The 122,812-nt window shown below is 38.3% G+C and overlaps 2 pseudogenes; one reads left to right on the top strand and one right to left on the bottom strand.

Moving 5' to 3' along the window:
- Positions 1-66,655: 66,655 nt before the first annotated feature.
- LOC115849907 (RING finger protein 11-like) lies at positions 66,656-120,938 on the top strand (annotated as a pseudogene).
- LOC115849908 (centrosomal protein of 78 kDa-like) lies at positions 87,988-120,995 on the bottom strand (annotated as a pseudogene).
- Positions 120,996-122,812: the final 1,817 nt, after the last annotated feature.

Below are 122,812 nucleotides of genomic sequence, written 5' to 3' on the forward strand. Positions count from 1 at the left end.
GGTTAAGCAAACAGTGAAATAGTGACCCCGTCTGCTCATATTACCTATGTAACTTGGAAGAGAATTAAAAGTTATCAAATGCTTTACAGAACATTGTCTTTAATATCCTATTCAAAATCAGTGCTTCAACTTGTCTTAGTAACAGAATATCTATTCCCATTTCCCAAATCTATGTTATAGAAAGGCAGCAGGGCTCCATGCACTTAAACACAGCTGTACAATAATACTTATTGGTTTACTATTCAGTATTAGCTACCTGAATAATATTTGGGATTTCTTAGAAGCTCTATTTGGTTTTAGTGTATATTACACTAAAGACACAGAGTTAAAATGTTGTATTCTAAAGTCATTTGAAATAATTATCATTTGTGCATGTATGTTAGGTCCCCAATATGATATGTGGTTGGATTAATTTATTTTAGTTAGTTTTCAATTAGAGGAAATTGCTTTTGTAATTAATTTGGTTTTTATTTTTTTAATTGAAATACATTTGACATACATTGTTTAAGATGTACTACATGTTAAATATGTATTGTAATATGACTGACATTGTAGTGATAATTAGTAGCTCTTTCACATCACATAAGTATTTCTTTAGTTGGAATAATTAAGATAAGTTTGATGATTATAATACAGTATTGTTGTCTATATTGACTATACTGTGCACTAGATCTCTAGGGCTTATCTACTACTGGTTGCAAGTTTGTACCTTTCAACAACATCTATCCTATCCCTCCCACCTCCATTCTTAGCCCCATCCCCTGGTAACCACCATTTCACTCTCTGTTTTTACAAGTTTGGCTTTTTTAGATTCCACATATAAGTGATACCATATGGTATTTATCTTTGTCCGACTTGTTTCACTTAGCATAACATTCTCAAAGTCTATCCATGTCACACATGGCAGAATATCCTTATTTCTCATGGCTGAATAATATTACACACACACACACACACACACACACACACACACACACACACCCCACATCTTCTTTATTCATTCTTCCATCGATGGATACATAGGTAGTTTCTGTATCTTGGCTATTGTGAATACTGCTGCAATAACATGGGAATGCATATATCTCTTCAATGTCATGTTTTTATTTGGGTATTTACCCAGGAGTGGAATTGCTGGATCATATGGTAGATCTATTTAATTTTTGGATAAACCTCCATATTGTTTTCCATAGTGGTTGAACCACTTTATATTCCCACCAACAGTGCAGAAGGGTTTCCTTTTCTCTATATCCTTGCCAACATTTGTTATCTCTTGTCATTTTGATGATAACCATTCTAACAGGTGTGAGGTGATATCTTATTGGGTTTTGATTTGCATTTCCCTGATGATCAGTGATGCTGAGAATACTTTCATGTACCTGTTGGTCATTTGGATGTCTTCTTTGGAAAATGTCTATTTAGTTCTTCAGGGCATTAAAAATTTTTTTGTTGTTATAGAGGTGTATGAGTTCTTTTTATATTTTGGATATTAATTCCTTATTGGATATACAGTTTACAAACATTTTCTTCCATTCTGTATGTTGCCTTTTTATTTTATTAATTGTTTCTTTTGCTGTGCAGAAGTTTTTGGTTTTATATAGTCCCATTTGTTGAATTTTGCTTTTGTTTGTGTTTTTGGTGTCATATCCAAAAACTCATTGCCAAGATCAATTATTTTCTTCTAGGAGTTTTGTGGTATCAGGTGTTATGTTTAAGTTTTTGAAATTTCAAGTTAATTTTTGTGAGTGGTGTAATACAGGGGTCCAATTTTATTTTTCTGCATGTGTTTATCCAGTTTTCCCAGCACCATTTGAGGAAGAGACTATCCATTCCACAATGGGTGTTCTTGGTTCTCTTGTCATATATGAGTTGACTATATATATGGGGGTTTAATTCTGGGCTCTCTGTTCTGTTTATTTGTCTATGTCTATTTTTATGTCAGCATCATACTGTTATAATCACTATAGCTTTATAGTATAGTTTGAAATCAGAAAGTGTGATACCATAATTTGGTTTTTAAATATGTAAAATTATACCATTCCAAAGGCAAAACTATAAAATGATAAATATTTAGAAAAACAAACACCATATTTCTCTTCCTATTCTCTCCAATCTATGCCTTTTACTCTTTAAAAGGAACAATTTGTATTATAATTGTGGTTATTTCAGGGTTTCCTTTTTCAAATATATATTTTCCTTCATTTCTTTCATAAAATGCAGCTAATATGTATACATACACATACAAACTCTCTTGCACCTTTTCCTTGTCTTCTTAAGAATATTTGCATGAAGGTATGACTCCATACCAATGTATAAAAATTTTCCCCATTCATTTTTATGGATTCTTTGTTTTCAATTGGGCAGGTATAACAAAACTTATTCATTCAAGCCCTTCCATTAATTTGGGGTTGTTTTAAAATTTTAATGTCATAAATAATGCCAAAATGAACATATTTGTGTATAAGTCATTCTTGGAGAAGAGATCAGTATTACCTTTTACAGCTTAAAATTTTTAATTTATTTTAGGTTTGAGAAGAGAAAATAAAATTTATATATTTGAGGTCAGTGTGTACAGACAAAAATGGTTAACAGGCTGATTTTATCTCTTGCAGCCTAGGTTAAGTTGGAGGTCCAATATTTAGGTGGACACTGTGATAATGCTTTTCTTGCATTAGACTTGTGTCTCCATTGTTACACTGTAGTATTCATATATTGAGTAGAAGTACCCATATAATAGTCATATACTGAGTATAAGTACCATAGAATAACTAGTCCAAAGATAGACGTTATACAGTGTTCAATTGCCAAAGACACTCCAAAAGTAAGCATTAAATGCCCTAACATAAGAAGAATGAGGTCATGTTGTTGAGTACAGAAATTCCCTATGCACTAAATCACTTACAAGATTGTATTTAGTGAATTCTTAATTTTATAAAAGGAAGTTTTCAAGAAAAGATGAAGAAACTGTTGCACAAATATATATCTCATTATAAAAAGCAGAATGAGTAGATTCTTAGAATTGAAATTGCTAGGTGAAAGGGTAAATGTATATATTGTTGATATCATCAAAGGAATATAACATTTTTCATTTTATTGTGGAAAAATGCCTATTTTCCCATAGTCTTGTCATTACAGTATATTCTCAAACTTGGATTTTTCCAGTCAGATAGGTAAGTAAATTTAATATTTATATGAGTTTAATATTTTTAAATTCTATATTCAGTTCTAAATATATACTTAATTTACATAATCTCATTTTCTTTATTGATATTACAGATTCTAAGTGTGTGACATAAATTACAAATACTTTTCCTTTGTTTCCTATTTGTGATTTCCTTTTTGATTTTTATTTTTAATGCATGTAAAGTCTGATTTGGTTTGTTTGTTTGCTTTTTAAATGAGTTGTATTTATCAATCACTATTACTATTGCTTTGGAATTTTACAATGGTATTACGCATTCCAAGATTACAAAGGAATTTAACCATTTTTAACATCTGTATTATTTCACTGTTTACTATTTAGATCACTCATCCATCTGGAATTTATCCTTTATACAATACCATACAGGTTCAATTCTATACTCATCTGAATATCTATTAAATAATTTATTTAAAAAGTTAACCTTCTTTCATTGTAATGTGATGCCAAGTTTATCAGCTAGCAAATTTTACTATCTTCTGTGTATATTCCTGGTATTTTAAATTTTGATATGTTGCTCTTATATTTGTGCATTAATACCACACACAATTAATTATAGAAGCTATACATTTAAATAGCTGGAAGTATAGAGCTATACATTTAAATAGCTGGAAGAACCTAATATTGCTTTTCTACTTTTTCTTTGTCTATTTATTTTGCTTACTCATGCTTTCCAAATGAATATCATAATCAAGTTAGCTGGCTCCATGAAAAGCAATTGTTGGAAATTTTATTTTATATGAATTTAATTAAATCTATAAATTAGGTTATGGAAAATTGACAGTTTATAAAGTTACAACTTCCTATTCAAGAGCATAGACATTTCTTTCTGTTTAATAATATATACTCTGTGCGTTCCAGTTTTGCACATTACTGTTTAGGTTTGTACTGAGGCACTTTTCTGTACTGTTTTTTGTTGTTAACTCAAATTGAATCTTCTCTCTCATTATATCCCGTATTTACTGTTTTACTTTTATTGTCACATTTCTGGTAGTTATTGTGTTGATATTGGTTTTATCCTAATATTCAGTCATATACTGTGATGATGAATGTAGTTTTATTTCCTTTCTAATTATTTAGATTAGAACTGAATTTTCTTACCTAATTGCATTAGTTAATACCTCGAATGCTGAGTAAAACTGTACTAGTCATAGTGAACATCTTTGTCTTATTCTTTAGTGAGGTAAGGGTTTTGTTTCTGACACTTGAAAAACAAAACAAGTATTTTCCTTTTCTCTTGACAAAAATAGTAATTACATTTTTATTGACAGATGTTGGAAGGAGCAAAGAAAAAGGCTTTATTAAAGAAACCAGTGAGCTTTACCCAAGGAATTTTATTATATACAGGAATTTCTCTCTCCCTATCAGAATCCATTTCAAATGGCAGAACAAATATAAAAATATTAAATCTGCAATAGTTCTAGAATTAAAAATCAGAATCCATTTGTTCTTGCTTTTAGCAGTATTTCATTTCTGTTAAGTTCTACAGCAAATTGGATCAGAAGGTGTTCAAATCCAAAGACCTATAAAATCTACCACTCAACACCAATAAGAATAAGTCCATCAAAAAAATACTCTTAGTATAATTCCTCATTATTAGCAAAATATATGTGGGAGAGTTGAGAGCTGGGCGATGGAATGAGCCTTGGATTTTCATTCTCAAACAATTGACTAAAGAACAATATAGGATAAATAATTATGGTAGAAAATAAATTCAGAGTTCTTCATATATGCTTGGTAGGAAATACAGCAAAATATATCAGACATAGAGGAAAGTAATATTTAATGTAATAGAATGTCAAAAAACATTCATTTTTGTTTGAACTTTTTACAACAATCAAGTGGTCAAATGTTCCAGTAAAAATTTTACAATGTAAGCTTATACCCCTGTGGTACTTGAATGGTATCAAAAGTAGATTATGAAAAAAAAAAAAAAAAAAAAGTAGATTATGCTGCTTCCTGACACTATAGATATAATCCTTCTAGAAAAGGAACATTAGCCTCTCAGACTCCTACATTACAAAGGGCTTAACAAAAGAGTTTGTTATATATGGGATACTGCTTAAAAATAATTTTTAAAATGAATAAATTCTAAAGATTTTTAAAATCTTAGAAATAGTATCTCAATAAATTTCCATGCATGTTGTAGTTCACACTACTTTTGATGTTTCATTTTTTGTTGTTATTTATCACTATATGAAACATGCCCTCATCCTTTAGCACAGCCTAAGGCTTTCTCTGGAAAAAAAGTGTTACAAGCAGCTTCTTCACAAACAGGAAAAACACTGCAAATTTGTGATTGCTATTCTTAAAAAGGTATGTATTAGTTAGTGTGCTATATAGTACTAAAAATGTACCTTTAGGGCTTCCCTGGTGGCGCAGTGGTTGAGAGTCCACCTGCCGATGCAGGGGACACGGGTTCGTGCCCAGGTCCAGGAAGATCCCACATGCCGCGGAACAGCAGGGCCCGTGAGCCATGGACGCTGAGCCAGCGCGTCTGGAGCCTGTGCTCCACAACGGGAGAGGCCACAGCAGTGAGAGGCCCGCGTACCACAAAAAAATAAATAAATTTTAAAAAATAGTATCTTTATTACTAAATTAAGATGATTATTCTGTCAATAATATTTATTGGGCCCAGAATTTTGAAGTTTTTGGTTAGCTATGATTCATAAAGATAATTTAGAAATATATGAATTGTAAAAAAAAAAATCATTTGATCTTTCCTAATTCTGAAACCATAATATTTTAGACATCTTTAAAGCATGATAAGGAAATAATTTATAACTAACTGTAAAAAGAATCATACATGACAATTACTTCTCTTAAACAGCCACATCACTAGTAATAAAAATACAATATATCCTACATTGAATAAGTATGTACTGAAGCTACTACTCTTAGCTTATTTATTGCTTTTATTATTTGATAAACATATCCATTACTATCACTTAAGATCATTTATCATTTTAATAGAGAAAAATGTGCCAGTCTACCCAATTTCTAAGGAACTAGAAATCATGAAGTGTGATATAAATACATTATCATCAAAAACAGTAACAAGTTGTTCACCATCTAAATTATAATTTTTTCTTAATTTGTACAAATAATTTTATAATTTTTGCATTCTTCTTTTCCTGAGACTAAATAACTTATATTATCATTGTATCGTTACATGATGAAGCAAAAACAAAAAGGGGAGGTAGGTCAATGTAACTCACTTTTTCTCGTTTTAAAGGCAGGATTATTGTGATTTAATATACCTAAAGTAAATTTCATCCTTTAAAGATGTACATTTCTATGAACATGTAGATACTTTTCTCTTACTAATGTTTCAGATATATCACAAAAACTTAAAAGGCCCAAAAGACAAAACTACCTCAATTTCCTACCCTCAATCCCCACAGCACATGCTCTTATTTTTTCTTTATTACTTATTGAACAGGAGGGGACGTCTGTCTTCTTACCAAACACTTTCCTGTCTTCCCCTCCACTTCCACTCCCTGGCTCTGGATCCCATCATACCTGACATCTCAACAAAGTTATGCCATTATTTTTTCTTTCTTTTCTTTGGTATTGCTACCTTTTCCTTCTCTACCATTTCCATTAGCATGTATACAGGCATACCTTGTTTTCTTGTGCTTCGCTTTATTGCCCTTTGCAGATATTGCATGTTTTACAAATTGAAGGTTTGTGGCAAGCCTCCATCAAGCAAGTCTATTGGCACCATTTTTCAACAGTATTTGCTCACTTTGAGCCTCTGCATCACATTTTGGTAATTCTTGCATATTTCAAAATGTTTTATTATTTGTTATGGTGATCTGCGAATAGTGATCTTTGACGTTACTGTTGTAATTGTTTTGAGGTGCCACAAACCACACCTATATGACAGCAAATTTAATCAATAAATGTGTGTGTTCTGACTGCTCCACCGATGGGCCATTCTCCATCTCTCCCTCTCCTTGGGCCTCCCTATTCTTGAGACACAACAATACTGAAATTAGGTCAGTAAATAACCCTTCAATGACCTCTAGGTTTTCAAATGAAAGGAAGAGTTACATGTCTCTTACTTTAAATCAAACTCTAGAAATGACGCAGCTGGGTGAGAAAGGCACGTTAAAAGCAGATAGACTGAAAACTAGGCCTCTTGTGCTGCCAGTTAATCAACTTGTGAATGCAAAGGGAAAGTTCTTGGAAGAAACTACAAATGCTACTCCAGTGAACACAAGAAAGCAAAGCAGCCTTATTGTTGATATGGAAAAAGTTTTAGTGGTCTGCATCAAAAAATCAAACCAGTCACAACATTCCCTTAAGCTAAAGACTAATCCAGAGGAAGACCCTAAATCTCTTCAGAGGAAGGCCCTAAATCTCTTCAATTCCATGAAGGTTGAGAGAGGTGAGGAAGCTGCAGAAGGAAAGTTTGAAGCTAGCAGAGACTGGTTCATGAGGCTTAAGGAAATAAGTTGTCTCCATTAATGTTAAGTGCATGCAAGATGAAGCAGCAAGTGCTGATTTAGAAGCTGCAGCAAGTTATCAAGAAGATCTAGCTGAGGTCCTTAAGGAAGGTGGCTACCCTAAACAACAGATTTTCAATGTAGACAAAACAACCTTATACTGGAAGAAGATACCATCTAGGACTTTCATAGCTAAAGAGGAGAAGTCAATGCCTGGTTTCAAAGAACAGGCTGACTATCTAGCTAGGGTCTAAGGCAGCTGGTGACTTGAAGTTGAAGCCAATAATTTACCATTCTGAAAATCCTAGGGTCCTTAAGAATTATGCTCAATCTACTCTGCCTGTGCTCTATAAATAGAATACCAAAGCTTGGATGACAGCACATCTGTTTATAGCATGGTTTGCTGAATATTTTAAGCCCACCTTTGAAGCCTATTGCTCAGAAAAAGATTCTTTTCAAAATACTACTGTTCATTGACAATGCATCTGGTCACCGAAGAGCTCTGATGGAGATATACAATGAGATTCGTGTTGTTTTCATGCCTGCTAACACAACATCTATTCTGTAGCCAATGGATTAAAGAGAAGTTTTGACTTTCAAGTCTTATTTAAGAAATACACTTCATAAAGCTATAGCTGACATAGATAGTGATTCCTTTTATGGACCTGGACAAAATAAATTGAAAACCTTCTGGAAAAAATTCGCCACATTCTAGATGCCATTAAGAACATTTGTGATTTATGAGAAAAGGTCAAAATATCAACATGGGTTTGAAAGAAGTTGATCCCAACCCTAATGGGTGACTTTGAAAGTAGCAGGAGAACTGGAATTAGAAGTGGAGCCTGAAGATGTGACTGAATTGCTGTAATCTCAGGATAAATCTTTAACAGATAAGGAGTTGCTTCTTATGGATGAGCAATGATAGTGTTTTCTTGAGGTGGAATCTCCTCCTGGTAAAGATGCTCTGAAGATTGTTCAAATGACAACAAAGGATTTAGAATATTAGATAAATTTAGTTGATAAAGCAGTGGCAGGGTTTGAGAGGATTGACTCCAATTTTGAAAGAAGTCTACTGTCGGTAAAATGCTGTCAAACAGCATTGCATGTTATCGAGAAATTGTTCATGAAAGGAAGAGTCAGTTGATATGGGAAACTTCATTGGTGTCTTATTTTAAGGAATGCCACAGCCATCCCAACCTTCAACAACCACCACCCTGGTCAGTTGGTAGCCATCAACATCAAGGCAAGACCCTCCACTAGCAAAAAGATGACAACTTGTTGAAGGCTCAGATTATGTTTAGCATTTCTTAGCAATAAAGTATTTTTCAATTAAGGTATGTACATTGTCTTTTTAGACATAATGCTACTGCAATTTAACAGATTATAGTGTAAAAATAACTTTTATATGAACTGGGAAATTTTTTAAAATTTGGGACTCACTTTATTGTGGTATTTTCTTTATTGCAGTGGTCTGAAACCAAACCACAATACCTCCGAGGTATGCCTGTACACGTTCCATTCTCTTTGATCTAAAGACAAGCAATCACAAACTCTAAACCGCAGAACCACATATACCTCTTTAGCTCAAATCTAACTTGCTGAAAGCATTGTTTCCATTTAGGGTTCTGACTGCCGACTGCCTAACCTCCCATTTAGTAGTTCCACCCTCCTCTCCATTTTTCCCCGTCTCTCCAATTAAAATATCTACATCCCTTCCTTCAAATAATTGCTCCCTCTTTCAATCCTTTCTTCCCTTGACTTATATAGCACTAGAGTCTCTCACTTCTCCTACAAATGTTTTGTCTGAACTTTCTGATAGATTTCTTCTCCATGATCTTATTTTGTAAATTGAGATTCTCATCTCACCAAAAATAGTTCAATGTTGACAGAATGCCCAGATATTATGTACAGCATCTGGCAGAGTATAGATGAGAAATATTTGTTGAAAGAGTAAAAGAAAAAAGAAGGAAGGCAGGCAGGCAGACAGGTGAAGGAGAGGAAGAATTAATGAAGCTAATTTCCTAATTTTCCCATCAAAAGATAAAGTTTATTTCCTTTTAAGTAAAAGTAAGTCTCTTTTTCTATTAATTACTGTGACTGAATGTGCATATTGTCATTGCATTGAACCAAGCACTAGTTAGGACACAAGATTTTGTTTCCTAACATTGACAAATGGAAAATTTTAACTATTAGTGGCATATTTACTAAAGTCAGACATACAGAGTTCACAAATTGTATATTTTCACAAGGAAGGACACCCATCTAGCTATCAGTAGATGGAGAAATTGGTCATAACTAGCATACCAGATTCTTCTCATATGAACCCTCCTGTGAACTAAACCTCATTCTCTTTAAAATAATTACTCTTACCAACAAAAAATCCTTTAAATTTATATAAGTGTACACATGCCTTATGTGTTCTTTTTTCTCTAGCTTCTTTGGCCAACATTTAATTGGCTGTGGTGGTGAGATAGATCTATATTACTGTGTTTTGATAATTTGGCTTATGAATTGGCAGTTACCTAAGTGAAAAAGTGGTGCAGAGTATCAGACTCACAATGATGCATTTCCTTCTTTTAGGACTTAGTCTATCAAATCTACTCTAGCTTTGTGTCTCTCTGATGCCCACAAATAATATTCTTTTAATTTAACGAACTTACCTATTTTTTTTCCAGCAGTTGAATTAATCTGTTACAAGCTATTCCAGTATTGTAAAAAGCAGAAAATACCTAAATCCATTCTTACCTCCACAATTTTGCTATGTATCTTCCTCCCTGAAATGTTTCTTATGCAAGTCTTCAAATGCTTTCTGAAGTGACATCATTCAGTATGAGTAAAGGAAAGGCTGGTGTCAGATTTAATATAAAAGACATTCTTAGAAATAATACAGTGATGTATTCTTGCCCTTTGAGAAAGAAAAGCACAGCTCATACCAAAGAGGATTCAAACTTGCCGTAGGTTTAAGTCTAGAAAACACAATATATCAGAGGCAGCTTGCCCAGTGAAATGTTGTGAGTTTTATCATTGTCATAAATATTTCTAAGAAACACTGAAGGATTTGAACCAAAAAGGATAAACTCTCTATTTATAATAGTAATATGATAAAGTTAAAGAGGATATTGTATTGAAAACCTGGCTTTGCTCCAGTCATTAGAAAAAGAAGTTGCAGACAGACATACAGAATGACTGAGAGAACCCCCACGAATATTATTGTTTTCTTTTTACTTTTATTGAGCATGCCACTCACTCTTATAAGGATATTACTTGTATTAACACCTTTGCATGCATTAACCTTCTACAGTAGTTGTCCTCATTTTGCAGATAGAAAAAAATGGCACAGAGACAGACAAAGTCAGAGCTGGGGTTAAAACCAATCTCAGGGATTGTAACAGCTCTGACATACTAAAGCTGGCATTGCATTGAGACAAAACTCAACCAGTACACTGACCCTTTGAGAGCAGATCTAACAAATGAAGTAATGAAACTAGAAAAGTAATGACCCAGTGGGGCCATAACACCAACATACACACACCTCCAGTAATATCAATCCTAAGGGAGAATTCAGGAAGCATGAAGATTATCTACCTTGTCATCAAGTGGAAAAGGGGTTCCACTTATTTGCTCAATTTAATGAATATCTTTATTTACTAGCTCTTCAGTGCCAAGTTTTAGACTACTAAATTCAGTTGAAACATTTCAAAGGCTAGAAGGAAATAAAATAATATTTCTTAGTTTATGTTGCATTAAACTCCCTTCCCCAACAGTTATCAACTTGCAAGTCAAGTTCAAAGTAATTCTTTCTCAAAATGTCTCCCCTCCTTGCATTGGCCTCCATGGAACTCGCTCTATAAAAATCTATGTCTACACATTTTTTTGTTTCCATTTTAATGTTAATTCCAATCTTATAAAATAATATTCAAATAAATAAAAGGTATGGCTGGTAACTTTCAGGCACATACCAACTATGAGATTTTAAAAATGATTGGCATTTATATGTCTGTAAAAAGAAAAGGAAGAAAAATTAGAGTTAGCAATTACAGTTCCTTTCACTCTCAGATTTTAGATAACTACTCCTCTACAATTCCCCTCATTTCTATAAATTTCCATGTTTTTCATCTTCTTGGGAATTCACCCAGACGATTTATATATTGTTATTACTGTAAATATATATAAATGTATATAAATATTAATAAAGAGTAACTTAATGAACTCATATATAAATAATGTTAATTAAAATACATAGTAGGCTTCTATTAATTTATAAACTTTATATGAATAATATATTGTTGATATCCTTCTGGAACATGGGGTTTTTTTCGGTATTTTAATGTCAAGATGTGTATGTTTTATTTTTTTTAAAGGAATCTCATTATCTTTATTTTTTAAATTTTTATTTATATTGGAGTATCATTGATTAACAATGTGGTGTTAGTTTCAGGTGTACAGCAAAGTGACTCAGTTATACATATACATGTATAAGTACTTATTCAAATTCCTTTCCTATTTAGGTTATTACAGAATATTGAGGAGAGTTCCCTGTGCTATACAGTAGGTCCTTGTTAGTTATGTATTTTAAATACAGCAGTGTGTACGTGTCAATCTCAAAATCCCTATCTATCCCTCCCCCCACCCCTCCCTCCCCAGTAACCAAAAGTTCATGCTCTAAGTCTGTCAGTCTGTTTGTTTTGTAAATAAGTTCATTTGTATCATTATTTTAAGATTCCACATATAAGCGATATCATATTATATTTGACTTTGTCTGACTTACTTCATTTAGTATGATAATCTACAGGTCCATCTATATTGCTGCAAATGGCATTATTTCATTCTTTTTTATGGCTGGGTAATATACCATTGTATATATGTACCACTTCATCTTTATCCATTCCTCTTTTGGTGGACATTTAGGTTGCTTCCATGTCTTGGATATTGTGGACAGTGCTGCCATGAACATTGGGTGCATGTATAATTTCGAACCATGTTTTTCTCCAGACATATGCCCAGGAGTGGGATTGCTGGATCATATGGTAGCTCCATTTTTAGTTTCTTAAGGAACCTCCATACTGTTCTCCATAGTGGCTGTACCAATTTACATTCCCACCAACAGTGTAGAAGGTTCCCTTTTCTTCACACCCTCTCCAGCATTTATTGTTTGCAGATTTTTGATGATGGCCTTTCTGACTGGTGTGAGGCGATATCTCACTGTAGTTTGTTTTGCCTTTTTCTAATACTTAGCAATGTTGAGCAAATTTCATGTGACTCTTGCCCATCTGCATGTCTTCTTTGCAGAAATGTCAATTAAGGTCTTCTGCCCATTTTTTGATTGGGTTGTTTACTTTTTGATATTGAGCCACACGAGCTGCTTGTAAATTCTGGAGATTAATCCCTTGTTGGTCACATGGTTTGCAAATATTTTCTCCCATTCTATGGGTTGTCTGTTCATTTTGTTTATGGTTTCCATTGATGTGCAAAAGTTTTTGAGTCTAATTAGGCCCCATTTTTTTATTTTTGTTTTTATTTCCATTACTCTAGGAGATAAGGAAAAATATTACTGAAATTTATGTTGCAAAGCATTCTGCCTATGTTTTCCCCTAAGAGTTATATAGTATCTGGTCCTACATTTAGGTCTTTTATCCATGTTGAGTTTTTTTTTTATTTACATGAAGCTGTCCAGTTTTCCCAGCACCATTTATTGAAGAGACTGTCTTTTCTCCTTTGTATAGTCTTGCCTTCTTTGTCATAGATTAGGTGACCATAGGTCTGTGGGTTTATCTCTGGACTTTCTATCCTGTTCCATTGATCTATATTTCTGTTTTTGTGCCACTACCATACTGTTTTCATGACTGTGGCTTTGTAGTATAGTTAGAAATCAGGGAGCCTGATTGCTCCATCTCTGTTTCTCTTTCTCAAGATTGCTTGGGTTATTCAGGACCTTTTGTGTCTCCATACAGATTTTAAGACTTTTTTGTTCTAGCTCTGTGAAAAGTGCCATTGGTAATTTGATAGGGATTACATTGAATCTGCAGATTGCCTTGGGTAATATAGTCATTTTGATAATATTCTTCCAATCCAAGAACATGGAATATCTTTCCATCCGTTTGTGTCACCTTTGATTTCTTTCATCCGTGTCTTATAGTTTTTGGACTACAGGTCTTTTGTCTTCTTAGGTAGGTTTATTCCTAGGTATTTTATTTTTTTGAGGTGATGGTAAATGGGATTGTTTCTTTAATTTCTCTTTTCAATCTTTCATTGTTAGTATGTAGAAATGCAACAGACTTCTGGGTATCCAGCAACTTTACTGAGTCATTGATAAGCTCTAGTAGTTTTCTGGTAGCATCTTTACAATTTTCTATGTATAGTATCATGTCATCTGCAAACAGTGATAGTTTTACTTCTTCTTTTATAATTTGGGTCCATTTATTTGCTTTTTCTTTTCTGATTGCTGTGGCTAGGACTTCCAAAACTATGTTGCATAAAAGTGGCAAGAGTGGACATCCTTGTCTTTTTCCTGATCTTAGAAGAAATGATACACACTTGCCTATGTATTTATATGTGTATGTACATGCACATCTTTACATATAGGTGTGTATGTGTATGTATCCTATATATGATATGTGTGTGTATATATACGACGAATTTATAGATGCAGTACATATATATTTTTATTCTACATGCTTTTATATGTAGGTGTATATGTGTGTCTATATGTATGTACGTGTATGTATTGCATATATGTGTATGTATGTATACTGTATATATACACACCTAAATATCTTTGTATGTGTGTATATATGTATGATATAGACGAACCTAGGTGTGTATATTGCATATCTTATATGTATGTGTACATACTGTATATATATACAAACTATGCATTTCATATGTGTGTATGTATAGTGTATATGTATGTGTCTATTGTATATATTATGTGTATATGTGTGTAGACATACTGTATATATACAAACTGCATTTTAGATATATGTGTGTATATATGTATTTGCGTATTGCATATACGATATGTGTATATGTCTGTATGCGTACTGCATATATACAGAGCTGTATATTTTTGTATGCGTGTACATATGTACGTGTGTGTGTATATACACACACACCCTATGGATTCTGTTTGTCTGGAGAACGCTCACTGATACGGACACTTATGACAATTGAGCACCTGCTCTTTGCCAGCCAGGGAGCCAAACGCTTGTCCTTTCTGTGTCTCCCTTAAGTGTCACAAGTCCCGGGAGGGAAGGTGATGCCGCTCCTACCAGTTGAGGTGCCTCAGGGTCAGAGAGGTGCACAGGGCGGGGGGACTGGAGCCTGGTGGAGCCCAGGTGGAGTTCTAGCAGCAGTACAGCCTAGCAGTCCCACTTCCCCGGGTGCCTCTCACAAAGACGCCGAGGGAGAGACGGGGTCTGAAGGAGGGGATGAGGAAGCTTCCGTGGGTTTGCAAGCCCAGACCAAGGCTGACTCGTCAAGGGTGTTAGAGGTCAGGACTCTGGTTACCCTGGGGACGGGGTTACACAGAACCATTCCCATTCTGAAAAAGTATCCATTCTGCTCTTGTTTGTATGTTTACCCCCCATCCCCCAAATCTTCTAAAAACACATTCTCTTGGTTGCTGGGAGCACACAAGGGGAAGTTGTGTGTGAGGGGGTGTGATCCAGGGGACAGGGAGGATAAGCCCCCCACTCGTAGGGCCAGGAGTGGCTCAGCTTTGTGAGCTAAGGATGGCCCGCGAGGTCCCAGAGAGAAGGGTCCCTGCTCCGTCCCTGCTCCGTGCACCCCATTCCCAGCCTGAGAAGTCCAGAGCCCCCCCCCCCCCACACACACACACCAGGGAGGAGAGCCAGTCACCCTGGCTCCCAGGCTCCGGCTCCAAGGCTCCCGGCACTAGGAGCTATTTTCAGCTTTCATGCCCTAGGACACGGCCAGAGCTAGTGTCTCCGGAAACTGTCTGTCTGTCTCTCGCCCGCCCGCCATCCCTCCCTCCCTCCTCCGCCTCTTCCCCTCCCACTCCAGCTGTCCTGCCCTCCACCCTGCATTTCTACACAGGATGGCTCACAGACAGCTGCTCCCCGTGCCCACCCGCCACCATTCGATGGATGTCAAAGCAAGCCCTGGGGACTTCCCTGGAGGTCCAGCGATTAAGACTCTGAGCTTCCACTGCAAGGGGTGCGGGTTCGATCCCTGGTCAGGGAAATAAGATCCCACATGCCGCCCGGCACGGCCAAAGAAATAAATGAATAAAAAATAAAGTTATAGTGATGAAACAGCCCTAGTGGTGCAAGGATGGGACGTATAGCTCTATGGTAAAGAATAAAGGTCCAGAAACAGATAGATGAGAACTTGATAGGACAGAAAGTGGGGAAATTAAGGAGTTTTCAATAAATGGCATTAGGACAATTGCATATCCATGTGGGAAAAAGTAAATTGTCTAAATAAAACAAAACTTGGTAGAACTGAATTGGTAGCTTTACAAGTTGGCCTTCCTCTCTAGCTACATTTTTTCCTTATTAATTCATATAAATTACTCATTTATACTTCAAAATTGAAAATATGTTTCCACACTCTATGTAAGATATATCTGGTAACTAGTTTTCTATTTAGAGAACTGAAAATATTCCATAAAATTTAAGAAAAAACTCAACCTAATGTTTTATTCTAATATTTACACATAGCCAGTAAATGTAGCTTTTATAAAGGCATGCAATTATAATTCAATTATTATTCTCTTCAGTAAGATTTTCCTGAGCAAAGTATTTAAAACATTTTATGAAAATACATTACAGTTTTAGTTACTTTCTTCACATGAACACTTTGAAAATATACTTAGTTCCAGGCTTCTTAAAGCATTTTGATACAATACCTCTCCTTTCTTCAGTACATTACATAGCATCAGATTCACAAAGTATACACAAACAGTACTTTTAGAAAATATAACCAGTAGTTATTATAGAATATGAAATCAAATATTTTAATTTGCAATATTTGCTTATAAGTTTGGTATTTTTTCCCAACATGGACTTAATGAGAAATCTAGAACTGTATTCTAATTCTACTCATTCAAAATATTTTAGCATTTTCATTTCATGTATTTCCTCCTCCAAAGCAGTGAGTCCAAGCTAAAATGAACTATAATAGATTTTATGTATTTGATTCTTGTACTAAATACTAATAAGTGGAATTCATTAGTTGCAATGCTTGTACAGTCTTCAGGAAATAGACAAAATATACATATGTATTAAGATTAGGTTTTTTAGAGAGAATGATGTTTGTGGATGACATCTGTATTCATCAGAGTTCTCCAGAGAAACAGGATATATTGATATATAAGAGGAGATTTATTATGGGAATTGGCTCATGTAATTTGGGAGGTTGAGATATCTGACTACATGGGGTTTGCAAGTTGGAGATCTAGGAAAGTCAGTGGTATAATTCAGTCAAAGTCAAAAGGGATGAAAACCAGGAGTTCTGATGTCCAAGGGCAGAAAAATGGATGTTGCATCTTAAGAGAGTGAGAATTGCCCCTTCTCTGCCTTTTAGTTCTATTTGGGCCCTCAATGGATTGGATGATGTCCCCATCCACCACCACATTGGTAAGGCAGATTTTCCTTATTCAATCTACTGATTTAAATTTTTATTCCTTCATGAGACTTCTTCATAGACACACCCAGAAATAATGTTTTACCAGCTATCTGGGCATCCCTTAGACCATTCAAGTTGATACATTAAATTAACCATCACAGTACCTCATAATATGTGTGTACCACAGTATATTACACAAAGTTGGTGTAACTGGCAATCACTGGAACAATAATTTGCTTCTTATATCCACTGTTTTTAAACTGATAATTGATCATTACTTATATGCAAGCATTATGATAAAGTCAAGAGACACAGGTACAGATATTTTGAAAGACATGGCTCCATAAAACAAAGGCACCACAGGGTAAAGATCTTGGCACAGAAAACAGACATTTGACATGTTTTGTTAAGAGGAAAATCATTCTTATGTGTGTGACATCAGTGTAGCATGAGGATTTTAAATTCTAACACATTTTAAAATTATTTTTGAGGAAAATATTTCTAAAATGAGTACATCTTTCCTTTTTTCTTTTTTCATTATTTTCAAAGTCATACACATCCATGTAAAATATCTAGAAAATACAGATCAATGAATTTTATAAATTTTATTAAAATGTTATTATAATAATTTGATAAACACAAATAAATAATGTATAACATTATACTTCTGAACCTGTCATTTATGGTCTATGATGTGAATCCAATCTGGCTTTAACTTTAATCACACGTTGACCTCCAATTATGGATATTCTGTACTCAATATTGTTGATATATGTGATTTTTCATCCAACCTTGAGAGTGTCAGATAGGAAAATTCCAATGCAGCTATGTAAAGATGACAAATTGATATGTGTGCACAACTATTTCTCTCATGCTTCATTAGTCCTAGGATGAGGTGAGCACAGTAATTGTGTCCCATACTGCCCTTCTTGCACTACATCTATAGATTTACTTTGGAGATTCAAGAATCTCCACGTATGTGTTTATGTATTTAGGATTGTTTATTAAAGAAAAAGAAGAGACTTCTTCTCTACCAATGTATATTATTTTGTTTGGGATGATGAATTCCTGAAAGGGGTCCTTAACTTTTACTTAAAATAAATGTCTTCATAAGGCTTGTGATATAGCTCAGTATTTCACAAAGTGCATTCCTCAGACCACTAATTATCTTTGATATTAATAAATATTAAAGGGACTCCATATAGTCAGGATGTGCAAAACAGAGTATTGTCTGCAGAACTCTTCATGGTTTTGGATATGATTCATTAATTTTGTCTTGTGAATCCGAGGGAGAGCTACATTTAAGATTTAATTTATTAATTTATACAGGTAAATTATGCAAATTGCATGTGAGAGTTAAAATGTTGAAAAAAAAGCACAAAAACTCTTGTGAAATCCTGACACCAGTAGATTGTACAGAGGTTCTTCAATTTTCTCTCATAATAGTAACCTGTTTTGTCTGCATGATATCAGTTATATATTGTTTAATGTTGAATATAAAAACACATATGTGAGACAATGTATTCAAAGTAAATTTCCAAAAACAGAATTAATAGGGAAAGCGTATGTGTTCCAAAAGTACTGTACCGATTTAAATTCCCAACGCAAATATTTGGAAGAGCCTGAACCAAAACTAGGCTTTGTCTTGTTTTAAGTTTTGTTAATCTCATCAGAGAAAAATATATTTTCTTATTTTATGTCTTTAATAATATCTGAGAATTAAGTTCTTTGAATAGAATAGAATGTTTCTTTCAATTCAGGGTGTTTTTTTTTAATTCACTATTCTTGTCTCTGCCAGTGTTTCTTTGAATGTGTCCACAGTCAGATGCAAAGCAAACAGACTTCCCTATATTTTTGTACTTTTTTAGTTTTTTTCTTTTTTTTAATCCATTATCATTTCCATGCATTCCTTAAAGAATAAATATTGTTGACAGGAAGCCACTCTGGGCTTTAAGTTGCTTTTATTATAAATCTGTTACATTTATCTTTAGAGTTAGTAATCAGAATGATATCTCTTTAAACATATTCAAATGTTTTGTTCTATCTTTCTATTTAAAAAAATATTATTGACAGAGAATAATATTCTTAACACTGAAAGTTGTCAAAATGCTGTCACTGTTAATAATTTTTGTTTAGAGACTTATAAGTGCTCACATTGTGTATCATGCATTTTCAGTCTGCATTACGGACATGGACATTTTCCCTCTTTTATGTGAATCTACTTACTCCTAGATAATTAATTCTATATTTTTATTCTCATGGTAAACTGTAATCATGTTCTAAATTCATGTTAGATGTCTCCACTACAAAAGGCTTTCTGACTTTTATCCAATACCAATAATTAGCCTCTTTTTTCTTAATATTACTGTTGCACCTTCCATAATTATTCTGCATGGCAAATAACACACTGTTTGCTTACCCATTTATCTGTCTGACTCTCCAATTATATAGAGAGCTCCCAGAGGAGAGGAGCTATATTTTAATCATTATTGAATTGAAAATTGCATTTAAAATACAAAAACATTAAAAATGTTATAATAAAAATGTAAAACTAATAAAAATTAGAAAATTCTTGAGAATTTTAAAATGTGCTAAAATTTAATTGGGTGAATTAATTCTATTTTGATAAAATTTGATACTTTTATGTTTTGATAATATATTATGTTTTACAAAGGTGAAATTTGTACAAAGAAAATTTGCAGATGTTAAAGTCAGTATAAGCATATTAAAGTTGGACTTCCCTCGTGGCACAGTGGTTAAGAATCTGCCTGCCAATGCAGGGGACATGGGTTCGATCCCTGGTCTGGGAAGATCTCATATACCTTGGAGCAACTAAACCCATGTGCCACAACTACTGAGCCTGTGCTCTACAGCCCATGAGCCACAACTACTGAGCCCATGTGCCACAACTACTGAAGCCCGTGCACCTAGAGCCTGTGCTCTGCAACAAGAGAAGCCACCACAGTGAGAAGCCCACACACCGCAATGAAGAGTAGCCCTGCTCACTGCAACTACAGAAAGCTGCATGCAGCAACGGAGACCCAATGCAGCCAAAAATAAATAAATAAATAAATAGTTAAAAATAAAAATTTTAAAAAAAGAAAATTAAAGTTGATCCATTGTCTTAAAAGCACAGGTAAATATGATATTTGATGAGTCTTGACTTCTTTCTAAATCATCATTTAAATGTTTAAAAAGTGACATTTCCAGGTAATGGAACTACCTAGACAAAAATAATATTTTACCTTTAAATATTATACTATATTCTATAAAATGAAACATTTTAATGAAAAATAAAGAATTCTATTTTAGGTTTTTCAAGTGTCACATGATTTTTGATAGTTACTGATAGATTCCAATCCAAATTCCTACTGATTTTAGAAATAGAAGATTTTTTAAATGGGGCAAATTTCTATTGATACTGGAAAGTAGTAGATAAAGCATGTTAACCATGAATTCAGGGAGCCTAGATTCAATTTTCAGATTAAACAAGTATGAGAATGGAAATTTAGAAATGTACATGATACACTAGTTGTTTAATCTCTTCTTCCATAAATGGAAATAAATGAAAGTACTCAACACAAATTAGTTATTTGATTATTAAATGTCTGAATCTCTTAAGTGATCATACAAATAAAGATACCAAAACAATGGTTAATTTTGATAATGATAGAGATATTAGTGTTGCCTAGTGAAAAGTAATTAGAATTATTCAGATGACAGCAATATTAATACATGAATATTTGAAGTAGGAAATTTTGGAGATAATCAGTCCATGGAGTAGACTCATCAGAATTTTACTAGCACCCCTGTGAGGACTGATGATGGATGTAATATCATATTTCCTTCTTCTCAGCACTTACACTTGGTTGGACTGCTAAAATAGGAACACAGAAGAAGATCTGTCCATCCCCTAGTGACTCTTATTAATACCAAAAAAAAAAAAGCAGGTCATGATGGCAGAGTAGAAGGATGTAGAGCTCACCTCCCCCTATTAACACGTCAAAAATACAATACATGTAGGGCAACTCTCACTGAAAATAAACTGGAGAATGGCAGAAAGAATCTCTACAACCAAGGCTGTAGAGAAAGATCTACATGGAGTCAGGTAGGAAAAGAGAAGCAATCACGTCAGGACTTGTGCCCCTAGGATAGGACACAGAAGGGGTGCAGTGTATCACAAGCTTGGAGAACTTTTCTGAGGAGTGAGGGATTCCAACCACATGTGTACCCCAGCCCTAGGGTCTGACTCCAGAAAGATGAGTCTCCTTAGCTGGTTTAAAGCCAGTGGGACTTATAGGAAGGCTGTAAGAAACCAAGACTTCATTTGTGAAGAACATGCAAATGCTTACTTACTGCTTATTCCCAGCAACAAGGTAGATGAAACAGACTGAAACTGTCTGGAGGTCTCACTGATGTGCCAGGATCATCCCAGCATGTGCTCTACCCATGCTGAGTGCCAGCTCTGCCTCCTTTAGCTCCAGCACTAGGGCAAATGCTGCCATTATGGAGGAGTGCCCACTTGGGGGCACAGAGCCTCCTTGGACATGGCACTGCATCTGAAAGGGCAAGGGCAGCCATTGGTGACACTCGCAGAGATGGTGGATTGGGAGCTATCTGGAGCTCTGAATGGTGAGCTGGAACTAGCCCAGTATGTGCCTGGGCTTGCACCAGGCACCCACTCCAGCCCCTCTTGCTTCAGTGCTGCTTCTGGGGCAAAGGTGCTGTTGCCAGGGAGAGCACACACTTTGAGGGAATGGAGCCAGCTTGGACCTGACCCTCAGGGCTTCTGCTACAGCAACTTGGGACCTGCACCCATCCCTGATAGGTGGCTGATGGCCACTAAGTATAGAAGAAACCCAGGCTCACATCTGGCTCTGGGTCTAGCCCATTCATCTCCAGCTCTACCTCCCACCCACCCATGATAAAAACTCTCATCAAAGTTGCTATAGAGGAAACATATCTCAACAGAATAAAGGCCATTTATGACAAACCCACAGCTAATATCATACTCAATGGGGAAAAGCTGAAAGTGTTTTTCTAAAATCAGGAGTAAGACAAGGATGCCCACTCTTGGCACTTCTACTTAATATAGTATTGGAAGTCCTATCCACAGCAATCAAAAAAGAAAAAGAAATAAAAAGCATCCATATTAGAAGGAAAGAAGTAAAACTCACTAATTGCAGATGACATGATACTGTATATAGAAAACCATAAAGTCTCTACTCAAAAACTATTAGAAGTAATAAATGAATTCAGTAAAGTTACAGAATACAAGATTAATACATAAGAATCTTTTGCTTTTCCATACATTAATAATGAACAATCAGGAGGATACAGAAAGAAAACAATCTCATTTAAAATCACATCAAAAAAATAAAATACATGGGAATAAACTTAACCAGGAGAGAAAAGACCTATACCCTGTAAACTAATAAACACTGATAAAGGAAATGACAGATGATGTAAAGAAATGGAAAGAGATGCCTTGTTCATGGACTGCATGAATTAATATTGTTAAAATGTCCATATTACCCAACACAATCTACAGATTTAACGCTATCCCTATCAAAATACCCATGACATTTTTCACCAAACTAGACCAAATAATCCTAAAACTTATATGGAACCACAAAAGACCCCAAATCACCAAACGAATTTTGAGAAAAATGTACAAAGCTCAAGTGGCCATGCTCCCTGGCTTCAGACTATATTACAAAGCTACAGTAATCAAAACAGCATGGTACTAGCACAAAAATAGGCAAGTAAATCAATGGAACAGAATAGAGAGCCAAGAAATAAACCCACGCACTTTTGGTCAGTTAATTTATGACAAAGGAGGCAAAAATATACAATGGGGAAAGACAGTCTCTTCAATACGTGGTGCTGGGAAAACCAGACAGCTACATAGAAAAGAAAGAAATTAGAATATTTTTTCACACCATGTACAAAAATAAACTCAAAATGGATTAAAATCGTAAATCTAAGACCAGACACCATAAAACTCCTAGAAGAAAACATAGGCAGAACACTTTTGACATAAATTGTAGCAATATGTTTCTGAATCTGTCTTCCGGACCAAAGGAAACTAAAGTAAAAATAATCAATTGGGAACTAATTAAACTTAAAAGCATAGGAAAACATCAACAAAACAAAAAGACAAACTACTGAATAGGAGAAAGTATTTGCAAATAATATGACTGATAACGAGTTAATATCAAAAATATATAAATACTACACACAAGTCAATAACAACAACGACAAAAAAGTCAACTAAGAAATGGGCCAAATAGATATTTTTCCAAAGACTACATACAGATGGCAGCAGGTACATGAAAAGATGCTCAACATTGCTAATCAGCAGAGAAATGCAATTGTAAACCACAAGATATGACCTCACACCTGTCAGAATGGCTATCATCAAAAAGTCTAGAAATAGCAAATATTGGTGAGGATGTGGAGAAAAGGGTACCCTTGTACCCTTTTGGTGGGCATGTAAATTGGAACAGTCACTATGAAAACAGTTTGGAGTTTCCTCGAAACAATAACAATAGAACTACCATGTGACCCAGCAATTCCACTCCTAGGCATATACCCAAAGATAACAAAAACACTAATTTGAAAAGTTACATTCACCCTAATGTTCACAGCAGCATTATTTACAATAGCCAAGATATGGAAGCAACTTAAGTGTCCATTAACAGATGACTGGATAAATAAGAAGTGATAGACACACACACACACACACACACACACACACACACACACAAAATGGAATAATAGCCATAAATAAATTTCGCTGTTCGCAACAACATGGATGGACTTGGAGGGTATTATGCTTAGTGAATTAAGACAGCAGAGAAAGACAAATGCTGTTATCACTTGTATGTAGAATCTACAAAATGAAACCAATGAATGAGTATAAACAAACAAATAAATTTACAGGTATAGAGAATAAATTAGTGGTTACCAGTGGGCAGAGGAAAGGTTGGAGGGGACAAGATAGGGTAGGAGATTAAGAAGTACAAACTATTAAGTATAAAATAAATAAGATACAAGAATATATACATATATATATATATATTTTTTTTTGCGGTACGCAGGCCTCTCATTGTTGTGGCCTCTCCCGTTGCGGAGCACAGGCTCCGGACGCGCAGGCTCCGGACGCGCAGGCTCAGCGGCCGTGGCTCACGGGCCCAGCTGCTCTGCGGCATGTGGGATCTTCCCGGACCGGAGCACGAACCCATGTCCCCTGCATCGGCAGGCGGACTCTCAACCACTGCGCCACCAGGGAAGCCCCACGAGAATATATTTTATAGCACAGGGAAAATAGCCAATATTTTATGATAACATTAAAAGGAGTATAATCTATAAAAATATTGGATCATTGCGCTGTACATCTAAAGCTAATATAATAAAGTATATCAACTATATTTCAATAAAAAAGGTGTGTTTATGTTATATAGTAGTTAGATTTTTTAGCAGTTAGTTCAAATACATCAGAAATACATCTACATGTGGAACAACTCCTACAGAACACCTACTGAATGCTGGCAGAAGACCTCAGACCTCCCAAAAGGCAAGAAACTCCCCACGTACCTGAGTAGGGCAAAAGAAAAAAAAAGAGAGAGAGAGACAAAAGAATAGGGATGGGACCTGCACCAGTGGGAGGGAGCTGTGAAGGAGGAAACGTTTCCACACACTAGGAAGCCCCTTCACTGGTGGAGACGGGGGGGGGGGGTCGTGGGGGGGAACTTTGGAACCATGGAGGAGAGCAGAGCAACAGGGGTGAGGAGGGCAAAGCAGAGAGATTCCCACACAGAGGATCGGTGCCAACTAGCACTCACCAGCCCGAGTAGCTTGTCTGCTCACCCGCCGGGACAGGCGAGGGCTGGGAGCTGAGGCTTGGGCTTCGGAGGTCAGATCCCAAGGAAAGGACTGGGGTTGGCTGCGTGAACACAGCCTGAAGGAGGCTAGTGCCACACAGCTAGCTGGGACGGAGTCCGGGAAAAAGTCTGGACCTGCCAAAGAGGCAAGAGACCACTGTTTCAGGATGCATAAGGAGACGGGATTCAGAGCACCGCCTAAACGAGCTCCAGAGACAGGCATGAGATGCGCTTATCAGCGCAGACACTAGAGAGGTGCATGAAATGCTAAGGCTGCTGCTGCAGCCACTAAGAAGTCTGTCTGCAAGTACAGGTCACTATCCACACCTTCCCTTCCGGGAGACTGTGCAGCCCGCCACTGCCAGGGGCCCATGATCTAGGGACAACTACCCTGGGAGAACAAACGGTGCACCTCAGGCTGTTGCAACGTTATGCCGGCCTCTGCCGCTGCAGGCTCGCCCTGCATTCCGTACCCCTGCCTCCCCCTGGCCTGAGTGAGCCAGAGCCCCTAATCAGCTGCTGCTTTAACCCCATCCCGTCTAAGTGAAGAACAGACGCCCTCAGGCAACCTAAACGCAGAGGCAGGGCCAAATGCAAAGCTGAACCCCAGGAGCTGTGAGAACAAAGAAGAGAAAGGGAAATCTCTCCCAGCAACCTCAGGAGCAGTAGATTAAATCTCCACAGTCAACTTGATGTACCCAGCATCTCTGGAATACCTGAATAGACAAGGAATCATCCCAAGATAGGATGTGGACTTTGGAAGAACTGTAGACCTGGGGTTTGCTTTCTGCATCTAATATGTTTCTAGTTTTATGTTTATCTCAGTTTAGTATTTAGAGTTTATTATCATTGGGATATTTGTTTATTGATTCGGTTGCTCTCTTCTTTTTATATAGATATATATTTTTTATCTTTTTCTCTTTTTGTGATGGTGCATGTGTATGCTTCTTTCTGTGATTTTGTCTGTACAGCTTTGCTTTTACCATTTATCCTGGACTTCTGCCTGTCCGTTTTTTTTCTTTTCCTTTTTCTTTTTTTTATAGTATAGTTTTTAGTGATTATTATCATTGGTGATATGTGTTTTCATTTGGTTGCTCTCTGCTTTCTTCTTTTTCTTTATTTTCCTTTTTTAATTACTTTTTAATTATTTTAATTTTTATTTTAATAACTTTATTTCCTTCTTTCCTTCCTTCCTTCCATCATTCCATCCTTCCTTTTCTCTCTTTCTTTCTTTCCTTCTTTCCTCCTTTCCTCCTTTCTTTCTTTCTTTCCTTTTTTCTTTCCTTCTTTCCTTCTCTCTTTCTCTCTCTTTCTCCCTTATTTTCTGAGCTGTGTGGCTTACAGGGTCTTTGCGCTATGGCCAGGTATCAGGCCTGTGCCTCTGAGTTGAGACAGCCGAGTTCAGGACACTGGTCCCCCAGAGACTTCCCGGCTCCACGTAATATCAAAGAGTGAAAGCTCTCCCAGAGATCACCATCTCAATGCTAAGACCCAGCTCCACTCAACGATCAGCAAGCTACAGTGCTGGACACCCTATGACAAACAACCAGCAAGACAGGAACACAACCCCACCCATTAGCAGAGAGGCTGCCTAAAGTCATAATAAGGTCACAGACACACCAAAACACACCACTGGATGCAGTCCCACCCACCAGAAACACAAGATCTAGCCTCATCCACCAGAATACAGACACCAGTCCCTTCTACCAGGAAGCCTACACAACCCACTGAACCATCCTTAGGTACTGAGAGCAGACACCAAAAACAATGGGAACTAGAAACCTGCAGCCTGTGAAAAGGAGACCCCAACCACAGTAAGTTAAGCAAAATAAGAAGACAGAGAAACACAAAGCAAATGAAGGAGCAAGGTAAAAACCCATGAGACCAAACAAATGAAGAGGAAATAGACAGTCTACCTGTAAAAGAATTCAGAGTAATGATAGTAAAGATGATCCAAAATCTTGGAAATAGAATGGAGAAAATACAAGAAACGTTTAACAAGGACCTAGAAGAACTAAAGAGCAAACAAACAATGATGAACAACACAAAAAATGAAATTAAAAATTCTCTAGAAGGAAGCAACAGTAGAATAACTGAGGCAGAAGAACGGATAAGTGACCTGGAAGATAAAAGAATGGAAATAACTACTGCAGAGCAGAATAAAGAAAAAAGAATGAAAAGAACTGAGGACAGTCTCAGAGACCTCTGGGACAACATTAAACACACCAACATTTGAATTGTAGGGGTCCCAGAAGAGGAAGAGAAAAAGAAAGGGACTGAGAAAATAGTTGAAGAGATTATAGTTGAAACTTTCCCTAATATGGGAAAGGAATTAGTCAATCAAGTCCAGGAAGCACAGAGAGTCCCATACAGGATAAATCCAAGGAGAAACATGCCAAGACACATATTAATCAAACTATCAAAAAGTAAATACAAAGAAAAAATATTAAAAGCAGCATGGGAAAGATAACAAATGACATACAAAGGAATACCCATAAGGTTAACATCTGATCCTTCAGCAGAAACTCTGAAAGCCAGAAGGGAATGGCAGGACATATTTTAAGTGATGAAAGGGAAAAACTTACAACCAAGATTACTCTACCCAGCAAAGATCTCATTCAGATTCAACAGAGAAATTAAAACCTTTACAGACAAGCAAAACTAAGAGAATTCAGTACCACCAAACCAGCTTTACAACAAAAGCTAAAGGAACTTCTCTAGGCAGGAAACACAAGAGAAGGAAAAGACTTACAATAACAAACCCAAAACAAGTAAGAAACTGGTAATAGGAACATACATATCAATAACTACCTTAAATGTAAATGGATTAAATGCTTCAACCAAAAGACAAAGACTGGCTGAATGGATTCAAAAACAAGACCCATATATATGCTGTCTACAAGAGACCCACTTCAGACCTAGGGACACATAGAGACTGAAAGTGAGGGGATGGAAAAAGATATTCCATGCAAATGGAAATCAAAAGAAAGCTGGAGTAGCAATTCTCATATCAGACAAAATAGACTTTAAAATAAAACTATCAAGGGATCAATCCAAGAAGATGATATAACAATTGTAAATATTTATGCACCCAACATAGAAGCACCTCAATACATAAGGCAAATGTTAACAGCCATAAAGGGGAAATGGACAGTAACACAATAATAGTAGGGGGCATTAACACCCCACTTTCACCAATGGACAGATCATCCAAAATGAAAGTATATAAGGAAACACATGCTTTAAATGATATATTAAACAAGATGGACTTAATTAATATTTAAATACATTAAACAAAATGGACTTAGTTGATATTTATAGGACATTCCATCCAAAAACAACAGAATACACTTTCTTCTCAAGTGCTCATGGAACATGCTCCAGGATAGATCATATCTTGGGTTACAAATCAAGCCTTGGTATATTTTAAGAAAACTGAAATTGTATCAAGTATTGTTTCCAACTACAATGCTATGAGACTACATAAGAATTACAGGGAAAACAACTGTAAAATATACAAACACAGGGAGGCTAAACGATACACTACTAAATAACCAAGAGATCACTGAAGAAATCAAAGAGGAAATCAAAAAATACCTAGAAACAAATGACAATGAAAACACCATGACCCAAAACTTATGGGAGGCAGCAGAAGCAGTTCTAAGAGGGAAGTTTATAGCAATACAATCCTACCTCAAGAAACAAGAAACAACTCAAATAAACAACCTAACCTTACACATAAAGCAATTAGAGAAAGAAGAACAAAAACCCCAAAGTTAGCAGAAGGAAAGAGATCATAAAGATCAGTTCAGAAATAAATGAAAAAGAAATGAAGGAAATGATAGCCAAGAGCAATAAAACTAAAAGCTGGTTTTTTGAGAAGATAAACAAAATTGATAAACCATTAGCCAGAGTCATCAAGGAAAAAAGGGAGAATACTCAAATCAAAAGAATTAGAAGTGAAAAAGGTAAAGTAACAACTGACATTGCAGAAATACAAAGGATCATGAGAGATTACTATAAGCAACTATATGCCAGTAAAATGGAAAACCTGGAAGAAATGGACAAATTCTTAGAAAAGCACAACCTCCCAAAACTGCACCAGGAAGATATAGAAAATATAAACAGACCAATCTCAAGCAGTGAAATTGAAACTGTGATTAAAAATCTTCCAACAAACAACAGCCCAGTACCAGATGGCTTCACAGGTGAATTCTATCAAACATTTAGAGAAAACCTAACACCTACTCTTCTCAAACTGCTCCAAAATATAGCAAAGGGAGCAACACTTCCAAACTCATTCTACAAGGCCACTGTCACCCTAATACAAAAACCAGACAAAGATTTCACAAAAAAAGAAAACTACAGGCAATAACACTGATGAACATAGATGCAAAAATCCTCAACACAATACTAGCAACCAGAATCCAACAGCATATTAAAAGGATCATACACCATAAGCAAGTGGGGTTTAGCCCAGGAACACAAGGATTCTTCAATATACTCAAATCAGTGTGATAAACCATATTAACAAATTGAAGAATAAAAACCATATGATCATCTCAATAGATGCAGAAAAAGCTTTCGACAAAATTCAACATCCATTTATGATAAAAACCCTCCAGAAAGTAGGCATAGAGGGAACTTACCTCAACATAATAAAGGCCATATATGACAAACCCACAGCCAACATCATGCTCAAAGGTGAAAAACTATTTCCACGAAGATCAGGAACAAGAGAAGTTTGCCCATTCTCACCACTATTATTCAACATAGTTTTGGAAGTTTTAGCTAGAGCAATCAGAGAAGAAAAAGAAATAAAACAATCCAAATCAGAAAAGAAGCAGTAAAACTGTCACTGTTTGCAGATGACCTGATACTATACATAGAGAATCCTAAAGATGCTACCAGAAAACTACTAGAGCTAATCAATGAATTTGGTAAAGTAGCAGCATACAAAATTAATGCACAGAAATCCCTTGCATTCCTATACACTAATGATGAAATATCTGAAAGAGAAATTAAGGAAACACTCCCATTTACCACTGCAACAAAAAGAATAAAATACCTAGGAATAACCCTATGTAAGGAGACAAAAGACCTGTACACAAAAAACTATAAGAGGGCTGCCCTGGTGGCACAGTGGTTGAGAGTCCGCCTGCCGATGCAGGGGACACGGGTTCGTGCCCTAGTCCGGAAAGATCCCACGTGCCGTGGAGTGGCTAGGCCCATGAGCCATGGCCACTGAGTCTGCGCATCCGGAGCCTGTGCTCTGCAACGGGACAGGCCACAACAGAGAGGCCCACATACCGCAAAAATAAAAAAAGTATGAGGCACTGATGAAAGAAATTAAAGATGATACAAACAGATGGAGAGATATACCATGTTATTGGATTGGAAGAATCAACATTGTGAAAATAACTATACTACCCACAGTACTCTACAAATTCAATGCAATCCCTATCAAACGACCAATGTCATTTTTCACAGAAGTAGAACAAAAAATTTCACAATTTGTATGGAAACACAAAAGATCCCAAATAGCCAAAACAATCTTGAGAAAGAAAAAGGGAGCTGCAGGAATCAGGCTCCCTGTCTTCAGACTATAGTACAAAGCTACAGTAATCAAGACAGTATGGTACTGGCACAAAAACAGAAATCAAGATCAATGGAACAGGATAGAAAGCCCAGAGATAAACCCACGCACATATGGTCACCTTATTTTTGATAAAGGAGGCAAGAATATACAATGGAGAAAAGACAGCCTCTTTGATAAATGGTGCTGGGAACACTGGACAGGTACATGTAAAAGAATGAAATTAGAACACTCCCTAACATCATACACAAAAATAAACTCAAAATGGGTTAAAGACCTAAATTTAAGGCCAGACACTGTAAAACTCTTAGAGGAAAACATAGAACACTCTATGATATAAATCACAGCAAAATCCTTTTTGACCCACCTCGTAGAGAAATGGAAATAAAAACAAAAATAAACAAATGGGACCTAATGAAACTTAAAAGGCTTTGTACAGCAAAGGAAATCATAAACAAGATGAAAAGACAACCCTCAGAATATGAGAAAATATTTGCAAATGAAGCAACTGACAAAGGAGTAACCTCCAAAATGTACAAGTAGCTCATGGAGCTCAATATCAAGAAATCAAACAACCCAGTCCAAATTGGGTAGAAGACCTAGATAGACATTTCTCCAAAGAAGATATACAGATTGCCACAAACACATGAAAGGATGCTCAACATCACTAATCATTAGAGAAATGCTACAATGAAGTATGAAAACTACAATGAAGTATCACCTCACACCAGTCAGAATGGCCATCATCAAAAAATCTACAAACAATAAATGCTGGAGCGGGTGTGGAAAAAAGGGATCCCTCTTGCACTGTTGGTGGGAATGTAAATTGATACAGCCACTATGGAGAACAGTATGGAGGTTCCTTAAAAAAGTAAAAATAGAACTACCATACGACCCAGCAATCCCACTGCTGGGTATATACCCTGAGAAAACCATAATTCAAAAAGATTCATGTACCGCAATATTCATTGCAGCTCTATTTACAATAGCCATGACATGGAAGCAACCTAAGTGTCCATCAACAGATGAATGGATAAGGAAGATGTGGCACATACATACAATGGAATATTACTCAGCCATAAAAAGAAATGAAATTGAGTTATTTGTAGTGAGGTAGATGGACTTAGAGACTGTCATACAGAATGAAGTAAGTCAGACAGAGAAAAACAAATACCATATGCTAAAACGTATATATGGAATCTAAAAAAAAAATTGTTTCTGAAGAACCTAAGGGCAGGACAGAAATAAAGATGCAGACGTAGAGAATGGACTTGAGGACACGGGGAGGGGGAAGTGGTAAGCTGGGATGAAGTGAGAGAGTGTCATGGACATATATACACTACCAAATGCAAAACAGATAGCTAGTGGGAAGCAGCCGCATAGCACAGGGACATCAGCTCTGTGCTTTGTGTCTACCCAGAGGGGTGGGATAGGCAGTGTGGGAGCGAAACTGAAGAGGGAGGAGATATGTGGATATATATGTATGTAGAGCTGATTCACTTTTTTAAAAAGCAGAAACACACATACAATTGTAAAGCAATTATACTCCAATAAAAATGTTAAAAAAAAAGGAGAAATGAGGCTTTGGAATGAAGGCCTGGAAGGATTAAAAAACTTAGATCCTCCCCCAGTGATTGTGCGGTTGACTGAGCAGAAGGAGACTGTGGTTTTGCCAAACAATTGGAGGCAGACAGTTCACAAGTGTAGCCACACATTTGGATGTTTGATTTTCTCCCTAAAATCTTACAGCTGGCCTAGGCCTGGAGAAGTCAGTTTAAAGAATATGTCCAGAAGTAAGTGTAACTGGGCTGAGACTGTGAAAGAAAAAGAGGCAAAACACTTTCTCAAGCACTAGGAAAAGAGAGGTTGGAATCAGAAGCCAAGGGATTTAAAATATAGAAACAGAAATGAGAAGATGATGGAAGGAGGTCGAAATGTGAATGGACTGGAAATCCCAGTAAAGAAGAGCAGGCATTGTGGGGACTTGGACCACAAAAGGGGGAAGTATGGTAAATGATCCTAAACTTCCTCTCCAGACTAATTTTATATTATTTAATTAAGTTTCATAATACCCATTGAGATTTTTCATTAAATTTTATTATACGTATACATCCACAAGGAAAAAGTAATATATTTACATTGTTAGACATTCTCAGTCAAAAGCATGTTAAATATCTCAGTCCATGCAAACCTTATTTTCTGTCACTTTGCCGTGTTTGGTTGTTGTCTACAATACAAATTGTAATTGCGTGCACAATTCTCATTCCACTGGGTGTTCACTCTTGTGTCTTTAGAAAATTAAACGTTTAAGTCACCAAATTGATGACTGTTTCTTTAGTATTGAGCAGAATTCAATAACAGAGACTCCATGGTCTGTCAGTGAAAATCCTTTACCCTGCTTGTAGGGATGGATCTATTTGAGCCTATAATTAAATCTTACACGGGCTTATTCTGACATATTTACTTTTGACAATTTAAGAAGCCAATATTACCCATTATTATGTATACATTATTGATCTTTGAATTTTAGTTTTCAACTCCATATCATGGATTAAAAATATAGAATTTTATTCTAATAGAAAAGTTATCTTCTTTATTTCCTTTCAGCCAGCCTATTGTGAGGCTAAAAAATGGTCAAAATCAAACAAATATTATACAACGTAAATTATCATGAAATGTAATAGATTACCACCAATATTTATCAATATTTACAATATCTATCAATATTTAATATATACACCAAATTTGGATTTAAATATGTGTGGGTTTAAATATTTATATGTTTAAATTTCAGCACCATTTCTTATTTATGAACTGTGTCATCTAGAGCAACCACTCATATCTCTAAACTCTCTATTTCCTCATATGTAAATTGCATGTAATAATACAGGCCTCAGGGACTTCTCTGGTGGTGCAGTGGATAAGACTCTATGCTCCCAATGCAGGGGGTCCAGGTTCAATCCCTGGTCAGGGAACTAGACCCCACGTGCATGCCACAACTAAGAGTTCACGTGCTACAACTAAGGAGCCCTCCTGCTGCAACGAAGGAGCCCACGTGCTGCAACAAAGGAGCCAGCCTGCCACAACTAAGGAGGCCATCTGCTGCAACTAAGAACTGGTGCAGCCAAATAAATAAATAAATATTAAAAAAAATAATATAGGCCTCAAAGAATAGTGGTATTTATTTGTCAGTTATTAGTAATAAATTGATTATTATTGATGTGGAACTTCTTAGACAATATATTTTATAAGAAAGATTGATATATAATATCTTTATAAACGTTACATGATTGAGCTGAGAATTCTGAAGATAGAATATACTATATTCATCTTTAGTTTGCATTTTTATGTAACAATGTGCATAACTTATATGAATCATTTTTTTTTCATGTTAAACTGAGAACTTCAAACAATGCCTAAGGAAAACCACTCTAAGAGCACAGTGATGGATTTCTTGAAGTGTTTTGTTCCCCATCAGAGGAAGAAACAAAGTGAGGCCCAAGAAGATATAAGAAATAAGTAATCTGTTTAAGAACAAAAAAATGGCACCATGTTGGAACACAATGTGCCAGAAAAAATGGATTTGAAATGATACAGAATCTAGGCATACACAGTAAAGAGGAAAAAAAATAGATGTGCCATAATGGAAGAGAAAGATTACAGAAAAGGCAGTTCAGGAAGCACATTTCTATGTTGTTATCCTATTTTCCTTTCCCTCTTTTAGAAGTAATAACTCTCCCAATTAATTTCCATCTATGCACATATTCACTGTGCATTATTTAGAAGAGAATCAGTTCCATATTTTAAAAAGGGATGAGATTATAAAAGGAGGAAAGTGTAATGAGGTAGAAAACTGAAGGGAAAAAAACACGAAATAAGATTAGATAAAGAGAAATGAAAAAGAAACCATATAGTTGTATTTTAATACGTTAACCAAATAATTTTGCTGCAAAAACCAAAAACTGGCTAGGCCAAAATTTAACAAAGGGCCGTTTTATGTAAAATGTTTCTTCACAAGTAAAAGTTTATGAAATTCTGAGATCGTTCAGTAGATTAGATATATCTGCAAATCACTATCAATCAAGGTGAAACCTCTGCAGTATGTACTTTTATGAATATTATTTTTTAAAAAACAAATTCACCCCTATGAAACAAGAATAGCTCTTTTCTTCTCTTTGCTTAATAAAATTAACAAACAAATACACATATATAGGAAAAAAAACATGTAAAGTGTGTTCACTGCATGACCCAGTTGTGCACACAGTTGAATGTCTTTCCTGTGTCTTTCTTGTGTTTTCCTGGAGAAAATACTTCAGTGCTTCCTTTGTCTTGTTTTCTGTAACTATTTTTAAATTTTCCCCAAATGATCCAGAGATCTATTCTCCTTCTAGAATTAGACTTTTTCCCAACCATAATATTTTCTTGCAGATGGTTCTTCTGTTACACTTTGAACTGGTTGTTCTCCACTCATGCAGCAGTCTTCTTCCTTGAACTTCCATTCATCTTCAACTTAGGACTTCCTCCACTACGTCCCATCCCTTGTTTCCTGATCTTCATGCTTTCCTGTTTTTAACTCAGTAATATTGTTGGAGTCCATCCCTCAGTAATTATCTTGGGTCTTGGTGTTGAATCTTTCTTGGATTCTTTATCAAATTGACGGGGTAATGGCCAGGATGCCTTAAGCAGTCACTCTGGGTGGTAACTTCTCTGACCAGCTGTAACAGTTATTACTCTTTCATTGTATTTCTGCTTCCTGAACATGTATTCAAACATATCATCTAGGATTTTCTTCTCTTTCAAAGAGCTGGAGGGCTGGAGTTGGGTATTTCTCTTCTGCCAGTGAGGTTAGGCTTAGATAAATTCCAAACTGTTTGGCTCTGGTAAAAGTTTCCCTTGAGGGTGCACTTTGTTAAGAACAGGGACATGTGGGCATATTTCAGAATAGTGACTTTTCCCCTCCCCCTGCCAGAAGTATGAGAGAATTTTTCCTCTATTCTTCACAGTAAGAATCTAATGGGACTCCTAGAGGTAAAACGTATAAAAGATTGGGGCCACATGGAGATTTTAACTCTCAAGCTAGTGCACACTGAGCCTCTAGCACTCTGTCAATACAGTTTGTGTTCCTACTGGGACTGGCACCAGTGATGGGATTCTGTTCCACTTCTGGGTTTATACTCCCAATAAGCTGTGATTCTCTGTATTCTCCTATTTCTCCAGGTTTAAGGGCAGCAGTTTGCCTTGTGGCTTTAGCTCCCTGATGACTCTAAAAAGAGTTGCTGCTTTTCAGTTTATTCATCACTTTTCCTGTTGTGAGGAAGCAAGTAACAACTTTCAGGCTCCTTACAATTTGGACTAAAACCCAAAAGTACAATCAACACAATATACAAAAATGCTTTTACGAATTTTTCTCTTAGATCGTCAGTTCATCTCTTAGATAGGTCAATAACAGTTATTTCCTATGTGACTTTTAAATCTTTTCAGTGTTAAAATGCATGTTTCATTTTATCCTTTCCCCAAAAGGTACATCTAGATAATTGTTCAATTTTGCTGACTTTTCACCAAATCAGTATTCTTAATCATTGTATTTAGGAACTGGGTCCAGAATAATTCTCTCACTGATGATGGCATTTATTAATCCATTTGGGAATTTTGTTCTAGACCTTGCTAAATGTAAAGACTTGGGCGAGGTACTGAATTCTACACAAAGAGGAGTAAGATGTGATTTCCACTTTCAAGGTCGTAACAGTCTATCGATAAGTTGCCAAGATACACCTGGAATGCACAAAGTGATAAAATGGCAATGCATTTGTTACCTGTGGTTCCTATAGAAACATCAGAAACAGGTGCCTTAAATCTATAGAAATTTATTGTCTCACAGTTTTAGAGGCCAAAAGTCCTAAATCAACGTGTTGGCAGGGCTACATTCCCTCCCAAAGCTAGAGCGGAGCATCTATTTTTGCCACTTCCAACTTCTGGTGACTCCACGTGTTCCTTGGCTTGTGGCTATACTGCTCCAGTCTCTCTGGGTCACACAGCTTCTGCCTCCTGTGTTTGTGTTTCTCCTTTTCTGTCTCAAAACTGTTTCTCTCTCATAAAGATAAATGTGATTGCATTTAGGGCCCTCCTGGTTAATCCAAGATAAGTTTTTCCTCTTGTTAGACCTGCGCGGTCTCCTAGGAGTTTCGACTCGCCCAGGAAACAAGAGTCGGAAGTCGATGCAAAACGCAAGAGGTTTATTGAAGGCCGGTGCACCGGGGTTCCTTGGTCCTCACGCAGGAGGTCGAAGAAGGAACCCTTTTGGGCGCGAATATGTCAGTTTTATAGGTTCCCACTTCCCCGTATGTAAATTATAGATTTGGTTGTGTTCTCCTGCTGATTGGTCCCGGCTTAGGCTCGGACCAGAGAGGGAACTTGTCCCCAGCTGCCTGATTGGTCTTTGACAGACACCTTTTTTACATTTTGTTATCTCCCTCCTTCTCCCCAGCTGTCTGATTGGTCTTTGACAGACACCTTTTTTACATTTTGTTATCTCCCTCCTTCTCGGAAGGGGGCCGGACATCCTGGAAATTCACCCATTGTCTAAGAAGCCCCTATTGTCTGGAGAGTTCTTAATCATTAGCTGGAACAATGTCCCTCGAGTCCCACATTCCCCCCTTTTTCTTGTGACTATTGATTCCAATCATGGAATCTCAACCTTCTGTTCGTAAACTTTGGTACTGTTGTCTTAACATTAGAACTTGTACAGTACTGATACGTTCTCTAATAAATGCTATCAAGTGATTTAGAACACATGGTCCAAAAGTTAAAATCAACAATAAAACAATAAGAGGTCCCAACAGAGTAGAGATTAAGGTGGTAAACCAGGGGGACTTATCAAACCATGATTGAAACCATCCTTTTTCGTTCTCTCTCTCCCTTTGCCTTTTATCTAAGCGTTCCCTTAGTTTATCCATGGTTTTGGTAATGGTTCCTGAATGATCAATATAAAAGCAACATTCTTCTTTTAGAGCGGCGCATAATCCCCCTTCCTTAAGAAACAGCAAATCTAGGCTGCAACACTATTTCTGAAAGTGAGGTGAGTGATTCCTTTAGTTGAGTTATGGAACTTTCTAATGCTCGAAGGTCGATGTCTACAGCCTGTCTTAAACTTGCATAATACTGGGGTTGTTGTATGAGGGCTGTGGTTCCTGTTCCTATCCCGGCAGATATTCCTAGTCCTAGAAGGACAGCCAATGTGAGGGTTACAGGTTCTCTTTTGTTTTTTGTTTTTCCTACATATTCATCTAAAAAGGATGAGTCTGAATGGTAGATAAGTCTAGGAACTAATTGCACTAACACACAAAAGTCAGCTGAAGTATTAAGAACCTCTAAAGAGACACAAGGGGTGAGCCCCGTGTTACATGTCCACCATCCATCTTGAGGAGGTACAAGATATCCTGAGCCTGAAGGGAGGCTAAAATCATGACAAAGGTGTCTATGGGACTGGGGAGGTGTTCCTATACAAGTACCATTTCCAAAAACCGAGGACAGGGTTAATTTACTGTTCCCTTCTTGCTTCCATCGACATTGGTCTGAGGAGGTAGAATTAGTATAGTTGGAGCTATATCCTATAGCATCATAATAAGGGGGAGGGGCAGCATAGCAAAGCCAACATGATTTTGTAGCCTCTGGGTTTGTAGCATTGAGAACCGTAAAGGCTGCCTGCACCAAAGAAAGCATCCTATCCTGAGGAGTCCCAGGCTTAACTGTGGGTTCTTTGGATCCAGAGGTTTCATTAGTCTCATTCTTTGTTGACGTAGTTGAAGGGGCCAGGGGAAGCAAAGGGGGGCCAAGTATGGGATTTGGGCCTATTGATATAGGAGCAGGAGTCTCAATCTTTAGCTTAAGGGTCATTAATATTCCTAAATCATATCCCCTCATGTAAAATCTAACGCCCCAAGAATGACCATTTATCCATTTTTTATCTCTTTTTCCGGGATTACTAAAGGAAATTTTAAGGGGATGACACCATCCTGAACATTTACTCCGGTGTCCGGTATCCTCATTATGAGAATAATTAGCCGTTACAGTAATAAAATCCCAAGTTGAGGTGGGTTTCCAATTAGTATCCCCGGTAGTTTCACATCCCCAGCTTTTGCAATAAAAGTTTTCAGTTCCACCACATTTATAATTCAGAGATCAAGGGCGGTGGAACCCGGGGCATACGTAGAAAGTGAGGATACCAAGCATCATTCTTTTGCCTGCATTTTTGCAACCCGGCCCAAACCAATCAGTTTCCGAAACTTTGGAAGGGGCAGTGTTCATATCATGAGAATCTTCTGTATCCCAATAAGGTGCTCCTATAGCCAATTTACAAACATCAGGAAAAAGATCTGGCCACCAGGTCCAGGGGGGTGCAGTATGACTAATGGACCAGGTTACATCTCCAGTCTGAGAAATTACCTGCCAAGTTAAACGTTGGGGGAGGTGAGGGCTAAAATCACTTACAGTCAGTAAAGGCAGTAAAACCAAAATTATAAGTCTTAGGTTCGTAGAAGCTTGAGTTTGAGCGGGTTGTCGGTTCTTTGGGCCCGCCATCCTGATGATGCCGTCGCTGGTGCAGCCTTCACATGTGAAGCATGGATCCAGGCAGCGATGCCGTCCACTTTTATGGCCATTGGGGTGGTGAAGAGGACGGTGTATGGTCCTTTCCATCGAGGTTCCAACGTCTGGGTTCGATGCCGACGGACGTATACGGAGTCTCCGACTTGGAAAGGATGAGTTTCTCCCGGTGTTCCCGGTTGGTAGGCCTTGGCGAGTTGGGACCATATTTCTTTCTGGACCAATCGGAGTCCCAGTAGCCTAGCATATAAGTCAGTGTTATTTTGACAATCAGGTTTTATTTCTTTTCCTAAAGTGAGGAGGGGAGGCGGGGCACCATATAATATTTCAAAAGGAGTAAGATGGTATCGGGAAGGTGTATTTCTAACTCGGAATAGGGCCAAAGGAAGGAGCACCGTCCAATCGGTACCGCCAGTCTCCAAGGACAATTTAGTTAGGGTCTCTTTTAGAGTCCTATTCATTCTTTCTACCTGACCTAAACTTTGGGGTCTATAGGCACAATGTAATTTCCAATCAGTCCCCAAATATCTGGCCACATCCTGACTTACCTGGGCGACGAAGGCTGGACCATTATCAGACCCTATTACCTTTGATGCTCCAAATCGAGGAAAAATTTCTTCTAAAATCTTCTTGGCTACTACAGCAGCTGTTTCTTTCTTTGTTGGGAAAGCCTCTATCCATCCTGAAAAAGTGTCTACAAAAACTAAAAGGTATTTATTACCGTACCTTCCAGGACACACTTCGGTAAAGTCCACTCCCCAGTAAGTTCCTGGGCGGTCCCCCCTGAGTCTCTTTCCAGTTTCAAGTTTCCCTTTGTGAGCATTTACCTGTTGACATGGGACGCATTCCTGCACAATTTGTTCAGCTAATTTTGTCATTCCAGGGGTTTCGTACCTGGCTTTTTGTAACAAGGCTACCATCTTTTTAGTCCCCAAATGTGTCCATCTGTGCATCTGTTGAAACATGGATTCTGCTTGCTGAGGGGACAAAGTTCCTTTTGTTGTGGCCGGGATGATTTCTTCATCGCGGCCTGGTTTTTCAGGAACTTTATCTGACAGTCCTAAAATGACTTCTCCCGATGCTATTTCTCGGGCCACTTGGTCAGCCATATTATTTCCCCTAATTATTGGGGTATTTCCTTTTTGATGTCCAGGGCAGTGGATGATACTGACTTTAGTAGGAAGCATGAGTGCAGTCAACAAAGCCACGATTTCGTCTTTGTTTTTAATTTCTTTGCCACCTGAAGTTAGTAGCCCTCTCTGTTGGTAAATGGCACCGTGGATATGAGCGGTAGCAAACGCATATCTACTGTCTGTGTAGATGTTTACTTTTTTATTCTCTGCCATCTCTAATGCCCTCGTCAGGGCAATTAATTCAGCTTGTTGGGCTGAGGTCCCTTGTGGTAGCGCCGCTGCCCATATGACTTGTTTTCCGTCTACCACGGCTGCCCCAGTTCGACGCTTACCTTCCTCCAGGAAACTGCTCCCATCCGTGAACCAGGTGAAATCAGCATCAGGGAGGGGCAGGTCCATCAGATCTGGCCTACTGCCGTGTGCTGCGGCTAGTACTTCCTGACAATCATGTATGATGGTGGAACCTTCCAAGTCAGGATCAGGTAGCAAGGTGGCTGGATTGAGTCCTGTGGCTGGAGCAAACTTGATGCGATCTGAGTTTAGCAACAGGGTTTGGTAATGGGTCATCCTGGCATTAGTTAGCCACCTATCCGGTGGTTGACGGACTACATTTTCCAGGGCATGAGGAGCTGTTATCGTTAGATTTTGTCCTAAAGTTAGTTTGTCAGCATCTTTGACTAGAACGGCCACTGCAGCGATTATCTTTAAACAGGTGGGCCATCCTGATGCCACAGGGTCCAATTTTTTTTGACAAATAAGCAACTGGGCGATTCCAGGGACCCAATTTCTGAGTCAATACTCCTTTTGCAATGCCCTTATTTTCGGCCACATATAAATGAAAAGGTTTGGTTACATCTGGCAGTCCTAGGGCTGGAGCTGAAAGTAAAGCTCGTTTGATTTGGTCAAAAGCCCGTTGTTCCTTATCGCCCCAAACGAAAAGAGTGCTGTTTTTGGTTAGGGGGTACAATGGGGCTGCCAGCTCAGCAAACCCTGGAATCCATAGTCTACAGAATCCGGCTGTCCCCAAAAATTCTCTAACCTGCCTGGCGTTTTTGGGAGCCGGAATTTGGGCCACCGTATCCTTTCTGCTCTCCGTGAGCCATCTTTGCCCCCCTTTTAATAGATACCCCAGGTAACTGACCTGTTGTTGGCATATTTGTGCTTTCTTGGCTGAGGCTCTATATCCCAGGGTTCCAAGTTCCGTTAACAGTTTTTCAGTACCCTTGATACAATCTTCTTGGGTCTCAGCAGCTAATAAAATATCATCAACGTATTGGAGTAATGTTACCTGGGGATTTGATTCTCTATATAATGCCAAATCCTGATGGAGGGCTTCATCAAAGATGGTCGGGAAGTTCTTAAATCCCTGAGGTAGCCGTGTCCATGTCAGCTGACCAGACATTCCCGATGTTGGATCTTTCCATTCGAAGGCAAAGTAGGGTTGGCTCAGGGGAGAGAGTCTTAAACAGAAAAAAGCATCTTTAAGGTCCAAAACAGTATACCACGTATGTTGAGGTGGAAGAGTGCTCAGGAGGTTGTAAGGGTTTGGAACTGTGGGGTGGAGGTCTGCCACCCGTTTGTTTACCTCTCGTAGATCCTGCACCGGCCGATAATCATTTGTTCCTGGTTTCTTTACCGGCAGGAGAGGGGTGTTCCATGCTGATTGACATCTTATTAAGATGCCCAAGTCTAGTAGCCTCTGTATATGGGGACGGATACCGTCTTTGGCTTCTCTACTCATGGGGTATTGACGGACCGTTATTGGGGTGGCAGTTGCCTTGAGTTCCACTAGCACCGGGGACCGATTTTTGGCCATCCCCATTCCGGCAGTTTCTGCCCAGGCTTGAGGGAACCGAGTTACCCAATCAGTAACATTAACTTGTGAGGATGAAGGCTGCTCGTATAATTTATATTCATCTTCTAATTTCATAGTCAATATTTGAAGTAACCTTCCCTTATTATCAGTTATGGTGGGACCTTCTGGCTGAAAGTGGATTTGAGCCCCTACTTTGGAGAGTAAATCTCTTCCCAGCAAAGGATAGGGGCATTCCGGAATAATCAAAAATGAATGGGTTACTCGTCCAATCCCAAGATCTACTGTCCTTCGTGTGGTCCATGAATATTGTTTATTCCCAGTGGCTCCTTGTACCCATGACCTTTTAGCTGAGATAGGACCTTTTGAGTGGAGAAGGACGGAGTGCTGGGCTCCGGTATCTACCAAAAATTGAACAGGTTCCCCCTCCACTTTAAGAGTTACCCGGGGCTCGGGGAGAGGGTTCGAGCCCTGACTTTCCTAGTCTTCTTCTTTCAATGTTAAGATTTTGTTTTTGGTTGGCCTTCCTCCATTCTTTTTCTTAGGGCATTCTCTCGCCCAATGTCCTTTTTCTTTACAGTAGGCACATTGGTCCTTGTCTAATGGCCGCCTTCTGTCTGCCGTTCGCCCTTCCTGCCTATTTCTATCCCCTATATTTCTTCCTCCAACCACAGTGGCCAGTATCTTACTTAAATTCCTCTCCTGTCTCTTATCCCGTCTTATTTCACGGGCTTCCTGCTCTTTCTGCTTTCTTTCTTCCTTCTCTTCCTCTGTTTCTCTTTTGTTATATACTTTATCTGCCTCTTTTACTAACTCCTGAAGCAAAAATCCCTGCAAGCCATCTAGCCTCTGTAATTTCTTCTTAATATCAGGGGCCACTTGATCTATGAAAGCCATTGCTATAGTAGCCCTATGTCCCTCCGAAGTTGGATCATAAGGGGTAAAGCGTCTAAAGGCTTCCATTAAACGTTCCAGGAACACAGTTGGCGATTCCTGGGGCCCCTGAGTTACTTCCCTTACCTTAGCCAAATTAGTGGGCCGTCTGGCCGCTCCATGGAGACCCGCCACCAGAGCCTGGCGATACATTTTCAGGCGCTCCCTACCTTCCGGGGCATTGAAATCCCAGTTTGGCCTGACGAGTGGGAAACCAGCATCAATCTCGTTAGGCAGCTGGGTAGGTTGCCCATTGGCGCCTAATACATTTTTTCTGGCTTCTAAAAGAACCCGTTGCCTCTCCTCAGTCGTTAGGAGAGTCTGGAGCAGCTGCTGACAATCATCCCATGTGGGCTGGTGGGAGAAAACAAGAGATTCTACTAAAGCGGTAAGGGCCTGTGGATTTTCGGAAAAAGTTGGGTTATGCATTTTCCAATTATAAAGATCTGCAGAGGAAAAGGGCCAATATTGGAGAGGTCTATTCCCTTGGCCATCGGGGGGGGCATATTCTCTAAGAGGTAGGGCAGTGGAGTCCGGGGAGATAGCCCTCCGGCTCCTAGTGCCCACTGAGGGACCCCTTTCTTCTTCCATCATGGATGGTTCCCTTGGTGCCGAGGGCAGTGGAGCTGGGGGTCCTCTAGGTGGTAGGGGATTCGGGGCCGGAGGATAAGGGGGTGGGGAATCCAAAAGAAGCAAATCGGACTGTGGGTCAGAATAAATCGCCTTCGGTAGATCCGGGGCGTCGGGTAGCTTCTCCGTGTTGGGGTTTTTCTTTAAGGCTAATATCTCCGACGCTGCTGATGTATGCGCGGACGTACCTGTTGAGGAAACAAAGGGCCGGACCCACGGAGGTGGGGGGAGAATTAAATCTTCCCAGACCAAGACATATGGTACTTGGTCTGGATGTCCGTGGGGATCTATATTAAATATCTTAGACTTCAGCAGCTTAATCTTGTCTAATAAAAAGGATCCTTCGGGGGGCCATCCTATCTGAAATGTTGGCCATTCAGAGGCACACAAAGTCTGCCACTTTCCTTTCTTTACCTCTACCGAAAAATTATGGGCTCTGGCCCGAACTTCGGTCCAATAGCTTAGAGTAAGGGAAAGAGAAGTCGTCATAGTTTGTCCCATTGTCGTCCGTCAGAGAAGAAGAATAGACCACAATACAGAAACAGTTAAAATTCCACGAAACACATATACGTATGGGCCACCGCGAGCTCGCTTCAAAACCGAAACTTCTTCAGATGGCAGTTATCACCAAGGGAACTGCCGAAACCGAGTGAAGGGGAGACAGACTTTGCCTCTCCTTCCAGATGAGCCACCAGGGCGTCCCCTAGGGCTCATGGACGCCGGCTATTAGCACGTCTGCCTAGCCAGAGGTCCGATACAGATTCCATAATAAGGCGATTCTTACGGCTTTCCTCCGATAATGGCCCGCAAAGAACAAGGGACAAACAGACAATCAAGCTCGAGCTTACCTGGTACCTCCAACTCCCGATGTTCTTGTGGTCCGGGGCGAGTGGAATCCCGGACGAGCCCCCAAATGTTAGACCTGCGCGGTCTCCTAGGAGTTTCGACTCGCCCAGGAAACAACAAGAGTCGGAAGTCGATGCAAAACGCAAGAGGTTTATTGAAGGCCGGTGCACCGGGGTTCCTTGGTCCTCACGCAGGAGGTCGAAGAAGGAACCCTTTTGGGCGCGAATATGTCAGTTTTATAGGTTCCCACTTCCCCGTATGTAAATTATAGATTTGGTTGTGTTCTCCTGCTGATTGGTCCCGGCTTAGGCTCGGACCAGAGAGGGAACTTGTCCCCAGCTGCCTGATTGGTCTTTGACAGACACCTTTTTTACATTTTGTTATCTCCCTCCTTCTCCCCAGCTGTCTGATTGGTCTTTGACAGACACCTTTTTTACATTTTGTTATCTCCCTCCTTCTCGGAAGGGGGCCGGACATCCTGGAAATTCACCCATTGTCTAAGAAGCCCCTATTGTCTGGAGAGTTCTTAATCATTAGCTGGAACAATGTCCCTCGAGTCCCACACTCTCAAGATTCTTAACTTAATCACATCTTTTACCATACTAGGAATAATTCAGACATTCTGAATATAAGGGCATGGACCTATATTTTGGGGGCCATGATTCAACTCATTATGGCCAATAAAACACCAAAATCTATAGAAATAGAGAAAGAAGTCAGGGAACCCCTGCTTTTAAGGTAGGTATATTTAACCTGGCAGAGAGAAAGAGTTTTAATGTTTTTTTGTTTTTAAAGACAAAAAAAATCCATGCTGAGTGATTACTTCTGTGTCTTTCATAATCCTAATCATGAATACATGTTATTTAAACATCACAAAATCTTAATCAGCATGTGATTATACCAAGTGATTTGCAGCTGAGTTCAAGAATTTCAAGGACATTATAGGATTATTCTAATTTCTCTAGTCATAATGCTCATAGGTTATAAAGTCAGGACTTCCACCCACATTTTTCTGACCCAAAGCTCATGAGCTTTTAAGAAAAAAGAATACGATAATAATAATATTCGTATAATTAGTGTTAACTAGAAGAATATGTTTTCTTTTATCTTCAGAGTATGACGTGTTTACTCTAAGTTTGTTTTCTCTTCATTAACTCAGAATTTGAGGGCAGCACTTTTTGGATTATTCTACTAGCTCCCCAGTTATCATTAGAACTGCTACTACACTCAACTGGTGAGCCAGTAAAAGCCGGCTTTAAAAGCAAGAAGCTTTATGCCATGTGCCTATGGGGCTTGCTGTCAGAGCAGTCCTGACACATCCCATAGAAGCAGAGAAAATGGAACCTCTGAGCCAGAGGTAACAGCAGAACTGATGAAACGAGCAGCTGTGCTCACAGGCTTCAGTAGCATCATCATTTCTTCCTATTTATTGTTATATTCTTACTGAGGATACGAAAACACTTTTTGAGGTAGGCTTACCATCAATCAGTTCCAGAATGCTTGGAGGTAAGGGGAGCTTGGCTTATACATGAAGAGCAAAGAATCTACATTCCATAAAGCTGAGCATCACATAGGCTGTTTTGCCTTAAATCATAAATGAAGATCAAAGTAGAGAAGAGATTTAGTGGCACAATTTGATAGATCCTTGTTTTTTGGAAAATAAATCATATGACAAACTAATAACAGAAGACAAGAGACTTGAAAACTTAAAGAAAACTGGGCTGTTTATCTCCAGTTATAACACTGTTTGATGAAATTATTTTGAGGTTTTAGTAAGCTCTAGGCTTTGAGAGATCTAGCTATAATCCTGATAGATTGACCCTTTCTAATTTGTAGTTTTGTTTTCTTGTTCTTCATTTTGTGATGGCATGAGTACTTCTAAGCCACTAGTTGATAAAATGAAAAGACAAAGAAAAACAAATAATTTTAATAAAGTGAACCTTGATCTAAATTTTGTACACTTATTAAAAATAGAGAAAGTTTAATTTATGGCCCAAGAGCTATCAAAGATGGTCATTCTTTTCATGGCTTTGTTTATCCTCATTTTGTAGCTTTAGTGTTTGGAATATAATAATTCCTTAATAAAGAAAAATGTGGTGAGTCTAAATATATTGCATTTATAGGATCTTCAATGTTAACCAGCAGGCTCAAGATCTTTTATGTATTCTTGGCCTCTCCTCTTCTCCAAATTTCAGCCTAAGCAGAGGCACAGCTTGTTAAAGGGAATTTATTTTGGCCGCCCCTGCTCACAGCTGATGCTCATTAGGGAAAACAAACCTCACTTTAAAAAGAACTATTGAGGGCTAAGGAAGAGGTCAATGTAAATTAGTTCACAAAGTGAGACTTCAATTGTTACCTAGTAGAGGGGCAGGAAGTCATATAAAGAGACATCAATTTGAAAGAAAAGGCCTAAGGCCTGTTTTGTTCAAAGTTAAGCCTTTAAGTGAGTTTCTCTCTGTCTCTCCTGCTTTCTTTTTTCTCTCTCACAGATGTTTACCTGCCTGTAAAAGAGCACAGAGATCCTTTTTGAAGTCTGTTTTCATGCAACATCTGTGAGAATTTTGGCTTTAGGTCTTACTTCAAAGCTTTTGTACCTAATGATACCACAGAAAGATGATTCAACAGTAACAGCACACCCTCCCAGGAAGACATTTCCATGTGATATAATTTTTGATGTTTAATAGCAGCATAAATTGTCAAAAGGCAAACAAGGTATGTTAGGTGCATGTGAGGAAAGAATCAACTTCCCTGTGCCAAAGAATGATACCAAAATGGTAAAATGAGCTTCTGACACTACCTTTTCAGCAAATCTCTACTAGAATTTTTCTTAGCTCTAAAAAATAACACATTTGAAGTGAGCAAAAACTCTCCCTGATCCTCTTTTCTTACTGAAATAGAAAAGAATGCACATGCGAAAACAATGTCCATATACGAGAACCTGAGGCTCTATCTGTTCTAACAAAGTTACCACATCCATCATGGCAACTTCAATCAGGGCAACTACTGGGCTGAGCTTGCAGCGGTCTACAGTCACCTTCCAGGATCCATCTGGTTTTTGCAAGATCATTGCTAGGTAACTTAACTGGGGATGTGATAAGGACCACCATCCTTGCTTCTGTTAGAAACTCATAGCTGATATAAATCTCCTAAACTCTATATGATACATATATGATACAATTTTTATTTATATATTTTTACTTACTTTCTCATGACAGGAACAGTTTCAGAGGCTTCCATGTGGCTTTCCCTATTTTGGTAGTTATCTACAACCAAGGACCCAATCTGGAAGTTGTACTAACTTCCAAGTATGTTAATACCAATTAAACATTCAGGGTCCAGGGAAATGACCATCAGGTGGTCTATGTAAGTGATTTATTACCTGTCTCCCATATGCCCCCATACATATAGGAAGGCCACAATAATGTTTCAAAGTATTCGTAGTTCAATATCACAGAAACCCTATAACCTATACCAACAGTGCTAAAAATATGAGTAATCCCCATCTCCCAATTTATAGTCAAGTGAGTAAATGGCCATAATTTTCTTGAGGAAAAATGCAGCACATTCACCAAGATACATCACATTCAGGGACATGAAACACACCTCAAACACATTTTAAAAGAATTGAAATCATCCAAAGTATGCTCTCAGAACACAATGGAAATAAACTAGAAATCAATAACAGAAAGTGGCTAGAGAATCCCAAAGTATTTGGAGATTAAACAAACAACACACTTGTAAATAATACATGGGTCAAAAAAGAAATGCCAAGAGATATTAAAAATAATTTGAACTTAGTGAAAATTGAAATAAAACCTATCAAAATTTATGAGATGCAGTGAAAGCAATGCTTAGAGGGAAATTTATAGCATTGAATGCATATTTTTTAGAAAAATAAAGATCTAAAACCAAAAATGTAAGATTTCACCTTAGGATACTAGAGAAAGAAGAGCAGTATAAACCAAAAGAAAGAAGAAGTAACAAACTTAAAGCAGATATTAATGAATCTTAAAATAAGAAATAGAGAAATATCAATAGAGACAATGAGAAAATTAATGAAACAAAAAGGTGGTTCTTTGAAAACATTAATATAATCAATAAACTTCTAGCCAGGCTAAGAATAAATATAAAGACGTAAGTTACCAACACCAGAAATGAAAGAGGGACCATCATTTAAAAATACAGTAGTCTATTATGAAAAACTGTATGATCCCAGATTTGACAATTTGAATGAAATGGACTAATGCTTGAAAGACACATCATACCAAAACTGACACAAGGAGAAATAGATCATCTTAATAGGCCCATATCTATTACAGAAATTCAAACAATAATTATCCTTCCAGAAGAGAAAGCACCAGGCCCAGATTTTTTCACTGGTGAACTCTACCAATCATTTAAGAAAGAAATGATCCCAAATCTCTTTAGTATCCTCCAGAAAAGAGAAACAGAGGGCACACTTCCTCACTCATTCTTTGAGACCAGAATTACCCCCATAACAAAACCAGAAAAAGACAAGAAAACTACAGTCCGATATATCTCATGGGTAGCTGCAAAAATCCTAACCAAAATTATAGCTCACTGCATCCAAAGATGTATAGAAAGAATGTACGCCATAAGCAGCTAGGATTATCCCAGGTATTCAAAGCTGTCTAAACATTCAATAATCAGTGTAATCCATTGCATCAAAAGGCTAAAGAAGAAAATTTTGCAGCAGTATTACCTCAGACATGTTACCTTGCATTCTCGTGTCTCATTTTTCACATTTGTATAGTATGGTTTATAATAGGGCACACCTCAAACAAGGCAGGCCGTGAGGAGTAACTACTGATTCCTTTTTCTCATTCATTTTAGGAGGAGACCACCAAGCACTAGTCTGAGTCTAGCAGGGGAATCAGACATGGCTGTCATAGAGTTCAGGAAATGATGGTACAGAGATACAAATACAGGCCTGGAATACAGTAGGTAATTGCTAAGTGTTTGTTGAAGGAGTGACAAAATGAACACAATACTATGGGGACTCAGATGAGGGGCAGCTAACTCTTTCTGGTAGTTTCATGAAAGACTTCTTGGCAAAAGTGATTTTTGAGCAGGTCTTGAAGGATGCATAGGAAGCTATCCAAAGGAGGAGATGTATATACCAAATTTCATAGTCAAAGAGCAAGGGGAGTCCCAAGTGACAGCAAGCGAGGCAGTGAGGCCAGTAATGCCCCTCCCTCCCTCCTTCCTTCCTTCCTTCCTTTAGGTTTATGGCTGGTATAGATTTAGGGCTTTATAGTTGTTGAGATTATCTGGTCTGGGAAACTTGCATTGTATCTGTTTTTGTAATATAATTTTCTTCCCATTGTGTAACATAGCAAGACTTCAGGTACTCAATCTAAACGTTTTGTCTTTGGGCTGAGCTGACATTCTGTTTTAGAAATACCACTCTAATATTTAGGTGTTATATAGTTATGAGTACTGTTTACTACTGTCTGCTCTCATTTGCCAGGTCTAAGTTCTACCAGTTGTTACATATTTAGAAAATCACAAGATAAAAATACTAATTTTGATGCAAAATTTTGGCCAAGTGTAGACAACAGTATCCATTTGATATGACTTAAAAATCTTCTGCTTTTACTTTTATTTTCTTTTGCCTTTATTTTGACTGTGTAAATATTTCCAAAATTTTGATATTTTTACAAAGAAAAAATACGTGCATAGTTCCATCCATTTTGTAAGTAGACTTTTAATTTTGTGTTTATTTCCAAGACTTCTTCTTTGAACACCACCATTTTGTCATTGAACTATCCAAACTATGTGAATTAAAAAAATTTAAAAAATTATAATTAAAAAAATTTTTGATTATATATTTATTAGTAAACTTTATTTAGTAAACTTTATTTACTAACTTTATTAGTAAACTTTATTAGTAAACTTTATTTTAGAACAGTTTTAGATTTACAGAAAAATTGTGAAGCTGGTACAGAAAGTTCCCAAATAGTTCACATTCAGTAGCCTCTATCAAAGCATCGTACATTAATATGGTACACTTGTCACAATTAATGAACCCAAATTGTTAATTATTAAATAATTATTAACAAGTTCCAAACTTTGTTCAGATTTGCTTAATTTTTACTTAATGTCTTTTCTCTCTTCCAGGAACTCACTGAGGATACCACATTACATTTAGTTGTAATGTCACCTTAGGCTCCTCTTAGCTGTGACAGATTATCATACTTGTATTGACTTTTGATGACCTTGAAAGTTTATTTTTTAATTTTTAAAAATTTTATTGTAGTTGATTTACAATGTCATGTTAGTTTCAGGTATACAGAACAGTGATTCAGTTTATATATATATACATATTTCAGATTCTTTGGCCATATAGGTTATTACAAAATATTGAGTATAGTTCCCTGTGCTATACACTAGGTCTTTGTTGGTTATCTATTTTATATATAAAATATATAACTATGTATTTGTTAATCCCAACCTCCTAATTTATTCCTCTTCCTCACCTTTCCCCTTTGGTAACCATAAATTTGTTTTCTATGTCTATGGGTCTATTTCTCGTTTGTAAATAAGCTCAATTGTATCTTTGTTTTTCAGATTCCACATATAAGCAATATCATATGATAACTGTCTTTCTCTGTCTGGCTTACTTCACTAAGTATGATGATATTTAATCCATCCATGTTGCTGCAAATGGTGTTATTTCATTCTTTTTATGGCTGAGTAATATTCCATTGTATATATACCATATCTTCTTTATCCATTCATCTGTCAGTGGACATTAGATTGCTCCCATGTCTTGATTACTGTAAATAACTCTACAATGAACATCGGGGTGCTTGTTTCTTTTTGAATTATAGTTTTCTCTGGATATATGCCCAGGAGTGGGATTGCAGGCTCATATGGTAACTCTATTTTTAGTTTTTTAAGAAACCTCCATACTGTTCTCCATAGTGGCTGTACTAATTTACATTCCAAACAAGAGTGTAGAATGGTTCCTTTTTCTCCATACCCTCTCCAGCATTTATCGTTTGCAGAAGTTTTGATGATGGCCATCCTGACTGGTGTGAGGTGATACCTCATTGTAGTTTTGATTTGCATTTCTCTGATAATTAGCAATGTTGAACATTTTTTCATGCACTTTTTTGGCCATCTGTATGTCTTCTTTGGAGAAATTTTTATTTAGGTCTTCTGCCCATTTTTTGATTGTTTTTTTTCTTTTTTGATATTGAGCTATGTGAGCTGTTTGTATATTTTGGAGACCTTGACAGATTTGATAACTGTTCAGGTATTTTGTAGAATGTTCCTAAATTGAGAGTTGACTGATGTTTTCTCATTAGACTGGAGTTCGGGATTTGGGGGAAGGAAAACTATAGAAGTAAAGTGACACTTTCATGTCATATCAAGGGTACATATTATGAACATGACTTAGCACTGTTGATGTTGACCTTGACCACCTGGCTGAGGTAGTGTTTGTCCAGTTTTTCCACTATAAAGTTTTTACTATTGAAAAACTTTTATTTTAACTGCCTCCTTTCCTTGCTTATCTGTAAACTGCCACTCCAATTACGTTCTTACTTTTCAAAAATAACACATATAAAACATGGAGAATACAAATGTATCAAGAAAACTGAAATTACTAAAAACCTCCCCACAAACAATACATCAAAGTAGTCTCAATTTTTTTCTAAACATAAACAGCTAAGATTAAGTTATCAGTTTTCTAGGGTGATTACTATCATAATAGTAGTCATGGGAAATTTCCCATATCTAATGGAATGTTTGATTTAAAAATAATTAATCCATGTTGTGAAATCTAAGAAATTTGCTCCAAATGGAAAAAAAAGCTCATCTTTTTGCCCCCTTCAACACATCTGCATTTTAGCAATAGTAATAGCTACCATGAATTTCAATGAATCTTACATACCAGGTATCATGTTAAGTACAATGCACATATTATCGTCTATAATACTCAGAGCCATCCTTTAATTATTTCTCTCATTTCACAAAGGAAACACCTGAGTTTTGTAGAGATAGACTACATTGTCTCATATCATAGTAAGTATGCAGCAGAAAACTGAGTCAAACAGAGCAAAAAACTCATTTCTTTACCACTCTTTTATATGACATCTTGCATTTTGGTCCTCTGTTCACCACTAGTACATTTAGAAACTACAACTGAACTGTATTGCTGATTATTTTAGTCATATAGAGTAGGTCGACATGATAGTGCCCTGAAATGTAGCAACTGTAGGTACAATTATTGTATGTGAACTTTACAGTTCAGAGATTATAGATATACTTTTATACATTGAATACTTAAAAACTTCTGTCAGGGTCACTGGCTAGCTCTAAAGGGGAAACCCAAATTAAAGGAAGTGTTTGATTATTTTCTGTCTCTATGCTAGAATGAAGTTCTATGAGGGCAGGGAGTTTATTTTATTAAGAGATCTATTCCTAAATCCTAGAAAAGTTCCTGGCATGAAGATACAACGTTAAACATTGCCAAATATTTGTGGGGAAGTATAAACTTAATATAGAGTTATTTTTCAATGTAATGCTACCAGATTTTGCTCCTATTTGTATAGATGAACAAAACCACAGCAACAAAATACTGCCTTCATAGAGCTCAAATTTCAGTAACTCATAATCATTCCTTCTCATTTCGCTGAGGATCCTTTCAATTTATTCATTTCTAGTGATATTTTAATGGAATTGGTTGATCTCAATAAAGTATAGTCTTAATTATGTTGAGCTCTTAAGAATACAATGGCCACTTCATTTCGTAGTCGTGAAGATCTTCACAACAAAAAAGAGTATTTAACATATTTTAATCCTGGTTGGAATAAATTAAATGAAATGTGCGATACAAAATCATTTACAAAGCTCTTTTAGGAACTAAAATTTTGTTTCCATTTTGGTTTTATTCAGCTAAGAAAGTTAATTTTCTGTTCTGAAGTGCTGTGTGAAACAGGTTATAAATGAACTGAATTTCATAAGCCAAATGAACCTGCAATTCTTGTCCAAGTTTAGATAAAAATGTGGTATATAATACACATGCAATTAAGATAGTGAAATCGTGCAGGGCATATATTATTGGCTCTATATCTAAATACATATATCATACAAAATTGCAATCCAGAGGTACAGTGTACTTATAGACGGAATTATGTCTCCCCTAAATCCACACATTGATGTCCTAACATCCAATGTGCCTGCATTTGGAACTAGGGACTTTACGGAGGTAATTAAGGTTAAATGAGATCATAAGGATGGGGCCCTAATCCAATAAGACTGGTGTTCTTATTAGAAGAAGAGAAACCAAATAAAAGGTCATATGAAGACACAGAAGGCAGGAAGCCAAGGAGAGAGGTCTCAGGGAGAAGCCAAACTTGCCATCACCTTGACCTCTAGCCTCCAGAACTGTGAGAAAATACATTTCTGTTGTTTAAGTCATCCACTCTGTGGCATTTTGTTATGACATCCCTAGTTGCCTAATACCACTGCCTAAACCCTAAAGACACAAGGAAAAAATCCCCTAAGGAAAACTTGATAGTGCGTGTAGAAAGCTTTTTTCATATATTTAATAGTTTTAGAGTTTATGCGTGCATGTGTGTGTGTGCTTAAAAATACAGCTCATGCAATATATACATTTCTATGTATATACACACACATATACCCCAAGCAACTTAAAATCGGCAATATGTATGCTTTTTTTGTATGCTTTTTTATTTTGTATATTTAAGAATGAATAGTTATTACTTTATAGGTGTTATACAAATGAGCCAAAGATGTCCCCTGTTTACTGTGGCCCCCATGTTTTTACTTCATCACAGCAGTCTAGACTGTTAGCTCAAAAGCCTACTGGTGCTAAACTCAAATTCTTACACATCCAATTGCTTTAAATATAGCCCCAATAGGCCTATTTTTAGTCATTTAAAAGCCAGTCTTCTCTGCAAACACCAAGAAACTGCACCCAACATCTACTAGCCATGAATAAGGTAAACCATGGCCCTTTAAAGATCCCAAGTCCCTGCTGGCTTTGAAAGCTCTCTGACCTAGGCATCACCTAGGCACTTAAGCCTCCTCTCCAGCTCTCTTCCCCAGTCATTTATTTGTCCTCTTCCCTTTATGGATGGTGGACCTAGGCTGCTGTGTCTAAGAGGTCTCCTGCTGTGAGGGATCTCCCCTCACATGCATCCTGTCCAAGTGCTGCCCACAATGCAGCTCCTTGTGTGCTACTGCCACACCCTTAGCATATGTCTTGTCCTTGATTAGCCACCCAAATCCTTTAATTCAGTGCAGTGGGTATGAGTATCTTAAATATGGATAAGCTTGTAGTCAAACTTAGAAATACATATAAATCAAATGGAAAGCAAACATTTATTAGAAGTGGCAAAGCTCTTATAAAGTACAACTATCTCATAAGGGTGTTGGGAGGAGTAATTAATGTAAAATAGTTAGAATAAAGTTCAAAACACAGCAAGTACCTAATGATATTAAGCAAATATTAATAATCTTGTCAGTCTAGACTCAAAAATGTGGATCTAATTTATTCATCTTTTTTTGTTCTGCTAACTTTTTATTATCATTTTATAACTTATTCAGCAAACATATTTGAGTACTTTCATTGTGCCAGGTCACTACATGGTAGGAATTTTCCATAACTGTTCCTCTTAATTTAAACAGAGTATTTCACATGGAACTTTTTTATTATATAAAGAGAATTTCCTGTCCAGATTAGTCAATTTTAATCATAAATCATTTAAGAGATCGTTCTATAATCACTGAAAAAAGCTGACTAAATACATGTAGATTAAATGAGTTTAAAGTCATTAAAGTTATAATGTAAGAGAAGATGATTCTAGGACAACTTATAAAAGCCTATGCTTTCCTTCCATATTATTTCCTTTTGTGATCATGTTTACTATTTCCTTTGGGTTTGAGGTTTCTAGGGTACTGAATACACTGGTTTCTTTGATTCTTCAATTTTTATCAAAACTTATCTATTATGTCTATTTATCTATAATGTATTAAAAAACATCAAACCCAAAATGTATAAGAATTTTCGTATGTTAAATTCCTTTGGAAACGAGAGTCAATGTAAAAGACACATGGATTCCAAGTTGTGTCAGCACCTTGTGTCCAGGAATGTGTTAAACTTTATCTCAATTAACAGAGATGTTTATTAAAAAATTAATAGCAGTTAACACTGCTGTATGATATATCAGAGAGTTGTTAAAAGAGTAAATTCTAAGAGTTCTTATCACAATGAGAATATGTTTTTCTTATTTCTTTTCTTTTTATTGTAGCTATATGAGATGATGGATATCAGCTGAAACCACTGTGATAATCATTTCAGAATACATGTAACTCAGACCATCATGCTGTGTGCCTTAAACTTATACAGTTATATATGTCAATTATTTCTTAATAAAACTCGAAAAGAAAATAAGTGGTGGTTTTAAAAATTAACCAAAGTGAAATTTACTAATCGGAAACTAGAACAGCAAAATAATGGAATAAAAGTTCCCACATGGCAGTGTGAATTTTCTCTTTGCTACCTCTCTTCAAATATCAATATTTAAGCCTTTGAAGAGAAGCTTTATAAACAACTTAAGTGTGTATAAAAACATAGAACTATTGTGGTAGAAAGTCATTTATATTTTGATTACATCATGCTCAGACTGAAAAACCAATAATTAAAGATTAGATAATTAGGAGGTTAAAAATCTTCAGGTTTGGGGGCTTTTACTGAATTGCAATGCTTAAAAAGGAAGTTTGCACGTAAGAAGATGCTGAAGTGTACCAGTATGAAAGTAAAGTAAGGAACAATCTATGTGACCTTGAACTTGGTGACACATTTTTAGACACAATACCAAAAGCACATTCCATGAAAGAAAAACTTGGTAGTTTGGATTTTTAAAATTAAAAATTTCTAAGCTCTGAAGTAAACTTTTAAGGGAATAGAAAGACAAGCCATAGATTGGGATAAGCTATTTGGAAAACCCATGTCTGATAAAGGTATTGTATGCAAAATACAGAAAGAAATTTTAAAACTCAACAATAAAAAAAAATTAAGGCAAAATATCTGGATACCTCACCAAAAAGGACATACAGATGGCAAATAAACAGGAATATGCTGAAAATTATTTGTCATTAGGGAACTGCAAATTAAAACAACAAAGAGGTATCACTACACAACCATTAGAAAGATTTTAAATCCAAAATTTTAACAATACCAATTGCTGACATGGATGCAGAGCAACAGGAACTCTCATTCACTGACGGCGAGAATGCAAAAGGTTCAGCCACTTTGGAAGACAGTTGGCAATTGCTTACAAAGCTAAACATACTCTTACCACACAATCCAGCAGTCATGCTCCTAGATGTTTACTCAACTTATTTTAAAACATATTCACAAAACCCCTGCAGACTTCAGGTTTTTGATCTGCATGAAAGAAGCTTGGAAGTCACCACTCTGTCCTAACAACCAGTAAAACGCTGAACAGACTGGAAAATCAACAACTCTTCTTGAATTCATAACAGAGGGGGAGGACACAGTGCAAACTGCTGTCTCCAGGACTGGAAAGTCAGACAAGTGAATACAGAGAGTCATGACTCACCTGAGCAGAGTCTGGCGGGCAAAAACTGGCAAGGGAACCAGCACCGGAGCAGGAAAACCTGAACTGGAATTGTCTAATTGCTGGAGGCTCAGTGTGGACAATCCTGATGGTTAAAAACTCCAGGGGAGCCCAGTCATAGTGGGGCTCCCACACTTTAGTGAGTTTTACCTCCAGGAGCTCAACTGGATTCTCACAGTAAGTGTCAGAGAAAAATTCCCTCGTGCTGTCAGCAGCAGGGAGGGAAGAGGAACCATTTGGAAATATGCCAGAGAGCAGGCTGTTCTACTTAACAAGGCCAGCACTCAGGAGAAATTAATTAACCGGAGTCTAATTGGCTGTGATATTAGCAGAGCCTAGCTCACCTGGGAGAAGGGAAATACCCAACTCTAGTCATCTGTAGCCTTCCACATAGGAGAGGGGGAATACACAGCTCTAGCCCACTTGAGCCATCCTCATTCACCTAAGGAGAGAGACAAAAACTGAAAAACACTCGTGAAGTTCCAGAGGCACTGGCCCACTAAACAACTGAGAGCTAGTTATTAGAGATTACAGAATTATAGATATAGAATTATAGAACACTTCCCCTCTCCCCACACCTTACCACCACATTACTAACGGCCTGTTTACAGCAGTTCTTTGTTCAAATCTGGCTGTCAAGAAAAATTACAAGGCATAGTAAAAGGCAAAGAAAACACAAGAGATAGAAGGAACCACACATCGCAGGGATTGGGAATGATCATACCAGGATTTTGAAAGAACTATAATTAATATGTTAAGAGCTCTAATGGATAAACAGCATGCAAAAACAGATGGATAATGTCAGCAGAGAGATGGAAATCCTAAGAAAGAACCCAAAAGAAACACTAGAAATGCAAAACACTGCAACAGAGATGGGAAGAAAGCCTTTGATGGGATTATTGGTAGACTAGACATGACAGAAGAAAGAATCTCTAGAATATCCAAGGTCTGTGGGACAACTACAAAAGGTGTAACATACACGTATAAGAATACCACAAGGTGACAATAGAAAATAACAGAAGAAATATTTTAAACAATAATGACTGAGAATTTCCCCCAAATTAGTGTCAGTCACCAAATCACAGATCCAGGAAGCTCAGAGAACATCCAACAGAATAAATATCAAAAGATTACATGTAGGCGTATCATTTTCAAACTATAGAAAATCAAAGATAACGATCCTAAAAGACACCTTCATGCAAATATTTATAGCAGCTTTACTCATAATTGTCAAAAATCAGAAGCAACCAAGATCTCCTTTTAACAGGTGTGAATAAACAGTTGTGGTACATCCCAACAATGAGATGTCATTCCATGAGAAAAAGAAATGTGGTACCAAACATGAAAAGATATGGATAAATTATAAATGCATATTGCTAAGTGAAAGGAGCCAGTCTGAAAAGAATCATGAAAAATTGTATGACACTCTGGAAAAGGCAAATCTATAGAGATAATTTAAAAAAGTCAGTGGTTGCCAGGTGTTTGGGGACTGAGAAGTGTTAAATAGGTGAAATACAGAGGATTGTTTAGGGTAGTGAAACTACCCTGTATGATACTGTAGTGGTGGATACATGATACTGTGCATCTGTTAAAACCCACAGAAATTTACAGCACGAAGAGTGAACCTTAATATACATAATTTAAAAAAAAACTCATTTAGATATTCTGGAGAATCCACAATGGAACACAGAATGTGACAAAACATCTAACTGTATTACAAGTATGAAATAACTTCACTTAAGAAGTTTTGGGGAAAATGGTGTTGACCTAAGTAACTGTGGAACTGAGTGGAGGCTGTAAAATGAAAGCCAAAGTAAACTATATAAAAGCGCTGTAAAAAATTAATGAACAGATACTTTGCTAAGAAAAAATAACTCAGATAATATATTTACTTGAATTAAAGCATAACATCATTGATATTCCCAGTCTCTGACTAAATTGGCACTGAATGACTCACCCTGGATTGTCACATCTGTTGCCTTTGAAGTCTGTGAAACACCAGTGTCTCAAGCACATGTTTAAGGCTTTACTTGAGATTTCACATACACTGATCTCAGGGACAAATTTACCTAAAATGGGATTTTAAAAATGTATAAATGTATTAAAGCCATGTAGGATCTTTACTTTGGTGCTGCCTGCACTCAAGTTGCAGATTCCCTTAAGACTCTAAATGTACACTTACCACAGCTGATGGGTTCAAGCAGACGTGTTGGTTGCAGAAGCTCAGAGACGAGAGAAGTTGAAGAAACCTGCAGAGATTTCTTGGAACCCAGCTCCTATTCACTAAAACCAATGACAAATGTAAAGCAAATAGGAGGTGACAAAGGTTGCAAAGACATTCATTGTTTATGTTTTCTCTAGTGTGTGCTGATTGCCAGGAGTCCGTTCCCTCTGTCATCCATTCCCCAATACAGCATGAGTTAGAAATTTTATCAGTAAATATTTTCACTCTCAATATTCAACCTGTTCTAGTAGACCGTTAAAGACAGTTTTTAGATTCACAGCTTGTCATCATTTGTCTATACCTGTGGCAAGGAATACGGAATAAGATGCTCTCAGCGCTTCTTGCACATTAAACTAACGTGACAAATGCTGTGTATCAGAATGATCAGGTACATAAAATTCAGAGACCCAACTGGCATGCTGTAAATATTTGGATTTTATTTTTAAAATGTTCATGATAAAGGGTTATAAGTTCAATATTATAAAGTCAGGTATACATTATAATGAAATGAACTACATGAATTAGCAATATGCACAATACAACTTATTCTTTGATCCTGATTTTTAGAATTCATGTTATGTTTATCAATTTATACATTAGAGTTTTTCTATTTAAATACAGTTAAACAGAGCTATAATAAAAAGCATGATGTTTTATAATTGGGATGAGCTTTCTCAATAGGCAGAGGGAAGGAATGTGACTGACATCTTTATTTTCTTCTATGTGTAAAGGAAAATCACTTTATTTTGACATGCCTCAGTATTAAAATCAGCATTATAAAATATTCATTGTAATCCCTAATTTTCATACTGATAGTCAAGATTTAACAGAAGTTATAAAAGTTGCACTGATATAGATTTATGGTACTCCAAATAAACATCAAATATGGGCTGTGAGCTAAAAGAGCCTATGTCATACTGCTTAGGTCAGCTTCAGAAAGACATAGTAGATTTCCAGAATTCTTCAGCACTATAAAATATGCATTGTAATCCCTAATTACAATGCAGATACAAGTCTGTCGATGCCCTTTCACATAAAACTCCTTTTTTTTTTTTTTTTTTTGCGGTACGTGGGCCTCTCACTGTTGTGGCCTCTCCCGTTGTGGAGCACAGGCTCCGGGCGCGCAGGCTCAGTGGCCATGGCTCATGGGCCCAGCCGCTCCGCAGCATGTGGGATCTTCCCGGACCGGGGCACGAACCCGTGTCCCCTGCATCGGCAGGCGGACTCTCAACCACTGCGCCACCAGGGAAGCCCACATAAAACTCCTTTAATCGCTGCTTCAGATATTGGCAAATCATGATTTACAATTAATGAAAATTTAAAATTACACAATTATTAATCAAATAGTGTACTATCAAGCAGGATGGATTAAATTATGATGTGATAATTTACAATCACAAAATCTCACTGGATTAACACAGTCACAATTTATTTCTTGCCAATTAAGCATATCTATTGTGGTACTGCAGGGCCTTTCCGCTTATAACTGTCACTCAGGAATCTAGGGTGATACAGACTCATTCTGGACATGTAATTCTACAACCATTGCAGTACACAAAAGGTTAGATGGCAAGTTGCACCTGTATTTCAATTTTTCCAATTGGAAATCCACATAATACTCTGTTCACATTTCACTGGCCAAAGCAAATCACATGGCAATTCTTAATTTAAAGATAATGGAAGAGGAATAAACCTGGGATGATTCCAACACCAATCATAAGTGCTACAATTATTGAGGAGGCCTCCCAGTGCACTTCACAGGCATACCTATGTTAAATTTATTCTAGCCATTAGCTTCAGCTGAGTGCCCAAAGAAAAGCTGGAGCTCTTGGCAATCAAACTACTACATGGTAAAGATTACAGTCAGCAAATTACCCAGGGCTGGCCCATGACTGTTGCTGTAGGTAAAGTTTTCTTGGAATCAGCCATGCTCACTCCTTTATGTATTGTTTATGGCTGCCTTTATACAACAACAGAAGAATTATGTAGTTACAAAAAACTCTGTATGGTCTGAAAAGTCTAAAATATTTACTCTTTGGAATTTTAAAGAAAAATTTGCTGGCTACCAGTGTAAGTGCATACATGACAGATGATAAAGATTTTATTTTTGTTTCTTCCTCATTTTTTCTTTCAGTAGTGCTTGTTTCTGATGTAATACTGTACATGTGAAAATTCAAGGAGGTCCCCACAGGAGTCTACATTATTAATTAATGAGTGTGAAAAGCATCAATCCATATTTACCACCAGAAATTACTGAGAAAGGTTGAGTTTGTAACTGTGAAAGGATAAATATGAAGTTATGCATGCCTTTTGGTAAACAGTATTTTTATATATCTTTTGTATATTTTTAATTAAAAATTATTTCATTAATAGTTACTTTTTCATTTTTTTCTATCGTGGCAAAATCCAAAATTCTTATCACTTCAGCTCTGTGGCATTAAGCGTACCCACATTGCTGCGCAACCATCACCACCATCCATCTCTAGAACCTCTCCATGCTCCCCAACTGAAATTCTATACCCATTAGATACCAACTCCAAATTTCCTCCTCCCCACAGCCCCAAGTAACAGTATCTGTCTCCATGAACCTAAGCACCCTAGCTATTCCCACGCAAGTGGGATGTTGCAACATTTATCCTTCTGTGACTGGCCTACTTCTAGCATAACATCTTCAAGGCTCATCCTTGCTGTAGCACATGCCAGGATTTCCTTCTCTTTCAAGTCTGAACAATAGTCAACAGTATGCATAAACTACATTCTGTTTATCCTTTCTTCCTTGGATAGACACCTAGGTTACCCCCACCTCCTGGCTACTGTTAAAAATGCTGCCAGAACATAGGTGTACAAGTGGCTGTTCAAGTCCCTACTCCAACCTCTTTTGGGTATATACCCAGAAGTGGAACTGCTGGATGACATGGCAATCGGTGTACAATTTTTGAGGACTAGACAGTCCTCCAGAGCCACTGCACCATTTCATAGTCCCATCAGCAAAGCACAAGGACTCCAATTTCTGCGTATCTTTGCCAACACCTGCCATTGTGTTTTGTTTCAACAACAGCCATCCCAAGTGTGTGAGGTGACATGCCATCCTGCTCTCAGTCTGAATTTCCCTAAAGATTAGTGATATTTAATATCCTCTCATATGCTCATGCACTACCCGTACATCCTCTTTGGAGAAATGTCCACTCAATTCCCTTATATTTAATTGGACTGCCCTGTATTTTTATTGCTGAAGTGTAGGACATCTTTTGGTATTCTGGGTATCAATCCCTTATGCAGTATATGATTTGCAAATATTTTCTCCCATTCTGTAGATTACATCTTCACTCTGTTGATAGTGTCCTTGGATGCACAAAAGTTTTAAATTTTGATGAAGTCCAACTTATCTATTTTTTCTCTTGCTGCCTGAGCTTTCGGTGTCATATCCAATAAACCATGATCAAATCCAATGTCATGAAATTTTGCCATGTTTTCTTCTAAGAGTTTGATAGTTTTAGCTTTTACATTTAGGTCTTTGATCCATTTTCAGTTAACTTTTATATATGTTAAGAGCATAACTTCCTTTCTTAATGCATGTAGATCATCTACTTCTCCCAAAACCACTTGTTGAAAAGATGTTTCTTTCCCCATTGAATAGTCTTGGCATCCTTGTTAAAAACCAGTTGACTACTTCAGGTCCCTTTAAATTCCATGTTAACATTAGGATGGGTTTTTCTATTTCTGCAAAAAAAAAAAATCATTGTGATTTTAATCGGTATTGCATTGAATCTGTAGTTTACTCTGGGTAGTGTTGACATTTTAGCAATATTGAATATCCCAATCAATGAATATGGGACATCTCGCCATTTATTTGTGTCTTTTTAAAATTTGTTTCTTTAATTTCAGTGTAAATATTTTTTCTATTTGGTTAAGTTTATTCCTAAGTATTTTATTCTTTTTGACGCTATTGTAAATTGAATGGTTTTCTTAATTTCCTTTTTGATTGTTCATCATTAGCATACAGAAATGCAACTAATTTTCGTTGTTGATTTTGTATCCTATAACTTTGCTGAGTTCATTTATTAGTTCCGTTTCTTCTCTTTTTGGGGGTGTAATTGTTTTGGTTTTCTACATATAATGTCATGTCATCTGTGAACAGAGATAAGATTAATTCTTCCTTTCTGATTTGGAACGTTTAACTTTCTTTTTCTTGTCTAACTGCCCAGGTTGACTTCCAGGACTATGTTGAATATAAGTGTTGAAAAAGAACATTCTTGTTTTGTTCTTGATATTAAGAGAAAAAGTTTTCAATCTTTTATCATTGAGTATGAAGTTAGCTATGAGTTTTTCATATACGGCCTTTATTATGTTGAGGTGATTTCCTTCTATTCCTAGTTTTTAGAGTGTCTTTATCATGAAATGTGTTAAATTTTGTCAAATGCTCTTTCTTAATGCATTGAGATGATCATGTGTTTTGTTCTGGTTTGGTTTGTTTTTTCTGCTAATGTGATGTATGAATATTACATTGATTGATTTTCATATGCTGAACCACCCTTGCATTCCAGGAATAAATCCCACTTGGTCATGGTGTAAGTAAACAGAATGTTTATGGGGAAATTTAACAAATATTTTTAAATTATAAAAATGTTCAAATATTTACAAAAGAAGAAAGGTCAATAAATCTTATGAATTCTTCATCTAGCTTAAAAAAAACATGTTTTAAATCTATCCCCTAATATTTATTCTTTAAACCAAACAACTTTAAAGTTAATATGAATCTCAAAAATAGTAATAAAAATATTTCTTACATAAACACAATCACATTAGCACTTGTTACAAATTTAATTATTTATTAATGTCATGTAATAATATTCAATTCATAATCAATTTCCTTTACCTTCTAAGAAATGTATTTTCACAGTTTTTGATCACATCAGAATTTTAAAAAATCACGCAAAATCCTCCATTTTAATTTTTTTCAATTCTATTAAAATTTTAAAGAAATGTAGGCAATTATTCTATAGTACACTCCAAAGTTTGGATTTTATTGATTGCTTCCTTATGAGGTAGTTTAACTTTTTCCCTGTTCTCCATATTTTCTCAATATTTTAGTTAGATATAATGGTTTGAATATATTAAACTTCAAAAATTTTGTCAAGAATACTGTGTAGGGCTTCCCTGGCGGCGCAGTGTTGAGAATCTGCCTGCCAATGCAGGGGACACGAGTTCGAGCCCTGGTCTGGGAAGATCCCACATGCTGCGGAGCAACTAGGCCCGTGAGCCACAGCTACTGAGCCTGCGCGTCTGGAGCCTGTGCTCCACAACAAGAGAGGCAGCGATAGCGAGAGGCGCACACACCGCGATGAAGAGTGGCCCCTGCTTGCCACAACTGGAGAAAGCCCTCGCACAGAAACGAAGACTCAACACAGCCAAAAATAAATAAATAAACATTAAAAAAAAAAGAATACTGTGTACATAATTTTGGGTGATTCAGTTGCATAACATGGAGAAGCATAGTATGTTTGTTTGTCTCAGGACTAGTGATTCTAATCAGGAATAAGTCTAGATTAGTTAAGGCCTGAAGCTTTTACACTTTGAAGTCTCTTCTTTAACAAAAAGGCTACAGAATTACAAAAAAAGTGACAAATGTAAATGTTTAGTTAGAATAGTAAAGAAATTACAGACACAAAAATTAAAATTCGTAAAACCTAACTAATTTCTTCAAACATCATACAGTTCTGGCCCCTCCCAGAGCTTGGAAGTGACATATGCAAATAAGGGAACCTGAAGCTGAAGCTTAATTACCTTCATGGTAACCTGCTTCTGATACTAAGATTGATTACTGCATTCCAGTCATGACATAACTCCTTCTTTATAATTCTTCCCATTAGCATTCCACCTTAGTACAATGGTAATAGCCATTATGACTGTTGCCTAAATCCATTATTTCAATATAGATTGCAAAAAGTTATTTAAATTTGATCATTTCTTCTCCATTTTTGAGATAGAATTCATTTTTAAGAACAGTGACCCTCAGAGCTATTTGACTATCTAAAATACAGTTCCTACCATAAAGATAGTAAAATGTGTATTTCCTTACCATTATCTCTTTTGAGAGTAATGAGTTGATGTTTAAGCAAACTCTAATGATTTTATCATTTTGATATGTTACTTTTTTCTTCTTTTTATCACTATCTCTATGAAACAGCATGTTCACCTTTATAATATGTATACTATATATATACACATACATACATGTATACAATATATACACACAAATATATAGGCTTGTATGTATACTGTATATAGTACTTACACATATACTACAAACGCATGCACATATAAACATATGTGTATACATATATATATAATATCTATACACACATATACAAATTAATAGGCTTGTATATATTCAATATTTTTACATATATAGTTTCGTTTTAAGGAGTTGACTCTTGTGACCGTGAGGCAGGCAAGTCAGGGCAGGACTCTGGGCTGGAGACACAGGGAAGAGCTGATGTGCCAAGTCCATTGGAGGAACACTTCCCTCTTTCTAGGGCACCTCATTTTTCTCTCCAGTCCTTCAACTGATGGACGAGGCCCACCCACGCCGCGGCATTGACAATCTCCTTTACGCAAAGTGGACCAATTTCCGTGTTAATTTCTTCTGAAAAATACCTTCCTGGCCACATCTGGAATAATGTTTGTGGTTGCCGGGGCCCCACGCAGTGCGCACATGAGATTAACCATCCCCGTGGCGATGATGACACTTTATTTTCTCCCTTGACCATTGTCACTACTATTCCAATTAAAATGGCAGTGCTATGAAGGCAGGGCATTTCCTTTTTTGCCAGTACTGAGCGTCCGCGGTCTGGTGCCTAGCATAGGCTAAATTCACGGCATTTTTGTGAACAGAAGCCCGGATTCCAGCTGTCATATTTAATAGGAATTATAGTCTTATTATTGGGGGGAAGGGGGGTGTGTCACGGTACGTCGAGGGCGGGAGTCGAACCCGCCATCACTGGCCCTGAGGGGGTTTTCCCGGGTCCCCACTTCGGGCCGGTGGGTGTGGCCAGGGACAGCCGATGACGTGCGTACGTGCGTGCGTACGTGCGTGCGTGCGCGCGCGAGAGCGTGCGAGTCCACGGGGCGGGCCGCCCGCGCGGGGAGTGTTTTAGTCCGGCCCCCGGCTCATTGTGCTCGCCTCATGCCGGCCCGAGTTCGCAGCAGCGCTGGAGGCCCCGGGCCTGTGACCACAAAGAGGGAGCCGGGGGCCGGGCGGGAGCGCGGCGGCGGCAGCTGAGGCCCAGGCCAGGCCCCCTCCCCTCAGCCTCCCGCCTGCCCGTCTGCCCCGCCCCCGCCGGCGGCGCCGCGCCCCTCCTCCAACCGCCCGAGTAGCGCGGTGCGGGGGCCGCGCGCGAAGACATGGGGGAGAAGCTGGAGCTGAGGCTGGAGTCGCTCTTGGGGACCGAGCCCGCCGTCTACCCGTGGCAGCTGCCGGTCTATGTAAGTGCCGCCCGTCCCCTCCTCCCGGAAACCCGTCCCTCTTCCCCCACGGCGCGCGCTGAGCCCACCGAGAAACGGAGCGACTCGAGTCGCCAGACCCTCTTTGGAGCCCCCCCTTCCCGCCCCGCCGTGGTTCTCCGCGGCAGTTTCCAGCCCCCGCGCGCAGGGTGGGCAGAGGGGAGCCGGCGCCGGCCGGGGGCGCCGACTCGGCCGCGGGGACCCCGCGCTTCCGAGGGGCGCCTGAGCCGCTCTGCAGTTGGCTCTGCAGGGCTGGGGACCCCGGTTCCCCCGGCCCTGGACTGCCGGCGGGCTTGCCCTTCTGTACTTTAGGATCTGACATGTAGGGTTTCTTTTTCCTGGTAGTTTATTCTTAGCGCTGTCAACGTGCTTAGTTTTTTTTTTTATTTTTCAGGGCACCCTTTCCTCCCTCTCTCCAGTTTTTTTGTGTTTCTGTTTTGTTTTGTTTTAGTTAGGCATTTTGTCCCTCTGATCTTGAGTGGGTGGGCTGGCAGGACACTTGGAGAGGAGGCGTTCTGTCCCCTGACCTTGAGTGGCCTTTGGAAAATGACAGGCCAGACGGAAATGTACACAGGCGTCCGGTGATTCCAGAAATGCAGGGTGTCGGGCTAGGTGGGCGCCCGGCCTCTCGTCCCCCGTGGCGGCGTGGTGCGCGTGTTCCTTGTTTCAGGGTTTACGCCTGGGCCCCGCAGCCCACCTTCCGAAGGGAAAGCGCAGCGGGCGCCTTGGGCCGGCGCCTTTGGGGCGCCCTTTCGTGCCCTCGGCTTGCGGGGGACCGTCCTCCAGGCGACCCGGCCCTCGCGCGGGCTCCGTGTGTGTCAGTTTGTGGAAAGTGTGTCGCGGCCGGGGTCGGGGTCGGGACGCTGGGACCGCCTGGGAGCCGATGTTGACTCCCGGGCCCCGGTTCTCCGCAGTCATTTGAGGTCCGAGGGTTTCCAGCCCGCCACCGCGCACTGGCGCTTTCTATTTTTGCCCTTTCTGTGCCCGGAGGCGCGGCTGAGCCTGGGCTCTGGCTTTTCCGGTTGGGTAACTCCGGGTGGCCCTGGTGGGCGGCCTGAGCAGTGGGCAGGGCGGGGAGACATCCCAGGGGAGGGAAACTGAAAGTGGGGAGATCCTTCAGAAGTCCAGCTGATCCACTTGCCTCCCCGCCCCTCTTAGTGCACTTGTCATGCACGGGTTGGCTGGCCGGCGCATTTTTCAAAATGTAATCATTTGTTTACCCTTAGTAGCCGTGAAGCATAGTTCACTTGTAGTGCACAGTTGTAGGAGTTTTGACAGATGATCGCCGTCAGGCGGCAGAGCAATCCTCTCATCCCTTTTGCTGCCCTTTGGCGCCAGCGCGCCTCTAGCTTCTTGGCCGCTAATCTCCTGTCTGTCCCTAAGGTTTTGGCTTTTCCAGAAAGCCAGATAAACGGAACAACAGCATGTAGCTTTTTGATTCTGGCTGCTTTAGCTCAGTAAAACCATGCGAGATCCATCCCGGGTTTTTTTGTTGTTGTTGTTGTTTTAAACATTGATTTAGTTAGTTATTTACTTGGCTGTGCCGGGTCTTAGTTGCGGCACATGGGATCTTCATTGGCGCGTACGGTATGTTGTCGTTGCAGCGTGCGGGATCTAGTTCCCTGAGCAGGGATGGACCCCGGGCCCCCTGCATTGGGAGTGCGGAGTCTTAGCCACTGGACCACCAGGGAAGTCCGTCATCCCTGTTGTTGCGGGTATGAGAAGCCACTCCTTTTTCTGGCTGTGTTGTATTCCATGTTCCGTTTGTCCATTCGCCTGTGGGTGGCAGGACTTGTGGGATGTTTCCAGTTTTGAGGGGATCAGGAATAAAGCTGCTGTAAACATCCCAGGGCAGGTTTCCATGTGAACTTGGGTTTTTACCTCACTTGAGAAAATACTCAGGAGTGGGACTGGGATCTGTGCTAAGTGTATGTTTAACAACTCTTCTGCATCTTAGAAATTGGTATTTTTGAGTATTGGAAGAGTTTAGAAATGCACTGTGACCCAGCACCCAGGCACTTGAAACGAAGTTGAAAGTTCATCTGGAGATGGTCACGTTGTCCCCGTCTCTGTCTTTTATTCGAGGCAGAGCAAGGCCACAGATTTGTAACCCTTGTAAGGAAGGCCTCGTGTGTCCAGGCCCTGGCAGGACCTGGCTTTCTAGTGGTGGGCGGTTCTGAAGTGGAGAGGGCGTCTTTCCCTTGCTGGCCAGACCTCGCTTGGCAGGGTGCGGGGTGTGCTGCCTGCCTGGTTGGGCGCTCTTTCTGCCGGTCAGCAGCCGTTCCTGGTGTGTCTGTCCTACTACCAGGCAGGCGGTCAGGGGCCCTAGTGAAGTGTTCAGCGAGGCGCAGCCTTTCCAAAGCTTTGCGGGTAATGTCTGCTACCCTCCCATTTCCCTGCTGAGGAATTTTGCTTTCTCATGGGAAGTGAGGGGGCAGTACTTTATAAGAGTTCATATTTTGTGATGACTCGATGCTGAATACGTTAAGAAAATGGGCTCCTTCCAGAAGCTTAACTTCTTAGAAGGTCGGATTACTCATGTGACCGCACGTTTGAAATGAGTGAGCTTGTTTGTTCATTGATTCATTCATTCTGCAAGCACTTCCTGGATATTTAGAGTGAGTGTTCCAGGGGGCGCGGAGGACAGTAGACAGTATTCTTTTTTTTTTTGATTTTTGAATTTAATTTAATTTATTTTTTTATACAGCACGTTCTTATTAGTCATCAGTTTTATACACATCAGTGTATACATGTCAATCCGACTCGCCCAGTTCAGCACACCACCATCCCCACCCCACCCCACCCCACCCCCCGCGGCTTTCCCCACTTGGTGTCCATACATTTGTTCTCTACATCTGTGTCTGTATTTCTGCCCTGCAAACCGGTTCATCTGTACCATTTTTCTAAGTTCCACATACCTGCGTTAACGTACGATATTTGTTTTTCTCTTTCTGACTTACTTCACTCTGTATGACAGTCTCTAGATCCATCCACGTCTCAACAAATGACTCAATTTCATTCCTTTTTATGGCTGAGTAATATTCCATTGTGTATATGTACCACCACTTCTTTATCTATTCGTCTGTCAATGGGCATTTAGGTTGCTTCCATGACCTGGCTATTGTAAATAGTGCTGCAGTGAACATTGGGGTGCGTGTGTCTTTTTGAATTATGGTTTTCTCTGGGTATATGCCCAGTAGTGGGATTGCTGGATCATATAGTAATTCTATTTTTGGTTTTTTAGGGAACCTCCATACTGTTCTCCATAGTGGCTGTATCAATTTACATTCCCACCAGCAGAGCAAGAGGGTGCAAGAAGCTAACCTTTTAGCTTCTTTTTGTTCCTTGATTGTAGTTAAGCTTCATCTTGCCTCAGGGCTTTTGTATTTGTTTTTCCCATGTTTTGGAAATAGTATTTCCAGAAAAATTGTCCATAAATGATTCCTTTCTATTCTTTGGCACTCATCTCTTAAAGATATTTTTTCCTTGATTGTCCTACCGGCCTAACTTAGTCCCAATTTATCAGATTACCTTACTTCTTTCACAGAATAATCATAAAAACAAATATTATCTTTGGTGTCTCTTTGTATTTAGATGAACTTCTTCCCAAAGAACTCAAGCCCCACAGTGACAGAGGTTGTTACCTTTCTTATCCCTTATTCTGTGTCTTAGAACTGTGTCTGGCATGTAGTAATCACTCGAGGTCTGTTGACTGTGTAAAGAATATGTGAGTAGATGAACAGATTTGGAGTTATTTAAGGTCGCTCTTAATGATGGCTGGTGTTGGTGATTAAATTAAAATTGTAGGTTTTAGAGTTGGAAGTGATCTTGCTGAGTCTCAGAGCTACGGCAAAACTCTCCCTACTGTAGCATCCCTGACAGATGATCAAGTCTGAGCTTGAATGACTGTATATGAAAGACCCTAACCAGGGCAACCTCGTAGCTTTCTTCAAGCAGCTCACAGCCTTCCATGGGAGTTTGCTCCCTATTAGTCAGCTGTAATTAGGAGAAAACGGTTTGATTTACCCAGAATCATCTTCTCTCAGTCTCCTTGTTCTAGTTCCTAGAGAATAGACAGGACAGAGTTTCCTCTAAATTGCATCCTTTGGGTTTGCACTCCTGCTTGTAACAAAATAAGCACCATGCTATGGCAAAATTCCCCTTGATTGTCTGCCACTTGTTGCTACATTCCTTGTTAGTGTTTAGAAATAATTTGTCTTAATGTTCCACATTATAATTGATGGAGTACAGAAGTAAAAGAGATCTCGGGGTTATGTCAGAAGCAATCAGACAGATATTTTAACTTACCCTTTTAATGTATTTAATGCTGACACTGTGAGGAATTGAGCAGTATAGTCACCGCGTTATTGCCATTGCTGAAAAAATGTCTTTATGGTGAAATTTATGGTCACTTTGAAAGCATTAGCTGATGGGGGAATTGTCAGCTACATCTTAGAGCGCTGAGCATTTCTCAAAAAGTTGTGATATGAAACACCCCTGCCTTTTCTTGTATTTCTGTGACATTCACCTACTTCACAAAAAGCATTCGTCATATTCCTGAAATAATGATGGGCTTAGTTGAGATTCTTTTGGGTCCTAAGGGACCAACATGTGTGCATAATAGTGTCGAGTAACACAGAGCCTGGATGTTTGGCTCCAGACTGAAAGCCCCATGGAGTTGTTTTTTCACATCTGTTCACCAATGTGTATGAATGGGAGAAAACCAAAGTTCTGGTTTGTTTGATCAAGGGGAGCCACACTCCTTTTACTTTTGCTGTGACAAACAAGTAAAGAGGTGTAAAATATCTGATAAGAGCCTCTTAAGGTTTGGTAGAATGCTTAAGTGGGATGTAGAGAATATAAAACAAAAAGAAAAGCAAGTGAGTACTGCTGGCAAACTTTTTCAAGGACAGCTAACAAATTAATAATAGTAGTAACAACAATAGTAAGATTGATTTTCAAAGACTTAAGAGTGGCATGGATTCCTAACCACTCTACATGTATTAACTCCACGCCACAGCCCTGTAAAATGGGTGAGGTTATTAAGCCCTTGATTTTCAAAGAGGAAGTGGAACACAAAGAAGTACCACTCCTGAACTCCCACCACTAATAAGTGGTGGAGCTGGGGAAAAAAGATCCAGGCAAATTAATTTTAGAGTTAGTGCTCTTCACCCGTAGGTTATATCCCACAGGTAATATTTTCACATTTTGAAATCACTTTACAAATACTATTTTTACCCCTAAAGTACACAGGGAATACCCAGGGAAATTGGCATTCTAATTATTTTTATATCTTTGCCAATAATCTGTTAACTTTTGGCAGTTCAGTATCCTTCCCCAACTTTTTTTTTTTTTTTCTTCCCCAACTTCTTAAAAATTCAGCCTACAATCCAAAAAAGTAAGGGCTAGTGAAAAGAAATGTCTTGTAAATCCAGTTCAAGAGAGCAACTAAAAACTAAGGCCCCCCCAAGGATGGAAAAGAGAAAGCACAAGAAAAGAAGAGACAAGAAGCCCAAACCCTATGATTAAGCTCCACGTTGTTAGGTAAAGGGGCATTTAATTAATGCTTCTTTAATACCGTGTGTACAGAGTCATGGCTCTACAGAAGCCAAGGAGTCTCCCTTTCATCACTGATTCATGGTATGCACCTGGCAGGGTCACTTCGTTCTTTGAGCCTCAAAGCTTTTCATGAAGACACTGAGGGAAATGGAAAAAGGTTAGCTCTCACAAGCCAGCTCTCATGTTCTCTCGTGTTACCTGTGAGCCTAGGTAAGTGCCAAATGTCTTTAACATGACAGATTATATTTTTTCTTAACCATTTCTCTTCTCCTGATATTTACGTAATTTCTAATACATAGTAGAATAGTAGAAAAGAAAACATACTACACTAAAAAGTAACCGACACACTAACTTTCCATTCTCATTTCACTGCCAATTCAGCCAGATGCCTTCTGTAGAATTCTGATGCAGACCATGAAAACACACTGTAAGTGTTCCAGTCTTTTCCATATTTGGTAGTCCTGTGATTTCCATTGGCAGAACTATCTTGGACTGGCATCTGAAAATCTATCAAAAAGAAATTAAGTAATAGGAATTCATATCAATGGTATTGGAGAAAGAAATCCTTGAACTTATCTTACTGTGTGAACCTTCATCCATGTACAAAATCAACAAGAAAGTTTAAACTTTAAAGGCAACATATTCCCATGAATATAAGGGAGAACATAACACAAATAATATACAATGCTAACATTATGTACATACACATATATACAAGTGGTCTTGAAATATATTCCCAGATATTAATTGGATTAAAGTTTGGGGCATTAAAGCATATTTTCTCCTAGAGAGCATTATTCTTTAAGGCACATATAGACACACATAGCTGCCCTGCTGGCCTCTCACAGTTTCAGTAGATTCCACTCATGTCCCCAGTTCATTTCCCCATATATTTATTCTCGGATTAGTGATTTTTGAATAGGTGTTCCTCTCTTTAGAAATACCTGTGCCATGACCGCAGAGTACTCAGATTTCTTTTTGGCATTTGGTGGCAGATGATGGGGAAAGTGACGAGTTGTATGACAGGAGAGGTACAAGGTGAACCTTAGAGTAACTAAGACTTTATGTGTAGTTCTTAATCCCAAAAGAAAAAGAGAAGGATAGCAGCGGAAGTCATTGGAATAAAGGATCTCTGAGATGAATCAGCATTAGAATAATTCATTGGTTACTGACTGTCCAGTCAGTTTAGGTTATAAGGTATTCCTGAGTGACTGCATCACTTTATGAAAGGTTCTACCTAACTATAGCTTTCTTTTGCTGGAATTAGTTTATATGGCAATAATATGCATAGAGAATGGCAATAGTGAATTCATGTCTTCCCCAAATTGAAGACACTCGTTAAGGTACAAGTTTACCCAAGCCTGCAAATGATTTATCCATACTATACTAACTGAGACTGTGTCTTACCATTCTTGTTTGTTAAAGGAGATAACAAGCCTAACTTTGAGTAATAGCAGGATACTTAGAAAATACTTTCAGGTTAAGTTTTGTAAACAAAGTTCAGTGTTTACCCACCAAAAGCAAATCAGCTCATTTAGTGTTGCAGGAAATGCCTTCATACTTTTTCACTGCCACTAAAGCAATTTAAAACACCTGTTGGATATATTCCCTCCTAGAATGCCATTTGTACACTTATTCCTAATAGGGCCTGTTATTTTAAATGCAAACTCGTATTATAAGGCTCAGAATTGATACTCAGTATTTTTAGTGATCACATGGTTTAGGGTTCTCAGATTTGGACTCAGACTTGCATTTCAAGCATTGCAATGTGGGCCTGTTAAATGATTTCCTTGCAACCAGGAAAAATTGTTTATCTGAATCTAAAGTCCAATTAAAGAAATGTGATAGTGGTGATAGTGGTTGATGAAGCCGACTAGCATAGCAGCTAGGGCAATTATAGACAAGTTACATTTAACCTCTCTGTGCCTCAGTGTCTTCCTCTGAAACTGAGTTTCTTCATCAATGGGGATAGATACTGGTACCAATCTGACAGAGTTATTGTAAGAAATGAAGGAGTTCACAAATTTCCTAAAGACTTAATGTTTGGCTTGTCGTTACTAAATGCTGGTAATTATTAGTAAAACAATATCCCTCTATTATTTATTATATCAAAATAATAATGATAAGAGCCTGTTATTTTAGTAGTTCGATTTTTTGGTCATATAGTTTAGACTAACTCATATTGTTTAAATGTGAAACCAAGAAGAAGAACAGTTCTGTTTTGTTTTTCTTAACCTGGTCAAGGAACCCAAATCACCTAATTCAGAAATGTTTCTAACTTGGCATCTGCTTTTAATCTGTCACAGCCAGAGAAAGTTTAATGTCTCAGAAAGTGACAGCCTTGTATTTGTGTAGCATAAAAAAGAAGATACATGCTAGATAACATATATACCCCTTATCATAGTCATGCCACATGTAATGCAACACTATTCCTGCTGGGTTCAAGCATTGTGATCCAGAGCCTGCCATTGCCTATTATCAGGAGCAGGAAAGCGTAAGAACCGTATGTGTTTGCCCTTAAGTTGGTCTACAACACAGATACTGTCAATCAGCCTCTGATAGTACCCTCCCCGTGGACAACCTTCTGTGCCCTTTTGAGCAGGCTCAGATGGAGTCTACCATCAGTGTGGTGGGACTTCAGTTCGCCTCAAGTGTGTCCAAGTTGAAGGGTGGAATTAACAAATACTAACCAAATTTGTGGCTGTCCAAACTAGGAAAATAGTTAAAGAATCAGGACATGAAGAATCAGGCAAATACTCATTTGGTGTCAACCCAATAAAAAAGCTTCATGGTGAGAAAAAAGTTGCCAAAGATGAAAGCCCAGAATAGTGCTACCTTAGCCTAACCACAGTGTCAAAGCAGATGACACACATACACACAAACACAAAAGGAAGCCCTCTTCACACTAATGCCCCCAAATCCTTTATGGGGCTTCAGATTGAGCAGATTAGGTAGATAGATGGTTGTCATTTATGGACTGGGTCCACCTAACAAGACTGGTTACTAACAGAATATCTCTGTTTTGTCATTTAATAGACATCCCAAACTTAATATACCTTGCAATCAAATACACACATAGTCGCTCATGCTTTTCCTGTAGACTTTACAAAACAGAAAAGCGCAGCTCCATTCTTCCTGGTGCTCAGTTACAAAATGTGATTCATCTTTGACGTTTTTCTTTCTCTCTCCTTTCACATCCAATACACAAGCAAAATGTGTCAGCCCTATCTTTGAGATAGAACCAGAATTTGACAGTTTCTCGATTTTTCCACTGTTACCACTCAGGATTAAGATTTCGTTGTCTGTCATCTTAATTATTATCCCTCTGAACTGTGTCCTTAACATAGTGGCCGGAGAACACTTTGAGAATCTAAGTCAGAAGAATTATGTGACTTCAGTGTCTTCCCCTTCATCATAGTTGAAGCTGAAGTTCTTAAAATGCTGGAAAGTTGCCAAATGATTACCCTCCACATTATATATTTGATCTCATGTCCTCCACCTCTACTCCTTGCTCACTCTTTTGCAAACACCTTATACTCTTTAGTCCTTGATGTTCAACAAGTATAGTAGGAAGACATTTTCACTTGCTGTTCCCTTTACCTGAATTGCTGTTGTCTTTACTATCTACAGTACTCATCCACTCACTTTTTTAGGTCTTTTCTCAAATATCACCGTCTCCATTATGAGGCCTTGCTTGCATTCCCTGTAATAACCTACAGCCCCACTAATACACCCTACCTCCTTAGAAGCCTCCCTTCTGCTGTAGAATCTGTTGAATGAATGAATGGAGTGAGCTATATCTAATTTCCATAAAATTAAACATCAACCGTGAACACTTGTTGAGAGACAGATTCAGGGTATAAAGAATAAAAAAAGTGTAAATTCAGGCCTTAGCATTCACCATCCATCCCCTCAGGGTTCTGCTATGGTGTATCTTTGAATAAAGAGCACAATTTGATAAGACTAATTAATAGCTTAAATTCGTTAGAATCCCAAACCTTTTATAGTAGAAATGTGATAAAAATGGTGTCAGAGATTCTCAACAAAATGTTAGTGAATTGAAGCCACAAAAGTATAAAAACAATTATATACCATGACCAAATGGGATTTGTGTCAGGTACGTAAGGCTGGTTCAACATTTGAAAATTAATTAATATAATCCAACCAAGACAAATAAAGGAAAAAAACATATAAATACATGCAGAAGAAGCATTTGACAAAATCCAGCATGCACTCATGAGAAAAACTCTCAGTAAACTAGGAATAGAGAGGACTTCCTTAACTTGATAAATACGATCTACAAAAAAACCAATAGCTAACATCATACTTCCTGGAGAGAAACTCAATGCTTTCCCACTAAGATTAAGCACAAGGCAAGGATATCCTCCTTTATTATAACTTTTCAATATTGTGCTGCAAGTCCTTGCTAATGCAATAAGGCAAGAAAAGGAAATAAAAGGTGTACATATTGAGAACGAAGACATAAACCTGTCTTTGTTCACAGGTGACATGGTCATCTATGTAGAAAATCTTAAAGAGTTGACCCAAAACTCCTGTAACTAATAAGTGATTATAGCAAGGTTGCAGGATCCAAGGTTAATATACAAAAGGCAATTGCTTTCCTATATACCAATAATGAACAAGTGGAATAGGTTTAAAACAAACCGACACTATTTACATTAGCATTGCCAAAAATGTAATACTTCTGTATAAATCTAATAAAATATGTACAACCTCTATAGGAGGAAAACTACAAAACCATGATGAATGAAGTCAAAGAATAAATAAATGGAGAATTATTGCATGTTCATGAATAGGAAGACTCAGTATTATCAAAATGTCAGTTCTTTCTGACTTAATCTATAGAAATTCAGTGCAATCCCAATAAAAATCCCAGCAAGTTATTTTATGGATATTGGCAAACTGATTCTAAAGTCCATATGAAGAGGCAAGAGACCCAGAATAGCTATCACCTCATTGAAGGACACAGTTGAAGGAATGACACTACTCAACTTGAAGACTTACTATGAAGGTGCAGTAATCAAGACAGGGTGGTATTGGTGAAACAACAAATAGATCAGTGGAACAGAATAAAGAGCCCCAAAATAGACCCACATAAATACAATCAACTGATCTTTGGCAAAAGAACAAAGACAATACAATGGAGCAAAGATGGTCTTTTCATCAAATAGTGCTGAAACAACTGGATGTCCATAGTTAAAAAAAAAAAAATCGAGACACAGACTTTATATCCTTCATAAAAATTAACTCAAAATGAACCACGGACCTAAATGTAAAACACAAAACTGTAAAACTCCCAGAAGATAGCATAGGAGAAAACCTAGATGACCTTGGGTATGGCAATGACTTTTAAAATATAACACCAAAGGCACATTCCATGAAAGAACTGATAAGCTAGACTTCATTAAAATAGAAAATTTCTGCTCTCTGAAAATCACTATCAAGATAATGAAAAGACAAGCCACAGAGTGGGAGAAAGCATTTGTGAAAGACGCATCTTGTTAGGGTAAAGTGGCAACTTGCAAGCTTCTTACATGTGCAACTGGTGTAATTTATTTTGGTATGTAGTGTGAGGTACAGACTTTAGTTTTAAATGGGTGTGTAGTTTTCTAGGCATCAATTTTAAAGATTATAACTTGACTTTATCACAATCAAACTTCCCAGACATACTAAGAACTATTTGTGGATATTCTTTTCTGTTTAATTTGTATATGTGTTCATTCATGTAGTAGTGCTACAATGTTTGAATTGTAGTGGCTTTATAGTTAAGTTATATAGCTACCTGCTAATTAACAGATACTCAACTTCTAATAAAATTTAGGACTTGTACCTGAATGCCTCCAGACTATGTTCTTCATTCACTCTTTACTATTCACTCAATATAAATTCAGAGCTGATATACATTAAAACTGAACTAAAGAGGCTAACATTTTTTAGTTTTCATCTATATTCCTAGATTCAAAATATGAGAAACTAATACAATGCAACATTTTTTAAAACCTCTAATGACTCACATTTTCTATCTCTAATTAAAACAGAATACCCTGTGGAATATCTTTGCATCATTTACCCGGTTTCATTAATTCTGGCTGCTGAAGTTAATTTAAATTCACTCTGGTAAAATGAGAGCTCAGTATAAGGTTTTAGCATCTCAGTGAGACTTACAAATAATCATCTGCTAGGTGGTAAACAGTAAACAGTCTTGTTTATTGCAAATAATCTTAGCCAATAAATGTTATTTATGCTCCATTTAAGAATAAAGATGTTAATCAGAGATCACAGAACGATCTTTTTGTTAAAGCTAAAAGCAATTCTGCTTTGATTAGTTGCAAATGCAAATATTACCCAACTTCTTTCTCCTTCTTTGATAGTTGTATAGAAATAAAACTAAATATAAGAATGTAAGCCAAACCCACTACAAATGAAACTGCACTACAGGCCCAGTATCTTCAGTGATTTCCAGAATGATTTCTATGCTCAAACCTTCATTCTATCCTCTCTTCCTAAACAGAATTGTTTTGTTTTGTTTTGTTTTTGAGTAACTTTTATTACACAAGAGATTCATATTCTTTATAGAGAAATCATGTAATTGAATAATCCAAAAATAGATTAAAAAAATAAAAATTAGCCATAATTCCACCTCTCAGATATATTATCACTGTATCTATTTTATAGTATAGCTTTCTTATATACATTTTTTAACATCTTTATTGCAGTATAATTGCTTTACAATGTTGTGTTAGTCTCTGCTGTATAACAGTGCATCGGCTATACGTATGTATATATCCCCATATCCCCTCCTTTTTGCGTCTCCCTCCCACCCTCCCTATCCCACGCCTCTAGGTGATCACAAAGCCCACAGCTGATCTCCCTGTGCTATTTGGCTGCTTCCCACTAGCTATCTGTTTTACATTTGGTAGTGTCTATGTGTCCATGCCACTCTCTCACTTCGTCCCAGATTACCCTTCCCCCTCCCCATGTCCCTAAACAGAATTTTAAGAAGATAGCCAAGATAAAATGAGAAACTGATTTAGACTTTGGTACCAGGTTTACAGCTTCAATGATTTAGGAAAATCCCTTGACAGCTATACTGAGCCTCAGTTTTCACATTTGTAAAAGGGTGAGGATTAAAAAAAACTGATACTTCTGGAAATGCCTGTCATTCTGATTGGATATTTTTAAAATGTTGACTGAAATTTAAATGTATAAATTATAAAAAGATGACAAAAAGAACTATTATCATTTTATTACCCAGATAAACCCTGGTGGCCCACTGATAGGAGACAGGGCTTCTCTAAGTAGTTTTCTTCATCCTGACTTCTGGACACTCCCTTCTTTAATCTGCTTTTGGAGGCACTGGGTGACATTTTGGCAAGTTTTATTCAATTTCTTTATGCCTTGATTTTAGGAAAGAAGAAGAGTAGCTGTGCTGAGCTCTGCCAGGTCAGATAGAATTTTGGAGTATTCTCGTTCTCTCTCTTGTAGACAGCCACTGTCATTTGGTAAGCCATAAGCCTTCCTTTGCTTTGACTGTGGTTAGGGTGTTTGCTGGATTTCTAAAATATATTTTTAGTGTTTACTTGTTTAGATTGAAAAGATTGGGCTATATTTTTAAAAGTTTATCCCTCCATTTTGGAAGGCCTTTTAAGTTGTGATATTACATGCAAGAGAGCTAACGGAATTCTGGACTCCATATTTTCGTTTTTACCTTTTTTTTTTTTTCTCAGACTTTGAACCAACAATGGCTAAGAATGAGAGGAACTCAGACCCGAATATTTTTTCCCTTGTCAAGCACAGAGAATATGGGAAAAAATGAAATTGGGAAATTGTTTTGCTTGTCTTCCTTTCCTCCTTTTTGGTCAGTTACCTTAGTCGTCCACCTCACTTTGTATTTCTAGCCTGGCTTCAGAAAGACCTGAATTTGATGAACTACACATTGTTGGAGTAGTAGATTGCTAGAAGGAACCAAGATCCAGACGACCTTAGATGGTGGCTTCATGGATTATATTCAAGGATGGTCCAGCCTATTTCCTCACTTCCATTGTGAAAGGAGTTCCCTATTCCTAAGATAATGGACCTATGTGCCACTGACACAGAAGATGGAGATTTATCCCAGTGCCTTTATATATGTATAGATACTAAAATTATGTATATATATATGTGTTTATATATAGATAATGCCTAATGGAAATATCTCAGATGTTCTATTTTGTTTTTTCTTTAATTTTACTTATAAAAATTGACGATTTTTTAACTCAAAAGAGGAGAACCTTAAAAATTAATTAAAAACACATTCTCAGTCGTAGTCTAAGGTTCAGAGTGACTTGGCAGAGAAAATTGCTGAATGGTTAGATAACAGTGCTGGTAGGCTTGGCTATTGTAACACTTTACATTTGAGTTTCTCTTCCTTGAAATTACAAGAACTATATGGCTCAAGAGAAAGATTGATAATTAGGAATATTCCGCTTGCTTTTAATATAGCCTATTGAAGAACATTTTGATTATTTGGAGATCATAGGAAGGAACCTTTATGATCTAACTTTTGAACAAGTAGTGTTGCAACACAAAGCTATGACTTAAAATTAAAAAGGAAATTTGAAATGACCTATTACTTTTGGCATCTCAAGCCAGATATCTGTCAGAAAAATGAGTCACTTTTCAGTCAAATGGGTGGTCAGCAATATAATTTTTCATTGGGAAGCTGAAAGACACCATTGCCAAACAGAGCATCTGCAGTGTTCACATCTATATTTGAGCATCTTTTGTTTTCCCAAGGGGTGCAGATGAGAAGAAGGAAGGCAGAGAAATGCACTTGCATAAAGCTTTCCAAGATGGATAGAACAGAGAGCATTCCCAGAGGCAGGTCAAGTTCAACACGAGAACAATTCTCTCAGTGCTTTCACAACTAGTTAAAATACAAGACCAGTAGTAACTCAGCTCTCAAATCAGTGCTGAAATCAAGCAGAAGGTTGTTAATATTGATACGGTTAACATACATCAAGTAGGGTTACAGAATTTTCTGAATCCAAAAGTTCTTCATAGTGTTGACATTTCCTTACTGAATTCCTAGGATTGTTTGGTTTCAAAGGCTGTTGTGCTCAAGACGCATTTGTTTTTAAATAATCCTTCATAAAAAGTTCAGCTTTCAGTCTAATATGATTGAAACCCAGCTTGAGTGTGTTTTATAATGCACTGAAATGGAAAGACTATGGGCATTGAATTATTCAAAACATGGTAGGCGAAGGAGTGATATGTGGGGAAGAGGTGATCAAAGAAATCAGTGAGACTTGATATGTCTTGTTATCGCATTTTATTTACCTTTTAGAACTCTTCCCAATATTAGAGGAAAGAAATCAGTATCAATTTTCACCTGTTACGTTCCACACTTCAATTATTAATGAATGTCAAATTCGACCACAGTTTTCTGTACCACCTGCTCTGCAATAATATTTCTGAGCCTTTATGAAAAATGTAAAATTGTCATTGAATTTCCAAACATGATTTCTCCAGTGGCTAATTCAGTTTGTTTTATTAATAAGCAAGTTCTGAGGAGTAATACTAATTTAATATGCCTGCATGTAAGGTTAAACTATAAATTATTCCTGCCGAAGGTGATGAGATCTGACTGCGATGTGGTGGTAGGGCACTCACCTTCCTGAACAAACCCTGCGAGCGTACAGTTCTTGGGAGAAACCAGTACTTCATATAGTAGCAAATCTGATATTATTTTGCATGTCTCCTGTAGCAGTGGAATGCACACACACACAAACATGATCATGGGTGAAAAAACACACATGCGCACCTTAGGTGCTTACATTAATTTCTGAATATAGTTCTCTGGAAAGAAAAAGTTTTACTGATGATTTGTATTTTTATAGTTTTTTATTTTATGCATACTAAAACACTTCATGAAATCACTTACTGTTTTGTTGTCCATGGAATCCTTTCAATTTTGAGATGCTAAATACAATAATGATTATAGTCCTTGGCCATGAAAGACTAAGTTACAGAGAACCTGGTGACTGGAGGTCAGAGCTGCCACGGAATTATTCTCTGCTCCAGAGACCATTAGAATATCACTGTGTACCCACTTAAGGATAGAATGCTGCTATTGAGAAACTAGCTGTCCTTTATTTCTACTAAAAGGAGAGAACAGTAGGGGAACTTGCCTGAGTGTATAAGACTTTCTCTGTTTTGTACAATAAGCCAAAAACAATACATGACATAGCCTCAGGTCTTTTGTCTTTTGTACCCAGCTCCTTCCTGTATTACTCCTGATCAATTACACTTAAATCCACAAGAGTTGCTTGAACATTTTGACAGTTATGTTCCCATACCCTGAAGCATTTTTAAAGGGTTACTGAGATAAAGCTATTTCAAAAAATACTCCCTCCAATTTTTTTCCGGGTGGCATCAGTGAAAAAGTAACTTAGAGGAAAAAAACTCCACCTTGAGTTCCTGGCCAACCACTCTAAGGCCAGGCAAGCATAAACCTTCATAGCAAAACCTAAGTTTGTTCCCAGTTGAGAATTTGGTTTCTATGGTCTTACTTAGAAAGTATATGGAAACTTTAATTCCCTATAAGCCCTTTCCAAAGAGTGAATACAGTTCATCATTAGTAAGAGATGATGAAAATTACAATTTTGTTGAATAGGTGGAATATATATTATATATAATATATATATTTATTTTTAATATATATATAAAGTTACTATTCAGAGTCCTAAAACATGGATTTTTCTTACTTACCAAGAATGAACAGTAACTTGATCTCTAAACACAATAAAGCACCTGGCCATAGCAGAATCATAACAAATATTTGCTATCAGAATGAATTCACTGTTCAGGTGTAAAGAGGGAATAGCTTCAGTTTGCCTCTTTCTTGCACCCCATTATTGAATCCTGGACAGAGGAGATTTTCTTGATTTTAATCTAAAGGAGAAATGTTCACTTTTGTTAAGATGGAAATTGACAACCTCAGTAGGTAGAGGCACTGTTTTTATTTGGCTGAATTCATGTTTCCAGTGATAATTCAAGGTATAATAGGGTTTTCTCTGCCACTCCAAAATCTGAAAATGATAAGCATCTCACCAGAGTTTCAGGATGGCCCATTACCTATGCTGTGGAAAGGATATTCAAAATACCATGTTTCATCAATGTCTTCTCAGATTTATTAATCAATGGACAACTACTGAGTTAAGACAGTGTTTTATCTTTGCTTCAAAAAAATAAAAACAAAAAACCCCCACAAACACAAAAAAACTGTTAACGATGAAAACTTATTATGCCAGGACTTAGTATGGCCTGACTTGGAAATTTAGTTTCAGAGGCTTTTGTGAATATACCAAGGAAAGAGGACCTAGGTGTATTTTATTCCCAGAGGCTGCCAATAAATATTTGCTTCACAGAGAAAAAATTAATATATAGTATAGGAGAGAGCCTGACAGATGCTTAACATTATTGAGTGACAGCAATGCCCAAACTCATCTGTGATCAAACACTATGAAAGTATCCTCCTAAGGATAAATTTATTACAAATAAGTGAAAATTCAATTATGGAGATACTTTGTTTCAGCTCTGATATGCAAAACACTTGGAAGTTGTCACTGTATCTTGTCCTTACAAGATAATGCGGTACAAAATGAAAATCAATGACTTTTCTCAGACGTGATTAATAAAACATGTAACTATGAAAGAATTTTAAAACTGTAATTATGTATGTGTATATATGTGTGTCTGAAAAATCTGGGTCAAAGAAAACTGAGGCTATCAGTATAAACTCATTTAACTTCTATCTCTTCTTATGTTTATTTCCTCCCAAACTTACCAGTATCCATCCAACTCGAAGGATACAAGTGATTTTTATATACTGTGCAAGGTTTTTTTCTTATTCATATGTCCATGTTTCCCCAATTCTCTAAATTATTATCTACATCTTCAGGATCTCCTTTATCGGTTCCTTCATTTCAACATATAAAATATAAGTCCTTCTCATTCTAAAAAATTCTTTTTTGCTAATTATGTTCTCTTTTCATCCAAACTCCTTGAGAGTAGCCTATTCCCACTGTCTTCACTAGCCCCGCCTGGCCCCCACAGGCAGCCCTACACCCTCAATTTATTGCCATCTGGCTTTTTGTCCACCACTTCACTGAACTGCTCTAAGGTCACTGGGGACCTAACTGCCCAAATCCAATGGACACTCACATTCTCTGAAGGATGGCACTGTCATCTACTTCCTCCTTCTTGAAACTTTATCACCTCACTCCTTCCCAGAATTCTTTCTCTGCTTATTACTTAAACGTTGTCAGTACTCACAATTCTCTGAAATCTCATCCATGTTCATGATTTTAATGACTGCTGATATGTGCTGATGACATTCAAATTTTTATCTTTCCATGTCTTCACGTGCATGTCCAGTTATCTACCAGTCTGTCTCCTGAATTCTACAGGTGCTTTACAATTCAACATGTCCAGAACTAAAGTCTTTTTCCCAATTCAGTTCTTTATCCCCTATTTCCAAACTCAATGATACCACCACCCAACCTTAGTCACACAGATGGGGGTTCAGCCTCCGCCTCCTACTTCTTCCTTACTTCCCAAGATCAAGTCTTGCTTGTAATTTCCTAAATACAATTAGAACTTATTTCCTCCCTTCGTCTATACCTTATTTCAGACCCCTTTCTTCTTGCTATTACCTGGTCTAGAAGTTACCAAATTGCTGTTTGGTGGAACCAGTTGTTAGACACTTCTGTTAAAAAAGGACACTAGAGTCAAATAGCTTTGAGGATGGCTGTGTACCATGCGCCTGCTGTGACAATCCAGAATGAACACTAGCTTGCAGCAGCCCCGAGGAGATGTACAGTAAAGAAACCTGATTAACTTTACTTAAGCCAGGTTCTCCCTTCTGCCGGCCTATAAACTTTTCAGTAGGGACAGGAGAGGAGGTGGCAGCGTGAAAGTCCCACTTGAAAATAAAAAACACTGCTCCTCAGAAGAGTGGGGCGTAATTGTCTCCAGGCTTCTTCAAATTCCTCATCCATACTGACGTCAGTGGTCTAAAATACCACCTGAACTTGTCCTTTCCATTCTTAGCTGTTTTCTGAGGAAACCAGCTCCACACACATGGGTGGTTAAGACCCGCTCTCCTCCTCCTCGCGGTCTCCTTTAGGGGCACTTGCCACTGCCTGGTGACACTGCACTGATCCTGCAGAGCCTGTGCCTGTGGCTCCGTAACACAGCCCTCGCACACTCATGGCTCTGGACTTCCGCTATCCTCTCTGCCTTGAGTGTCCTTTCCCTTCACCGGCTGACTCACCAGTTTTTCACGAGTCCTTTAAGACTTAGCTTAGCGACTGCCTCTTTCGATAACTTTTCTTTGCCTCACAGCTCCCCCTCTTCTTCCACAAACACTGACCAAACGCCCTGAATATGCCCATCACAGCATGTTATGTGCAGGATGAGACATCTGCTGTGTGTCTTCCCCTCTCACTCCACTGCTAAAGGGCCAACGCTACATCTTGCTCATTGTTTCACTCCTCTAACACCTAATCCATGACGAATGAACTAACTAGTACTGTAGTAGCCCTCTTAGTAACAATCAGGCAGGAACTTCTAGAAGAAATCTGACACTCCAGCTGTTCTCTGCTCTCACCTTTCAGTCTGAATGAACTAAAGACTCATCCGTACATGTTTTACCAGGGAGACATAATTTAATCCAGAGATGTGTCATCACATACTCTTACATACTCTGCCGTTTAAAAATTCTGCTCACGATGGGGGAAGGAGACAGGTGTGCTTTCTGACAGCCCCACTGTTTTGCACTTCTAGTGCTCACTGCCTTCTCTCTCAGTCCCTTCCTTAAACCCTTCTTCTCTTCTTAACAAGGAAACAGGATAACAAAGTAATTAAGAGCTTGGGTTCTGCCTATCTGTGAAACAGAAACATAACCAAGGACAGAGAGAATAGACTGGTGGTTACCAAGAGGGAGGGAGTGGGAGAGGATTGGATTGGGAGTTTGGGATTAGCAGATGCAAACTGGTGTATATACAGGATGGATAAACAAAAAGGTCCTACATGGGACTTCTCTGGTGGCGCAGTGGTTAAGAATACGCCTGCCAATGCAGGGACACGGGTTCGAGCCCTGGTCCGGGAAGATCCCACATGCCAGAGAGCAACTAAGCCCGATGCCACAACTACTTAAGTCCATGCACCTAGAGCCCGTGCTCTGCAACAAGAAAAGCCACCACAATGAGAAGCCTGCGCACCGCAACTAGAGAAAGCCTGCGTGCAGCAACGAAGGCCCAATGCAGCCAAAAATTAATAATTTATTTTAAAAAAGGTGGATGTATTTTAAAAAAACCAAAAAGGTCCTACTGTAGAGCACAGGGAACTATGTATCCTGTGATAAACCGTAATGGAAAAGAATATGAAAAAGAGTGTATATAAATGTGTAACTGAGTCACTTTCCTATACAGCAGTAATGAACACAACACTGTAATTCAACTATACGTCAATAAAAAAATAAAATTTTAAAAATTGCCATAAAAATAGTCACATAAGGGGGACTTCCCTGGTGGTCCAGTGGTTAAGACTTCACCTTCCAATGGAGGGGGTGAGGGTTCGATCCCTGGTGGGGGAGCTAAGATCCCACATGCCTTGAGGCCAAAAAACCAAAATATAAAACAGAAGCAATACTGTAACAAATGCAATAAACACTTTAAAAATGGTCGACATCAAAAAACATCTTTAAAGAAAAAATTCACATAAATCAGAAACAAATGAAACATAATAAAGTCCATACATTAAAAAAAAAAAAAGAGCATGTGTTCGGGTCACATCGCAGCTTCCCACTTACTTACAGCTGTGTAATTCTGGGCAACTCACATAATATCTCTTCAGACTCCTCATCTATAAACGGGGATGGTAACAGTTCCTTACCTCAGAGCGTTGCTGTAATCCATAAACACGGTTAAGTGCCTTGGTAAATGTTTGAGGCTCTCTGGTTATTGTGAATTAAAATACCTCAATGGCTTCTGGCCATGTGATTTATAATAGTTTGACATTTAACCAAATGGTAAAACTATTCCATTTATTATTCCCATCTCTTTTTAACCCTTACCCTGCTTTGTTGTTTATGTTTTCTCCCAACACAGAGTGCTAGTTCCAGGAGAGTAAAGGCTTTATTTTGTTCACTGCTGAAAGCAATAGCACCCAGAAAAGTACTGTACATATGAAGCCCTCAGTAAACACTAGCTGAATGAATGGTGCAAAGTGTCACAAGGAAAAGTACACCAAAACTTCCATTATAATTAAAAAGTATAGATAAATCTTTCTCTAATGGCTTCCAGTCAAGTAACTGAAACCACCATATGCTATAATAAAAACATAAGTAATTTATTAAAATTTGAAGGCAAAAACATAATTTTAAAAGATTTAGACCTATGTTAGGCGTGATAGAGTATGGATGCTTTCTTGAAATTCACAGTCACATCCAGGAGTATCACTTTCAGAATGTTCTAGTAGATTGAGTTTACTTTTAGTTGTCTTTGATGAAAGTCACTATTCTACTCTCTTTCTTAACAGAAATGTTTTTTCGAAGACTCACTTTTAATTGGTTTATTAACCAAAGAATTATTTTGCCCAATTCCTTTGCTTTTCCGCTTTACAGGTGAGTCAGAGCAGGAATGCAGGTCCTTCCCAGGTTGTTTCCTAGCAGAGTATTTTTTGGTATATTCACCTGCTTTGCTCATTTTCTCTGAAGAAGACCTGCTATTTCTAGATAATTCCTCTTCTTTTCTTTGACTTCCAGTTCCAGAAATGATGTCTGCTGAAGGGAGAACATGTTCTAGCAATGAAATCTTCAAAAGACTCCTGCCGCTGCTCTGTGACTGGGACCCCCAGGTTGTCTTTGGAAGTTTCTAAGGCCTCCTGAGTAGACACTGGGACATGGAAGGAGTCCAGAGGCAAAGGAATCCTAGCATCACCTGTAATTTTCTGAAACTGGATGGAAAAACAAAAGACAAGACAAAAATTCAGTGATGAACAAAGCCAACCATTAAAAAGTAGAGTTCAAAACTTCAGTGTTACTCTGTGATCTTATTATTAACACAGTCAATATTCAGATTTCAGAGCCAGTTTTTTTCTAATTATATCTTGCCAAGTGATCTCAGCTTAACCTAGCTATATCCAAGGGTATGTCCGCTACATTTTCAGACTTTGGTGACTGGGGTAGTTATTACCCATTTCCTTTCCCTCACTAAAAATAAAACCCTATTCTGTAAGATAATTAATTTCTCTTCTATCCTCCAGGCACATGCAAACAGTATATAGTTTGTGACCAGACTGTGTTCTCAAGCTGTTAGTTCCCAAGACCAGTCTGAGATTGGTTGATGGGGGCTCCAAGTAAGGCTAGAGGAAAAGCTGACAGGTTTTCCCCTCCCATTCCCATAACCAGGTGAGTCACTGTAATATGTTACCTATTAGCTATGTCTGGATTACTTATTTTAAAAATTATATCAGTATGTGTACCTTCATTAGTGTTCCTTCATTGTAAGCTGACTGCATACAAATAGAAACCTAAATAAAATATGAATAGAATAGACATTTATATAATTTACAATCTGGAATATTTTCTCTAATGTTTTCTTTCTTCATTAAGGATAGTTTGCTTTAACTCATAAATTTTCGAAAGAACTTCCAGTCTCCTTATTTACAACAATACAGTATCATGAAATGGGCAAACATTTACTAATCTCAGATTTGGAAAGGATTCCAGAGTCTTCTAGCTCCTGAGCATGTGAACTATTAGAGATTGATCATTATTGTTTTCTCCCTGACTTGGTCATTTCCTTTTTGCTAATCACTCTTAGAATCATTAAGTGCTGTTCTGTCCACTTACTTGGAGATTTTTCATTTGTCCTGGGGCACCCTGTTTTGATTCTGATTTTTCTTCTTCAAGTCCCTTTTCTTCTTTACATGGACTACTAACAGTAGAATTCATCTAGGGACGACCTAGTAAATGAAAATCTGACTGATCTGTACCAGCCATTGTGGCCAGCTGCCCAAGCCTGGACCAGAGGAGAAAAGGAGAAAAGACAAAGGTTATTATAATCACATAAGAGCAGTTTAGATTTCCCCAGACCTACAATCATGAAATACTTCTAAAACTCTTAAAAGCCAACATCCTACTCCAGACAAGCCTCTCTCTCCCCCAAAATCTCAGCCCTTTCCAGATTCATCCTCTAAGACACATCCCACTGTCTCACTAGGAGCTTCAACATGTACCATGCATTTCGTCCACTGCCTGTCACACCTCTATTCTCACACTTCTTTACCACCTTTCCTCCAGTTTCCAAGAATGTGTTTGTTCCTTCCTTCCCAACACCAACACCAATTCATTCACTGACAAAACACCACTCCATCAACTATCCATCTCCACCTCCCTCTTCCAGCAAAATTGCTCCCAGTTGAGAACCACTGACCTATATCTCCCCTGCAGATTAATAATAATTTTTACGTCTAAGGCAAAAATAACTTTAATTCAGACTTATCAAACAAGCAAAATAAGTGAAAGATAGGAAAATTCTTATGCATTCCCGAATACTTTCAATGAAAACTGCCTTCAATTTAGTCCTTACAAAAACCTACACCTACTAATTATCTACAGGTTACTCTTTTATAATGAGCTCCCCACTCTACCAAAGCAGGCTTCCCTATTTGCATTTCTTAACAAATTTAATTCCTCATTTTAAAAAGTCAACTATATTACCTATTATTACACTAAATATGGCCACGGAAGTGATGAAAATTGCTCCAGTTCCTCAGCAAACTACCATTATAGTCGCAAAGAGAAGAACGGCCATGAAGAGAAATGAACTAACCCAGCATCTTTAAGGACATCCAAGAAAGCCTGGAACTTCTGAAAAGAATTCTCAATGCTGCCCAAAACACCTGCATCACCCAGGATCAAGCTTGTCAATGAGTGGGCATGAAGGGTTTCAGACAAAGAGAAATTCATATTTCTTAATTGGGCATTTTCATGTTCCAGCTATAAAAGAAGGCTAAAAATGTCTGACATGATTTTTTCTCATTGTCTTCAGAAGTAGTCTTGCCTATTTCCAAGGAACAAAACTAAAACACTCAAAATGTAATTAATTTGTAATTAACCTAACTTTCCACCAGTAAAGACAGAGACCATATCACACAGTAACCAAAACCCACAGGCACCCAACAAAGTTTCCTATATAAACACTTAGGTGGTATATAAATAAACCGAAGTTATTGTTTTATTAATGATTTTTCACAAAAGATCACATTTCTAACTAGTTCAATTCATAATGGAGCCTCATTCCACATTAGAAAATTACCTGCTTTAAGTTTCTCTTAAATTAGAAAATGAAATATAGAATCTGATTTGAATAAAACATATTACAACTCTGCTGAATGTTAAGAATTAACTTTAGTGAGCAAAATATCTAATGCTTACGTTTAAAAGTCCTAAATCATACCCAACCCAATTTATTAAATGTACAATCACCAATATTTTCTTTGGCTTCTTGAAAATATTCCCCCTGTGCACTCTTCCCCTTCCGCTCATCATCTATGCACTTAAAACCCCCTGTAAGCTCAACTCTAGTATTTCTCAGAAAGGCCATTAATGTTCATGATGCCCCTTGTGCCTTACATGAGCAGGTGCTAAACATTTATTGAATGAGTGTCCGCCAATCCAATGGATGCACTTTCAAAAATTCCTCCCTACACTCACCCTGTGATAAATTATATTTAGATAGAACTTTTTAGATTATGCCCTGCTTTCATGCACATTCCCTAATGTAATTCTCATAGTATATATTTTTATCTTTCATTGCATTCTCAGAAGTTTTCCAATATCTTAAATTTATTTAAATGATTCACTTTCCTAATTCATTGCCAGGAGAGTCTCATCGTGTACAGTATATGCACAAAAAGTGCCTTTTTGAATCAAAGAATCATGAACAGGAAATAAGCTAATGTCATCTAAAAGCACGCACGCACACACACACACACACACACACATAACAAAACCAGATTTTCACATTTTTAAAAACATGCTTTCCAGAATATAGATCATATGATCACTAAATACCAGTAAATGCAAAAGTCCATATTACACAACCAATTTGCAACATATTACAGTTTTAAAGCTTACAAATTATGTGTATATGGCTTAAAATCAAATCAAAATAAAACCAAAACACTCTCTAAAGCAGAAGAAGAAACTTGTTTACCTCACTGACTCGTTTATCAGCCTTCAGTCTTATTACTCTTTCCTCCTTTAACTGCTTTAGTCACTCCTCCAGGTTTTCCTAAACAAACAGAGTCAATATTATAACTAATTCATAGTATAATATCCCAAAGCCTTTCCAGCTATTGGTCTCATCAGGATTTAGGGGCAGAGCCAGAAGTGAACTCAGATTTTAGTCTGCTACTGGTAATATCATACCATGCTAGTGAAATGAATTATCAAAATCTATCAAATTAGCATAGGTAAGATTTATTTAAATTCCACTCTTCCCAACATAAATTTGTGGCAGCCCACCATAAAAGGCATATGCATATAACATAGTAAGTCAGAAATAAGAAGTTAAGACCACGAAAGAAAAATTCTATTTGTGGCTCTCTTTACAGCAGGAAGTCCTATTAATGAACATGCTTAACACACCTGAATTGCCTAATTGCAGATTCAAAAGCATGTTTTTAAAAAGTAATCACTTTTAAAGCAATTCACAGTCAAGCACTGTTCCTGGAGTTCCCTGGGTATGAAATAATCTAATCATCAAAACCCTAAAAGGGGGCTTTCCTGCTGGCACAGTGGTTAAGAATCCACCTGCCGGTGCAGGGGACACGGGTTCGAGCCCTAGTCCGGGAAGAACCCACATGCCACGGAGCAGCTAAGCCCGTGCACCACGACTACTGAGCCTACGCTCTAGAACCCACGTGCCACAACTACTGAAGCCTGCACGCCTAGAGCCTGTGCTCTGCAATAAGAGACGCCACCACACTGCAACGAAGAGTAGCCCCCCGCTCGACGCAACTGGAGAAAGCCCGCGAGCAGCAACGAAGAACTAACGCAGCCAAAAATAAATAAATAAAATAAATGTGTAAAACAAAAAACCCTATGAGGAAAGAACGATCACTAACTCCATGTTTTTGTTTTTGTTTTTTTGCATTACGCGGGCCTCTCACTGTTGTGGCCTCTCCCATTGCGGAGCACAGGCTCCGGACAAGCAGGCTCAGCGGCCAAGGCTCTTGGGCCTAGCCGCTCCGCGGCATGTGGGATCCTCCCGGACCGGGGCGCGAACCCGTGTCCCCTGCATCGACAGGCGGACTCTCAACCACTGCACCACCAGGGAAGCCCTATTTTCCAGATGAGGGAAACAAGAGGCAGAGAAGTAGAATAAGTAGAGCAGCACAGCCAAGGTCACACCACTAAGTAGCAGAGCCACACTGTGGACTCAGGAAGCTGGGTGCCATTCCTGTTCACAGAGGTGGTAGTCTTCCCATTCACCAAGGGCACTGAAATAAAATGAACACTGATAAACTCCCTTAGGAGTTTCAGGAACTAAGACACTTCGCTCCTTGAAGTGGGGACACTGCTTGCAATAGGCAGAATTCTAACAGAGCCCCCAAGATTCCTACTTACTGAAGTACACAAACCTTCCACTTATCCAATCAAACTCTAAATCTAGGTGCTGTAATGAAGGGATTTTGCAGATGGAATTAAGGTTCAAAATCAGTTGATTTTTTAAGATAGGGAGATTATTCTAGGTGGATGTGACCTACTCAGGCACCCTATGAAAAGGACCTGAACTCTTCCTGAATTGAAGTTCAAAAGGGACAAGAGGGAGACTCTCCATTGCTGGCTCTGAATAAGTCCAATGCTGCGGCAGGGAAGGCAAGCGAGAGGCCTCTAGGACCTGAGACTGTCCCCCGACTGACAGCCAGCAAGGAAATGGGGACCTCTGTCCTGCAACTGCAGAATCTGAATTATGCCAACAAGCCGAAGAAGACTGGAGGCATTCTTTCCCAGAGCCTCTGGATGCTAACACAGCCTGACTGACATCTTGATTTCAGCTCTGTGACCCACACAAACTATGGTGAACATCCAACATTTGGGGCTCAGTGTCTTACACTTAAATTTCACATGCTTTAACACTCTTGGGAGGGAACCCACATGTTCCAGTGTGTATCTGAGCAGGAAACGCAGTCACGCTGTGCCTGGACTTCTGACCTACAGAACTGTGAGCTAGTCAAATAGGTATTGTTTTCAGTCAGTAAGAGTGCAGTAAAAGAATTAATATTCTACTCAGCTTCCAGGTTCGTGAACAAAACAAACGATTTTCATTGTTTTACGCCACTGTTTCAGGGTGGTCTCCTATGCAGCGATAAACAATCAGAATACCTACACTTATGAAAACAGTAAGGTATATTTATACATTTTAGCTGCTTTGAACAATCACTTAAAGAATGAGGAACTCTATTATATGCCATCATTGGGAGAGGAGCTGGTATGACTTTCTGGAGAGTAGCTTTTGGTACCTAACAACAATCCTACATCAGGGGTTTACCCTAAGGAAATCAAAGATGTGGGCAAAGATTTATCTACCAACATGATGTCATAAGATTGTTTATACCCAAACCCTAGAAGAAAGCTAAGAGCCTCCAAATTAGGATTGGTTTAAACAAAAACAGCTCACCATATGAAGGAATGTGCTATGAAGCCACTAAGAAAATAATGACAACAGGTCTCAACCAGAGTTAATGAATGGGCTTCAGGAGTTCTACATTCAAAATATATCTCTGCGTTTTTCCTGGGAGATGGTGCATAAGCTTAATCAAATTCTCTGATGCAGAAGAGTATTTAGTGATAAGACAAAATATTTTTCATACATTTTTCAGACAAAAGAGCAGATTAGGTGTGTGTACATGCAGAGGTGGCTTTTATTTCCTTCAATGAGTTGTCCATTGTTTTCAAAAATTTACTCAATGAACATATATTTTTATATTCAGATCATATGTTTAAAAAACTGACAGTCTAAGAACTTCAAATTCTTTAATGTTTCATGACTAAAGCCAGCCAAGTTTTCAATGGGGAAAAAGGGGGAAAAATTGCAAAATTCCTCTACTTTCAATATAATGGTTTAATAAATCTTCTAAAACCGATTTCAAAGAATTTCTAAACAAATAAGCAAACAAACAAAAAAACCCTCACCACAGGAAAGTAGAGTAAAACTGTCTGACTGGTTCTAAATAGCACATCAAAGTGCAATTACATGAAATAGTTTCTCCCTCTAGTGGAGGGAATTAGAACACAGTGTTAAATTTTTGTGAAAAAGTGTACCCTCCTCCCACAAAGTATTAGTAATTCATGCCCCTTACATGGAAATATGGAAGCAAAAAAGTTAGAAAGTAAAATTGCTTGATATTCTATTACTTAGGTAAGACTAATGATAAGGCTTTGGAATAATTTTCCTTCCTGTCATCTGCTCTCCCTTCCTCCCTTCTGTACACTGGCTAGGGTGATTTTTCTGGGACAAAGCTCCCATCATATTGGATATCAAATTTTAGGTTCACCTTTTCTCCATTTAACATTGAAATCAATCATTTCTCATATAATCAGGGGATTCATAACCTAGATTTTTTTGTGTGGGCTACAGAATATTCCACTGAGTGGGTTTACTGGTTAACGACTTTACACATTTAAATTCTTTCCAACTTTTCAATATTATAAGACAAAATAACCGTTTTTACGCATGAAAGCTTTTTTCTGTATTGAGAATAACGTTCTTGCAAGAAATCCATAAAAATGAGTTTGAGGTCAAAGCAAATGAACATTTTTAAGGCTCTGAGGTACCTATCTCCAAACTTCTTTCCAAAAGATTTCTGAGATTTTGGGGCTGCCCTGGTGGCGCAGTGGTTGAAAATCTGCCTGCCAATGCAGGGGACGCGGGTTCAAGCCCTGGTCTGGGAAGATCCCACATGCCGCGGAGCAGCTAAGCCCGTGAGCCACAACTACTGAGCCTGTGCGTCTGGAGCCTGTGCTCCGCAACAAGAGAGGCCGCGGTAGTGAAGAGCCCTACGCACTGCGATGAAGAGTGGCCCCTGCTCGCCGCAACTAGAGAAAGCCCTCGCACAGAAACGAAGACCCAACACAGCCAAAAATAAATATAAAAATAAATAAATAAAAGATTACTATTAAGAAAAAAAGATTTCTGAGATTTTATACTGCCATCAGCGATGTATCACTTGGTATATAACCTCTACTACAACTGTTGGCTTATTTCCTCACGTAGAGTGCAAGTTATTTGAAGATAGGGGGTGTATTTTATTAAGTGTTTATCCCCAGCACCTGTGCCTAGCACAACGTAGGCGGTCAATAAATAATTGCTTAATAAGGAAAATCCCTGCCAATACAAGATGTATGTGTGTGAAAGACAGACTGTGTGTTTTTCTCTAACTGGATAGATGAAAACTTGTCATCTTCTTTAATGGCAATGTTTTTTCTTATAATTAGCAATTAAATTTCTCTTTTAGATTATACTGTAAAAATTCAGATTCTCTGAGGCAAATGGGCCTGGCACTACCCATTAGCTATATAACCTTGGACAAGTTCTATAACTCTAGGCCTCAACTTCCTCATCTATAAAATGGAGATAAGCTCCCGTATCACAGAGCTCTTGTGAGGATTACATGAGTTAAAACACATATAAAATTAGAAGAGTGCATGGTACGCAGCATATGTCCAATTAATGCTGAATGAATAACATGTGAATGCAAACAGTAGTGAAGGGCTTAAAATGAAATAGTCTCATCCCACTCCCACATCCAGCACTCAAGAAGCGACCGATTCTTTACTCAGGTTTTTAATTGTAAAATACGATATGCGTACTGAGAAGTGCACAGAACAAAACGGTCAGTGTGACAAAGAGAATACTTACATAACCAGTACTCGAATCTGAAAGTATTGATACTTGTCAGCATCTCAAAACCCCCCCATATCCTTTTCCCATCACAATCTCCTTCCTTCTTCCCAGTTAAACACCATCCTCATTTCTTGACAATCCTTTCCTTTAACCTGCATGCATCCCTAACAAGAGTTTAGTTTTGTCATCTAACTTTATGTAGACGATCATAGTATATGAAGTCTTTTCTATCTTATTTCTTTCACTCAACATAGGTTTAAAAAATTCATCCACATTGCAGCCTGTAGCTCTAGTTCATTCAATTTTATTGCTTGATAGTTTTCCCACTGTACGAATACACATAATTTATTTAATTTTTGACTCTTAATGGACATTTAGTTTGTTTTCAGTTTGTGCTAATGCAAATCATGGACAGGAATCCTGCTGTACCGGCTATTCTGGTGCATTTACACAGGGCAGGGGTGAGGGCTGCTGGGTCCCAGGCTATTTATATACATTCAGTTGATGGAGAGTGCTAAATGCTTTCCAAAGTAGTTGTGTCGATTTATACTCCAGTATAAGCAGGGTAGAGGATTCCCATAGTACTCCAGGTCTACAATACCTGATACTACCACACTTCATGTATTTGTCAAACTGATTGGCATGTAGTTTCATTGGTTTTGACTCACTTTTCTCTTATTACTTAATGAAGTCGTACACTTTTCTGTGTTTACTGGCTGTTTGGATTTCCTTTTTTATGAGGTTTACGTCAACTACTGTTATTTTTTAATTATTATTATTTATTTATTTTTGGCTGAGTAGGGTCTTCATTGCTGCGTGCAGCCTTTCTCTAGTTGCGGTGAGCGGGGGCTACTCTTCATTGCAGTGGCTTCTCTTGTCATGGAGCACAGGATCTAGGCAGGCGGGCTTCAGTAGTTGTGGCACGTGGGCTCAGTAGTTGTGGCTCGCAGGCTCTAGAGCACAGGCTCTGTAGTTGTGGCGCACAGGCTTCGTTGCTCCGCGGCATTTGGGATCTTCCCGGACTAGGGCTCGAACCCATGTCCCCTGCCTTGGCAGGCAGATTATTAACCACTGAGACACCAGGGAGGTCCAACTATTGTTATTTTGAATTCTTCTCCATTTCCACGTAATACTCTTACATGATCATTTTCTGACTAAGCTGGAGGCATTATCTGTTCACTTTCTATTTTACTAAGTAAGGGTTTAGTTCCTTTACACTCTTCCTATGTCCACACTGCTCAGTAAAGTTATGTCATCATTAGTTATTCCACTGCTCATGATCTCTTTGACTTGTAGTGATATACTTAAAAACCTACATTGTTGATCAACTATAAACTCTCTCAACGTCACGCTTTGTAAAATGAGGACATTCATACCATCTTCCCTTTTTTCTACCTCCTGTCTACCTTCCAGACCTAGCTTTTACATTGTCAGAGTTGAAATTTATATTCTGTTCTATGTGCAGTTAAGTCTTCTGTTATTTGAGAGTCAGTAGGGAGTAAGGTTTAAGACAACAGGTAGAGAGCCTAAACTCAAAACCTCGATCCAACCCTAAATTAGGTACAGCCTGGGCAAGTTCCTACCCTGTCTTAGCTTCCTTTTCACAAAAGTGGGAATGATATTAGCACCAACCTCATAAGGCTATTCAGAGGATTAAATGAGTTAATATATGCAAAAACACTTAGAGCCTAATATATACTAAGTACATACTAGTACATTTCAGTACATACCAAGTTAATGCAAATACATACTAAGTATAGTTTAGGTTAGTTATTTGTTATTACATGCAAGTTGACAATAAAAGCTGCAAACCAAGACAGTATTGCCATTATTACAATGAAATTAATATTGCCCACTGCAGATGTACTGTCTCTGTGTATAGATTACACCTCGTTCCATACTGTGTCAGTGTTACTGCCCTTGTGCAGGGTGACCACATACCCCAAGCCGCCTTGGGCTGTTCCAGTTTATACCTGTTGTCCTGATGTTACAGCATTAGAGTGCCTCCTTACACTATTGAAGTGTAAGGAGTTTGGACAAGTTCTGGTTTGGACAACAAATTAGATAGGTGGTCATTACCCCCGTGTGTTGCTGAAAAGGGGGACATCTATAGTGTCAAGTTTAAGTGGATTCTTCTCTTCCTCACCAATAGTAGGTTAAAAATCAACCATAGCTTAGTTTGCTTCAGGTTTATGTCAGTATAGCCTTTTGTCCTCTGGAGTTCAAGTTCCTTCTCCTCTTCCTCTCCCTCCTCCCTTCCAACAGTGCCTAATACCTAGTAAGTATGATATGCCTCAAGGTGTTTCTCAGCTCTCAATCACACAATCAATAGAAGCCTCTCCAATCTAGACTAGCTGCTCTCTGCACTGAATCCCCTATTACCTTCCTTCTTGGTTTATTGCCTCATTTTGCTGGGTTATTTCTATAAATAGCTTAAGGTGTAGCACACGAGGTCAAATTTTCAAATTTCTTTGTGTACAAAATATCTTCTTCAGCCTCCACTTATGACTGATAGTTTGGCTGGATACAAACACCTAGGGTGAAAATTATGTGCCTGAAAAACTTTGGAGGTATCTTCTCATGCCTTCCAGGATCCATGGTGCTGATGACAAGTATGATAAAATCAGATTTTAACTTTTTCTTTTTAGGTGACCAGTATTTTTCTCTCTGGAATGGATGTATCCTGTCAGTATTTTATTCTATGTTAAATTATTTTTTCAGTATTTTAAAGTTTCATAATGAAGGGTGCCTAGGTGTGAGTCTATTCTTGTTCATCATGCTCAAAACTTGAGTAACTATTTTCAATCAGAGGCCTGATGTCTACTTTAAGCTGTGGGGAATTTTGTTGCCCTTTGACAGCTCCCCTCCATTTTTTTTCTGGGTCTGGAGTTTCTAATAGTTACATGTTGCATCTCCCAGATGCAACCTCTTTAACATATTGCTATCACATTTTCCACTGTATCTTTCTTTTTTATATAATGAGAAATTTTTTAGATTCCTACTGAAGTTATTTCAGCAACCATATTTTCATTTCCAAGAGAACTCTCTTGCTTTCTGACCATTCTCTTTTTAATTAACACCCTAGCCTTATTTTATAGTTGCTAGCTCTTTTTAAATTTCCCTCAGAATACTAATTAGGGTTTTTTCTTAAATTATTTTGTTCCCTAAATTGTCCCCGGTCCTACCAGGATACGTTTACACACTTTTTCCCCTCTCTCATGTTGTAAGCTTTACTCAACTATCAGGCAAATGACAGTTATTTTCTATTTAAGAATGAGCGCAGAAAGCTCCCTGAAGTCAACGATTGATTGGTTTTCTTATGCAGGAAGAAGCGGGGAGTAACTGTAATAGGATCTCCCCCAAACACAATTTTCTAGGGTGTAAAAACTCACACTAGCTGCCCTAGTTCTCGCCAGTTTCACTGTTTTCAAAATGAAATCATCTCATTTCAGGAGAGTGAGGGCGGGGCTGGGAGTCCACTCCTCCAAACACAACCCTTCAATGAGCTCCCCTATTTCAGTCACACTTTTAACTAACTCCACCCTCTCTCCTACATGCGCATCTGAGCATGGGGCTACTTCTGCAGGTGGGGTCAGAATCCTCCTCAGTTGCAGGTGGTCCCTGTGCATATTCTAGGTGATGCTTTTCCTCTGTCCTACTGCCTCAGTTTCACACTCTTCCACTTGTCTTCCGTCTTTCAAAACTATGTTGAAATCCCTTGATTGTTGTGGGCTTATATACTTAAACACTTTGATACCATCCTTGTAGTGTCTTGTCAAAATGGAGAAGAGCTGAAAGGGTTCTCAGTGCATTCTGAATCTGCTATTCTGTGGTCCCAGTGTGTAAACTTCTTGGTCCTCCCCAGTGTCTATCATTACTATTAGAAATACAATCTCCTGGTCTACTCATGAAGGAAATGAATACAACACATCTAAAATGACAAGGAATGCGGGTTAGATGCTCTAGGGTCTTGTCGTACTCTGCCATTTACTAATAAACCACTTACGTGCTACAAATTGTAGGTGCTCATTTATAAAATGAAAGAGGGTAACACTACATGAACTATAGATTTCTCCTACTCTAACATTTCATAATTTTCTAAGTTTTTTTCTTAAAATTTCTCTATATTATCATTAATTTTAATTAAAAAATAAAAATCTAACTTTCTCTTTTGAAAATCAAAGAGTTAATTCCCATAGTCCTACAATAATGGGATAATTAGTTCTGAAACCGGTCAAGTTTCATACGAAAAGAAAATCATATTAAATTTTTAAAAATTAAACATGGGACTTTGTAGCACAAAGACAAGGTCCCCCCCAAATGGTGTTCCTTTATTTACTAGAAATGTTCAGCTCTTCATTAAAGTTGAAATAAAATAAATATATTATATTTTAGGTGCAAAAATTTCTTATGAAAATCAATTTTTCTTTTCTGTCCATACAAACAAAAGTATGGAATGACAATAGAGGTCAGGTTTATTTGGTAATAGAATGTAGCTTCTTGATATTTTTTATTTTAGGAAAGGAGAATATCGACATCAAAACTTTTTTCAACTTTACTTTTATTTAAAATGAGGCCATATTTTCCTCTTGTAAAAAGAGAGTTCAACTAGAACTGTCAATTTTCTCATCTGTAAAACAAGAGCATTGAATCAGCTGACTATATTCATTCAGAACTCAATTTCTTTATCTTATGATCACTAAGGTTCTCCCTAAATCTAATATACTAAGGTTCTAAGGAAAGGAAAATATATTACTAACGACATGTTTTGATTTTTATTTCTTAGAGTTCAAATGTCCACCATTCACCTTGGTCTAAGGTTAACCATTCAAGGGGATACAATGCAGATGGGAGTAGAAAACAGAACCCTCACACAAGCTGTGCAGTGTTGCAATCAGGCTTGCGTTTGAAAAATAATCTTCTCTATAGCTTTAAAGTGATACCTTTGTACCGGCAATGCTTCTTGTTTCAAATGGATTTTCTCTGGCTCTTCCTGAACACTTTCTGAGGAATCATCGACCTCTTCAATTTCTGAGGAGGAAGGACTCTCTACTGTCACAGTCACAGGAAATTCTCATGGACCTGAGTGTCACAAGAAGAAGACAGGAAACCACACAGTTGTTAAACTATAGTGCAAAGAAAGAAGACAAGATTGTATAAAAGACAACACAAGCCAGATACCAAATATGCAAATATTAGAGGACATTTAACAAAAGTGATCTGAGGTATCATTATTTATAAACGTCTCTCACTGCTCCTTAGTCTAAAACAGGCAATGACTAATTAAAAGTACAGTAACTTATTTTTGCTATGTTACTGTACAGACCTCTGTTGTACATGGTTAGGATTAGTAATGGGAATTGCCCATATTATTTTATTAAGTTTCTTTCACAGAAGCCAAGGGAAGATCCAAGGTAACCATTTTTTCTCAGATCAACTTTAGACTGCAAATGAAAAATTTATTTTTCGCTATCAGACAAAAACAGTCTGGAAGAAAATGTAGTTTTTCAGAGGAAAATACATCAGTAAAGGGACTGATAAAGAATCAGAAGAATAATCAGAAAGTCAACATATCTAAGCTGTGTATAAAACAGATGTTAGAATTTAAAAAAGTAAATAACATACACATACATAACTAAAACTGACCCATCAAAAATTTCATCTTCTCATCACCCTTAAGCCAAAACTAGGGTAACAGTAATACAATTCTCCTGTCAAGCTTCACTGTCACTGCAATGTTATTCAATTGGACATTTCCAAACATTTAAAACCTGACCTGGCCACAACCCCATAAAAGTCTACAGATCATAAAGAAGTGTGCTGGGATTATGTAACTATGCAGAAGACAAGTCACTAGGACATCATTTTGACAACAAGCTGCAAACCTGCAGCATAGGAAAATCCCAACAGGAGAACAAGGCGCACATCCTTCTCTCTGGGCATGCAAGGGCAAGACTGACACCCAAGATGCTCTTCTCTCAACCTCAGCAGAGGTGCCTCTCACAGAGCAACTATGCAGTCTCCCAGAACCACTGGGAAGGAGAATCTGATACTGACAGTATTAGCTTGCCATGAGGCCAGAAGCGAGGGAATGTGTGTGGCCTTGGTGAGACAGCAGAGGTTTGGGAGATGTTGCTTTATATTGGCTTTCAGATCAGGAATTTGTACATATAGCCCATAAACAACGTTTCTTGAAAACATATGAACATTCTTGAGTATGACAGCTCCATGTGAGGGGTCAGAAATGGCAGTAAAGTTCATTTTACTGGCTAACAGCTGATTTGCAGACTGGAGAACAGGCTTTCTTGTTTACAGACAACCACAAGGCTGCCAGTCGTGTGCCAAATCCACACAACTACACAGTTGCATTGGGAGAGCGAACAAACATGTTTTACATGGATTTATTTCAGAGAGGGAAGTGCTTCTTGTAAGGCTCTGTCAGTTTAAAAAGCAAGAAGAATGACCATCCACCTTTCCCAATTCAAGCCCTATATATCACAAATATAGCTACACACCAGCAACTGATTACATACATCACGAGCTTTGATGAATGGAAAGCCCCTAAAAAAGATATCAACAAAACGAAGCTAGATATTGATGTAAATACATCACCAGTTAAACCCAGTTAATTCTATTTAGTATTATGTACAGTATCCACACAGAATTGTGTATAAAAATAAATAAGCTCAAAAGAAGGACCTGGAAGGCTCTGCTATGGAGAAAACTGAACAGAATTCAGCTGACTGGCTTGGTAATAACTCTCTGAACTGCTGAGAGGCCCCTTCAGTTCCTATGTTCAGTATGGTTGAGATTTCAGTCTCACTTCTGTAAATGGTGATATTAATCGTTCTCTAATTTACCACTCTGTGTGACGAGGATGGACCTGAGATAGTGTCTCAGGAAGAAGATAAAAAACCACAGAGTTGTTAAACTCAAATGCAAAGACTGGGGATTCAACACTATACTTTATGCAACAGCAATTCACATTACCATTTGGTCAGATTCTTTCAACAAAACAAAAGATGCACTCACATGTATTAAAAGACAAATTTAACTGCCATCTGTATCAATATGTTAATGTGCTCCAATCACATGTTTTCATGAAAGTTTAAACATAAAATCACCTTTACGATCTGGGCCATGTGATCTGTTCCCTGCCATGTCAGATTATACCCCGTGAAGTTTACTGTCTTAAGAGTGATAGAGTTCTTTATACCTTGACAAATAACTAAAAGGAAAATAAAAACCCACACACACAATAAGATGAAGAGCCTATACATTTGTCAATCTTGATTTATTTGCTTTTCTTGAGTCAATTGGAGGTTTATAGCCACATTCTTAAAATCATTAACTGCAATCTTCCCAAACAGGTAATTGATGAACTGATGCATTCTAAAACTTGTCAGTAACGAAGTGTTATTCCAGTTTACAGCAACAGTTTAATTCTATTTCGGTACTAAAACTGAATACACTGAATACTGCAAACTTTATTCCCAACCACTCAGTAAAGTACTACATACATTTGAGACAAAGGGGAAAAAAAGAAAAACCTAAAAAGCCTAAGACTCTTCTGATTTTCATTTCCAATGATACATGCCAATCTTGATGATCAATCAGCGACTTAAATGTCAACTATAAACCCAGTATTTTATTAGCTGCTATGCAGTATAAGAGCAATAGAAGAGAGAGGACCTCAAACCCTCTGTTCCCTCAAATTGAAAGGCAGGCTTCCTGACCCCTCCAGACCACTACTGGACACAGGGAACACACACTAATGTTTCAGGACCCCAATCAAGAGTCACCTGCTTTGTGATTACTTCCATGACACACCCTCACCAACACCATTGAATTTGCTGCTCCTACGGGACGTTACATATATTTCCTATTTTAACACATACCACAGTGCAGTATAATTATGATTGCAGATACATGTTCTAACAATTTAAAGATCATGATGACTTTTTTGCTCTTTATATCTTGCTATTTCCCTTCCCATATTTCTTGAAGAGAAACCATAAAAATATAAACAAACACAAAAAACAGAAAATATACAAAACATGTGGTTTATGGCTTAACACAGACTTAAGTAAGATTAATTCTGACAGTATCCAGCATGACAAACTTCCATGGTACAAATGAGAATGGACCAAGGTTTGAGCAGGTATAGGAGACAATCCAGGCATGAACAACACCAAGAAAAGGTAGACAGGAAGTAACGTGGTGTGTAGGAAATCACGAGACCAGTCTGATGGGAAGAGACTTAAACAAGACTGAAACTCACTTTCTAAACCTCCATCTCCAATTGGACAATTCGCAAGACACAGGTGCCCCAAAGTGGCCGATTTATTCAATCCCTTTAATGGGGAGGAACAGTTTAAAATTTTACCCCTTTAGTTTGCCCCAAAAGCAACTATCAAATGTTGGCAGGACACAATGAAGGCTTACCTTTGTTAACATAGTTACGTCTCTTTCTCTCACAACTAGCCCACTTAGTTCCAGGTTCCTTAGCGCACCTGACGCACTTACACAGCGTCTAAGAGCTTTACACAACTGGAAGGTCACATCTTTATTTCTCATTGCAGGAACACAACTTCTGGAAACTTTATTTCTGTCAGAACCTAAAGCAAAATTATTGTAAAATGAGTGATATAAACCATACATTTTATCACCGTTAAACAACTAAAAAGAAAAAAAGCGTCTGCTCTGTGCTAAGGATTAGAAACCACTCCTGCCCTTAAAGCCTCATTAAGGAGGGACATGTGTAAACTCAAAATTTCAATCACATGAGATAAAGAACCATAACCTTTATGCACAGAGGTTCCTATGGAAGCTAAAAGTTATGTCTGACGGCTTCATGATAACCCTGAAGTACAATCGAGAAAGATGAGGCTATGCAGAGTTGGAGGAGGAGGTGCATTAACTGCAGAGGGAGCACCTTTGCAAAGACACTCAAGCCTGACTCCTGCTGGGCACTGCAGGTGGGGATGACTAAAGGCCAGGGGTCCAAGTGTGAGAAGGGACAGAAAATAGAGATGTTGGTCGAATCAAGCCTGGGAGAGAGCATGGCTTGTATCCCACAGGTGATGAGGTCCGGGGCTACCACTGGCTGAGTAAGGGTGCCTCCACTGATTAGCAAAAGGCACCCCGCTGCTGAAGGACCAGTTAGATAAAGGGAGTGATCACAAAAAGCTTCCCTTCCTCAGGGCCAAAGAGCCCCAGGAGGCTTGGTAGAGCACAGTTCAGACTACACACCTCTGGGCAGAGCACACGCTGGGCGGCTAGTATGCACTAACTCTGTGTGGGCAAGCCATTAGCAGCATTATTTTAGGCGTTATCTTTTCATGTTAGAAGATCACTCAACCCCAGTAGGCAGATGAACTTAGAGGAACTGAGTCCAGGGGCCGCGAAACCACCCAGGAGCTTCTGCCATAGTCCGGGCAAAATGCAATGTGGATGAAGAAGCAAATTTAGGAGGAGGCCAAAATCTACAAGCTAGCCCCACTGGATGCAAGACATGAAGAAAGTTCAGTGAAGGAACTCTGAAGAGAATGGGCTCTGCAATAAATTTTTCTTACAATCAATGTAAAATATTAGGCAAAATTAAGTACAGTGGCCTTCCAGCTCTAATTTCTTTTGATTTCTAACTTATTACTCTGGTTAAGTAAAGTCCCTTCAGAGGTGCGGAACAGTTCCTACACCTGAATGGGATGCAAAGAAAAATCTAATTTCTCTTCACCAGGGGATGAGTTGAACTGTTCTTACAGAAGAGATGACACATGGTGTGAACCCCAGATCCTAGAAAAGGGCCAGGCTCACGATAAGTATTCAACTTTTTGAAAACAAATGAACAATCATTTCCTCTCCTAGATCTTAATGCCCTTTCTCTGCTGGCTACTTTCTTTCAGCTTATAAACATCCTCAATATACTCACTTTAAAAGCCCTCAGACCTATGATTCTTTGGATCTTCTTGTGGGTAACCTAAGTATCTCCCATGCCTTCAAATACCTGTCCTCCCAAAAAGCTCAGATCTGTACCTTGGGCCCAGACCTGTCTACCAGGCCCCTCTAAAGCACTGAAGATGAAGTAAGATCCTCTCCCCACCCCCAATCCCTTTCCTACTGTGCTCTGTATCTCACAAAAAGATGCAGCTGTAAACCGTCACCCACACTTGCTGCCCTTCCTTTTCTAACTGGTCACCAGGCCCCACCCATTCTCTCTCGGATCTGCAAAATCCATTTCAACCTTTTATAACTTAAGTGGGACCCTTAGATTACAATTCACCCTGCACCCAATCAAGTGCCTTCCACATGGAGGTCTGAGTGAGTCTCTAAACCAGAAGTCCATCTCACTGTTCTTTAGGGTTTCCCACAGCCTTTAGGATAAACATCTAAACTTCTGACAGGACAAACAAGGCCCCTTTCTGTTGGGCCCCACTAGGTTTCCAGTATCAACTCTCATTTCTTTCCCAAACACTGAGTTCCAGTCCTGTATCTTAGTTTTGCCATATTTTCTTATATTTCTCCAACTTTGACACACACTGCTCCCTCCTGCCACCCCAGGAGCTTCTACATATCCTTAGAAAGGATGGCACCTCCTCCAAGAAGCCTACCCTGAACTTTCCCTTCCAAGATTCTGTGCTCTGCAAAGGGGAAACATGGGGGGGAGGGATAAGTTAGGAATTTGGGATTAACATATACACACGACTGTATATAAAATAGGTAATCAACAAGGACGTACTGCATAGCATAAGGAACTCTACTCCATATCCTGTAACAACCTGTATGGGAAAAGAATCTGAAAAAGAATGGATATATGTATAATGAAATCACTTTGCTGTACACCTGAAACTAACACAATATTGTAAATCAACTATGCTCCAATATAAAATAAAAATTAAATTAAAAAAAACAAGATTCTGTTCTCTGTAACACCAGAACTCACTTCTTCCCTAGCACTGACTACTGTGCTTGTGTTTACTTGCCGCCCAGTAGAAGGGGACATTACCTAGGGCAGAAGCATCCTCTCCAGCAGCGCTTGGTTCTGACAACTCATTCAAGTGCCAGGATACTCTACACACATAACCTGCTTAATTAATTCTAAGAACCCACAGAAAGGGTGGTTTTTAATGTCATTTTACAAGTGTGGGGATTGTAGTGCAAAAGAAACCTGCCCAGGCCACAGAGAGCATAAACTCTGGAATTCAAACCCTAAGCTGCCTTCACACCAGTGCTCTTTCCACTGTATGATAGGACTATTGAAAAAAAATTTTTTTTTCCTGAGCCCTGTTTTAATGAAAAGGAAATGAAGCTGGGATATATCAATTTCCTAATTGCTTTGGCGTGTACCAGGCAAAGTCATTCAACAGACCAGGTAACATCTGTGGAACAATGAACCATGCTCCAAACTGTGCTAAGTGTTCTACATTGTAGAGTCTATAAGCATTAACAGAGTGCGACCTTGTAACTGCCACAGAGAGTGACCTTGTAACCGCCACAGAGAGTGAGTCCTGTTAAGCCCATGCTACAGATGAGAACACTGAGACCTAGAAGCCTTAAGGCACTCGGCCAGGATCACCGAGCCGGCAGGAGTCCTAGGCCACATGCCCCGTCTAGTGCACGCACACCTGGGCACTGGGCACCGGTTCTAGTGCCCACCCTCCACTTTGTACCATCTAAAACTCTGCTTCGCAGCGCCGACACGAGAGCCCCTGGAAGTGGAAAGTACAAACCCGTCTCGCCAAGCCATGGCTGGAAGAAGCTCTGGATACAGATCGGGGGCAGAGGGTGCTCAGGGGCGGCGCCCAGTCCACCCTGCGCAGGTGGTGGGTGTTGAAGTCCGGCAGGCCCTCCCACAGGGAGGCGCCCACGGCGGGCAGAGGCACCGAATCCTGCAATGCACACAGGTCCTCACAGCGCCAGAAAAATGTCGGCTGTGCTGTCGCGGCACAGCTTCACTCAGTGATGATGGGCCGAGCGTGGCCTCGGGGACGCTGGCTGCACACAGGATGCCCACACACGCCTGGAAGACCCGGCTAGCCTCCTGGCCCCTCATGCGGCCATCTCAGTCCAGGGAGTGGTAATAAGGATCAAAGTGGTAAAGGTCTTGCATTCTTCTTCTTGCATTATTTCAAAACCGGCATCGCTGGCGTCAGGCAGTCCGGTAACTGGGTCCCGCGGACCGGTAATTGGGTTCATTTGCCTCTGCCTTATCTGCCTGCCATCTGCTTCCTGAAATGCAAACAGCTACACAGGGTGATTTGCTACAAGACAGTGCAGGGAGCTTAAGCACCAGATGCAGGATGTAATTTACACTGATAGCTAGGGAGTGATAGGAACAGGATGTAATTTAGCTTTGTGAAACTTACATCTAGTTACAGACAGTACAAATCAGTAACAGTTTAAATAAAACTAGGATCGATTAACCCTTTCAGGCCAGTTTATGTGTCTTCTCTAGACTGTTCACTGTCCCCTTTACTTTCCTTATTTTCTGGAGAGGAAAAACTTCATTTCTATTTTTGCTGGAACACTATTATGCTTAGTGAAATAAGTCAAACAGAGAAAGACAAATAGGGTATGTTATCACTCGCATGTGGAATCTAAAAAATAAACAATAAATGTAACAGAAAGGAAATGAACGCACAGATGTAGACATCAAAGCAGTGGTTACCAGTGGGTAGAGGGAAGGGGGGAGGGGCAAGATAGGGGTAGGGGAGGGGATGAAGAGGCACAAACTACTATGCATAAAATAAGTAAGCTATAAGGATAGCCAATGTTTTATAATAACTTTAAATGGAGTATAATCTATAAAAATATTGAATCACTGGGTTCTAATATATTGTTATTACAATATAATACTGTAAATCAACTATACTTCAATTTAAAAAATGATCACCACAGTACGTCTAGTTAACATCCATTACCATACATGGTAGAAATCTTTTTTTCTTGTGATGAGGACTTTTAAGATCTACTCTCTTAGCAAATTTTAAATATGCAATACGGTATTATTAACTATAGTCACATCCCCAGGACTTATTTATCACTGGCAGTTTGTACATATTGACCACCTTTACCCATTTCACCCACCCTCCACCCCCTGCCTCTATGAGCTTTTTTTTTTTTTTTTTTTTTTTTTCTCTATGAGCTTTTTTAAAAATTCCATATAAAGTGAGATCATACAGGATTTTTCTTTCTCTGTCTGACAGATGGGGAAGTGCCTTAAGTCCCCCACTTCGGATGACATCTCCCTGCCTCACAAGTCTCAGTCCGGCTGGGCTAGCTTTGGCAAAGGGACGGAGCTGGATCAGGAGCCGCTGCTGCCATATCAGGATCAAGTTCCAGTTTTGGTCTATCATCCAACACCTAGCCAGACTCGCCTAGCAACACAGCTGAGAGGAACAAAATAGGATAGCTCAAAAGTATAGGCCTCATACAGCATCAGCCTAAAGGAGTTTATGACCCTGGAAGAAACGGATCAGAAAAAAGAATCCGGGGGGCTTCCCTGGTGGTGCACTGGCTAAAGTCTCTGCACTCCCAATGCAGGGGGCCCGGGTTCGTTCCCTGGTCATGGAACTAGATCCCACACGCATGCCGCAACTAAGAGTTTGCATGCCGTAACTAAGGAGCCCACCGCCTGCAACTAAGACCCAGCGCAACCAAAAAAAAAAAAATCAATCAATAAAATAAAACAAATATTATAAAAAAAGATCCAGGAGTGTGTGATCTGTATGATGGACTTTGTTTATGAGAACCCAATTTGATTTCTGCTGTGTATGCAGGTCACCTGGGCTGTACAGATGACTGGCTGATGAGATCCTTCACATGCCCCTCCTGCATGGAGACAGTTGATGCAGCACTGCTTTTGTCCTACGAGACTAACTGAGCCAGTGTCTCTCGCCTGACTTCAAGAGAACCATCATTTTTGGTGGTTTTGATCTTTTGTCGTTGAGCCCAAAGAGCGGGGGATTAGGGATTAAGATCATGCATGAAAGTTTCCTAAAAATTCCTGAACGGCTTCAGATGTTGGGGAAAAGTACGTGATATTTTAGAAATTCAGGGGGAAAAGTACGATGCTATTTTTATGTAAAGCCTTCGCCCAGTGTTTAAAAATATAATTGTATTTAGATCTTGTTATTGCTCCAGTACATAGGATTTGTGTAAAGTATTACATTAGCTATAAATGTTTCAATTGTGTGTAGAAGATTAGGAGAAAGATACTGGTTGTTTTTCCTAAGTGAGATATCTTTCTTCTTCCCCATACCCAAATTCTTTTCTGAAGTTGCTGGCATTTGGGTCAAGGTTTTATTTAAAGCTACATTTTATAACACTGGCACAAAAAAGGTAGTTTTAAGCTTTTTTGCATAGTTCTTTTTTTTTTTTTTTAGAATAAACATAGAGCATTTATTTTTTACTTTATAGGAACTCCACAAGTTAAGGTCCCATTGTTTTTTTGCTGTGATTGTTGTTACTATTGATGTTGCTGTTTTCTGTCTTTGCTGGTTCTTTCTAATCTACCATTTGTCGTTATTGGCATACAGTCATCTCAGGGTCACAAGATAGCTGCTGTAAAACCAAGTATCATATTCTAACAAAACAAGGAGGAAGCAGAAAAAGAGTCCCAATGGTCATTTTCCTAATGCATATTTATCTTTTTTCAGAGAAAAATATCATTCTCATAAGCACAATAACAGCCTTCCCCTAATTACTCATTTGCCAAAACAGACTGATATGACCATTCATAAGACAATTCATGGCAAAGAGGGATATGATAATGATTGCCTCAGCCTAATAAGGATTTATCCACGAAAGCTGAATGCTTCACTCCTCAAAGAAATCAACACTTTTCTACATACAAAACACAAGTCTCTTGAAGGGTTCTTCATAAGTGCATTATAGAAGAATTTAGTATGTCATAAGCACTTAAGGATTTGACATTCAACTGTAGTAGTATCCATGTTGGTTAATTTTCTTACAAGCCCCATGATGAGTTTGAGAAAAACTGAAAGAATTACAGTATCAGGTTCTATTAAATCCTTACATGTATCTTGCTTAAGTTTTGGTTCATTAATTTATATCCAACTACATAAAGCAAATTTGGAGGAAAAATAAATAAATAAATAAATAAATAAATTAGATTTAGGTCTCCAAATATTTTCATAGGAAGATGTCCACCATATATTAAATTATAAACCAGAATGTCTAAATACTATACCATTAAATCACATGTACAGTCAGTGCTGTATATCCAACGGTTCCATATCCTGCAGACATGGAAGGCCGACAATACTACACCATTTTACATACGGGAGTTGAGCATCCGAGGATTTTGGTATCTATGGGGAGTCCTAAAACCAATCCCCTGCAGATACCAAGGGACCATTGTATATGCTTATATCTGCATTTTTTATGTCTCAAAAAATATGTGCTAAATTATTACTGGTGGTCACCTCTGAGTAGGGGGCAAAATTGCCTTCCCTTCCACTTCCTACATTTCTCTGACTGCATTTGTTGCATTCAGCTTACATTACTACTGTAAACAGAACAATTTAAACATGGTCTGCCTCTTGGGGTTGGCAACTCACCTGCAGATGTGGTAGCCAGTCCTGTTTAAACCATGGGTACAGTGGACACCAATAAGTCTGTCTATAAAACAGGGAATATGGAATTAAGTAAGCGAAGTAGATACACTAAAAACAAGTTATACAATTTTCTGAAGAGTAGCGTTTATTAGTTACCAAAACACGACCACTAACCTGAAAAGGAAAAACTCTGAAGAAAGAGTGTTTTTGCAGGAACGTACTATCAAGAATTAACTACTATAAAGTCAAAATTCATTGTCTCTGGGAAATTTTGCATAGCCTCCAATCAGATGCAATAGCGTGGACTGGAGAATGCCCATCAGGAACTGACCTGACTATAGAAAAAGGGAGTGGAAACACAAAAACAAAAACAGGCTACCAGAAGAATAGAATTTGTTTTTGAGTGAAACAAATGGAATGCCTTCAATTTTAATGCTCAATATTAAAAAGAACAAACGGTTTCTGAAGTGCTCTTGGGGTCCCAAAGCACTTCCATTCCTTCTCTCATTCACTGCTCCTCACATACTATGCGTCTATGTGCTTGTGGACTTCCCAGGTTAACTAGTATCGTTTTTATTTCACAATGAAAAAGTAAGGCTTGAGACGTAAGCCCAAGCTGCACAGCAGGCAAACAGAAAAAAGACTAGAATCGAGTCTCAGATTTTTCCAACTATGCCACAGTAATTCGTGGTCCAGCACTTAAAAAAAATTATATGAGAAAGTAAATATAAAACATCAACATGTAGCTGATCTCTGCAAAAGATGTCTGTGACTAGGTGGTGACTAGGTCTGTGACTAGGTCTGTGACTATGTCTGTGACTAGGTGGTGTCTGGCATTCGTCATCTGCCTGGATTACTACCGCCCTATAATTCTAACAGTCTCTTCTATTTCAACTGATCCTCCACATGGAAGATGTTATCTTTCTAAAATATAAACTAGGCTGGATTGCTCTGTTGCTTGAACATCTTCACTAAGCACAGAATAGAGCCCAGGTTGTTAGCACAGCATTGAGAACTCTTTATAAACAAATATCAGTCTGTCTCTCCAACTGAATTATAAGTTCAAACTATGACTTACAAGGACCTACATCATCCACCTCCCTCCTTTGCCCTGCCAGCCTCCCCTGATCTCATTCTCTACTGCCCTGCCCTCACTCACTTTCCCCTGTCCAGCCACACTGGCTTCCTTACTATTCCTCAAACATGCCAAGCACAGTCGTGCCTCAGGGACTTTGCACCTACTATTCCTTCTGCTTCAGAACACACCCTCCCACCCCATTTCCACTCTCCCAGAACACACCCTCCCACCCCATCTCCACTCTCCCAGATAGCCAATGGCTTGTTTCTCACTTCAAGGCTCTGCTCAATCGACATCTTAATAGAGGGGACTTCCCTGATCACCTACCACATTCCCTCACCTCTTCATCTTCTTTTGTTATTCTCCAAAGCATTTACCACCACTTCACACTCCATATATTGACTTATTTATTCATCTCTCTCCCCCACTAGAATGGAAAATACGTAAGGGCAAGAACTTTGTTCTCTTCCTACTTCCTAGAACAGTGCCTTCAACTTAGAAGGTGTTATACAAATATTTGCTGAAAATCAATGTATGACTTCTTTGCCCTTTCACACTACCCTCTAGTCACACCAGAGGCTGCCCCTCCAGAGCACAAGTTCAAGCCCTGTGCCTTCTGTACCTGTCCCCAATACCTGGGCTGTCCTTTCCTCATTCTGGCAAAATCCTCTTCCCCCAAGCCCAGCTCCAACGCTGTCTCCTCAGTCAGGCCTTCCTCAATTTCTCCTCTATATTCCTGCTGCACTTGATTCTTTTATCATAATTAACCCACTTATACTCACTACATGTTTCTCTTCCTAGATAACTGTAAGTTGCTACTGAACAAAGACTTCTACTCACCTCTGTATCCCCGTGCCCTAACAACAAACCTATAAGCCTCTCGGTGTTTACTGAAACAATTTATTTTCTGAGTCTCTACCAATCCTAGGGAATGCATAGTATAGTCTCCTCCTCATTATCAGTGAGCCTGGCACCTGTGGGAGGGCCTTACAGCAGAGGAGAGTCACCAATGGATCATAACTAAGGTCCTGAGACAGCAATGGCAGACAGCATGGTGAAGTTAGCCCACTCCATGCAGAAGACCCACAGAGGAGTCAGCATATGCAACGGACTACACTTGGTATAACATGTGAACAATCAAGGTTTACAAACGTGTTCTCATGCACTTGTAAGGATCTTCTAGCCCACGCGGAACAGACAGAACACACACAAAGGAGCCTGGAGGAAGTGAGTAGGCCGGCAGCTGTGCCCTAACATCTTAAGAGGGAACATTTCTGTGACTACAGTTTAAACAAATCAGATAATTTGCCTCCTTTCTAGACACCCTGGTTATCACAGGACAGGCCAAGCCTCTCAAGTTTTAAAGCTAAAGTACACAGAAGGTCTGTGAATAGGGCTTAAGATATTTAAGAGCTAGTACCTGCATTAAGCAACCAGGTTATAGAATGAAAATTTATCTTGAAATTCCAGTCTCTCCCTCTCTCTCTCGCCTCCTATCCCCTATCTTCCCACCTCCATCTCTATTCCTTCTCCCCTATTTCCTGTTTTATGTATATATGTGCATCATTTTATATATACACGGAATATTTACTGTCTGTTACGTTTATTTAATAAAGTGCACACTCCTCAGGCTAAATTTAGAAAGAGGACAAAATGAACACTTTCACATGGGCGTCAGTGGTGTTCCAAAGACAAAAGATTCCTCAGTCTTAAAACATGGCAAACACCATGTTCCTTCTGATAGTTAGATGCTAGAAAAAGGCAAGTGGATCCTTAAAATTCACACGCTATTAAGACCTACTATCAACAGAGTAGATCTTAAAGCGGAAACAAGAAAACACCAGCCTTTTAAGTTCTTCCTGTCTGAAGATAAGAATAAGAGGTGGTAGTGTTCTTCCTCACTTGCACCGAAGTGTAAAAGCAGCAAAAATATCTTAAACACATATATGATGAGGAAGCCGCTCTTCTGGTCCACTCTGTTTTGTTTTGCTTCTAGGGATCTGTCTCACTCGGAACCTTTGCTTTTTGTTTTCTCTTTTATATATGCTAAGAACCCGAGAGTCTTAACCTTTTCTTCCACCTCTCAACCAATAAATACGACAAAAGAACGTTTTAATGTTTTTATGTATTTTCCATTCAAATTTTTAAAAAAGAGATAAGTAAGCTAGCTCAGTTCATATTTCTCACAAAAATCACTTTCCAAACTAAATTGTTTGTGACCATAAACAGGAAAAACACCGTACTCTATTAGCACCATCTGACATTTCCACCTTAATGTTACCAAACACAACTTGACACTAATGTCAGAACTATTAAAAATGTTAAAAACCCCCAAGCCCACTCAAAATGCATACCAAAGTTCAGGTAAAGGAAAAACAGAAACAAAAGCAACTCACCGTTATTTTTATGTTCTTTCAGAAACCCATTAACAGCACACTGGAATTTAAAACTAGCGTCGTCATCTGACACCTGATGCCCAATTGTACAAATTTTTAAATAAGGAATAGTTTCTGGTAAGTCCTATAAGGCAAAACCATGAAAATATGTATTATTTCCTTTGTAGCGAAAGAATAAAAAATTAATTAGAGAAGGCAGACTATAAACCAGGAGAGTACATTAAACTTAGTATGTCAGTCATTCTGATGAGAGCCATTTTTTCCAAAGCTGCTTTAACCAGTAATTATCACTTGATTTTCATTAAAACTGCAGAACGGACAGTTACCAGGCATGCAAAAGGAAAAGCAAATCTATATGAATGAATGCACATGTAACTCAAAATGATATAAACGGTTCTACCTACATTTATGTTCTATCTTACATTTCAAGGGCCATAAAGCGGCTGTGATTTAAGGAGAGTAGTAGAATAGAGTCAGAAGAACTTGGATTCGAATTAGGAAATAGAGGCAATTTCAGGCATTGTTGAGAACTGGTATTCTTGGGGTGGGAGAAAGTAGACTATCAATAGAAGACAGAAAAGGATAAGTGAAAATTCTCTAGTTCTGAATTTAAATGGAAAGTAGCAGCAGGAACATATGACATATTTTAAAAATATAAACAAACATACATATTTCCTAGCTCTGACCACTGAAAAAGTCTAGAAACAACTGATGTCATGTTAAAAGGACTCAGGAGTCACTGAGAAGCTCCAACTGGCCAAAGATAGGGCCTCAGTTAGAATAATAACTGTAACGGAGTCCACGGTGATAGGAATAAATAAAATTTTACAAAACTGCTCACCACTGGAGGATATTTGTGAATCAACTCATTATTCTGAAAACTGTTAAATAAAAGAAGAGAATCATGCCTCTACAACTGGGCAACCAAACAGTTGATGAGGGGAATCTTCTCCTCGTACAAATATACCCAGCTAATAAGTGAAAAAAAGAACAACAGAATTCACCATTCTTTGAAGCCTCAACTGAATTAATGGATGTAGGTATGAATCATCAGTGACTGCTAATACCACAGAAAGAGACAATTATACATGTCTCCATGGAAGAACACATCATCACCTATGAAACTGTCTCGCCAAAACAAAACATGCAAGCTTCATTCGGATCAACTACCAATTTACAGGAAAAAAAAGGATTGAAGAATATGTTACCAACACATGGAATGTAATCATCGACATCTAGATGGGACAAATTACCTGGTTTCTTTAAAATCAAAATTCAAGGAGGAAAAAAAACGTGAGAGAGACATGGAGGGAGAACTTATAGATTAAACAAGACTTCAGAGACCTAACAATCCACGGCAAAGTGTGGACCTTATTGGGATCTAATTCAAAATTCTTATAAACAATTTTTTATGACGTTTAGGAGACAACTGCAAATTTGAGCACTCCCTGGGTATTTAATATTAAAAAATGATATTAAGGAATAAAAGTCCAATATTTTACATGCACGTACCAAAAACGTACAGGTGTAATTACATGTTGTCTTGGAGCTGCTTCAAGATAATATGGAATGGGGTGAAACAGGTGGGCGTATAGATAAAACATGACAGCCATCAGTTGGTAAATAAGAAAGCTGGATGAGTTCATGGGTATACAAGGAACATTCACAGTATTTTTATACTTTTGTATATGGTTAAAATTTGTGATAATTGTTTAAAAACAAGACAACACTGTAGAAAACAGTTTGGCACTTTCTCAAAGGTTAAACGTAGAGCTACCGTATGATCCAACAACTCTGCTACTACCTACGCTGCACATCTAACAGAACTGAAAGCAGGGATTTGAACAAATATCTGTACACCAATGATCATAGCAGCATGATTCACAATACCTACAAGGTGGAAAACAACCAAGTGTCAATCAACCGTTGAATAACAAACTATGGTCTATATACACACAATGGGATTTTCTAAGCCAAAAAAGAAACGGCATTTCTTTACGTGCTATAACATGGATGAACCTTGAAAACACGATGTTTAGTGCAATAAGCCAGACACAGAAGGACAAATACTGCAGATTCCACTTACACAAGGTACCTAGAATAGGCCAATTCACAGAGACAGAAAATAGAATAGAGGTTACCAAGGGTTGGTGGGAGGGAAAATGGGGTTGTTACTGTTTGATGGTTACAGAGTTTTTGTTGAGGATGATGAAAAAGTTTTGGTTATAGACAGTGGTGATGGTTACACAACACTGTGACTGTACTTAATGCCACTGAACTGCATATTTATAAATGGTTAAAATAAATATGATTTATCTATATTTTACCACAATAAAAAAAAAGGAATAACAGAGCTGAAATTTCAATTCTTCCGAGAGTCAGTTTCATCATCTGTAAAATTAGTAATTGTAGTTGTCTATCCTCTGAGCTTAGTGCAGAGTAAGCACTCAGTAGGAGATATCAGTACTACTTCCACTTCAAGAGCAAAGGACTGCTGTGAAGATTAACTAAGTCAATGGATATGAAAGAACTTTCTAAATGACAAACTGCTCTACAAATATTAAAAGACATTAGGTGTTACTGTCTCCCAAGGCCATGGAACAGGTCAGAAGAAGGATAATTCTTTTGCACTGGAATGTCCTACATGGGCCAAGAGAATATATGGGTTTCTGTACTATATCAGAAGGCATTAGGAAAAGGAAGCATAAAACTTAGAGAACAATTGTCTTTTACAGTGATGCTTAAACATGCTCAGGCAACTGCTTAAAATAAGTGCTAAAGACATAATGGACATACCTTTCTTTCTTTTTAGGATACTACTGTAACTACTAAAAGTTTACTTCATTTTCAAAATATAGAACATGGAAGCTTACAGAATTTCTTAAGCATATCTAGAGCCAACTGCCAAATACTATAGTTCAATTCATATCTTTAATCTCATTTTGAAACAGCAATTACAGGAAACCACTAGCTTCCCTTTTTGAACCCATGAGAGAAGGCCAGGATTCACCTTAGCATAAGATGATAACTACTGAACTACTATGAATTATTACAGTATCAGAAAGGTCATTTTCAATTACGGCTTCCATTTACCTCTGGCTTATAACAGCGGCGAATATATGTTAAGTCAATAATCAGCCCAAGTTCTTCATTCTGTCCTTGGATTTTGTTAAGAAATCCAAGGGGGAGAAACGTTCTTCTGGAGCAAGATTCTTTTCAAAACTCTGTCAGAAAGAATAAAATAAGGAAGAACATATTTTTAAAATCCTTTACTACATTATCCATTTATTCAAAACCTGTGATGCTAACATATGAGATTCAAAGTAAAGTTTCCTCCTCTGGAGTTTACAAGCGATATTACAATCCTTTCTTCCAGAGAGATTAGACGGAAGAAAATAAGCTCACTTCTATATAGTTATTTCTATGTTTGTTTATTTCATGTTGGTCTCCTAACCTGACTGTAAACTCTGAGAAGGCAGGGACCACATCAATTTTGCCCACCACTGTATTGCCAGCTCCAAGCAGATTGCCTGTAAATAGACACATAAATAAATACTTCTTGAATATCTACCTATATAAAGGATGGCTAAATATTCTTTTATGTATTGGTTTATTTATGTACTCTGTTTGATTGATCTGTTTGGTTATTCAAGTGCCAGCAACACAATTTTCTTTTCAAATTAGTAGACTAGTTTTAGAGCAGTTTGAGTTTCACAGCAAAACTGAGCAATATGTACACAGTTCCCAGTTATACTCTCTCTCCTTCATCCCACACATCCTTCCCCATTATCAACATGCCATACCAGTGTGCTTCATTTGTTAGAATTCATGAACCAACACTGGCACATCATTATCAATCAAAGTCCATAGTTTACTGCATTCATGGTACAAGTAACTGACTATTTATTTCTAGTATAGTCATCCCCAAACATTTACATACTGAGATACATATTACTTTCTTATAAATTACTTTATTCTTTATTTATAGTTAGCGCATTCCATTGTTGTATTTTTAAAATTTTATTAAGTACAAAAGTAGGTTGTATTTATCTATGAATTCCATTTCTGGATAGTAAAAGAGGTATTAAAAAGTATTTGCTATAAAAAGGGAAAATGGAGTACGATGGGGTTGAGAGCCAGGGCTCTATATGGAGAATTCAGATTTCTGAAAGAATACGGTATTAACTTTTGCTTACCTTTTTTTAAGGAACTTTGAAAGCAATGAAACGAGTCCCAGGCATCCGCTGTTCAACTGGGAGATAGTCTTTCCACCTGTTAATATATTTTTTGTTAGGCAAATTTTATGTTAGGCTGTCTCCCTGCGTAGGATGAATGCGCCTTGAAAATGGAAATCATATCCCTCTAGGGTAGGTCCCTCTTCTTTCTGCTTTACATTTTGCTGCTCCACTTATTCAACCCCACCTAGTAATAACCTATACTTCCCTTGTTCCTGTTTTCCCATCTTGAAAACAGATAAAAGGCAACAAAACAATGCAAAGGTCTCAACAAATAAGGGATATCTAAAACCAGAGATGGCCAGAACTTCTGTATCCCTGATAAAACCTAGCCCGCTGTTGACTACTAAGGTATCATTAATACATGCGTGTTGACTGAAATAGTTTAAACTCAATTCTTCCACTTCACAATTTACTTTTAGTTCTTATACAAAACCTGATAATAAAATTCCTTAATGCTAGGAAACACAGTGAAGAATAATATCTGAACTGATTTTTGTAAGATTAGTTCGAAAATTCGGCGGTACCGGTGCGTTTTTTCACTCAAACTTAGTTCCAGTGACTATTACTCACATTTTCTGTGCCTAAACAACACAGCTTGAGGAACTGAAGGGGATTCCATCCTGGTAATTAAGGAGGGTCCCCAACACTGACAGTCCCATCTTAAAAAGCAGTCCCTCTGCATTTTACCCGAGGAGCAATGGCCAGAGCCTCCGTTTTAAAACGATGGGGAGAAATCAGAACATCACACACTGTCCCTTTCAGCTACTGTGAACTGAGCCGCGAGACGACCAGTACCCCCTAGCACAGCGCGGACGGGCCAGCGCGCGGAGGCAACAGTCACAGGAGACAGCACAAGATACGAAGCCCAGGCCCAGGGGCCAAGCCGTATTACCTTTCCGAGATGTGCTTTCCGCCCTTCCTCCTGGCCGACGAACGTCCGTCCGGAAAAGCCGCGACGCTGACCCCAGCGCCCACGGGCATGATGCCACTGGCTCATGCGACCCCCAAGATGCCGCCCACCCAATGCCAAGAGTGCAAAAGTCGCCAACCCGGCGCCCCCGGTGCCAGCACAGGGCCCCGAACCACAAGCGCCCATGCACAAACCCACGCAGCTCGCCGGCCTCCTTCTACTGCGCATGCGCCACCGCGCGTCGAGATGACGTCATTACGCCGGCCGACTGAGACGCTTCCTTAGTAAAGAGGAGTCTGACGCCTGCAATTCCCTCCCTTGCCGTAAGATGGTAGCAGAGGTCCATTAGTTCGTGTGTTTACCCTTCAGAATTCCAATCATGGGACATGGAAAGTTGTCCCACTCTCCCAGTATCTTGTGTGGTTCTTTCAGATATTTCCCAAGTGTTTACATTCACACTTGTTATATCTTGTATGTAAGTATTTCTACGTAGTGGAGCTCCTGTATTTTATACAAGAGCAGCATAATATACATAGTCTACAATCTGTCTTGGATAGTGATCTTCCCAGTCAATTTTTGCGTACATACATTCCATTCTCTTTAATAGCTGCGTCACATTACATAATTTACATGGCCAGTCCAATATTGATGGACTTTTAGTTGTTTTCAGTTTGGGGATATTTTGTTTCTGTCCTCTGTTACAGATAGGCTGCAATGTGAACATATACACATTGTATACATGTGTATAGCTATATATAAATTTCTAGAACTAGAATTTCTGGAAAGAAAGAGATGCAAACTTAAAATATTGATTTTCAATCAATCTAATCTTCCTAATCAACCTTCAAAAATATTCTATCAACTTATACTCCACTCACAGTGAAACATTTATTGGGTTTCTATTATGTGCCTGGTATCATGCTGGAGGTTGACAGTATGTATTTACATTTTAGACAATACCAAAAAATGCCTGAGAGAGATAAGAGTGGAGCTCAAGTATAACACTTCCTCACAGTATCAGGCATAGGGATCTGTACCTGTTAGAAAAACTATGAATCCTGCCACAAGTGGAACAGCAAAGAACAGCATGTCCTACAGTAGGTCTGAAGGTATAACAGCATACTAAATTCCATTGTTATTTATAATAACAAATATTTTTTGTTAGTTTTACTTTTCAGTTTCTAATTTCTGAAAGTATCTTACATACACTGGTAGTAATCTTCACAACCAGGTTTAAAGGGAGGGTGCTAGGAAGAAATTCAATCATTGTTTCTAGTTTTAGATTTTATCTATAAGGAAGAGCTATTATTCACCAATTTGATCTCTGTAGTTACTCTCTAATACAGTTATTAATTAATAGGTATAAAAGCTTAATAATTCCCTTAACATTTCTTGGGAATAATTTTAGATTCATAGAAAAGTTGCATAGATAGTACAGAGTATTCCCTTTACCCAGTTACCCCTAGTGTTAACATCTTTCATAACTATGGTACATTTTTCAAAACTATGAAATTAACATTGTTGCAATATTGTTAAGTAAAGTATAGATTTTATTCAGATTTCACACTTTTCCCACTAATGTCCTTTTTCTGTTCCAGGATCCTATCCAGTACACCACGTTGTATTTAGTCATCATATTTCTTTAATCTCCTCTGATCTGTAACAGTTTTCCAGTCTTTCCTTTTTTTCTCATGATCTTTAGACTCCACTTTAAAGAGTACTAATGAAGTATTTTGTAGAATGTCCCTAAATTTGGATTTGTATGGTACTTTATTATAATTATACTTAAGTTATGGGCTTTGGGGAAGAATTCCACAGAATTATAGTCCCCTTTTAATCACATATGAGAAATACATGATAACAACATGACATTGCTGGTGATGTTAACCTTGATCATTTTGTTAAGCTTTCTCCAACCAAGTTTCTCCACTGTAAAGTTGCTATTTTCCTCTTTCCATACTCTCTGGAAGTGAGTTACTAAGTCTAGCCTACACATAAGGGGAAGGGAATTAAATTCCGTCTCCTAGAGGAAGG

Source organism: Globicephala melas, chromosome 6 (assembly GCF_963455315.2).
Source record: "Globicephala melas chromosome 6, mGloMel1.2, whole genome shotgun sequence".
Lineage (NCBI taxonomy): Eukaryota > Metazoa > Chordata > Mammalia > Artiodactyla > Delphinidae > Globicephala > Globicephala melas.